Source organism: Haliotis cracherodii, unplaced genomic scaffold, assembly GCF_022045235.1.
Source record: "Haliotis cracherodii isolate W230 unplaced genomic scaffold, xgHalCrac1.p SCAF_6, whole genome shotgun sequence".
In the NCBI taxonomy this organism is placed as follows: Eukaryota; Metazoa; Mollusca; class Gastropoda; order Lepetellida; family Haliotidae; genus Haliotis; species Haliotis cracherodii.
The window spans coordinates 29,233,301-29,377,479 of NW_027266319.1; the positions used below are offsets into that span (position 1 = coordinate 29,233,301).

A 144,179-nucleotide genomic window follows, 5' to 3' on the forward strand; every position below is an offset into this window, starting at 1 on the left:
AGTTATGTATGCAATTTATGTATAAAGACGGAGGGTCTTATTATTCGTTTTAGTCTCATTTCAGAAAATAAACATAGAACATATACTTGGGCTTAGCTGTTCTAATTTAAACAACCTAACGAGCTTAAATGACATCATCATTAAAAAACGAAAAACGATATCGCGATATTTGTACAGGGGTTTGACCATACACGACGGGGTTTGACCAAATACGACGGGGTTTGACCATGTACGACGGGGTTTGACCATACACGTCAGGATTTGACCAAATACGACGGGGTTTGACCATACACGTCAGGGTTTGACCATATACGACGGGGTTTGACGATTAACGACAGGGTTTGACTACATGTGGTGTGATTTGTTCACATACGACAGGGTTTGACAATATACGACGGATTTTGACCATATACGACATAGTTTGACCATACACGACGGGGTTTGACCATAAACGACGGGGTTTGACAATGTACGTCGGGGTTTGACCATATACGACGGGGTTTGACCATTCACGTTGGGGTTTGACTACATACGGTGTGACTTGACAATATACGACGGGGTTTCACCATATACGTCGGGGTTTGACCATTTACGACGGGGTTTGACTACATACGGTCGGATTTGACCACATACGACGGGGTTTGGCCATACATGACTGGGTTTGACCATACACAATGGGGTTTGACCATACACGACGGGGTTGACCGTGTACGACGGGGTTTGACCATATACGTCGGGGTTTGACCATACACGACGGGGTTTGACTATATACACGACAGGGTTTGACCATATACGACGGGGTTTGACAATATACGACAAGGTTTGACCATACACGACGGGGTTTGACCATGTACGACAGAGTTTGACCATATACGACGGGGTTTGACCATACATGTCGGGGTTTGACCATACACGACGGGGTTTGACCATACACGACGGGGTTTGACCATGTACGACAGAGTTTGACCATACACGACGGAGTTTGACCATGCACGACAGGGTTTGACCATACAAGACGGGGTTTGACCATATACGACGGGGTTTGACCATACATGTCGGGGTTTGACCATACACAACAGGGTTTGACCATACACGACGGGGTTTGACCATAAACGATGGGGTTTGACCATACACGACAGGGTTTGACCATACACGACGGAGTTTGACCATGCACGACAGGGTTTGACCATACAAGACGGGGTTTGACCATATACGACGGGGTTTGACCATACATGTCGGGGTTTGACCATACACAACAGGGATTGACCATACACGACGGGGTTTGACCATAAACGATGGGGTTTGACCATACACGACTGGGTTTGACCATACAAGACGGGGTTTGACCATATGCGACGGGGTTTGACAATATACGACAAGGTTTGATCATATGCGACGGAGTTTGACCATATACGACAGGTGTTTCTTGATATGCGGTGTAGTTTGACCATATACGACGGGGTTTCACCGTGTGCGCCCAGGATTGACAAATATACGATTAGGTTTGACCATAAACGACGGGGTTTGACCACATACCTGACAGGACATGACCTTATACGATGTGGTGACTATAAACGGGTTTGACCTGTTTTGCTATGCATGCTGTTGCTGATCAGGTGTCATGAGGTTGTATAAACAGTTTCGACAATGCCTGCTGGTGTCTGGTAGCACAAAGTACATGATGTGGATTCTTGCATGCTGGGGATAGACCATGTTTGATTGGGTCTGTGCACGTGGGATGAGGGTCAACCACCCAACAGGGTGATTGACGATTTGTGATGAGATCTGACACATGTGAATGGATTTGACCACATGTCATTAAGTTTGATCAATTTTGAATGAAGCTGACCACGCGTGATGGGGGATGACCATGCGCGATAATATTTGAACATGCGTGATGGGGTTTGACCACGTGTGGTGGGATTTGAGAACGTGTAGTGGGGTTTGAACACGTGTGGTGGAGATAAACCATGTGAGACAGGGTTTTTGGGGTTCGGTAACTAGTAATGGGGTTCGGCTACATGTAATGGGGTTCGGCTTCGTGTAACGGGGTTCGGCTTCGTGTAATGGGGTTCGGCTTCGTGTAATGGGGTTCGGCATCATGTAATGGGGTTCGGCAACATGTAATGGCCTTGGCTACATGTAATGGGGTTCGGCTTCGTGTAACGGGGTTCGGCTTCGTGTAATGGGGTTCGGCTTCGTGTAATGGGGTTCGGTTACATGTAATGGGGTTCGGCTACATGTAATGAGGTTCGGCTACATGCTACATGTAATGGGGTTCGGCAACATGTAATGGGGTTCGGCTACATGCTACATGTAATGGGGTTCGGCTACATGTAATGGGGTTCGGCATCATGTAATGGGGTTCGGCATCATGTAATGGGGTTCGGCAACATGTAATGGGGTTCGGCTACATGTAATGGGGTTCGGCATCATGTAATGAGGTTCAGCTACATGTAATGAGGTTCGGCTACATGCTACATGTAATGGGGTTCGGCAACATGTAATGGGGTTCGGCAACATGTAATGGGGTTTGGCTACATGTAATGGGGTTCGGCTACATGCTACATGTAATGGGGTTCGGCTACATGTAATGGGGTTAGGCTACATGCTACATGTAATTGGGTTCGGCTACATCTAATTAATGGGTTTCGGCTACATGCTACATGTAATGGGGCTCGGCTACATCTAATTAATGGGTTTCGGCTACATGCTACATGTAATGGGGTTTGACCACATCTCATTTGGTTTGACCATGTTTGTTTTGAATTTGACCACGAGTGATTGGTTTTGGCATATATGATGGAGTTTGACTATGTATGATGGGGTTTAACCATGGTTGTTGAGATGTATTGAAATAAACTACGTATTGGTATAGAGTCCATTGGGTTTGACAACATGTGATGAGGTTTGACCACGTGTGATAGGGTTTGACTACTTGCGATGGAGGTTTGCCATGTATGATAGCGGCAGGTTCGACGCTGGCAAGTGAGAAATAGGCCTCGAGTGCTTTTTACAGATTCGAAATGACGGCAGAGAACGGGTTTATCGACGCAGAGGGGAACGTTTGGCTCCGGCGTGTAGTCCAGAGGTCCATCCATTCGGCGGGGGAGGTGTCATGGTGTGGGGCGGTATTTGTGGAGATCAGAAGACTGATTTGGTGATTATACAGGGAAACCTGAACGCTGTGCAGTAGAGAGACCAAGTGTTGCAGCCAGTTGTGCTTCCGTTCTTACAAAATCAACAGCAGGGGACATTGTTTCAACACGACAAGGCCAGGCGACGATGTGTGGCGGGATTTGAGCATGTATGATATGTACTGAACCAACGTGATGAAATATGAACATGTGTTATAGAATTTGACCCCGTGTGACCTGGTATGACCACGTATGATTTGATTTCACCACGCGTGATGATGCTTAAACACGTGCGATGTAGTGCGACCACATGTGAGATGGGTTTCCACAAAGTATGATGGGGGTTTGACTACGTGTGATTGGGTTTTACCGCGTGTGATCGGGTTTGAACAATGCATGCTAAAAAATTAACATTATTCATATCATTAACGTTATTCGCCTCTTACGACAAGCATGGGTTGCTAAAGACCAATTCTATTCCGGATCTTTAAGGGTCGTTTGTGGTTTGATAATGAGGTAAATATATACTGAGTCAAATTAAAAACTTTACATTTTAAAAAGTAATCCCATATATGATATACAACGGACAAATGTATCAGAGAAGGTAATTGTGGGCGTAACGTTCATGACGGCGCCTCCACAACCTCGCCCTACCATCAGCAAATCGAAGATTAAATCGGGATTCATCACTGAAGACGACTTTCTTTTTTGTTAATGACTGCTAAAAAGTATGGCTGAAAACACGTGCGGTATTATGGCCACGTGACCAGTTGTTATAGTGCTGTGCACATGATTTTGATCGATTCACCTTCACAAAAACGGGTGTTATATGAAGACAATACGTGGCCATTACTATTTAAATACACAATAAGGGCCCACAATGATAACTGTTCAAAATGTTAAAAGTTTAGGATTGTGAAGTTTTTAATTTGGTTCAGTATATGTCATAGATTTCATAAAGAAATTTCGTTGCATTTCGTTTAAGAACTTCTTTGCTGATGATATATAGTGAATTAACAGTACTGATCACAGATATGGTGCTGACGAACCCAGACACAGAATCGGGGCGAACCTGGATTCGAGAACCCACAATCATGGCTTTCTGGCGTGCCCAAGGGACGCAACTCTGCACAGAGAATTGCTGCGCCATGGACGACTGGGCCACCAGTGACCCAAACTGAAACATGAATTTAAAAATTCAGTTTGGTAAGCATCCACACCATTTCACCCCTCAACGTTGTGGGTATGAACAGCAGGCACGACAGTCGCAATACGTGACAGGATCCGCTGACTGTGGGTTGATTTCAGATTCGCCCAGATTATGATCCTTGGTTTGTCAACACCAAAGTAGTAAATGTATATCGCCCAAATCAAGCTGACACACAATGATATAACGTCAATCTTGAAATGAATGCGAAATATGCAAGTGGTCGTTGCTCACATAATTAATCTTCGCATTTATATCTCTGTTGACAGAGGCCTCCCCTCTAATTGATGCAGTATCTTGAAGAGAAAAAGATAGAATATTATTCGCAATGGAAAACTCTATGGTATCCCTTCAGGTTAACTCTTGGTCAATAGAAATGTTAAATTTGCGTAACTGAAAACAGTAAACTCCGAGAGACACTATGAATAAGCTTGTCTAAAGACGCGTAAAGTGGTTTAATGTAAGCAGTATGACTGTTGATTTAGTTCCTGGCTACACCTTTGTGCGTATGCGCAGTGCAGCTATACATTAAACGGCTGTGGGCAGTCAGCCAAGACGTGGGTTTCTGTAATGCAATGTCTGTGATGGTACTATTTCCTGCTGGTGATGGACAACCAAATACGAAACTCGAAGACGGGGAAGATGTGATTAGGTTTTAAATTGCAACTTATGATGTACTCTTGTTTTCTGTTGCTCATAAATTGTCAGATACTAAAGAAGTGAGGTGAATGGGGTTTTAATACAGCGTTCAATTCAACTTATATAACGACGTGCCTGCATGTGTTTTTATGGTATGTGTGCGACTGTGTGTGTGTGTGCGTGCGTGCGTGCGTTCGTTCGTTCGTTCGTTCGTTCGTTCGTTGGCGTGTGTGTGTGTGTGTGTGTGTGTGTGTGTGTGTGTGTGTGTGTGTGTGTCTCCTTGTACTAGTCCGGACTATTGACGGTTTCGTCTAGTGCTTCACCACTGACATACCATGCTGCAGTTTAACATGAATTCGCCACTCAGACACAGTATACTGACTCAAAGCCGACCAGTCCTTGTTTTAGTCCTTTAATGCCGAGCACAAAGCAGGATAACAACAAGTACCATCTTTTAACGTGATTTGGTATGGCGCAGCCGAGATCGAACCCGCGAAATTCCGCTGCCCGGAGGATGCTCCAACCAGTCAACCACTGAGGCGGTCCCATAATAAACATACAAATCTACCAACGTGTCAATCATATTTCATATCAACTACAAATTTCCATGCATACGCCATACCGAGTTTCCGAGGTGCAACTGTAGACAGGTGTTTGCGTGTGTTAGCACCTGTCCCACTTAATATGTCTTATAAAGTGTACTCAATCATATCCGGCAGAAATGCCGAGTCAGCGGGTTTGGTAATACACGTTATACCCGCGGTATTATAGAATCTCATCGGATCAAATACTGTGTAACGTAATAGACTGATTAAATGATTATCTGATTTAGCTTATTGCTACACATTGTTAAATTCTGGGCGGATAATGTGCTTTATTTAGGGCATGATGGTGAATTGTTGTTTACAGTGAGCGCGGTGAACACCATGTGCCTAACAGAGCCCCGTTCCACAAAGCGATCTTAGCACCAAGACCAACGTAACTTTCATACTTTGAAATAGACTTACGACTAAGGTCATTTATTAGAACGGGGACATGGACGATATGGCCAACGTAGACGAGCTCTTTATTTCCTGTCCACCTCGTGATCTAGTGGGTAGAGCGTCCGCCCGGAGAGCGGAGGGTTGGTGTTCGATCCTACGGCCGCGTCATACCAAAAAGTCTTTAAAGATGGTTACGTCTTGTCACCTTGCCTAACGTTCGGGAATAAGGGGCTCAAACAAGGACTGGTCGGCTCGATCAGTATACTGTGTCTGAGTGGGGTATTCATGTAAAAATGGGCCATGGTATCTCAGTGGGCTAGCACTATAAAACCGACATTTGTCCTGACTAGTACAAGCAGCCACACACGTGCATGCAAGTAAGTGAAACAATCCTGAGTGCCACGCGGAACCCCATTTCACCTCACAACCATCCTTTTACTTCATTCGTTTGTAGTGTATGGCCCGAACGTTTTTATAGACACACAAGAAGGAATGAGCGAAGGACCAAACTCAGCGGATCCTGGTTCGGGTAAGGTAAGCGACTCAAGGTAGAACAAAAGTAGAAGCCGAACAATATATTTTTTACAACACATTTTCTTTCAGGACATCCAACATCCAGCAAACAAGCGATTTGGTAAAATGGTCGGTCTGCTAGTACAAATACAAATTAAACAATATTGTCTCCATGACAACTCGACACATTATACGTTACACTGGACCATGTTCCATGGCTTTGTTGTGTGACCTTATACTTTCAGTACTTTGTGGTCCGATTTAGTTTTTGTCGCAATGACTGCCTCGTTATATGGGAAATAAAAAGTCTATTTCTAATTTTTCCGTTAAAGGCTTTGTGTAACAACAATTGTAATGTAACTAAAATCAAGTGAGTGAGTGAATATGGTTTTACGCCGCTTTTAGCAATATTCCAGCAATATTACGTCGGGGGACACCAGGAATGGGCTTCACACATTGTACCCATGTCGGGAATCGAACCCGGTAGCCTAGTGAAAGTGTCACACAAAACACCAGTGTTCGATTCCCCACATGTGAACAATGTGTGAAGCCAATGTCTGCTGTCCACCGCCGTGATGTCACTGAAATATTGCTAAAAGCGGCGTAAAACAACTCACTTACTCACTCCTATTCGCAGTTGTCATAAAGTAGATGATGAGCTGTGGGTACTTCGGCTCTATATACAGCTGACCCTGAAGTCCTCATATGTATCTTCTCATGGTGCCAACGAATCTTGTGTAACGCCGCGTTAAGTAATGTTCCAGTAATATCATTATGAACTGAAAATATTCGAGACTGGGCATTCGACTGCTGGGCAATACAAAGTATACACCCATGTGTGATGGTGTGTTGGGGCGTTAGGTTTTAGTTCCGAGACCGTTCTGTGTGTTCCCTGGACGTCATCTTTCAATGCTGATCTTTCTTCTGACGAGCAATCATAACATACATATTTCATGATCCCCTACTTTTTTTGTAGAGTATAATTCTTGCGACAAGACGGAAGATTTTGAGGAGCCTTTTTATGGTTCATCAAAAGTACGTATATACAATGGTTTGGATGATGATGATTTAAAACATCGCCCCCTGGGAGCCTATTTCGCACAGGGGGGTTCTTCACTTACATTCTTCAAAAAAGAAACGCACAGGTAGATTTTTTGTAATTTTATTGTACTTAATAAAGTCGATATATTCAATTTAATATCATAGATACAAATACGAAATTTGGAGCTCGATAGTCACATCTTGTCGTTGTACAAAGGCATTGTAAACTGTCCATTGTTATGTCACATAAGGCCACAAGGTTGCACTGAATTCAGTATCTAGTGTGAGTGACATAAGGTTATAGTGTACGACTCTACTGGGAGGGTGTCCCACTATAAAAACAGTGTGTCTGACAGGGACGGGCTTAATGATTTTTTAGGAGGGGTGTCCGACTATTTTGATAAGGTTTTCGGGTATACAGCCAGGGTGTTGACAATAATCACAGGGCGTCCGACTATAATGTCGATATGTCTGACATTAAGTACCACTTGTTCCCGTACGGAACGCCCATGTAACAGGACGACCGTAGTGTTAGGAGCGACATGAACGTCAAACAGCCGAGGACATTACGACGTCTACGTGACGCCCCAGCATGTGAAAGAACCTCTACAGGATATATCACAACGGCTATATATAGGTAGGGTGTCCCAGTATAAAGGAAGCGTGCCTTACATTAATGACTTTGAAGGCAGGGTGTCCGACTGATTAATTAAAGTTTCCGGCTTCGAAGCAAGTTTGCATTAACCACAGGGTGTCCGACTATACATCCAGAAATTCTGAAATTAAGGACAAGGGTGTATGGCATTAACCAATGGGTTTCCGACTTTACAGCCAGAAATTCTGAAATTAAGGACAAGAGTGTCTGACATTAACCAGAGGGTTTCCGATTTTACAGCTAGAAATTCTGAAATTAAGGACGAGGGTTTCTGACATTCAGGACAGGGTGTCTGACAGAGAGTTTCTGACATTAAGGACAAGGGTTTCTGATATTCAGGACAGGGTGTCTGACAGAGAGTTTCTGGCATTAAGGACAAGGTGTCTTATTATACATGCAGGGTGTTTGAAATGTTATGCCGGATGCCCCAGTACAGAACGCTCACTTAACTGGACGAGCATAACGTAAAACAACTGATAACATAACGCCATCTACACGAAGCCCCGCCATGTGGTACAGACTATACAGGATATGGTACCACGGCTATATCTATTTCACATCAAGTGCGTGCGTGTAACACTGGGGGGCGTGTACGGGGGGAGCTTCAACCGAGGATCCGGGTCTGTCTGCAAGAGGAAGAAGAGCTCCTATGTCAATGTAATCATATTTCCGACAAGAACGAGGGAAGATATTTGTCGAAGGGAGTATCCTTTTGGGATTAAATAACAAGCAGTAAGAGAGATTGTCAGGAGTGAGTGAGTATGGTTACACGGCGCTTTTTTAGCAATATTCCAGCAATATCACAGAGGGCGACACCTGAAATGGGTTTCACATATTGTACCCATCTGGGGAATCGAACCCGGGTCTTCGGCGTAACGAGCGAACGCTTTACTACCCCAGCGCACCTATTGGTCACTGGATCTTTGGTCAGAGACAGAACATGTTTCGGAGGCTGCTTCAAGACAGACGTTTAGGTTCTCCGATAGGGTGGAACACAAGACATGTTTCAGGACCATTGTTTCAGCGAACAATCTATTTTTGTGTGTTACATTTTGAGGGGATATTTTTCCACATACCCACTTAATGCCTTTCTGGACACAATAAGACGCAAGAGGAAAGCAGACCTACGGTGGCCCAATACAGTTCTAAATACAGTAAACTACAGTTATAACGAACTCAAACGGACCACTTATTTTAGTTCGTTATAACCGTAGTTCGTTATAAGCATAATATATACAGCATATATACACCAAATGGCCGGGACTAAGAATAAGTGGTTATAAGTTCGTTATAACAGTCAGTTTGTTATAAGCGTGTTCGTTATAACCGTAGTTTATTGTAACTCCTTATATTACACGTTTTCTTTCGAAATTATACACGGTTTTAAATTTTGATTTAGCAAATCATTAGAATAAACTTTGTCTTCAATGCCACAGAAACATTAAAATGGAACTGTGTAAATTGAAACTTAGGTCTAATAAAAAAACAGTGCATACAGTAAACTTATGGCACCAACGCAAACGTCGCTGTCGATGGATCTGTTCAAAACAGGGACGGTAACTGGTCTTCTGGGTCGGATTCCAGCCTCGCGAAGATGGTTCCCGACAGTCTGGTCCTATATCCTGCTCCAACCTGACATTCATTCTGCAGTCTCCGTAGCTGTGGCATTGCGGACGGACGGTCTGCAGTGGAATTGAACAGTGTTTCGGTCACAAAGGCGGCTAATGGTATGGTGGTTGACGTTGAAGTGCAACAGATGACTTCGATTCCCCTCTTTGAATACGTCATATGGCGATGTTCCGATCGGCAGCGCTGAGTCGGCATTTTCGAACTTTAAAAATGTTGACAATTGAATGCCAAGTTATTGTCTTATGCTTGCCTTTATATAGCCATTACCACGAATTACAAATGCCATAACGTGCACGTGCATGTTTTCGAGCGTGTGTACAAAATGTAAATGTACCCTGCTCTAATACAAGTACCTATCTGTTGACCCTGCTCTAATACAAGTACCTATCTGTTGACCCTGCTCAAATACTAGTACCTATCTGTTGACCCTGCTCTAATACAAGTACCTATCTGTTGACCCTGCTCTAATACTAGTACCTATCTGTTGACCCTGCTCTAATACGATTACCTATCTGTTGACCCTGCTCTAATACAAATACCTATCTGTCGACGCTCCCCTAATGCCTAACTGTCGACGCTCCCCTAATACCTAACTGTCGACGCTCCCCTAATGCCTAACTGTCGACCCTTCACATTTGCCTGTCTGGTGACCCTTCCTGGTGAAAGAGCTGGCACTCCTCAATGACCGCCCACTACTTACAGATGACGCAGTAACACGTTTCAGGTTCTTATTCCTGCTATGTCTGGAGGCCCGCTTATCTGGTCTGACAGGCGGATTAGCAAGTCAACCAGTCAACTTTGCCAACGATCATACACATCATCAAGGTTGCACCCAACTGAAGGGGCACTCAACTTGGGTAAAAACAACCCAAACAATACCGGACAATGGTTTGTTCGTCATTCAATAGAAAGAATATTTCTTTATACGAAATTTCAAGGAAAAGGACAACGTCACAAATGCACGACTGGTCACGTTTAACTTTAAACAGCTGACATGGAGTGGCACTATATATAGAGGCTAATGAAGCAGCCAAGCTGGAATTCCCGACAGATGACAGCATAATGATATAAGTGGGTGATTGTGGTTGGGGGGGGGGGGACACATTATCCGGGTTATATCTGTGTCCGGTGTAATTACATTTCCCTATCCGCCTAGCTGCCTCCGATATATGCTGCAGCTGCTTCCTATCGATAACCACGTGTTATGACTGCTGCTGCTACTGCCTCGTAAACATCATCTACAACTGAAGGAAACATCTTCAAAAAGATTAATCACTACGAGAAACGTCATACAACGTTCTCAAGTAATACTAGCTGTACAAGAATATTATTGGCCCTTGTATCCGACAAAGCCGAAGAACTTCGACCCAGCATGATACATGACTCAGTTAAAAACGTTTGGTTCAGTTACGTACTCCTGTGTATCTCCATATCCCCTTTTTGTCAACAGTTGCATGGGCTATCTCGTTCAGTAAATGTTTACTTCTAACTACATGGCAAGTACTGTTCACATTGGTCTAGGATGATGTACGTCACAGTATATGCAGTGAGAACCCGGAAGTCCGGAAACACGTGGAAGGAGGGGGGGAAGGGGTGGTATTTCATCTAACCATATAAAAACAACCATATATTTTGTTCCCGAAAATTCTCGAAAAAAATAATAATGATCCACACTGTTAAAAGAAATGACATTGTTGCAAGTTGTCTTTCTTTTACAAAGACAGCAGGCGCAAATGAAAAGAATATCTGATTTTGTAGCTGGAACTGAAAACTGTCCAATCACGATAAAAAATCGTTTTTGCTCACCCCTGAATCCCGAATACAACTTGATACCCCCGGGGTCGTTGGGTTGGGTGTTCAGGTTCATCAGGCTACACGGGTGGCCCAGTCGTCTAAGGCGCCGCGATTAGCTGTGCAGAGTTACGTCCCTTGGGCACTCCAGAAACCTATGATTGTGGGTTCGAATCCCGGTTCGCCACGATTATGTTTCTAGGTTTGACAGCACCATACCCGTGCTCTTGGGTTTCTGACGTCTGACACCTGCATCACTTCGGGCTTTCCTCCCACATTAAGCTGAGACGCCGTGATATACCTGGAATACTGTTAAAAGCGGCGTTAAACCCAACTCACTCGCTCACTCAGGTTGATCAAGCAGATTGGTCTCCAGAAACGTCCTATTCCTTGAAGAGCCTGTAAAATAACCCTTTACTGAAACAAGCCATGTCATTCGTGACCAACTCGTGCCATTCCGGAAAGAAGCGAGTGTTAACGAATGCCAGCCATCTGTCACAGCACTAGTTTTACTAACTTTGCGTGTCGGCGGATAAAACAGAATGAACCATGTTTTTCTTCTCTAGATTCCTGAAAAAATATTTCAAGCAAAGTACAATGAAAGCAGTGAAGGTTTTCTGAATGGCAAAACAGGAACAGGTTAGACAATATGTTTTATAAACAGGTCAGACAATGTTTGTAAACATCTCCTACACGTTTTGGAACTGGATTAAGATGTTTGTTTGTTGTCCAACCGATCCCGTTAGTCTCCTCTTACCACAAGCACGTGTTGCTGAAGAGCAATATAAACCCGGCCGCTCGAGTGTTGGGTCGTATTTGTGTGTGTTCGGGCGTAGATTGTACCTATACCGTGTTTTACATAGTATTCACTGAGATACCACGTCGCAGTTTAACATGGATACCCCACTCAGACACAGACACAGACACTCCGAGCCGACCAGTCCTTGTACTAACCCCTTAATGCCGAGCTCCAGGCAGGGTAACAACAAGTATAATATTTTAAAAGTTTTGGTATGACGCTGTTTTGGTATGACGCTTCCCCCCTTTCCACGAGACCGCGAAGGCAGTCTAGTTTCTAAAAAAAATTAAGTGCAACAAATGATTTGTGTAAAATATATTGTCCCCGGAAAGCCTTGAAAAACATTATAATGCTTCATGGTGCCACAAAAATGACATTGTTGCAATGTGTTTTATAGAAAAACAAAATTTGGCTCATTGTTATAATTAAAACATATTTAGTTTTGCAGCTCTAGGTGAAACAATATCTGGGCTTGGTATAAAATCCCACACAGAGCTCGTGTTGCAGTCGACTGTCTGGGGCAGCAAGGTGTCACAACATAGCTCTGGTCAGATAAATCTCCAGGTATGTCACCGAGTGAACAGCTTTGGGATGTTCTGGGCCGAAGGCTTTGCAGCCGAGCCAGACGTTTCCAGAATGAGTAACACCTTGGGCAGACCTAAAAAGCAGAACGGCGAAGGCATGCTCCTCACAGCGATATTACGTTCCCGGAGCTCTCTATACTATCGCTGCCACCAGTCAAGACTCCCCACTGTGAATAGGTGGCCACAACCATGCTTGGAGTTGAACTCGCAACCGAATGACCGTTATGTTTACCAAACAAGTGACGACTGTCGTGACGCCGAATACACTTATCTCTGCTAAATTACTTTCTTCGTTTGTCAATTAGAATTTCTGTTTCATTAAAACTATCATGTTATTGATATAGTAAGAATGTAAGGGAGAAGTTGGTTGATTTTCCGTTAATCTGCAATCTCGAACCAATCTGATTATCAAAACAACAAAGTAAATTCATCTGGAAAACATGGTCAGTCGTAAACCTTTTCAAATTGAAATATGATGGCATTCCCAAAGACATAAACAAAAGTATAAACGTTACTACATATGAGGTTGGAGGGCAAATTTCAAGATTCTTGAAATGGCCGCGCCCACACTGGTGGCAGCGATGTTACCGGGAGTGTAACGAAGGTGTCACGCGCTGGGAAGGAGCTTGCATATCCAGTGTACCAGGGGAGACAATCCGGTGTTCCATATCCAGTCAAGCTCCTTCCCAGCGCGTGACACCTTCGTTACACTCTCGGTAACATCGCTGCCACCAGTGTGGGCGCGGCCATTTCAAGAATCTTGAAATTTGCCCTCCAACCCCATATGTAGTAACGTTTATACTTTTGTTTATGTCTTTGGGAATGCCATCATATTTCAATTTGAAAAGGTTTACGACTGACCATGTTTTCCAGATGAATTTACTTTGTTGTTTTGATAATCAGATTGGTTCGAGATTGCAGATTAACGGAAAATCAACCAACTTCTCCCTTACATTCTTACTATATCAATAACATGATAGTTTTAATGAAATAGAAATTCAAATTGACAAATGAAGAAAGTAATTAAGCAGCGATAAGTGTATTCGGCGTCACGACAGTCGTCACTTGTTTGTAAACATAACGGTCATTCGGTTGCGAGTTCAACTCCAAGCATGGTTGTGGCCACCTATTCACAGTGGGGAGTTTTGACTGGTGGCAGCGATAGTATAGAGAGCTCCGAGAACGTACTATCGCTGTGAGGAGCTTGCATATCCAGTCAAGCTCCTCACAGCGATAGTACGTTCCCGGAGCTCTCTATACTATCGCTGCCACCAGTCAAAACTCCCCACTGTGAATAGGTGGCCACAACCATGCTTGGAGTTGAACTCGTAACCGAATGACCGTTATGTTTACAAACAAGTGACGACTGTCGTGACGCCGAATACACTTATCGCTGCTAAATTACTTTCTTCTTTTGTCAATTTGAATTTCTGTTTCATTAAAACTATCGTGTTATTGATATAGTAAGAATGTAAGGGAGAAGTTGGTTGATTTTCCGTTAGTCTGCAATCTCGAACCAATCTGATTATCAAAACAACAAAGTAAATTCATCCGGCAAACATGGTCAGTCGTAAACCTTTTCAAATTGAAATATGATGGCATTCCCAAAGACATAAACAAAAGTATAAACGTTACTACATATGGGGTTGGAGGGCAAATTTCAAGATTCTTGAAATGGCCGCGCCCACACTGGTGGCAGCGATGTTACCGAGAGTGTAACGAAGGTGTCACGCGCTGGGAAGGAGCTTGATATCCAGTGTACCAGGGGAGACAATCCGGTGTTCCATATCCAGTCAAGCTCCTCACGGCGATAGTACGTTCCCGGAGCTCTCTATACTATCGCTGCCACCAGTCAAAACTCCCCACTGTGAATAGGTGGCCACAACCATGCTTGGAGTTGAACTCGCAACCGAATGACCGTTATGTTTACAAAACAAGTGACAATCCGGTGTTCCATATCCAGTCAAGCTCCTCACAGCGATAGTACGTTCCCGGACCTCTCTATACTATCGCTGCCACCAGTCAAAACTCCCCACTGTGAATAAGGTGGCCATAACCATGTTTGGAGTTGAACTCGCAACCGAATGACGGTTATGTTTACAAACAAGTGACGCCGAATACACTTATCGCTGCTAAATTGCTTTCTTCGTTTGTCAATTTGAATTTCTGTTTCATTAAAACTATCGTATTATTGATGTAGTAAGAATGTAAGGGAGAAGTTGGTTGATTTTCCGTTAGTCTGCAATCTCGAACCAATCTGATTATCAAAACAACAAAGTAAATTCATCTGGAAAACATTATCAGTCATAAACCTTTTCAAATTGAAATATGATGGCATTCCCAAAGATATAAACAAAAGTATAAACGTTACTACATATGGGGTTGGAGGGCGGATTTCAAGATTCTTGTAATGGCCGCGCCCACACTGGTGGCAGCGATGTTACCGAGAGTGTAACGAAGGTGTCACGCGCAGGGAAGGAGCTTGCATATCCAGTGTACCAGGGGAGACAATCCGGTGTTCCATATCCAGTATGCTCAGAAGATGTGGTGCTTGTATGATGATCACAGGGCATGGGATGGTTGGTTGGTTGGTTTGTTGTTTTACGCCACACTCAGCAACCACGTGACATGGGGCAGATATTGACTTTACTATGAAGATTGAATTCCAAAGAAGATTTTTCAGAACATCATTCCTGAATAGATTAGGGTGTTCCCTTAACTATTGTTAAAACAACATCCAAGTGTAACATAAGTTATATTTAGGATTGCAGTTTCTTTGTGAAGTACAACTTCTAGTACCTTTTTTCGTGGAAACCTCGGTGGGTAAGTGGGTATAACATATGTTACATTTCACAGACCCGTGAAGATCCGGGGTAGAATAGGTCTTCGGCAACCCCATGCTTGCCGTACTGGCCACAATGCTTGTCGTAAGAGGCGACTAACGGGATCGGGTGGTCAGGCTCGCTAACTTGGTTGATGCATGTCGTTGTATCCCAATTGCGTGGATCGATGCTCATGATGTCAATAACAGGATTTCCTGGCCAAGATTCGATCATTTACAAACCGCCGTCATATAGCTGGAATATTGCTGAATCCTGCGTTAAACAGCAAACAAAAAACAACAACATACATTTCACCACTTTCTAATAGGCATTGTATATTCATATCAACCAACTGATCTTACTGTATAATCCACTGACTGATACACCTGCTACTTGATAACGTTACATTGTATTATACGGTTATGTATGTCATACAGCTGGTATTTACGAAACGAGTGCCAGAATGCTTGTATCAGTAAAACCTGAATTCTTACACTTTCTTATATATAATATATAAGTTTATTTCAGTATGAAGGTCACAGGGCAAAGTACAGAAGAGATACATATATTACATACAAAGTTTTGTACAAAAACAAGCGGAACAGAGTGTAATTGTAGTACATATGAGAATTATGATAATGAAGAACGTAAAGATTGGGTATCTTTAATGTATTTGGCACACAACGACAAGGTCTTAATGTTAGAAGTTTGTGTAAAGTTCTGAGAGAATATTCATATTTTAAGTAAGCATTGCGAAAATCGGTGTGTCTCAAAATGTCATAAATTTGACATACTTTTAAAAAATGTAACTCATCTTCTATATTATTTTAACAAAAAAGGACAAATCTAAGGTTTCTAGCTACACCCTCCCGCCATCCTATATTTTTCATAATTTGTATCTCTCCAATTCTCAATAATGTTAATTTCGTCTTTGGTTTTTGGTGTATATGAAGCAAATGTGGTTCAATTGCGAAAGTTGACTTTATAGTGGAGTAAAAATCTAAATTTGAATGCCCATTTAATTTGAAAAAAAAGAGATTGAACACAACAGTCTTTAACACTTTGTTGAAATTCTAAAAGAAATAAATCCGACACTTTGATTATTCCACACATAATTAAAACCATATAAATAAAGTTATTTCTTAATAGTTGAGTCCCTTGCAACTCTGTGTTGGTCCTATCTTCTCAACATGTCATAAGATTGTTTTGGATATCTAGTATCCGGCATAGATACAAGTTTACACCAATATTTAATGCATCTTGTGAATGAATCACAATACATGTATATATATTACATTGACCACACTCACATAAAACAGGTGCAGTAGTAGAAGATTTGCCAACACCTAGAACATAAAATTTCACATGAAACTATTCTAATGCCTCCCATTTATGCCAACCTACGGTGGCCCATAAGGGACATGGAGTCTGTTTATCCATATTTTGATATTTCACGTACTGTTATCGTAACCTTTTGCAAATTAACACGATTTGTCATACAAATATGTGATAAATCATGTATAAAAACATCTGAAAACATGGAAAATGTACTTTCAAGTAGCTATTGAGTCGCAGAAATGTGAAGCGAAAATGTCAAAAACTAAAATGGAAATGTCAAAAACCAAATCGAAAATGTCAAAAACAAAAGCGAAAATGTCAAAAACTAAAATGAAAAAAACAGAAAACTATTTCCACCGCGGTGTAAATAGTTTTCACCACGGTGTAAATATTATCACCGCGGTAGAAATATTATCACCGCGGTAGAAATAGTTTTCACCGCGGTAGAAACATTATCACCGCGGTAGAAATATTAACACCGCGGTAGAAATATTATCACCGCGGTAGAAATATTATCACCGCGGTGGAAATAGTTTTCTGTATTTTCATTTTAGTTTTTGACATTTTCGTTTTTGTTTTTTGACATTTTCATTATAGTTTTTGACATTTTCGTTTCACTTTTCAGCGATTCAATATCTTCTTTACACATGATTTATCACATATTTGTAAGACAAAACGTGTTAATTTGCAAAAGGTAACGATAAAAGTAAGTGAAATATTAAAATATGGAAAAACAGACGCCATGTCCCTTATGGGCCACCGTACCAACCTCGTACCTCGGATGAATACAACAGAGATTTTTTTTATTTTCGACTGAAACTGTTTTATAGGAAAAAGTGTTTTACTAGTTTTGTGAATAAGTGTTTGCACTGATCTTGACCATGAAAGTCTATTTGAAAATTTGATACCAAGATAGCTGTAGTAGGTTTTCGGTGCAATATCATAATACATCCATTTTTCAGTCTTCTTGAGTTAAGCACCGTTAAGGAACACAATGATTTTAGTTTTATTGAAATTAACTTTCAACCCCCCACCTTGAACACAATTTCCACAATATATATATATATGTATGTATTCTTTTGCAAACCAAAGAGACTGTCACAAAACAGACACAAATCATCTGCATATAAGAATAAAAGCAAGTCTAAAAAGCCTGATACAACAAAATACCTCTCCTACCATGCTGCTGAGAGTCATCTTCGAATTGGTTTATAAACATACTAAATAGAAGTGGACTTGGAATACAACCTTGACGAACACCGCTTAAACAATCAAAATATTACGGAAATGCTAACATTTGATATTTTAGCAGCTGTTGTTGTCTTACAATACATGTATATCGAGAACCAAGATATCTCGCATTTTACCTTTAATATCTTGTTGAGCTAACACATACCCTATTGATAGAATCAAAGGCTTTATGAAAGTCTACGAATAAAACGTGACGTCTCGTAGACTAGGGTTAGAGTAGCTTCCTTTTGATATAGGGCAGTTACTATAGCGGACAGACCGATAGATTGCTTCGAAAGGCAAATAGAAACAATTTGTGTAGGCAATTGTTGTTTTGTCCATGTGTAGTGACCCTATTGTATTAGAAACGGGTTTCAATTGAAACTATATTGACTGGTGTCAGTGTCCAACCGACACGTCACCTACCTTCAGGCGTAATATATATTAATGCGCACATTCCAGGAAAACTTGCAAAGTATAAGTAATGATTGTGAAAGATGGGAAGATATTTTCAAAGCACAGAACTGAAGAATGACATTATATGATAAAGAAGTTATCACGCTTGATTGTTTGGGGATGGTAAATATCCTGTATAAGGAATAAACTACCATATATCTAGCTCGCCAAGGCTCGCTAAATACAATGTTTATTCCTAATACAGGATATTTACCATCCCCAAACACACTCGCGTGATAACATCTAACTATTACCCCTTGGGTTAGAAATAACCGAATTAATAGAAATCGCATGTGCAATTTTGCACATATATATTTCCTTCACCTTCAGTGATATCATTTATGTTCTCTTAGATGCTAAGTTTTTCGGATTTGAAAGAGACATTTTGCTTGGATTTGTTTATGTCCTCCCTTTAATATCTTCAGGGGGCACGGGTGGCCCAGTCGTCTAAGGCGCCACGATTAGCTGTGCAGAGTTGCGTCCCTTGGGCACGTCAGAAACCTATAATTGTGGGTTCGAATCCCGGTTCGCCCCGGTTATGTTTCTAGGTTTGTCAGCACCATATCCGTGCTCGTGGGTTTCACCGAAGTGGTAAACGGCTGAGACCTGCATCACTTCGGGCTTTCCTCCCACATTAAGATGACACGCCGCAAATAACTGGAATACTGTTAAAAGCGGCGACGTGAAATCCAACTCACTCACTCATTATTATTTTCTTGAATCTGACGAGCGCGATGTTCAGGGTATTGGGGCGGTCGGGTAGCCTAGTGGTTAAAGCGTTCGCTCGTCACGCAGAAGACCCGGGTTCGATTCCCGACATGGGTACAATATGTGAAGCCCATTTCTGGTGTTCCCCGCCGTGATATTGCTGGAATATTGCTAAAAGCGGCGTAAAACCATACTCACTCACTCACTCACTCAGGGTATTGACCACACCGAGTCATATCTTCTTACACTACAGAGGCTGTTCTGTGATGTTGACATTATACTAGCAGGCGGTTTTAATACCTTAACAGGATCATTAGCGGATTATATACTTTACCATGATGATGATAGTGATGTTTACATTCAGAATCTGAATAATATGCAATATATAAAAGATTCCTTTCATATACCCAGGTTTTCAAGAGATAAAGACGTTAACGATTTGGGAAAAGAAATTATTAGCCTGTGTTGCACATATGGAATACATTATCAAATTGTCGTTTCACAGATGACCCAAGTGGTAGCTTTACCTGGTTTACCTCTAACGGTGCAAGTACGGTGGACTATATAAAGTGTTCAAAACATTTATTGAATTCGTTGATACTTTTAATGCTCACACGCGCTCTGAATCTGATCCTTTTTCTTGTTTAATCAGGGCTAACTGTAACTATGTACAAAAGGCGGTAACTGGAGAAGCTGTTATCCCAATTGTTCAGTACAGATGGAGACCACAACACCTTTATTCAATTCTTTAGGAATAATCCGTTGAACCTTTCTGTGGACCAGTTTAAATACCCTTAGTTTGTAATGACGCGTCAGAGTGCTCGGAAGGCCGACTTGCGTATGGGTACATTATCTAGAAACAAAAAAAATCGACTGAGTCTTGGGGTGATGCAGAATGTAGGGTCTCCTCCCATTAGTAAGACAGCCAAGTTGTGACACACCTTAAAACAACAATGTCATACCTGGTTGCACATGTTAATCAGGTAATTAACCCCTATCATGAAAATGGACTTGTCTTATTATAGACAAAAGAGTGAGTGAGTGAGTGAGTATTGTTTTACGCCGCTTTTAGCAATATTCCAGCAATATCACGACGGGGGACACCAGAAATGGGCTTCACACATTGTACCCATGCCGGGTATCGAATATATATTTGGCATTGTGTATTCGTAATATATCCTATTGACGATTTTCATCATAATAGTTCATATTTAACCTAATGGAATCATATTTCAATCGGTAAATTAGGTAGTAATATACACAATGGAATAATTATAACGTAACAAACTTACACATATATATTGATGTGTAAATGTGGAAAGTCTTTATTACAATTTACGTCAAATATTATTACAATTTACGTCAAAATTATTACAATTTGCTGCAAGTATTACAATTTACCTTTTTATTACAATTTACATCGTAACAGGCTTCACTTTCAGCTCTGTGTTTTCTTTAAATACCGCAATACGAGACAATAAAGTGGTATATAGGTAGATATATTACTAGTCGTTAGATATAAAGAATGTTTAGTAACTTTAGAAGTTCTAGGACAGTTATTAACACGTGTCGTGTCAGCCCTAAAACATCCTGTGTTGGTTTAACATGAATTAGTAAAGGTTAATTAGGGATACCCAACACGTTAATTAATGAAAGACGAGTAGTCAAAACACAGTCATTTCCTGCCCAGGACATTACACCCCTACACGCTAAGGTCGGTGAGAAACATTCTCATCAAAGAAAACACACAGTCAAGATTGTAGATTCCCGTCGTCTAGCTACAAATCCTGTGATGTATTAAAGGTTGAAGAATTTTGAACTGAACTGTCCTAAAGTTTATATCTAAAATTATGGAATTGGAGACGGTGATAAAGTCTAATATCTATATGTAGACTCATAAATATTGGTTTTATGTTTCAAAGGAGATATGATATTTTCTTATGAAACATCGCGCATTAGTGTAATTTGCATGCTTTACTCTTCATTGTACCATTCTAAACCATGTGAATGTTGTAATATCAGTCAATCGGGTGGGAAAACAGCCCAATCCTCGCTATATAAGGGGGGAAGGCAATCATTTTGCAAGTTGAAATTACCCCTGATACTTTATGAATACTTTATGACAGTTTTGGAGTCAAAATAAATGCTGATTATTCATAAACTTAATGCGTCGAACTATCGGCCTGTGGCCTCTTCAGTGCTGAATAAAGATTGAAAATACATAAGTCAATCAAAGATGAAGATAACTTTATACATCAGAGTTCTTGAGAATTAGTTCATGTTTTGTTCTTAGACTAACATTTCAACCATCGATTGTGTTCACATGTAGACTCAAACTGGTATATTAAAAAATGTATACAGACAACAACAACTGTATTAGAAACAATAAACTCTGTAGAGACTCTTGTCTCTCATCCTTTGTTTGGTATGATTATGTCTTATAATTATTTTAGGATGGAATTACCAAATAAAATATGCTGAAATATCAATTCATTATGACCATATTTCATAACCTATTTTTTAAAGTAACCCTCTTTACATAAAGATAACTATTTAAAGAATATAGTACTTAAAGACATATATATACCGAATAATCGGGGGGAGACTTTATACTGAGGGGGGTGCGAAATATATCCGCCCTGGGGAGATTTTATTTCAGAACAAATTCTCCGGGGGAGAATCTGTGCCGGTATAAAATCTCCGTGGGGAGAATTTGTACGGGGGAGAGTTTCTACCGGGACACCGACCATTTGTTGTATATATGCTGTATATATGCTTATAATGAACTACGGTTATAAAGAACTAAAATAAGTGGTCCCTTTGAGTTCGTTATAACCGTAGTTTACTGTACCTGTTTATAGTGACGTGATACTAATAATACTCGCAATAGAGAGATATCAAGAGAAAAAAAAGTTAAAGCACTGTCCTCTTTAAAGTGTGGTAAATCCGCTGGACCTGATGGAATTCCTCCTGAAATGTGGAAACATGTGGAGATGATTTGTAACTACCATACTTACATGTTCTTTTTGAATCTGGTGATTTTCTATTGCATTGGTCTAAAAGTATAATTTTCCCACTTCATAAGAAAGGCAATACAAATGATTTCAATGGAGGAATTTCTTTAATGGACATCTGCAGTAAAATATTCACGTGTGTTTTAAATAATAGACTTAATTCTTTTTAGATTTGTTTAACAAAAACCCTGAGTGTCAAGCTGGATTTCGTACTGGCTATTCTACAACTGATAATATGTTTACACTACAATCACAAATACAAAATTAATATCCAAATCCGCATATTACCCCAACGGATATAGGTTTTATCCGATGGCTTTATCCCGCCGAGAAACCTATGATTTGATTATAAATGAAATTATCAAGACGTCATACAATGTTATTTATTATTTTGTTGCATTGTATATCATAACTAGCTCTTCTATTTTATAACAGACGAGGGGTCATTAAACTAATGTGATAATTAATCGGAATCATCTAAATCCAACATGTGACATGTTTATTGGGTAATAGTAAAAATCAAAAATTGGTAGAAATAACCCATACAATTTCGTTAACTGAGTCAAAACTTCGAATTACTGATTTATATCATAACCTTCTTTTTCCAATTCGAGAGATACGATCCACCTTCTAACACAGACCGCAGTTCCATTGAAGTGATTTTACTGTCGCAGAACTTCTGCAGGTGCCCCTAGAGTTACCTGCTCTTCCTTCCGGAGACCTGACGGGAAAGACGAAGTCGCATTGCTGGTAAGTTGTTTCGTTGAATTTGAGTTTATTGTGATATCCCCGATGAAGCTAGAGGCACACGTATATTTATCTATGCACAGTGATAACCGTGTAGACATAATGTCGATACAAATATAGCGATTATCATTGACGTGGGCGGGGCACGCCAGGCCCAAAAATTGCCCACAAACATGTAGGCTAGAGGCAGTTAGACAACATGCGAACTTGTAGGCCCTAGGAGTTGAATATGACAAGCGTGTTCTTGCTAAAAGGGATTTACATAATTATAATCCCGTATACTTATGTCTGATGACAAGGACATTTTTAGTAAAGGAGACGTGGCAGGATTACATTCTACTCACTGAAAGTTAATTGTAGATAGAGTATTTGTTGAACTGATTGATTGTCGACTCTAAAATATTATTATTCATTTACAGTATTTTATGTGTAAGTTGTACTATAAGTGGTCACTCGACATTCGCTCTACATAGGTCACCACAGGCAACTCGCTCATTAAAGAGCTGTTAAGGACACATTGCATTCATACATTACAAAAGCTATGTCCCATGCAATGATGATTTATGGATTCAGTTGTTTTCAAGCAGTGTCAGACGTTTTAGAACCTCGTGAATATAATGTGCAAGGGAGAATATTTGAAGAGCTATTAAGTTCAGGTTAACTGGGACAGAGTGCCCAGACGCTATTGAGACCTGAGTGGTTTGACTTGATGTACAAGCTGTGCTGTTGTCCCAGGCTGAGTCATCGTGCATGGTGGCTCAATCAGCATGCCTGTTGGAGAACTTACACTAGTAGATCTGCTTCACATCCCACGGATGTTGTTTCAGAAAATTGCTGTTGAAAGGCAAATGCCTTTTGAGCTAAATTCCCATGATTATTTGTAAAATAAATTTTATTCAGCATGTTGGAATACCCCATGTCGGATTTTTCTTTTATAAACGTCCTAATAATAAATATGTTTGACCTGTTCCATAGACAGAGACCGAATGTCGTTGACTATTGCAAATCAGTTATTCATATTTTCAATTTAAAGTATTATAAAAAAAAAAGACTTTAAAAATTTGAATATTTCACCTTAATAATATTTCAGTGTTACTTTTGTAACTTGAAGTTAGCTAGGGTATAAAACACAATTTTGAGAATTTCTAGTTTAAGTTTAGACCTGTGGTTCAACAGATAATTTTTTGTGTGTTAAATGGCCACTAATCTTATGCTTTTACTCTCATCCAGAGTTTCAGATGGCCACTGGTCACCAATCATAGACCTATAAAATTTCAATTTGACAGATGGTTTGTTTAAGAAGTTGGAATTTGTACTGCTAGAAATGCTAAGCAAGACGTCTCATGTTTCATAATTTCATACATAATAAGTAAATCTTAAGGATTAGTCCTAATTACAGTATCTGTTTAATAAAACAATTCAGAGCCATAATTGAAATTCCAGAACAGTGCATGTCCCAGCATCATACTTTCTGTATCATCTGATCATAGGGAGACACTGTCAGGAGCTATTTATACTTAGTCAAGCACTTTTCTTATCTCAATGTTCATTGGCCAGATGATATATATTCATTCATTTACAAATAGCATTGCATTGGTTTGTTGTTATGGTTTGTCTGCAAACAGGCTGTTGCCTGCCAGACAGGACTCTATCATTAGGGTTAAAATTGAATTTAAAAAAATGGAAGAAGTACATTTTTCAGGGGCACTAGACTTCTTGGAAAAAAAACACTACTCAATAAAGGTACAGTAAACTATGTTTATAACAAACACGCTTATAACTAACTGACGGATGAAACAAACTGTTTTTTTGTCCCGTCTTTTTCTATATATGCGCATAACAAACTTTGGTTACAGCAGACTAAAATTAGTGGTCCCTTTGAGTTCATTATAACCATGGTTTATGTTCATGGAAATGAAGGTATGTGGAATTGGAATTGGAAGTATGTGGGAATGAAGGTGTGTGGAAATGAAGGTGTGGAAGTGGAAATGAAGGTGTGGAAGTGGAAATGAAGGTGTGGAAGTGAAGTTATGTGGAAATAATTTCATACTTTGAAGTTAACACTGTTTCTTTCATGCTGATTTGCTGAATGAGTAGTCACATGATCTGATATTTGGAGTTCACACACCTGTGAACGGACAAAAAAAAGTTCACACGATGTTAATTTTTTTGGGGTGAAATTGATGGTGTGAACTTTTGCCGGAACTACTGTCCCCAAATTCTTGATCGGTGTTTACGATCAACTCGTTTTTCTATTTTCTTTTTAATCCCTGAATTTATCAGCAATAAAATCTATAATTAATTTAGTATTTTTGCCTGGTCTTGTAACATTTCATCTGACTTATAAATAAATAAATGCTTTGGTTCTGGTGTTTGATGTCGTCTAGCTGCTACATGAAACAAAATGGATTGTCCTTACAGTGATTTGGATATGGAATGGCTAACTTTCAATACTAATAACGCAAGTAAAGAAAATTGATTCTGTAAAATTACTGAGATTTTGAGAAACCATGAAACATAAACATAAATTTAAAAAAAACAAAACAAAAAACTTGCCTGTTTTGCCGATTGGTCATCGGAGACAAGAAATCTACTATTCCGGTTTCCGAGTTGGCCAACCTTCTCCGTGCATTCTTGGGCGGGAAGCGGCAGCACATGAGGAGTGACGGGACACAGAAATGAAGCTGGTATCAGGTCATACAGTAGGTCCATCTCAGGTGACAAGAAACACCAGCTAAGCAAAGTATTACAGCACGCGCGACAAATCCCAAACTCCAAATATAACATCCTGACGTCGAAAATTAACACAAAACATGCAAGTTTCAGAGCACTCGGATCAATCCCCACCAGTCCATTCCACATCGTCCAAATTGGTTCGCGATTATCCAAACACAAGCAACACATTCATAAATCGGTGATATTCCCAATTTGCTAGTGCCATGAGAGGGTTCAGGAGTCGGGGTGTTTTCCACAACTGCTTCATAAACGTCATTTTCAACAGCAGTAAGTATGAATTACATCCTCATGCTCCCGTTCGACTCGAAATGCACCTCTTTACAAACTTATGTGACATCATATATAAATCAGCGCTTGAAGGTTCACCTCGTCTCAGTACATCGAGGTCATGTATATATTTTTTTCACCTTCCTGTAACCTATTTTTAAGATTTGATTTATCCCAAATATTGTTTGTAAATTTGTTCAGAGAATGAAATTATGTTGACATATTTCTAGATTATGTTGTATGTATTCAAAAAACTATTTTTCTTTGCGCAACTGAGTATGAGTAGGGAAATGTATGTGACCGAGAGCCGGCAAATACCGACAAAATAACATTATTGCAATGTTCTTCGGCGAAACCTGATGACTTCAAATTTAAGCAAACATTGTTACGATATTATTCGTCGAGACCATTAAACTACAAAGTATGAAATTATAAGGATTGAACGTCAGTTTGGATGGGATCATTGAAGTATGAATGATTTAAAAGAGCTGGTTAAACTGTGTGAACCTCAAAGTTTAACCGGCGCTTTTAAATCGTTCTACTTCAATGAACCCATCCAAACTTACGTTCAATTCTTAAATGAAGGTATGCAGAAATGAAGGTATGTGGAAATGGAGGTATGTGGAAATGGAAGTATGTGGAAATGGTATGTATAAAATGGAGGTATGTGGGAATGAAGATATGTGGGAATGAAGGTATGTGGAAATGGAGGTATGTGGAAATGGAGGTATGTGGGAATGAAGGTATGTGGGAATGAAGGTATGTGGAAATGGAGGTATGTGGGAATGAAGGTATGTGGAAATGAAGGTATGTTGGAATGGAGGTATGTGGGAATGAAGGTATGTGGAAATGGAGGTATGTGGGAATGAAGGTATGTGGGAATGAAGGTATGTGGGAATGAAGGTATGTGGAAATGGAGGTATGTGGGAATGAAGGTATGTGGAAATGGAGGTATGTGGAAATGAAGGTATGTGGAAATGGAGGTATGTGGAAATGGAGGTATGTGGGAATGGAGGTATGTGGAAATGAAGGTATGTGGAAATGGAGGTATGTGGAAATGAAGGTATGTGGAAATGGAGGTATGTGGAAATGGAGGTATGTGGGAATGGAGGTATGTGGGAATGGAGGTATGTGGGAATGGAGGTATGTGGGAATGAAGGTATGTGGAAATGGAGGTATGTGGAAATGAAGGTATGTGGAAATGGAGGTATGTGGAAATGAAGGTATGTGGAAATGGAGGTATGTGGAAATGGAGGTATGTGGGAATGGAGGTATGTGGGAATGGAGGTATGTGGGAATGAAGGTATGTGGGAATGAAGGTATGTGGAAATGGAGGTATGTGGGAATGAAGGTATGTGGAAATGGAGGTATGTGGGAATGGAGGTCTGTGGGAATGAAGGTATGTGGAAATGGAGGTCTGTGGGAATGAAGGTATGTGGAAATGGAGGTATGTGGGAATGAAGGTATGTGGAAATGGAGGTATGTGGGAATGAAGGTATGTGGGAATGAAGGTATGTGGGAATGGAGGTATGTGGGAATGAAGGTATGTGGAAATGAAGGTATGTGGGAATGAAGGTATGTGGGAATGAAGGTATGTGGGAATGAAGGTATGTGGAAATGAAGGTATGTGGAAATGAAGGTATGTGGAAATGGAGGTATGTGGAAATGAAGGTATGTGGAAATGAAGGTATGTGGAAATGAAGGTATGTGGAAATGAAGGTATGTGGAAATGGAGGTATGTGGAAATGAAGGTATGTGGGAATGAAGGTATGTGGGAAGGAAGGAATCTGGAAATGAAGGTATGTGGAAATGGAGGTATGTGGAAATGGAGGTATGTGGAAATGAAGGTATGTGGAAATGGAGGTATGTGGGAATGGAGGTCTGTGGGAATGAAGGTATGTGGAAATGGAGGTATGTGGGAATGAAGGTATGTGGAAATGGAGGTATGTGGAAATGAAGGTATGTGGAAATGGAGGTATGTGGAAATGAAGGTATGTGGAAATGGAGGTATGTGGGAATGAAGGTATGTGGAAATGGAGGTCTGTGGGAATGAAGGTATGTGGAAATGGAGGTATGTGGAAATGAAGGTATGTGGAAATGGAGGTATGTGGGAATGAAGGTATGTGGGAATGAAGGTATGTGGAAATGGAGGTATGTGGAAATGAAGGTATGTGGAAATGGAGGTATGTGGAAATGAAGGTATGTGGAAATGGAGGTATGTGGGAATGAAGGTATGTGGAAATGAAGGTATGTGGAAATGAAGGTATGTGGAAATGGAGGTATGTGGGAATGAAGGTATGTGGAAATGAAGGTATGTGGAAATGAAGGTATGTGGAAATGGAGGTATGTGGAAATGAAGGTATGTGGAAATGGAGGTATGTGGGAATGGAGGTATGTGGAAATGAAGGTATGTGGGAATGAAGGTATGTGGAAATGAAGGTATGTGGAAATGAAGGTATGTGGAAATGGAGGTATGTGGAAATGGAGGTATGTGGGAATGAAGGTGTGTGGAAATGGAGGTATGTGGGAATGAAGGTATGTGGAAATGGAGGTATGTGGAAATGAAGGTATGTGGAAATGGTATGTGGGAATGAAGGTATGTGGAAATGAAGGTATGTGGAAATGAAGGTATGTGGAAATGAAGGTATGTGGAAATGAAGGTATGTGGGAATGGAGGTATGTGGGAATGGAGGTATGTGGAAATGGAGGTATGTGGAAATGGAGGTATGTGGAAATGGAGGTATGTGGAAATGGAGGTATGTGGGAATGGAGGTATGTGGGAATGGAGGTATGTGGGAATGAAGGTATGTGGGAATGGAGGTATGTGGGAATGGAGGTATGTGGAAATGAAGGTATGTGGAAATGGAGGTATGTGGGAATGAAGGTATGTGGGAATGAAGGTATGTGGAAATGGAGGTATGTGGAAATGAAGGTATGTGGAAATGGAGGTATGTGGGAATGAAGGTATGTGGAAATGGAGGTATGTGGAAATGAAGGTATGTGGAAATGGAGGTATGTGGGAATGGAGGTATGTGGGAATGGAGGTATGTGGGAATGGAGGTATGTGGGAATGGAGGTATGTGGGAATGGAGGTATGTGGGAATGAAGGTGTGTGGAAATGGAGGTCTGTGGGAATGAAGGTATGTGGAAATGGAGGTATGTGCGAATGAAGGTATGTGGGAATGAAGGTATGTGGGAATGAAGGTGTGTGGAAATGGAGGTATGTGGGAATGAAGGTATGTGGGAATGAAGGTATGTGGGAATGAAGGTATGTGGGAATGAAGGTATGTGGGAATGAAGGTGTGTGGGAATGAAGGTGTGTGGAAATGAAGGTATGTGGGAATGAAGGTATGTGGAAATGAAGGTATGTGGAAATGGAGGTCTGTGGGAATGAAGGTATGTGGAAATGGAGGTCTGTGGGAATGAAGGTATGTGGAAATGGAGGTATGTGGAAATGGAGGTATGTGGAAATGAAGGTATGTGGAAATGGAGGTATGTGGAAATGAAGGTATGTGGAAATGGAGGTATGTGGGAATGAAGGTATGTGGAAATGGAGGTCTGTGGGAATGAAGGTATGTGGAAATGGAGGTATGTGGGAATGAAGGTATGTGGAAATGGAGGTATGTGGGAATGAAGGTATGTGGAAATGGAGGTATGTGGGAGTGAAGGCATCTGGACATTAAGGTATATTGACCATTGAGAACTGATTTAAGGCTGTCCAAACAGAATTTTGTGTTTTGTTTAGCTGTGACCAAAACAATGTTGTACAGCCTCTGTGTTCATACACTGACAACTAAATCCATATTTAAGTGATTATAAAACAATAAAATGCTTTTTCATATAAATGACAAACATTTTTCTTGAAATCTTACAATTTTATTGCGAAGACATTTTGAAAGAGTGTCCAAATTTTAACCTACTGCTTATGGACCCTTTCTGCTTGCTCATGTTTTCACAAAATAACAATAAAAAGGCATATTTGTTTCATCCCTTAACAATAAGGTGATAAATAGTGATGTCTGAAGGATCCCATTGGCGAAAAACCTCAAAATTTCAAATTTTGCTCTTATAAAAAAATTTTAGGAGGGATTTCCTCGGCATCAGTTTTACCGACATGTGTTCCCGAAAAGGGCATCAAATTGGCTGCAACTGCACCAGATTCAGTTGGCAAAAACAAGACAATATATGTATTGTTTGCTATATATGCAACACTGTTTTACCAACAGGGCATTCAGCATACATTTATTTATCATAGTCAATATTTGCTAGGGCTGGGACGATACACCAACTGTACTATCCGATGCGTATCACGATACCTTGCTCACGATCCAATATGTATCGCGATACTTGCATGGGCACTTATCTAAGGTGCGTAAGCCCAGTTGGCAGTGTCAGGAATGGCGCAATGGATGAAAATATTTATGTTTTACTACTCGTTTTCACTAGTAATTGGTGTTTGGTGTAACACTTGTTGAAGAAAACATTAAAGGTAAGAATCAATACTTTTACTTTGTGTGTGACTGTGATACTTGTATCTAGAAGTAAAAAATCGCGATCCACAATTGCATCGGTGTATCATCCCACTACTAATATTTACAACATTCAGTCCTATCCAATCATGATATTCAACAAACATTCCACACTGAGAATCCTCGAATCTAACATAAGGTAAACACTTGTTACTACTTATATATAGCAACGTGCATGTGTGTGTGTGTGTCTGTGTGTGTGTCTGCGTCTGTCTGTGTCTGTGTTTGTGTCTGTGTGTCTGTGTGAGTGACTGCTTGTACTAGTCCGGACTGATGCCGATTTATGGTGCGAGCCCACATGAATACCCCACTCAGACACAGTATACTGACTCCGAGCCGACCAGTCCTTGTTTCAGCCCCTTAATGCCGAGCGCCAGACAGGGTTACAACAAGTACCATCTTTTAACGTGTTTTGGTATGACACGGACGGGTATTGAACCCTGGAACATTGTTGAAACTTCAAATAATTTTTTTCTCTCTGCTACCATATTTATGTTGGTATTTGGTTAGGTAAAAAAATACTTAAATCTGAAATTGACTAATAAAATATTATTTATGTCATTGCATGCAGTGTTAAAAATAAAAAATGTTTTCTGGAATGATTGAGCTTTCCTTATGGTAATTTAATCTGCTGATAATACTGCTATTACTTTCAAACACTGGTACAGATCAATACACACAGGCATCCACAGCACTCCACTGTGACCGGATACTATAGAAATAAGGGCCTTAATTTAATGATAATTCATATAAGGTGAGGTGAAATGGAGTTCAACGTCACGTCCAAGATTATTGCACTTGTATAGCGACGTGCATGTGTGTGGCTACTTGTATTAGTCTGGATTGATGCTGATTTATAGTACTAGCACACGGAGATACCATGCCACAGTTTAACATGAATACCCCACTCAGACACAGTATACTGACTTGGAGCCAACCAGTCCTTGTTTTAGCCCCTTAATGCCGAGCGCCAGACAGGGTAACAACAAGTACCATGTATTAACGTTTTTTGGTATGATGCAGCCGGAGATTGACCCCCCGGACCTTCTGCTCTTCAGGCGGACGCTCTACCACTTCATTACAGGGGCTGTCCCATAATTCAAGTGAACAGATATGTAATATTTGTTATAATTGTTTATGGAGGTATTGATTGCTCAACCAGATCAGCATGAATATATCTCTGGATATCATTTTGTGTAACATGTGTAAAGAACTTTAGAATCTTCTGACCCAAACTTCTTTTTTTTCAGTTACAGAGATTTTACCATGGTTATCAGCTAAGATAGTAGATAAAAATAAACCGCATATTACTGGAATTCGGTTTCGGACAAGCACACCATTCATTTTAGTTTCTTCTTTTATAGAGACATGCTCATCAGAACATACTGCCATGATTGATTGTAAAATTGCTGATGCGGCATTAAGTATTTACTCACTCACTCAGAACATGCCATATCGTCTCACGTGTGGGATCAGTGTTTTTATTCCCCTGACACTGACGCTTGCACAGGTGGTGGCAAAGACCATGCAGTGGGAGAAACTGTTAATTTGCAACAGCATTTATTCCTCCTGAAGGTGTCGATGGGCAATTGATCCATGGGAAACTCATGTCAGCCATAAAGGCGAAACAGCTGTTGCTTATGTATGTACCTTCTTGTCGATAGAAGTCAAAGTGTTTTTGTGTTTTTTTCACATACACATTGTAAGCTATGACTGGTCCCACACACAAGTAAAGGTACCGTATTCGACCCATTAAGCGCCCAGGGCGCTTAAAAAAAGACAGAAGGGGTGGGCGCTTATTGGGACCAATTCAGAGTCAAATTGGCGTAAATTCATCAGTAAGCCTTACCGTATTTTCTTGAGAATAGTGCGCACTTTTTTTCTCCAAAAAACACAGCTGTGTAGAAGGGGGTGCGCATTATACACGAATTAATGAGTTTTGATGTTATTTCCCCCATGGAAAGACATTACTGTGAGCACGTAACACCGGAAATACCATGTCAACAAATCCATACTTAAGTTTGCAAATTATTCATGTAATTACACTGTCTGGCTATAAAAAGTGTTCTTTGTATATCTGGACTTTTGTTTGTAACTTATTTCATTAATTTTATTCAAAATTCCTTTTAATATTGTTTTAATTAATTTCGGCGAAATTGTGTGTGAAGCGATCGGAAGATCGCACAACTCACTGTTATTAACAGCAACCACGGTCAGATTACCGCTATTGACGCCTTGAAACGAACTTAAGTGACAGAGAATGGATACATTTATCATAGATGCCATACTTTGATTCGTTAAAAGTCATTTTTGTTTTTGTTGGACTATTCTATGTCAACACGAAGTTATCGCGATCACACGATCACGTGCACGGGAGCATTGACGGTTACTGGTCAGACTGGTTCCATATAAAAAATAGTACCCGGCAATAGCGTTCAGCTGCTTCGCTCAGGGTTATTATCATTTTAAATATGTTTAGTAAAAGCTGCATCTAAATTAACAAGATATTGGAATATATTATTCCTGATAAAAAAATAGTTTCAGATACAAGTTACAACTTTTGCTGATCCTTGCATTTAAAATCCTGTAAAGTTATATCATTGGGTGTGTCTTGACCGAATCACCGGTAGATTCCAAGAAAACGTGTGTACAGCTGATTGCTGTGTCCGGCTTAGTTTACGAGAAAATGCACAAGGTAATCTTAATCCCTGGATATAAAACAATGCCTAGCTGAACAAAAAATACAATTTAAACGGTAAATCAACATGTCTGGTGATTTTTTTATCTCAAATTTCGAATTTGTACTGACAAAGTTTCTCATCACTCGTTTGTATGCCGGACTTGGGGGGGTCGGGGTGGGTGTGAGAGACAAAATATGTTTAAGTCAAACCCCTTTTAAGTGATTAAACTGGGTTATCTATTTTGGGGGTAAGGGACTCAAAGCCAAGAAATGTAGGGGTCCCAGGTTAAAGAATGAGTCTCCCTGAGAAAAGTCCTAAATTGAAACAGTACCCTACCACACGTGACCTAAGACTGCGCATGCCCTACCACAAGTGACCTAAGACTGCGCTTGCCTACCACAAGTGACATAAGTCTGCGCATGCCCTACCACAAGTGACGTAATACTGCGCATGCCCTACCACAAGCGACATAAAACTGCGCATGCCCTACCACAAGTGACATAAAACTGCGCATGCCCTACCACAAGTGACGTAAGACTGCACATGCCCTACCACAAGTGACGTAAGACTGCGCATGCCCTACCACAAGTGACGTAAGATTGTGCATGCCCTACCACAAGTGACGTAATACTGCGCATGCCCTACCACAAGTGACGTAAGACTGCGCATGCCCTACCACAAGTGACATAAGACTGCGCATGCCCTACCACAAGTGACATAAAACTGCGCACGCCCTACCACAAGTGACATAAGACTGCGCATGCCCTACCACAAGTGACGTAAGACTGTGCATGCCCTACCACAAGTGACATAAGACTGCGCATGCCCTACCACAAGTGACATAAGACTGTGCATGCCCTACCACAAGTGACCTAAGACTGCGCTTGCCCTACCACAAGTGACATAAGTCTGCGCATGCCCTACCACAAGTGACGTAATACTGCGCATGCCCTACCACAAGCGACATAAAACTGCGCATGCCCTACCACAAGTGACATAAAACTGCGCATGCCCTACCACAAGTGACGTAAGACTGCACATGCCCTACCACAAGTGACGTAAGACTGCGCATGCCCTACCACAAGTGACGTAAGATTGTGCATGCCCTACCACAAGTGACGTAATACTGCGCATGCCCTACCACAAGTGACGTAAGACTGCGCATGCCCTACCACAAGTGACATAAGACTGTGCATGCCCTACCACAAGTGACATAAAACTGCGCACGCCCTACCACAAGTGACATAAGACTGCGCATGCCCTACCACAAGTGACATAAGACTGTGCATGCCCTACCACAAGTGACATAAGACTGCGCATGCCCTACCACAAGTGACATAAGACTGTGCATGCCCTACCACAAGCGACGTAATACTGTGCATGCCCTACCACAAGCGACTTAATACTGCGCATGCCCTACCACAAGTGACCTAAGACTGCACATGCCCTACCACAAGTGACATAAGACTGCGCATGCCCTACCACAAGTGACGTAAGACTGCGCATGCCCTACCACAAGTGACTTAATACTGTGCATGCCCTACCACAAGTGACATAAAACTGAGCATGCCCTACACCAAGTGACATAAGACTGTGCATGCCCTACCACAAGTGACATAAGACTGCGCATGCCCTACCACAAGTGACGTAAGACTGCGCATGCCCTACCACAAGTGACTTAATACTGCGCATGCCCTACCACAAGTGACATAAGACTGCGCATGCCCTACCACAAGTGACATAAGACTGCGCATGCCCTACCACAAGTGACTTAATACTGCGCATGCCCTACCACAAGTGACATAAAACTGAGCATGCCCTACACCAAGTGACATAAGACTGTGCATGCCCTACCACAAGCGACGTAATACTGTGCATGCCCTACCACAAGCGACGTAATACTGTGCATGCCCTACCACAAGCGACATAATACTGTGCATGCCCTACCACAAGCGACGTAATACTGTGCATGCCCTACCACAAGCGACGTAATACTGTGCATGCCCTACCACAAGCGACGTAATACTGTGCATGCCCTACAAGCGATGTAATACTGTGCATGCCCTACCACAAGCGACGTAATACTGTGCATGCCCTACCACAAGCGACGTAATACTGTGCATGCCCTACCACAAGCGATGTAATACTGTGCATGCCCTACCACAAGCGACGTAATACTGTGCATGCCCTACCACAAGCGATGTAATACTGCGCATGCCCTACCACAAGCGATGTAATACTGTGCATGCCCTACCACAAGCGATGTAATACTGTGCATGCCCTACCACAAGCGACGTAATACTGCGCATGCCCTACCACAAGTGACGCAAGATTGTGCATGCCCTACCACAAGTGACATAACACTGCGTATGCGCAGCAGCCTTTCGTTACAAATAAGCATTGAGTTCCCAAACTGAAACAAATCTACAAGTACTAGAGTTAGAAGAGCACAAAGCATTCCACTCTGTTTGGTATATTTGTAATGGCTACAGGCAGCAAGTAGTTTTAAGTGGTATCATTATGAAATAGCAATGGTCAGACAAATTATATGCATCCTGTACTTCTTTGGCATCTGTTCTTGTTTGCAGGACTTCGTGTCTGCAAATCCCTGCCTATTGGCAGTTGAGTTTTCACATTACTGAAAGTAGTTAACAGACCATTTGGTCTCAGGAGTTAAAAAGACTCTCAACAAATTTACTTTTATTCCACGTGTGTGAAATTGTTATGTGAAAAGATGCTGTACTAAATGCTTTTAAAAGAAATATTTTAAAATGACAGAGTTTGTTTGCATGAACAGAAAAGCAGACATGTTGGATAGAAACATAACTGATTTGGTTTGAACATATTTATCACGTTGTTATCAAATGGACCAACTCCTGCTTCATGTATTTTCTTTGAATAAGCAAGTTGTATGTGATGATTCAAATATGGGATGGATTAAGATCTTCACTGAGGCTTCCTGGTTGGAATTGGCCCCCAGCAGCCCATGTTGGTTGTAAGAGGCGACTTAATGGATGGGGGATATAGCTCAGTGACTTGATAGTGTGTCTGTAAAAGGTGACTAACAGGATTGGGTGGTCAGGCTTGCTGACTTGGCTGATTCATGTCATGATGTCAATCACTGGATTGTTTGGTCCAGACTCGAATATATACAGACCGCCGTCATATAGTTGGAATATTGCTGAGTGAGTATGAATCACTGGATTGTCTGGTCCAGACTTGATTTTGTACAAGATGCTGTCATATAGCAGCGTTGAAAAACATGCATGCACGCAGGCATTGTATAACAGTGTAACGGTATAGCTGATTCAAGCACTTGAGGCTGAGAATGTGTTTCTGTGCCGCATAGAGGCTGACACTAGTGACAGCGAGACTGAGGATGTCACAAGTGTGATGCACTTTATCAGGATAAGGGTATGAGGAAGTGATATGTTACACCATACACACGTTGTATTACAGTTTCATCAATGGTACAACAATGATGAGTAGAAGGCCAGACATATACACAGATGGCACGCTCTGGTTTATGACTTGACTGACTAGTCAGCAATAAAAATAGTTATAAAAAGCAAATCAAAATAGTCGCATTTTGTTTATGTTTGCCATTTTTGGCCGAACACTATATCTTTGCTTGTTGGATGGATCAGAATCTAAGAAAAATTACTGCAACTGTTAACGTGATTCACTTTTCAAATAATTATAGATAGCATGCATTGACATTGCAGTCCTCTTATGAAGAAAACAAAGTCTTCATAGAAACTAGTACATATGTACTGGTATGTTACTATTAGGGCTGGCAGGGGTAGCTCGGGTACATGGGGCGGGTGGGTACTGTGTAGGACTGGGTACCCACAGGACTACCCAGACCCGTGATTAGTCACGTGATATATTGTTTAATAACAAAAAGTATCTAGAACTCTATGGTTACACTACAAGTCACTAATGTTCGCATTTCTTTCTGACTATGCATCCATTCCTTCTGACTTTTCATTTGGTTGAATGAAGAAATAACTTAAGTCAACTTCAGTGTATACATGACCAGATTGTTTAATACATGTAACCAAATACTATGGGCCATGGTAAAACAAATTCCCAATCGGACATTTTGTACCTGTCTCTTGAGACCTACAGTGGGTACCCGGGTAGGGTCGGGTAATAGAGCGGTGGGTACCTGGGTAGTAAATTCGGACTCGTCCCAGCCCTAGTTACTATACCATATTTAATGCTTGGGTAAGGGGTATCTGAAGACAACAAACGCTGGGTCTTGATTGAACACCAGATTATATGCCAGGCCATGATTAAACGCTGGGTAGTATTTCGACTACTGTGTGTGTACATTGTTCCTGCTAGAGTCTATAGTACCTAAGATCGGTCTGAGCAAGTCATTAGTCTGAAATTGAAATTATGAACTTTGGGCCTTAATGAAATCTGGGGGTAAAGAGTGTCTGAAAGAAATATATCACCGGGTTTTTAATCAAGGGAATACTGTAAGCATAGTATATGCAGCCTGCTCTTACAGAATTAGCATGTATTTTCTGCCACGAACTTAGTGACCTAAACATGCTAAACAACCTCAAGCCAAAGATGAAAAAAAAACCTATCTAAAAAATACACAAATTTGCAGAGTTTTACATTGGTTGAAATTCTCAGACACTGATGGTTGTTGTCCAGAATGTCCTAAAGATTATTTTGATTTCTTGTGAGATACATCTGATTTTACATCATTTAGAAGACTATCCTATGAAAAGTTCAAAAATAGACAAAGGCCTCGAAAAATCCATTGACAAAGGATCTGTTTGTGACAATGCTTCATTAAAATAAATTTTCTTCAGGGGTTACAAAAATAGAATCATTCACTGGACATGCTAGATGTTCTGAAGAAAAATGTTTGGCTTCTTTCAGAGAAATAATTGTTGGTCTTGATTCACTGTTGAATTGCTGACTTGAAGCTGACTCGACCTGCCTCCCAGTTTGAAGACTTTCCAGATAAGACATGGCCACACCTAGCTGAGTTAAGACAGCCATTCACCAAGATGTGATGGATGACTGGTTGTATTTGTTTGTGTCTCGTAGTTAGGGGGGGAGGGGCGGGGGGAGTTATGGGTTTGATTGAGACAAATAGGTTATACCTTGACTTGCAAAACTGGACTTCCATGGGACTCCCAATAATTAATTTCAAGGGTCCTTACCATGCTTACTGGACATTTGATTGTCCTGTAATCTAATAAGATGGTGTAGTGTACTGTACTATAATATTTGAGAATTTAAGTATAACAGGACCTTTGTTTCATGTTAAGAATTTGGTGCAATGAATATTACTGTGTGTCCACGGGGATACACTATATCTATTGTTCTAAGTCCATTTTATACATTAGTATGTACTGGACACACATTTCTGCAAGTGTCTGTGAGTGTGTGTGTGTGAGTGCATGTGTGAGTGTGTGTGTGAGTGCATGTGTGAGTGTGTGTGTGTGTGAGTGCATGTGTGAGTGTGTGAGTGCATGTGTGAGTGTGTGTGTGAGTGCATGTGTGAGTGTGTGAGTGCATGTGTGAGTGTGTGTGTGTGTGCATGTGTGAGTGTGTGCATGTGTGAGTGTGTGTGTGAGTGCATGTGTGAGTGTGTGTGTGAGTGCATGTGTGAGTGTGTGTGTGAGTGTGTGTGTGAGTGCATGTGTGAGTGCGTGTGTGAGTGAGTGTGTGTGTGTGAGTGCATGTGTGAGTGTGAGTGCATGTGAGAGTGCATGTGTGAGTGCATGTGTGTGTGTGAGTGTGTGTGAGTGCATGTGTGTGTGAGTACGTGTGAGTGTGTGTGTGAGTGCATGTGTGAGTGTGTGTGTGTGTGAGTGCATGTGTGAGTGTGTGTGTGAGTGCATGTGTGAGTGTGTGTGTGAGTGCATGTGTGTGTGCATGTGTGAGTGCATGTGTGAGTGCATGTGTGTGTGCATGCGAGTGTGTGTGTGAGTGCATGTGCGAGTGTGTGCATGCACCCCACCTTACATGTTACCTATTCCGTAGGTCAAGTCATTTTATATTTCAAAATTCTAGATCCAAATCCTGTGTGATAGGGAGATACTGTCTCAGTTTAATTACTGTATTTATTAACTGATAGGTCCATCTACATAATACACTTTGAATACATAAAAGTTGTTTGTGGTTCCAGATTGCCAGAGCCAAGTAAGACGAGTGAAGAACATGGTGTTTTCTCATAATGAATAATTGGACGCATTGCACTATCATGTTCAATTTCAGTTGTATTATCATGACTAAGAGACATTTATGCCAGCAATGTTGAATAAAGAGCAAACGCTAAACCAACAGTAGGTTTATCTGATTATATATTATATGTCGGGAGTCTGGGCCCAATAGGTCCCTACAGGCCTCACTATGGTAACTGGAGAGCCGAAGTTCATTGGTTCGATCCCCTTGCTGCATTGCATCATTCCAAAAGGCGTTGATAGATGGTACTTATTGTTATCATTGGGATAAAACAAAAACTGGGCTGAGGCTTGGGAGTCAAATGTGTTAAAGTGGGGTATCCATGTGAAAATGCGGCATGGTATATCAGTGGGCTAGCACATAAACGGTGTTAATCCGGACTAGTACAAGCAGCCACACACGCGCATGTTAGTTCGCAAACATGCATGCACGATGTTATATCAGTGCAACGTTAAACCTGATTTCACCTCACCTCACTATCATCCGCAGTGTCCGCTTGACAGGTGCTCTGGAAGTTCTTGGATTGGCATGATTAGGGACCCCAAGTCCAGGCCGACTCAGCTGTGTGATCATTGATAGCATGTTAAACCTGTAGCGCGTTTTATCCAAGCACTTCACAGTCTGTTATTACTCCGCTAACTCCGAAGTCAAGAAGTTTCCTTCTTTCTTTTTGTTACAAAAAAGGAAAAAAAATAGAAGAAATGTTGTTGGGTTCACTAGAGCATGTTGAGGCTAATTTCCTTTTATTTATGTGTATTGTAAATATCATATTTTAGGAAGTACCAGGCTTGTGTAATACAATTATTAATTCCTAAAATATAATTGAAAAACAGGAAGGCCTGAGGGTAGTATTCTGTTTATCATTTAATTTTATTTTTTAAATAATTGAAGTAACATATCTATTTTCTATCATGGAAGTAATCTCTGTTGTGTATTATCCGATACTAGAGTTAGCAAAGGGCAATGTCACACTCATTTTCCATCTCTCTACAGGGAACCGCCACAGTTCTGATATTGTGCCAAAAGTGTTACAGCCATTTTTTTCCTCACATTGTAAACCCCTATCCTAACCCACTGGAAACTTTAGACAAAAGTTTATTGAGCGTGTTGGCATCACATCACATGGGGGCAGTCAGGTAGCCTAGTGGTTAAAGCGTTCGCTCGTCACGCCGAAGACCCGGGTTCGATTCCCGACATGGGTACAATGTGTGAAGCCCATTTCTGGTGGCCCCCACTGTGATATTGCTAGAATATTGCCAAAAGCGGCGGAAAACCAAACTCACTCACTCACATGTATGTGGTTCATGACACACTGATACAAGTAGTTCCTACTAGGAGTTCTCGTGTGCAGCATTATCGGATGGTGATCAGTTTATTGGATTGGTTTATGGCATTGATGACAGCATCTATTACATAATCATGATGATAAATACAAAAAGAAATGCAAAATACACATTTCATAGATTCAGATTTTACGTTTGTAAAATTTAGGTTAGGCATTGGTAAAAAAATGGAAATATATTGGTCTAGATCTGGCCGGAAGTAAACAAATCCTTTCAGTTCAATGAATTGATATTTGTTTGTTTATTTCAGACCACAAAATGGCACGAGTTGTTCCGGAACAGGAACAGAGTTCCATCCCAGGAATGGAGTTCATCTATGTAACAGAAACAAAGATCAAGTACATCAACACCAAATACAAGAAAGTGACGGAACAGATGTATGACCACAATTGTGACGTGAAGCTCAAGGTCGCCCAGAGCAGCTTCAAGGCTCACAAAAATGTACTGATGGAGGCGAGTGATTACTTTTCTGCCATGTTCAGCCATGACATGAAGGAGAAAGAAAAGGGAGTGATAGAGCTTCTTGATATCAGCCCGGGAGGGTTTTCTGTCATTTTAGATTATTTCTATCATGGTCATGTGACGATTGATCGGGATGTGGTGGCTGATGTGTTGGAAGCAGCTCGATTCTTTCATGTTGAATGGCTGATTGAAGTCTGTTGTGAATACTTAGTGCGCCATCTAGTGCTCGACGACTATGAAGAAGTGCTGCACTTGGCAGAACTGTTTTCACTTGGTAATCTCCAACCTGACATTTTTCGATTTTTGGCAGACAATATCCTGAAACTGATTGAAGACCCAAACTCAAGCTTTTTGAAAAAACTTTCCTTTGAACTTTTGTCTGAGTTCTTAAGACAAGATATCTACATGGATATTTCTGAGGGGTTCCTTGTCAGTATTATCCTGCAGTGGGTGGATACAGATATAGAGCAGCGGCATGACCATCTGCTGCCTCTTCTCAGACTCATCCGGTTCCCGTTGATCGATATTGAAGATCTGTCGTTGCTCCCTTCAAGTGTCACCAGCAGTCCCGAGATCATGGATGCTGTTGAAGAAGCCAAGCAGTACCACTATGACATCCCAGGACAGGTGATGAAAACTGACAAACGCTTCATGGCCCGTGGAGTGAGTACTGTCACAACAGTGCTGTCCATCAACACAGAACAGAATATTCTCTTGCACAAAGCGCCTGAACAGAATGATTTTTTAATTGAAGAGCTGAACCAAGCAAATATAGAAACCGATTTTGAGACAACAGAGTTGGCGGTAGTTGGCAACTTTTTATATGCGGTGGGTGGATATGATCCATTGGTAGTCAGCAGTAGGAGACTTTTCAGGTTTGACCCCAAATACCGAGATTGGATTGAGCTTGCCATGATGGCCCAAGGTAGGGTGTCCTTTGCAATCTGTAACAACGAAAGTAGGATCTTTGTTTTTGGTGGCGTGGACCACAAGCTGTCCACAACTGGTGACACGGAAAGTGACACAATCTTGTCCTCATCAGAAATGTACGATGCATCTGACAACAGTTGGATCCCCCTCCCGAACATTTTGACAGCTTCCTACGACCAGGCAGCAGCCATTGCTGGGGACAACATCTTCATCTGTGGAGGGATCTCTGTAGAGCCCCATGACCCCATCCCAATGGGTTCTGCCTTCAAGTTGTCTCTAGCCACGGAAAGTTGGGAACCCATCAAAGACATGCTACAGGCTCGGAAGGGGCACAGTATGACCCATCATAACGGAAAGCTGTTTGTCCTGGGAGGCTACATGTCCACGGAAGTGAACACCTTTGTGGACTGCATGGAGAATGAGATGTACGACATTGAGACCTGTCAGTGGACTAAGATTATGAGGACCCCTGACTCGATCGGCCATGTCTTCAATGAGGCTAATATTTTCAATAACATGCTGTACTTTGTGGGGAGTGTTGGCGACAACTGCTTCCTTCATCACTATGACATCGCAGCTGATAAGATAGAAGAAGGTACCCTAATCGGACCGTTTGTGAAGAAGTTCTGTGTCTTACAGATGGCACTGCCACCTCAAGGTTCATAGTGAAGGCTTCCAGTTAGGTCGATACATTTATGCAACAGATCCATATTGTGAAACCCATAGTCATAGCGTGTTTCAAAATGCTAGAATGAAACATTAGTAGAGATGTTACGATGATTGGTTGATCCAGAATCCATCTACCATGGAAATGCCTTTGTTGTGGACTGATGAACATGACTCGATGATTACTTTTTTAAGACGGTTGTACCCGATTTATTACTTGAAACGACCTGTGTGATGCTTTTACTGGTTACTGAGATTCAAAATCCCAATTCATGATCATGTGGAATTCTCACAACAGTGTATTCCCGAAAAGACTTTGAAGGTTTGCTGAAGAGCTTTAAGAAGCTGATATTCAGGTTTAAGTGCCATGTTATCAAGATGATGAGATAGGCCATAGGTAGATGGAGATGACTTGCATCAATGACACCAACAGACAAACAAAAGCCTCACTGACACCCTGAGTTTGAATCCCATCGTGGGTACAATTTGTGAAATGTTATCTATGGTGTCCACCATCTTGTTTTCTTTGAGATGGAACTATGTATAACAGTGTATAAGGAGGGCAATGGATCTGATAACTGGGCCACGTCTGTGGATAGTTTTTTTACCTTGGCTATTAACATTGTTAACTTGATTTATGAAAATTCTTTTAGCCTTTGTCATATGTCATCCAATTGCTAATGAACGTAACTACCACTGAACTGTCTTCAGAGTTTACATGAAATTCATTAATGGTTCATGAGCTTCAATCATGCTAAGCTTGAAGATGTTGAAAATCAGATGCTTAATGGTAGGGGTGCCACTGCTCATTTTGTGTCCTTATGGTACCTATAGGTAGGATAAGTAAACTTAATCACATTGGATTGCTACAGGTTTTTGACCTCTGTTATTTGTTTGTTGTTTAACACCATACTCAGCAATGTTCCAGCTATCTGACGGTGGCCTGTAAATAATCAAATCTGGGCCCACTTGCACAAATCACTTATCGCTAAGATGATCGTAACTCCCATGCTTAAACATAGGCTTACGATAGTCTGGGCGCTACGATCGCTTTGTGCATGTGGGCCCTGGACCAGATAGTCCAGTGATTGATATTCTGTCTGGGTAGGATCATTGCTATCAGGGAAGTCACCGAGCCTTACCACTTGATACATTTGGTCGCTGGGAACCATTTCTGACCCAGAATCCCCACTGGGTCCTTTGGCTTCTGAACAACCGACCTTCCATTTCTTAGCAATATGCAAAGTGACAACCCTGATCCATATTTGATACCTGGTCCATTGGTTCTCAGCCAATGACTGCTGAAAATATACTGTGGGCAGGCAGTGGTTTTGGTTTTCTTTGCTTGTTCAAACTCGTATGTAACCAAATAAAACAACAACCTGGGAAAGGGCCTCCCTACGTAAACAAGCATGCAAACTCTATTGCTGCCATGACCATAACACAAGATGTGCAGTAAAGCAGTGTGTAAAGGGAAGTAACTGTGTGCTATATTGGATTTTAAGTATTAGGATTTTTTCATATTTTTTAATAAATATGAATGAAACATGCAGAAGACTTTATAATGATGGGAGTGGTGCCTGAGAACCAAGACTATTATGTTTTTTAGCCTAACATTGCCAAAATTACCACAGATACCAGGAAAGATGCTAAAACAATTTCTAAACAGATGTCTTCCCATTCAACAAAAGTCTTGAGTTGAAATAATTTAAAATGGTTTTTTATTCTTCCGATGTAGTGTTATATGTTCTGATGCCATAATATTCATAATATTTACGGACTGTTTCCATATAGAGTTTATATTTTTAGTTTAGCTAAGAGCTGTAGAGTAGACGTGTGGTTAAAGCGTTGGCTTGTGTCATCACTCGGGTTTGATTCCCCTCACACACGTGTGTGATGCTAGTTCTTGATCTCGCAATCCAGGATTTTTTAGCCTACTCTAAATTAGATATTAGATGATAATCATAAAATGTAAGAAAATATTGTGGGGGATTACTGTCGACTGTTGATACTCCTGTAGATCAACTTAAGTCTGTTCACTCTTTGTGGTCCTCATTGTATCAAAATGGACCCATTCTTCATTCTGCCCTTTAGGTGAGATGAAGTGTACTGAAATGGGGTATAATGGGTTTTCTGAGCATCAGGCAGGCTAATTTACCATTTTTTAACGTCTCTATTAACAACATATACATTATTATTATCATATTCTATATTTATACATACCGCAGTAATCCAGGTACTAGTATCTCCTCAAATGCGGTTTTATTTGTTCTCCGATCAGTGGATCTGTTTGCATTCCAGTTATCATTCTCAGCTCCCTGGGGAAGAATATATAATATGCATTATGCTTGCCAGTCTCAGAGAATACGATATATTTTCCTAATATATGAAAATCATGAATATTATGAAAACCTGAGGGTAATAATCTCTCGACGTTAGATTTTAACTCACTCACTCACTATATACACTATGTATAATGAACAAATTTCAACAGGCCCTTTGAGTTTGTGCCAACCATGTTTTCATGTGTGTGAATGTAAAGACATGTTGTGATGTAAGCCGATCAAAGCTCCAAGAATTCTTTGAGTCCAAGATGTGATTCCTTGATTCCATATTTCATGTACTGCCTTGCTATTTGTACATAAGATTTGTGCATAATGAACCACATTTGATGTGTTAATATATGGATATACTACTCAAATTTTCATAGGGGTATGAGATATTTCATACTATTTACTACACACACAATTACATAAACACTTGTGTATCGTGGAACAAAAGGATTATCCCTATCAAAAGTTGAATAGTTGATGTGAAGGTTGTGAAACAGATACGACCATCTCTGGTGGTTTTTTGTCCACACACCCTGGGAAACCCTGATAAACTGGAAACCTGTCTTGCAAATGCTGACTGTTGGCCATGTCTATCTATCCTACTCAAAGGGAGTCAAGGAACATCTGATTCTCTCATACTACACTAGTTAATCTGTCATGCAAGATGTAGAACACCCAATTCTTTCATGTAACTAAAGTTCATCTGTCACAGCATGACAGATTACTTTAGTAATGTGAACAAATCAGGCTTTCTTTAACTTCTTTTGAGTAGAGTTTTGAATACACAAGGTATTATTAATCCCTGGATATAAAACAATGCCTAGCAGAACAAAAAATACAATTTAAATGGTAAATCAACATGTCTGGTGATTTTTTATCTCAAATTTCGAATTTGTACTGACCAAGTTTCTCATCACCCGATCGTTTGCCGGACTTCGCTAAAGGGATACGGTGTAATTTTTTTTCTGCGCTTGGTATTCAAATTATTTTTTTTCTCCAAAATATTGAATCCGCTAGAGGGGGGTGCGCATTATACATGGGTGTGCACTATACTCAAGAAAATACGGTATATATTTTTAAGGCACATTATTATGTATCAATGATTTTTTAACCTGGAAACTTGTTTGTTTGTTATTTCTATGTAGCTGAAACTGTTAAGGTTATCAGGGTTGACGATTTTGTGTGATTAAGATCATAATGACATGTATGATTGTAATGTTTACATCCTCATGCTGTTTTGTTAGTTTTAGATTCCTAGTTACATTTAGTGCACTTGTTTATGTTGCTTTTGCAATGTTGCGATATTGATGGCATTTGGTACCGGTTCTTTTATACAGATTGTTTACTACAGTAGTTGAGAAGGTGGTTGAGGATATGAGACAGGTAGGGGTGTCATTCATTGGAAAGTTTAGTATCGATACATCAACTCAAAAGTATCATGATATATCAATATATTTTTCTTAACAAAATTTAGTTATTCTGTATGTGTATACATAGAAATTTATATCCAGACCTACAATTAATCAACTTAATGCTAAATGTGAACTCGGCTTATCCATTAAATTATTTTGCCTTCTTATGCTCCATCTTACCCATTTTAAGTAACTTAGCAAATGTAAATATTTCTGTGGGAGTGGATTGTTATTTTAGTATCGATATTCATAAATTTGTATTGATACAGTATCAGCATTAAAATTCAGTGCTGATATCCCTACAGACAGGAAAGGAGTGGAATGTTAAGCCACACCTCTTTCATTTTCGGGATTATTCATTATTAGCTTGGGTTGCTCAGATTTGCTATGGAGTTGTTTCCGTCAGGTTAGTTGTTGGTCAGGTTAGTATGAAAAAATAAATGTTAATACGTTTAAAGTGCAGGATGTTTAGTGAATATGTTTACTCCTGTGAAGGCTTTGTTCACTTTATAGGAGGTGTGTGGCGGCCAGAGACCATGTATGATGCATTTGATGAATTATTATTTAAAATATTTTCTTTTTTCAAGTTCATATAAAAAAGAAGCATTATATAATATGCTGTTGGCTTCAATTGGTTTTATCCATAACCTGATCAACTGAAACTGCCCTCATCTCAGCTAGGGCGGTCGGGTAGCATAGTGGTTAAAGCGTTCACTCGTCACGCCGAAGACCTGGGTTTGATTCCCGACTTGGGTACAATGTGTGAAACCAATTTGTGGTGTCCCCCGCCGTGATATTGCTGGAATATTGCTAAAAGCGGCGTAAAACCTCACTCACTCACTCATCTCAGCTAAATCAGCATGGGCCTGTTATGTTAAGTCATAGCATCATGGGATGCGACATATCTTTTTCTCTAGAATGGTTGGGTAGCCTATTAACTAAGTGTTCACATGTCAAGCCTAAGTCAATGGTTTTATTCCAACGTGGGTACAATTTGTGAAGCCAATTCCTTGTGCACCTCACATGATCATCTTGTCACAAATTGTGTGCATGGAACAGCTGTGTGCTGAAAGCACACCAGAGTTACCCCCCTTTAAACTTTCCATCCATAATCGCTCTGTTCATCTCAGTTGAATAGCACCTGGGCCTGCACTGTCATGTGTCCATATTGGGCCTAGGTTTCATGAACACGTTTTGTGAATTCAGGCAATTATTTTATTCTATGTACATTTAAACATTTACCGCTGTATTATCAAAACACAATGCACGCTTAGAAAAATTGGCAAATGGGAGTGCTAATTAATACTATAAACAGCGAGTTTGTTGTCAAAGTCAAAGTGAAAAACAAACATTGATGAAAAAAAATAAATTAAAAATAGTAACAAGACAATTATTTTTCCTTTCTGAGCTGCTTTTTTTGGTAACAAATCTGTAAAATAGCCCAAAAATACAGACTGTTGTCATTTTTTTATGATAGTGAGGGGGACTCATTTACTATGACTTACTGAAGCTTATTGGAGCAGGGTGTTTACTATGGTAAGTAATCAGTTGGTACACCAAAGACTTGTAGGAATGCCGCTATCGAAAGCTATTATTATACCTATAGTACTATATATCATTGTATCCCACCTGTGTCTCATCCCTGAGAAACATAGAAAATAGCATACCGTATTCGACGTAATGTGCGCCCAGGGCGCTCTCAAAATTAGAAGTAGGGGGCTCTTATTAGAATATTATTTTGAGTTGAAATATTGTAAATTTCATGGTTTATGCTGACAGCCTGAAATGTTTATATACGACAGATATATATTTCCAGGATTTAATTGCCCAAAATTAAGGGTGCATATAACATACGAGTGCGTATTATACACAAATGAATAAGTCTTGTGTACATTAATCAATTGGAAGAGGTGCTAATTGAGATTGTTCACTAGCCAATATATTAGCAAATATCGCCGTGGGCGCTTATTAGAGCAGGGTGATTATTATGTCGAATACAGTATTTACATTTACCCAATAGTGTGTCAGTTGATCTAGTTGTGTAGTGGGTACCAGCAGGGAAGTGAGAATCTCCGCGTGGAAGACTTAGTTTCAGGTGAAGCACCTGTCTTGGCTGAGAACCCCGAGATCAAGGATATTCCTGTCAGAACTATCATCAACTGATACCAAAGGCCCTTTAGTGTTTTAGTTGTAGTCGGAATGGTAATGACAGTCAAACGCTGTTGTGTCCAAGTTAAAGGGATCAACGTAAATACTTTGAGTTTTCCAAGTTTCGACACTCTGAAAATGAATAATGATTAATAAATAAGGAATATGCAGGACCAACAGTGTTTGACTGTTTTCTCTTTTTGAATGGTTTATAGCATATATAACTTTATTTTACATTTATTGAGGTGCTTCGCAAATACTATTTTATTGTATCTTTTTTAGTATGATTTTAGTGGTGCTATTCTTACTGTATATTTCTGACTGCATGTTTTTAGTGTGAATAGTCATGAATTAACCTTGTTGTTGAGTATCTTTGAACAATTCTCATCAAGTTGCTGACTTACAAGAAGCAGAACAACTTACAGATATGATTAGTTACCCTTTTTAGCTCACCTGACTGAAATTCAAGTGAGTTTATGTCATGGCGTTTTTGTCCAGCATCTTGTATTGGCATCTGTATCTGAACATCTCCGAAGGATATCTCCTCAGAAACCAGGAGAGGAATGAAGCTGAATCGTAACATACTTGTTCCCAACACTGATGACCCCTGAAATTGTCCGAAGGTTGTCAATATGGCCACCACAGTAGGCATATTGAGAAAGCTATTTATGGATAGTACTGTCTTCATTTTGCTCAAAATATCTTGAAATTTGGTAGATGTGTAGTTATAGGTTTGACATGTGTCATCCATTTATGGCTGTATTTTATATCTTGACCTTGCTTTTTCATGCTCCTAAATTATTTCAAAATGAAAATTTGGCTCTGTAAAATTCTTCTCCTCTGACATTGCCAGAATCACAGAGCTGACCTGTACGTTTCTCTGTATGATGAGATCATGGTTTGTTCAGGTACAGTAGAGTCTTTCCTCAGTATTGATGTTGAAAATATTTGAATATTACTGCTGACATCAACTTTTGTTAAGGGGCTGACTTTGTTGACATCTTAAACTGTTGACTATATAGCCGGGTGAGCTACAGTGCCATGGTACTTTTTTTGGTGTTCTTTGTATGACCTGATTTTTGCACTGTACACATGTTTATCAGTGACGAGTCATAACATAACGAGGAATGTGCCCCGAGTAGTGAGGGGTGGCAGGTGGTTGTAATCGGGGGGTATGGCAAGTTTAGTAGTCAAGCATTGTCACACAGTACAAACAATTCCGGAGAGGAAGTATAATGTGTGAAGCACCTCGGACCCCAAGCCATCCAGTGACTGCGATCCTGCAACAATTGCCGTAACTACACACGATCTCACAAGTGAACACTTCCATATGACAGTGATAGGATCCACTGGGGTGAGGCTACATTGGGATTCTTGCTTTGTCAGCACCCATGTTGGTAGGTAGATATCTGCGACCCGTGTCAATTGAACTCTCCTCCTACAGTATGCCGACATAGTGAGATATCTAATGCTGGTCAAAGCATTCAGCTCTCTCACGCGCATGACATGGGGCGATTGTGTTCTCCAAAGAAAAGAATAACATATTTATACCCGTCCTCAAAATAAACTTGGTACAATGTACAAACTATAAGAGTAGTGTCTTTTAAAATTCTTTCCTTAATCTTCTGACTTGCGTCGAATACCCTGTGTGCAAATTATAGCGATCTGAAAAGAGAATGGTTGATGTTAATTACAGTTCTTGTAGTATCCAGGACTACTACTACAGAAAACCAGTGGAGAGCAACCAAACTAAGGAATATATACACACTTTAAATTTGAAATAGGCACACAAACTACAAACAGGACACCATCCCAATAAAGTTTCCAGTTTATTGCAGTCTTTTTGTGTACATTTTCCATAGTTTGGTTGCTCTCTGCTGGTTTGTTTTAGCAGGCCTGGCCTCGGTCACATCACTACCTATCAGTGTGTGTCTCTTGGACAAGTCCTTTGTTCAGCTGCTTGGAACTACTGTCTGTCTTTCATACTTTGCTGCTGTTGATCTCTCAAATGTTTATTTTCTGCCAGTTTAAACTGAAATAAATCCTTCAGATGCTTAAGATGTTTTTGTCCTTTGTTCACTGACTGTTCTGTGATGAGGTGATGTTTGTCAATACGTCAGTGAGTTTGTTTGTTTTTTAACGCTACACTCAGCAATATTCCAGCTATATAACTGCAGTCTGTAAATAATCGAGTCTGGACCAGACAGTCCAGTGATTGACATCATGAGCATCTATCTATGCGATAGGAATCGATGACATGCATCAACCAAGTCAGTGACCACCCGTTCCCATGAGTCACCTCTTACAAACATAGTCACCTTTTACAACAAGCATGGGTTGCCTTAGAACTTAGACCCGGATCTTCTGGGGTCAGTGTTCAGGTGAGGTTAGATGAAATGATAACAGCATGTGAAAAGTGCCGTACATGCTCATGTGTATGTATGTGTTGGTGGGTGGCTGCTTGTACTCATCCCGACTAAAGCCGGTTTTATAGTGTTTTTTTTAATGCCGCACTCAGCAATATTCCAGCTATATGACGGCAGGCTGTAAATAATCAAGTCTGGACCAGACAATCCAGTGATTGACATCGTGAGCATCGATCTATGCGATAGGAATATGATGACATGCATCAACCAAGTCAGAGACCAACCGATCCCTTTAGTTGCTTCTTATGACAACCATAGTTGCCTCTTACGGCGAGCATGGGTTGCCTTAGACCTAATCTCTACCCGGATCTTCAGTGGAACGGTTTTATAGTGCTACCCCATCCAGACACCATGCCACAGTTGAACATGGATACCCCACTCAGATGTCTTTTAATAAGACTCGACCGTGGATCAAACCACTGACCTTCCCCTCTAGGCAAATGCTCTAACAACTAGACCACGGTGGTGGTTGTGTTTTGAAGGAGAAATTTACACATATCATATATATATTCAAAGTAAGAATTGGAAACCAGCAACCAATGCTTGTTGTACAAAGTCACTTTATGGATTGGGTGGACAGACTCTATTCCTTGTTTCAGCTTGTCAACTTACTCCTACTGCATAGAATATTGCATAGAGCAGTGTTAAACAACTCCACGATTTTGAGTAAGATGATCCATAATACAGACAGGTCTAGGATGCAAGACCATGATCCTTGTGGTCCTCAGTGTTTGTGCCGATCTCATCAAAATCAGATCTTAGTTCTCACTACTGCTATACAAAGATCTGAGGACATCCAAGGTACAGGTCATGTAAGAATCGCAAACCAATGAAAAGACTAACAAGAAGTCGACATTAGCCAATCAGAAAACAGCATTCTCAAGCTTCATAGCACTGGTTTCTGAAATGTCTAATAGATGGCAGTAACTTCCACAGGTTATGCAAATTCCCAAATGTCCTCATATTCGTTTATTGGTAGTGAGAACTAAGATCTGATTGTAATGAGCTTGAGTTAGTGCCATCCTCACTTCACGTGAGAATCTGGGGCAGAAGACGCTTGTAGGAGTTGGAGAAAATGAGGATTGGGTGATGGCCAAGTTTATTGTGTATTGACTTGACTAGAAGGCATGGATAACTGCTTATGCATTTACCAATAAAGACAGGATTGACATAAGGATGTAGACTTCCTTTGCTTCTTCTACATCCTTCCAATGCATCATTTGGTACAGATGCTAGTACTTTATTTGTAAGCAGTACCTGTACTCAAACTCATTGGAAGAATACTACATCTGACGTAATAAGTGCCCAGAGCGCTCTCAAAATTTGAAATAGGGGGCTCATATTAGAATATTATTTTGGTGAAAAAAAAACATTTTGAGGTTTATGCTGACAGCCTGAAATGTTTATATACGACAGATATATTTATCCAGAATTTAATTACCCATAATTAAGTGTGCATATAACACACAAGTGCATATTATACACGAATAAATAAGTCTTGAGTACATTGATGAATCAGAAGGGGTGCTAATTGGGAGTGTTCACTAGCCAATATATTAGCAAATTGGCCGTGAGCGTTTATTCGAGCGGGATGCTTATTACTTTTTATACGGTAACCAGACTACCAGAGGTTTTGTTGGTTTGTTTATTAAACATTTATCTTCTCAACCCAGTATAAAAAGATTGTTTGTTTGTTGTTTAATGCTGCAATCAGCAAAATAGTCCAGCTATATGATGGTGGTCTGTAAATAATCATGTCTGGACCCGAAAATATTCCTGGACTTGACATATAGCTGGAATATTGCTGAGTGTGACGTTAAACAAACAAATAAAAGCATCACAAAATAGTGATATTACATTTGAATAATGGTATATCCATACAAAGCATGAATGATTCCAGCATATAAAAGTAGTGATACTTTCACTTTATAATGTTTGCATTCTGGTGACCTTCACTTTTCCATACAACTGAAGACTACCATGTAGGCCTAGTTTGGTGATTATCCTTCAATAAAAACTCAAGTTATTGAGACCCAGAGCTGTTTGCATGCTTTCTCTAAAAGAAATGACCTCAACCTTGACATATATGGGGTTAATCAAGCATAAAATCTCTTTCTAAAACAATGGGTAAGAAGGGTCAAATTTTGATATTTAACTGATTTCACACAGCCTGTATCCAACACCTGCCATGGTTGTCATAACGACATTTTCAAAAGTAAAACCATATTTGATTGTGGTAATAGTGAGTATGCTTTATTGCACACCCAGTGCTACAACTTGTATCTTTTGGCCATAAGTGGCCATGACAAGAAGGCTGGCTAAATGTTCTCAGAATAACAGTGAGATCCTATTGTATTCTCGAGTTGCATGGGTAGTCTGGTCTAGTGTTTGAAATAAAAATAATTGCCAGGCTGCCACCATTATGGGCCTAACACAATATCTACCTGCATTGGCCTAAACTTGTTTTGAACACTGGCTGTAAAACATCTGGGCTCCAAACCAATTGGGATATTGTTCATATCAAAGACAAAAATAACATTAAAAAAAAGCATGTCATTTGTTAAGAAACCACAAACACACTCTTATAACAAAAACTTTATTAGCTATGTAACAACTTCTTCACATTTATCATCACTGCATTTCTTAGTTTCCCTCTCAGAATCCACACAATCATTGCAGGACTCTGTGGAGAAACATGGAGTTATCTCCCTTTGACAGGTACTTGAACTTGCTTCGTCACTTGAAGACAACACTTCTATGATGGGTACTTTGGATTTTTTGGCTTTGAGTTTTGTAAGTCTGATATTACTTTCTGTTACTGGGCCCACACAAGAGTCTTCCATCACAACGTCTGAATCACTCCCAGAATCACTGTCCGAGGCACTGATGCCACTGTCATCACTGGCATCGGAATCTGAGTCAATCTCTACCAATGCCAAGTTCTGAAAGGATATCAGAGTGAATAATTAACTCATATCAGGATAGCACAATAAGGACATGGTAAGATTTAGGGTGACAGTGAGTTGGGTTTTACGACATTACTCAAAACAGGATAATTTATGAAACTTATGGTGAGATGAAATGGGCTTTTAACTTTGCATGCAAGATTATTGCACTTATATAGAGATGTGCATACACTTGTGTTTAGAGTACTAGTCCACTGAGATACCACAGTTTAACATTGATACCCCACTCAGACACATTATACTCTGAGCATACTAGTCCTTGTTTCATCCCCTTAATGCCAAGCATAAGGCATGGTAACAACAAGTACCATTATGGAACATGAGCCGAGTTCTGAGGACCCAACTTCCAAAGTGTAGCTAATGGTATATGAAACAAGCATGAAATACTCATATCCCCTTCCAATATGACATGTCTGTTTGTGTGCAAGGCAAGATATATTGTACAGTTTTCAAGATCTGATCAGAAAATGAGTACTACCACCATTTTCAGGCTAAGCAGAACACGAAAATAAATTTTTAAAAAATGCCAAACTATCAAAAGGCAACAGTTTACCACTAGACCTGTCGATATGCCAAGTTTGGTGAAGAAATATTATATGGTTTTCAAGATCTGTTCCGCAAAATGAGCTCTACTGCCATTTTCAGTCTAAGTCAAAGTTGTTGCATGGTAACTCAAAAATCCCAAACCATCAAAAGGCACCAGTTCACCACTAGGCCTATCTATGTGCAAAGTTTGGTAAAGATATCTCTCATGCTTTTTTAGTTCTGCTCTGGATACGAAATGTGACGGACAGATGGACAGCACCCATTCCTCTATCCCCCTTCCACTTCGTGGCATGGGATAACAAGTGTAATATTGAGAGGATTCAATATGAGTGGGTCAGTGAGTTAGGATTCATGCCACTTTGAACAGTATATTCAACTCACATCACAGCATATCAGCGTGATGTGGGGGCAAAACCCAAACTGCCGCAGGTCATAGAAGTTTTCTACTTTGCGAAACCCCTGAGCACTGGTTTGGTGCGTACAAACCTAGATACATAATCTGGAATTCAAACCCAGGATCATCAGCCGCTGGCATTTCTAAGAGACAGTGACTCGGTCCCTGGTTTTAACATGAGGAAACCACTAGACTACTTCATGACAAATACTGTGCCAAACACAGGGTCCGTGTGAAGCAGGCCTGTGGTGGTGTACCCACCATCTCTATGAGGGGCCCCGGGCCAGGTTCCACGGTCTCGATGTTCACCTCGCTGGACTGCCCTGCCTGTAGTCGGTGAGCCAGGGCAAGGTTGGAAGACTCCAGCTGGGGAAGGAAGCTCTTCACTTGGCTCAACACTGGAAGGCACAGTAATAAACAGCAAATAATATTACATCATCTAATACTACATAACAAACAGCAACTACTATCCCATAAAACAATCACATTAGGCTATAAAATAAACACTAACATAACATAAAACTATGAAACTGATTGCAGTTATTATCACACATTGTAACATTACCTAGCACACATAACTGATATACCGGTACAACTATAAAATAAACTTGGCAAGGACACACCAGTAAAAAGAAGACTGTGTTCGATCTGTAGAGAATCATTTGCATGACAACAGTCCCAGTCAAGGTAGATTATTTAGTGCTGACAGATCTCACCTGAACTTGGGGAGAATTTGGTGGCACTGATCAACTACCCTGTCTGTGGGGAACCATAGTGTTGAGAGATCTCACCTGAACTTGGGGAGAATTTGATGGCACTGATTAACTACCCTGTCTGTGGGGAACCATAGTGTTGAGAGATCTCACCTGAACTTGGGGGCAACCTGAACGTCTGCTTCCCTTGTTCTGTATTTTGTCTTCCATTTGCAACTTGTTTGTGAATCTTCAACTTGTCCAGAGTACTGTCTGTTATGAGAAAGACAATATAAAACAATAATAGGTACTTTTGACATGAACAAAATATCCTAATCATATGCATGGTATGCATTGTTGGAAAATGTATTGAGAAGGTGGGTGAGCAGTTTGGGATTGACAGTTTTGAACAGTAGTCCATCAATATATCAGAGTTTGTCAGAGTAGTGTTGTAGAAAAGTTTAAAGTGATGCTTAGTGAAGCCCACAGACATTTGTCTTACGATGCTTACTAAGTAGGGTATCAGTGTTCATTTCAGAAACTGGAAAAGTGGGGTCCAACACTGCCCAATGATCAACATGATCAAGACCTTTCTAAGAATTAGGAACACTGGACAATGCTGGATGGGACACATATATATTTTTGAAATATGACATAAAACTTACAGAATGTTATATTTACTGTCCATCAGGATTTCAACATTTCTGTGTTACTTTCTGTACTCACATTTTCACTTTCACATTATATTTATTAAGTTCAAACTTCCAGTCAGGGTTAAATAATCACACTTTCTTTAGTTCTTTTTATCTGCAGTCACATTCTAACAAAAATTAAATCAACTAGGCCCTTTTGTCTGCTTTTGTTTCTCAGGCCATGACAAGCTGATGGTCATGTGTGACAGGGATACGAGAGTGAAAAATGAAAGCTTGAAGTTGTATGGGCCTGGTAATTGAACCATCGAATCAAAACATGTTAAACTTATCATTCCTGAATGCTGACTGAAGACGTTTGAGGTTACAATAAATAATGAATGTATTCCAGTTGCTAAAATGATGAAACTTAGTGTCCATTGCCAAAGGTATGATCCAAAACATATGTTATTTCTGGGATGTTATGTTGCACCCTAATCATTTGCTAATGGCGCAGTGAAAGATGTTTAGTGTGTTAAAGTCCCCATGGCCAATGTCTGAAATGAACACTGGGGTTTGGCATGTTTAGCATGGTTTGGTACTTACATACCAAGGATCAAATATATATATGAACATGATGAACAGGGAATGGGGAATCCTCATCATTCTTATTCAAATGTTATTTTAGATGAAATAAAGTACATAGGTATATTCATATACATGCCCAAATAGATCTCTGTATTTGCCTTAATTTAAAACTTGATCATGTGAAATCATGCCTTTGGCATCATTGGATGTGAGTAGCAGACAGTACAAGTTAAGGCTGGGATGGGTAACTCGGGGCAGTACTGAGTAGGTCCAGCGTACCCACAGGACTACCCGGACCCATGGTTAGTCACATGATATATTGTTTAAAGACAAAAATGATCTAGAACTCCATGAATACACTACAGGTCACGAATGTTCACTTTTCTTTCAGACTATTTATGTATGCCTTCTGACTTAGATATTTTTGAATGAGCATTGATGAAGATAAAGCTTCAATATACTTCAGAAATGCAGACTGTTTTGCTAAGTGCTTAAATACGTTTGCCAGGGCCCTGGTCAAACAAATCCCTATCTGACGTTTTGTACCAATCTCGTGAGACCTACAACGGGTACCTGGTTTGGGTTTGGCATTATGGGATTGTAAATTTGGACTCGTCCCATCCCAAGTACAAGTTATGCCTATTTAATAGTTGGTCTATCATGTCCAACTTTACTATATAGAGCAGACAGTAGTAATATCATTAGTGGATGCATGCAAAACACTTATAAAATGTTTCTATTTGTCTATATTTGTCACATTGTTAGCCCTTCAGCAAAGACTACCCGCCAATCGCTCCAAAAACACTATATAATGTGATGTCATTATTTTATCATGTTTATGTGTAGGTCTACATGGTCTATACGTACAGTGACTGGACACAGCATACACATGTAGCAGTGTACATGGTGTAGGGTGTCGTATTAATCTTGAACACGTTATGACCAAATCGGCCGTGACATGGGCCCACTTGCACAAAACGATCTTAGCGCTAAGACTATTGTAAGTCTATGTTAAAGTATGGGAGTTAAAATCATCTTAGCACTAAGATCGGTTTGTGCAAGTGGGCCCTGGTATAAACAAGGCCGAGTAATCTACACTACAAAAATCACGATCGGTTTTACGAAGTCTGTGACATATACCTGCGAATTTTTCCGAATATAATAGTTGTTTCGACGCCAGAGATGACTGTTTCGTGTTTCTATTGCTTGTGTCCTCCATAATATTCGTTTGACTTGGCATATTTTTGTCTTCCTTTGGGAACACATGATCAGCCATGGGGGCAGCCATTTTGTTTTGATAGCTGTAACCTCTAACCAATAATAACACTGTGTTATAATTAAACGGCAACTCTTTATAAAAGATTTTCCAATAGGCAAGGTTCATTTATTTTGTACTCATCTCATAGTGGCATCTATCTTATATATATGATTGAATTAGGGAAATGTTTAAACATCGCGATTAATATCATATATTTCAGGATTAGAGAGTAAGCAATATGGTGGCTATTGACAGGTTGGCAGTCTGCTTGTGTGTTTCAGAAGTTCAAGAGACACGTGTTTACTGAACAGTCGAATTATTGTAAGATATTTGAAAGAGACGGCAACTTATCCGTAAGTCCATTTTACAAATTATCATAAATATTAATGGAAAAAGACTACTACCTGTCAATGAGATCAGATATGGAATCTGATCTCATTGACAGGTCGTAGATCAGATATGGTATCTCGGGGTGGTATTATGTCTTCAGCAACCCATGCTTGTCGTAAAAGGCGACTAACGGGATCGGGTGGTCAGGCTCGCTGATTTGGTTGATGCATGTCATCGTATCCCAATTGCGTGGATCGATGTTCATGATGTCAGTCACCGGGTTGTCTGGTCCAGACTCGATTATTTACAGACCGCCGTCATGTAGCTGGAATATTGCTGAGTGCGGCGTTCAACAACAAACAAACCAAAAGATATGGTGTCTTATGTGGCCTTTCTCTATCAGATCAACCCTCCATGTACTCTTGACAGGTGTCTGTAAACTTATCAACTGAGTTATATATTCATTGACCCAAGCAAGAAAAAAACAATCTTTCTATCTGAAACTGTCATAAATAATAATCTCTATTAATGATTTTATGTTATAATCTTTAGCAGTAATTTTTTTCTGAATTAATAACATTTATCTTGTACCACAATCATGTTTATCTTTATCATGTTTATGTCAACAATACATCAATAATGTCATTGAAGCTTATCATAACTTGTTAACTGTCATCAGAGTATCACTCACAGTCCTTGGTAGAGTTGATTTTCAATGGTTCAATCAAGTCTTTTTTGGAATCCAAGATTTGCCTTGATAAGTTTTGATCTTTCAATCTTTGTCATATTTGGTAAACATCTTTGATCTGTATGTATTCATTGTTAATCTCACAGATCAAACTTTGTGTATCATTAGAGATGTCACTATTGACTATTCCTGATATGATGCAGACAGGTAACAGGTGTTGTAGACAAACTATTTTTCCATGTTTTTAGAAAAAAATCCAAACTTGCCAACCTTATTTTAGTGTGTTGTTAACCCATGTATACTGAACACTGTTGCCACTGGCAGTTGCTCACTAAATTAATATTACTGACGGTGAGTTTCATGATTCAGGGGCAAAAACAATTTTACTTCACCAAGTTTGTGTGGTTTCAGTTGCTGCAATTCCAAGGTGTTATATACATTTGTTTTGGGGGGTGATATGGGTTGAAATTCAGTTGTCATAAGTCATAATCATTCATGGGTAAACATGTGTAAATCTTATGTAAGTGATATAAATGACTAATCATGCTTTTGAAAATTCATCTTTGCTGCACTTGAATCAATGCCAGCTAAAACTTATGACTTTATGAAATGTTCGATTACGATGCCTACGTGAATTATTGACTGTTCAAGTAGATCACAGTGGCAGATGTTTTATTCATTCATTGTTCCAAATGCCTGACCTTGCCTAACATTAAACAAGAGAGACACTAGCAAGTCCAATGTCAATGACAAGTCAAAATATCAACAGTTACCACTCATGTCATCACAATCATCAATTAGACTATCAATAGAATTAAAAACTGATAGATTTAATAAAGTAAAAAAAGAATATTGTTAATTGTTCACTTTTCCATACTTTTTGATCCAGAAATACTCCTTGCTTAAAAAGGCATGTGAATATTTATTCAGAAAAAGCTCATTTTTTTATATCAGACAATATCACAAAAGGTACCTTCTTTTTAGCTTCTGATCCCCAAGCAACCTTCTGAATGTTGGGACTTGACATACATGTTTGTCTTTGTCATCATCTCAAATGATACAGGGTAATGAATGTTGTAAGAACAGGTTTTTATCAAGTTATCGCAATACCATTGCAATAAATAATTGGCAAGACATTATGGAGTCACACTGACTCTGTGTTGTATGTTTTTATTATTAAGATCCATCAACTCTAAAATCGGGAATGTGGAAAAACTATATATTCTTGTTAAAAGTAGTTTACTTTATTGTCATGTCAAGTTTAATCATTTTAGTCTTGCCAGAAAAAGATGATCTTGGGTTAAAAATGCTTGGTTCTACCTTATTATGACTCTTAGCTTAAGAGCACTTTACCAGTGTTGATTGCTTTCAATCCAATGGCGATTCCGGGTTGGTGTAGGCCCCCAGCAACCTATGCTGTTTGAAAGAGGCAATTAAATTGATGGGTGGTCAGGCTTGGTGATTTGATTGATAAGTTGTGTCTGTTGCCATCGCATGATGATGGCATGGATTGTTGTTTGCAATATCAATCACTGGTTTGTCTGGTCTAGACTCGATTATATACAGGCCTCTGTCAAACTGCCTGAATAGCGTTCAGTGTGGTGTTAAACAACAAACAAAAACAAATCATTGGTTTCACGAAATTGATAAATGTCTAAGTCCAGCATCACATGGTGCTTGCCTCTCACATTAGGCTGACATGCTATAATATTACTGAAATACTGTTGTCAGTCACTTAATCATGTCAGTTATAAGCATTGTGGAAAATTTCCAAAAATTCCACATTCCAAACTTTATTGAACCCTATAGTTTGACTGAGGATTGACAAAGGACCAATCATTGTTTAAGGTTGTCTTGCTATTTTGTCACCCTGAATCAATCAATAAAACAGACAAAGATCCTTTCACCTTGCGTTAAAGGATCTATCAATTACATGATACGTACATACGTACATACATACGTATCATGTAATCGATTGCAGTTGTTATTGATCATGAATTTATACAATATTCATCACACCATTACATTCCCAGAGTACAGTTATCATGGCTACAGGATAATATTTGTTTAATGCATACCATTCATGTACATCATCAGTGATAGAAACTAACATGTTTAGTCCACTGGTCCTTATAATGACAACATATAGCAAATCCCTAAAAAATGGCAAATGTCTACTAGTCCTTCTGATACCTTGACTATTGGGCAGTTTGGAGAGGACTATAGGATAAGTGACAATTTCTATCGCTGCATCATCAAATCTTCAGCAATCAATGTGTGGTGGGCAATATTAGAAAAAAAGATGTTGGAACAACACGTGTCGATCAGATTAATTCTGACTGAGGACTACTATATTAATGATATTTGATATTCATGTTATTCTGCCACGTGTTCCATGACATATGTCATGTGATATTTTGGAACATCCATATTTTTAACTTGTAAAGTTTTATCATTTGAAAGGCAATATGTTGGTCAGTAAAGATGAACTAACATTGAACGTTTTACAATATCTGTTAGCAATTGGACCCTTTGAGTGAACATCCACCAGATAATTACCAGCATTAGAAATTGGCACTAGTCCTGCAGTCTTTACCAAACTGCCCAATAGTAAATGTATCCTACATGTCCTAAGCACTAGACCCGTGAAGATTCTGGGGTAGAATAGGTCTTCAGCAACCCATGCTTGCTGTAAAAGGCGACTATGCTTGTCGTAAGAGGCGACTCACGGGATCGGGTGGTCAGGATCGCTGACTTGTTTGATACATGTCATCGATCCCAATTGCGTGGATTGATGCTCATGATGTCAATCACTGGATTGTCTGGTCCAGACTGGATTATTTACAGACCATCGTCATATAGCTGGAATATTGCTGAGTGCGGCGTTAAACAACAAACCAACAACAACAACTAACAACCTAAGGACTAGTAGAAATTGGCCCTTTTTAGGGGTTTTGCTACATGTTATCATCATAAGGACTAGTGGACAAAAACTGTTAGCTTCTAACCCTGATTACCCATGATTTGAGGATGACCTAATTATGTACAAAGAACCAGACTAAACATCAGTGAAAGAAGAAATAGCATGCAACAACTATGTCAGCAAACCTGATTACCTGATCCATTCTGTCACCCCTTTCAACAAACGTGGGTTGCTAGGGACCTATGTTCGTACCCTGAATCCCCACAGGTAAATAAGATTAAGATGGTTAGAAACAATTAGAAACTTTTGAATCGAGATGTAGTGAATATATGCGACAGTCCTGTGCCTTAAGTCACTGGTCTAGTAGCAGGTAAAATTTAATTTAATGTAGTATAAGCATATATATCTAATAAACGTCTATGTTTTAACAGTTGAATAACACTAAGATCTTTTTGGACTAGGAGATGACCCTGTATCGAGTTTAAAAGGTAACCCAAAAGGTCCCGCTCTGAGCTCTGCAAACTGTTGTGCAGAATCGTGTCCCTTTGCCATTTGTGGGTTTGAATCCCAGATTTGTCTAATAATAAATCTTGATCTGACAGTACCATATGAGTGCTTGGGCACTTTGCCAAATTGGTAAATGCCTATGACATGTGTTACTTTGGACACATTATGCTGACACTGCTATATGAGGAATACAGAAGACAGGAGTTGGTCCATCACTCACCACTTCAGTCCAAGATTGCCTTCAGTTATTGATTTGGTCTAAAATCAAATTTTCATTGTATAAAGGTAACTATTGATCATGGAAATATTTTCCGCCTTGCCTTTGATTAGAAAGACAAATTCAAATACAATAAATAACCATTGTCGACATATGGTGCAGCCAGGTAGCAGGTGTTGAAGCCAAAATAACCTCCATGAGACCTTTTGTCATGTTCCTAGGGATGACTATCATTGTTGCTGTTGCAATAGTTAAAAAATTCTAATGCAATTGTGGTTCAACTGTCAAGACTCATGAAGATCAGAGGGGGCACGGGTGGCCCAGTCATCTAAGGCGCCGCGATTCGCTGTGCAGAATTGCGTCCCTTGGGCATGCCAGAAACCTATGATTGTGGGTTTGAATCCCGGTTCGCCCCGATTATGTTTCTAGGTTTGTCAGCACCATACCAGTGCTCGTGGGTTTCACCGAAGTGGTAAACGTCTTAGACCTGCATCACTTCGGGCTTTCCTCCCACATTAAGCTGACACGCTGCGATATAACTGGAATATTGTTAAAAGCGTTAAACACAACGCACTCACTCACTCATGAAGATCAGAATTGCTAAACAACAACCCATGTTTGTCGTAATCACTGGAATGTCTGGTCCAGACTCCATTTACAGAGTGTCGTCATATAGCTGGAATATTGCTGACTGTGGCGTTAAAGACAAAAATTCAATATTGTTGCAATACCATTTCAATAGTGGTACAACTGTGGATAGTATTGTGATGGTATAGTGACCTTCTCACAAGTAAATTTCGTGGTATCAATCAACGTGACGGCAAAGCATTTCACATCTGCCATGTATGAATACGGTTCAGCAGCTGTTGGTATAGAGTTACATGATCTACCTAGGATTGTTGTCTGTTACACATTAATAAATACACACATCAAGGCATGTGTCTCTTCTAAATAGATGGGTTTTGGATGAGAATAAATGGAAATTTCAATGATTGAGACCATTTTATTATTTATTTGTTTGTCAAAACTATTGATCATGTAATTGTATCACTGATACCTGGGTAACAGATGAAGTACTGTACACATCACAACCATCTATAGATCCTGCAAGTTGTGAGTTCTATTTAGTTCAGTGGGTGATAATATGGCCTGCACCATATTTTCACTTAGATTAAGCTTCTTTTCAACTTTTAGTGACGCATGTCTGTGTACTGAATATTAGGAATGTCATCGTATATCATGATATTGATCTTAAGGTAAATTTTATTGTTGATATTGTCTCAATACAAATTTATGAACGCAGATACAAAGTTCATAATGAAAACATTAAACTTATGAAAGGGACTGAAATTAATAACAAAAATCGGCTTATACTTGTGAAGTGTGTACCACTAAGTTAACTTCCTTGTGGTATTTCCAAAAGCATTCTTAGTAATCCTTCAGCGAAAGTGTCAATATGGAGGTAAATTTTGGGATGAGTTTGGGTTTCAAAGTTGTAATGGCGGAGTGTACAAGAAAACATTTGTTTGTAATTGTGCCCCACAGCAATAACACGACTAACATGTGGATGCACAGAAATCACTGGACAGTGCCAAGTGATACAACATTGTATCAAGACACGATTGACCGCCTCCATGGTCTAATGGTAGAGCGTCCACCCGGAGAGTGGAAGGTCCGGGTTCGATCCCCAGCCGCGTCATACCAAAAGACGTTAAAAGATGGTACTTGTTGTTACCCTGTCTCGCGATCGGCATTAAGGGGCTAAAACAAGGACTGGTCGGCTCGGAGTCAGTATACTGTGTCTGAGTGTGATATTCATGTTAAACTGCGGCATGGTATCTCAGTGAGCTAGCACTATAAATCGGCATCAGTCCGGACTAGTACAAGCAGCAACACACATACACATACACGTGCATGCATGTCGCTATATAAGTGCAATAATCTTGGACGCAATGCTAAACCCCATTTCCCCTCACCTCACCTCAAGACACGATTTGATGAAATAATTAGTTTTTCTGGACATACACCATGTACACAGATTTTTAGGCAACTCAGAAATGTGTGTGCAGTATGCACAAATGTATAGAATGGACGCATAAAAAAATAAAAAAATACATTTCTTTCTAACTGTGCACCCATTCTTTCTGACTTTCTATATGGTTAATTAAAGATAAAACTTCAGTCAACTTCAGTTGATGCATGACCAGATTGTTTAATACCTGTATCTAAATACGTTTTGCCAGGGCTATGGTAAAAAAAATTCCAAGCAGACATTTTGTACCTATCTTTTGAGACCTACAGTGGGTACCCGGATAGGGTCGGGTAACGGGGGGGGGGGTTCCTGGGTAGTTTATTTGGACTCTTCCCAGCCCTAGTGTGGAAGTGACCATTTTCCAAGCTTTCTCACAGCTGTGAATCCGTCGAATGTTCCTCATAAATTCCTCATCAACATGGAACTTCACTAAAGTCAACTTGCCTTTATTTGGAATACTGTCATCAAACAAGTTAAGGCATGATCTGTTTACCGATGTATAGCTGTTCTCTGATGAACTGAATAAAATAGCTGATGCATGTAATCCAAGGTCCTCAAAGTCAACACATATGTAAAGAAACCCTCCTTCTACTTTTAGGTGAAATTTGGACATCAGGTAAATTTCTGTCCTTGTGGTGTGATGACATGGTTGTTCCCATATCGAAACTTGGACGAGATCATTCTGATCCCTCAAATATCAACCTATTTCATTGACAAGCTGAGTTGGAACCATGGAACTCATGATCAGTAATTGATTAATAAGGTACTTAGAAATCAATAATTTAATTACAAATATACAATGTGGTTTGCGAAAAACAGGAGTATCATCGACCATTTAGTTTGTGTTGAACCATTTGTAAAAATAAATGCCATAATAAACAAACACCATCTGTGTCTATCTTTTTCGATCGCTAAAAAGCACATGACACAACATGGGAATATGGTATTTAAAAAACATTTACATGACTTTGGAATGAGAGGTTGATTGCCTTAATTTATGTCCTACTTTAACTTGAAACAGACAATTTCATTTGTGAGGGATATACCCTGTCTGATCGTTATGACCAGGATCAGGGTGACCCACAAGGCAGTATTTGTCTGTCACATTGTTAAGTATAAAAAATTAATAGTCTCTCTAATTGATGGATCTCTGTTCGTGGATGATTTGAACATTTCCTGTCGTGGTATATCGAAAGGCAGCTATAGTTATGCCTAAATAAAATCCATAAGTGGTCATTTGAAAATGTTTTAAGATTTCTAAAACTAATTGTATACAGTTTTGTAGAAAGTATAAGCCTCACATTGACCCAGAGCTAGTTTTAGATGGCATTCCTATTAACGTTGTAACATGTTGTAAAGGAAGCCAAGTTCTTAGGCATTATTTGTTTTTAACTTTTAACTCATTCAACTGTTTTACCACATGTTAAATATTTAGAGAATAAATCCCTGATGGTTAAATTACTGTAAAAATATTGTTCCCCTGAGAGGGCTATGTAAGTTTCATATCATTCAAAGTCAATTTAGGCTTACCACATGTTTAATCATAGTATATTTGTTAGGTTTTATTAAGAGCTAAAATGGACGACAATCGCACAATATTGTCTGCGTGTGTTTATTGTTTATCAATATTGTGTTTGGGTCACTGGTGGCCCAGTCGTCTAGTTGTCGTGGCCCAGTTGTGTCCCTAGGACACGCCAGAAACATATGATTGTGGGTTCGAATCCTGGTTGACCCCGATTATATTTCTAAGTTTGTCAGCACCATACCCATGCTCGTGGGTTTCACCGAAGTGGTAAACGTCTGAGACCTGCATCACTTCAGGCTTTCCTCCCATATTAAGCTGACACGCTGGGATATAACTGGAATACTGTATAAAGCGGCGTTAAACCCAACTCACTCACTCATATTAGACTATTGACTTTAACACTAAGTTTCATTGTTTTAGCAAGTGGAATACACATTTGGTGTAACCTCAAAAACCTTCACTCAGCATTCAGTAACTATAGATTTAACGATACATTCCGAATGAATGAATTGACCGTTGAAATGTAACACGTTTTGATTGGATGGTTCAATTAATTGACCCAATGAGCTTTAAGGTATCATTTTTACGGTCTCCGATCCCTGTCCCATGTGGCCATCAGCTTGTCATAGCATCTGAGAAACATACGGAAAGGAAGGGGCCGTTTATTGATTTATTGGTTTGTTGATTTATTGGTTTATTGATTTTTCTTCTGAAACTATATAAAACTGATGGTCAGAATGTGGCTACCGATAACAAGAACTGAAGAAAGTGTAATTCTTTAACTGTGACTGCAAGACTGAATTGTTTAATTCCTGATGTACAGTAGGGCTGGGACATACACCAACTGTGCGATCCAATACGTATCACGATACCTTACCTACGATCCGATATGTATCATGATACTTGCATGTGCTCTTATCTGTGGTCCCTAAGCCATCTTTTTCATAGACAGGATTCCCAAATACATGATTTACAGTCGGCAGTGTGAAGTATGGCACAACGGACGAAAATATTTACGTTTTTACTACAAACTTTCATTACTAATTAGCCTTCAGTGTCACAGTTATTAAAGCAAATATTTCAGGTAAGAATCAATACTTTTGACTTAGTGTGCGACTGTGATCAATACTTGTATCGAGAAGTAAAAAATCGCGATCAACCGATGCATCCCAGCATGTACAGTAAGTTTTTTGTCTTTATTTAAAACAATATATGTTTATCCTCTGGTTTCTTCAAATGTCCACAGACCCGTGAAGATTCCGGGGTACAATAGGTCTTCAGCAACCCATACTTGCCATGAAAGGCGACTATGCTTGTCGTAAAAGGTGACTAACGGGATCGGGTGGTCAGGCTCGCTGACTTGGTTGATACATGTCATCGATACCAATTGCTTGGATCGATGCTCATGATGTCAATCACTGGATTGTCTGGTCCAGACTCGATTATTTTACAGTCCCCCGTCATATAGCTGGAATATTGCTGAGTGCGGCGTTAAACAACAAACAAACAAAACAATTCAAATGTCCACAATCCTTAGAAAGGTCGGATCATTCGGCCAAGCTTTTCCAATTTCTGAAATGAATGCTGGCCACTAGTTTGAAGTCCAGGTCTAGTGATATACAAGTAAGATTGCATATTCATATAGGGTGTGTAAGGTTGTTAGTTACACTCACTGAGATCATGGGTCTTTGTAGATACTTTATTTCGTCAATAAACCAAAGTGATTCAAGCAATTAATCAACCGTACTTTGTGTCACAGTTTGGTTATGTTTACCAGGTATGGTGACGTTCTCAAATATTTGGAGCATTAAACTTGACATCAACTCTTTTATAGGCTTTTAGATGCATGAGTACAGGACACTTTTTTATGGATAACTTCTCTATTTTCTGTAAACATGGTAACGACCTGATGAAGGGGCAAGAAGTAGCCCTGAAATAATATTGGAATAAATAAATTGTTATCATTATGACCATGACATGTATTCATAAACCTGATATATTTTCACTTAATGTCAGTCTGTGACACAATGTCCAGAGACCAAGTTACTGGAAATATATTTGGGGTCCAGTAAGTATGGTAGGCTCAAGTACTAATAAAAATAACACCGAAAGACAATATCGGGCTGGTAGATGCAAAAAGTATTTAACACAGACAGTGTTGGTTAGCTGTTTGCCTTGAATTTTGCAGAAAACGCCTTGCATTAATGTGGGACACGTCTGTAGGAACCCTGTTTACAGACCTCCGGCAATTTGGGGCGTGATTAATCCTTCCACTCAGCTCCTCTATAAGCATGTAAACTACACACTCTGATACATTCCAGCAAAGTTACAAGTTCATGTGACGGGAAGCTATACGCTTAGAGTTACACAGTGAAATGCCTTTTTGCATAGACAAGAGTTCTTCAAGTCTGTCATAGATAATTGATGTGTGGTCATTTTCATCATTTTATTAACTTTAATTCGGACATTCTTCTAAATCATTCACAAATCAGAAGCAAACCTTTTAGGACACAATCTTATCTTGGGTTCAAAGCCATCATGCGCCCGGTGTAGGATTCTTGGTTTGTCAGCACCATGCTTGTGGGGTTCACCGAAGCAGTCAGGGACTTTTGCCACTAGTCCAAAGCCCAACTCTAGTAGAATTCTGTTTGGTCTAGTAAGCTCAGCTAATACTAGTCATATAATAATATTAAAATCTACTTACAATGATGTTAAGAGCCATGTTTGGACTAGTTGAAAGACTTACAAGCTTTTGGCACAGACAGCCGAAGTGTTAAAGTCTTAAGACGGTACTTCATGTTACCCTTTCTGGCATTCAGCATTAAGGGAATAAAACACAGACTGGTCACCTCAAGGTCATTGTACTGTGTCTGAGTGGGATATTCATCTAAAACTGCAGCATGATTACATCTAAGTGGGCCAGAGCACCGTTCCACAAAGCGATCTTAGCGCTACGTCTAGCGTAAGCCAGTGTATGGGAGTTACGATCACCTTAGCACTAAGATTGCTTTGTGGAACGGGGCCCTGCACTATAAGACCAGCAATAGTCCAGACAAGAACAAGCAGACACATGCGCGCAAATACGCACATGAACTTCATAAGTGCAAAAGTGCACAAAATCTTGAGAGCAACGTTAAATCCCACATCATCTCACCTCACTCACTCCTCCATACAAGGGCATGGGACCAGGACTGTATTGTGTACAACGTACACTATGCTGTGACAATCCCAAGTCTGTTAAAGTATGGAGTTGAAGCATACAGACAATGATGAGTGCCGATCAAATGACAAATATAGATACGGCTATTGATTGGTTCGTTCAGACAACTATACCGATGCACATTTATTCGTATATGAATACATATGACTAGTGCAGAGGTGGACAGATGTTGGCATGGGATTATCGGAGGCGATTGTGTGGAAGAGCAAAGATGTGAGCATAATTTTATGAACATGATGAAATACCAGTGTTTACCAACGAGCAACTTTTGCAGTCATATTGAATATGTCAAGTTGGCCCATTACTATGTGTACACAGCAATTTGATGATTTGTAAATTTGATTGTGCAATGAGCCTGTTCTGATCATTTTCCAGATTATCATGCTTATTCCTATATGTAAATAACATTGAAAAATGTTACTTATCTTATAGGATATTATCAGTACTCTGCAGCAAAATAAGATGGAAATATCGCATTGAAGTAACTGTAATAAGCATTGAAACCTACATGCTTTACAGGATTGGGATTGTATCTAGGGTGGTTGAAACTAACTGACCTTGGCAAGGAAATTGGGAAACATTGTGATATTGATCAAAATTTGATATCTTTGATGTTCATATTTTAAATTGTGAGGACTTGGGAAATGTTGTATACAAATTGGCATTTTGTATTGTCATTTGCTGCGTACTTGGAGCCGAATATCAGTCTCTGAGCGGGTCTAGTAAAACACCTGGCTTTCACATTGTTTTTCATCAGACTTGTGAAGCTTCATATGGTTTGCTCATAAATACTGATTAGGACAAAATATGGAAGACAAATAATTGGAAAACTTTGCTAACAGATTTCATGGTGGATTCCTAGGTTAGAATTGAAACCAGTCAGTGAAGTATAAAATCCATAGGACATGGAGCAGAGTGCCTAATATTTTCCCTGATACCTTTGATCATCATACGTGTACTTGGTGCAATAGGACTTGTGACAGTTCTGTGGCTGTTCTAGTGTTAAATCAGTGTGTTTGATGTCTATGGCTGTTCTAGTGTTGAATCAGTGTGTTTGATATCAATGGCTGTTCTAGTGTTGAATCAGTGTGTTTAATATCTATGGCTGTTCTAGTGTTGAATCAGTGTGTTTGATATCTATGGCTGTTCTAGTGTTGAATCAGTGTGTTTGATATCTATGGCTGTTCTAGTGTTGAATCAGTGTGTTTGATATCTATGGCTGTTCTAGTGTTGAATCAGTGTGTTTGATATCTATGGCTGTTATAGTGTTGAATCAGTGTGTTTGATATCATTGGCTGTTCTAGTGTTGAATCAGTGTGTTTGATATCATTGGCTGTTCTAGTGTTGAATCAGTGTGTTTGATATCAATGGCTGTTCTAGTGTTGAATCAGTGTGTTTGATATCTATGGCTGTTCTAGTGTTGAATCAGTGTGTTTGATATCTATGGCTGTTCTAGTGTTGAATCAGTGTGTTTGATATCAATGGCTGTTCTAGTGTTGAATCAGTGTGTTTGATATCTATGGCTGTTCTAGTGTTGAATCAGAGTGTTTGATATCAATGGCTGTTCTAGTGTTGAATCAGTGTGTTTGATATCTATGGCTGTTCTAGTGTTGAATCAGTGTGTTTGATATCTATGGCTGTTCTAGTGTTGAATCAGTGTGTTTGATATCAATGGCTGTTCTAGTGTTGAATCAGTGTGTTTGATATCTATGGCTGTTCTAGTGTTGAATTAGTGTGTTTGATATCAATGGCTGTTCTAGTGTTGAATCAGTGTGTTTAATATCTATGGCTGTTCTAGTGTTGAATCAGTGTGTTTGATATCTATGGCTGTTCTAGTGTTAAATCAGTGTGTTTGATGTCTATGGCTGTTCTAGTGTTGAATCAGTGTGTTTGATATCAATGGCTGTTCTAGTGTTGAATCAGTGTGTTTAATATCTATGGCTGTTCTAGTGTTGAATCAGTGTGTTTGATATCTATGGCTGTTCTAGTGTTGAATCAGTGTGTTTGATATCTATGGCTGTTATAGTGTTGAATCAGTGTGTTTGATATCATTGGCTGTTCTAGTGTTGAATCAGTGTGTTTGATATCTATGGCTGTTCTAGTGTTGAATCAGTGTGTTTGATATCTATGGCTGTTCTAGTGTTGAACCAGTGTGTTTGATATCAATGGCTGTTCTAATGTTGAATCAGTGTGTTTGACATCTATGGCTGTTCTAGTGTTGAGATGATGTATTTGATAGATCTGTGGTTCTAGTGTTGAGATTATGTATTTGATAGATCTGTGGTTCTAGTGTTGAGATGATGTATTTGATAGATCTGTGGTTCTAGTGTTGAGATGATGTATTTGAAAGACCAGTGGTTCTAGTGTTGAGACAATGTATTTGATAGATCTATTGTTCTAGTGTTGAGACAGTATGTTTGACATGTTTCAGGTTTGAAACCAACTCTTCTACAGTTGTGTTGGGAGACATTATGAGGGGTGTTGAGAATGTCAGCCTACGGAGCAGCGGCATATAGTCTTCGCAATCGGCGCAAAGGCAATGACAAAATAATGGTTCCACGTGTCACTTCAATGACTTCCCAAGACGACGGCGTGGAACTTCAGGATTTTTCTGAATCGGCATCCAATCAGAGGCAAGAAACCCAGACAAAGACGGACAGGGCAGAAATACATAATAAGATATCGCTACTACCAAATGGAAACACAATTGTGAGGACCTCTCAAGGCACCCAGTTGGAAGATTCTGACAATGACGAAATTACGACCAGCCTTACAGCACCACTGCTTGATGGTGGGGATGATGATGGTGATGGTGATGGTGCCACCACAGCAAGGACTTCTGTCATTGATGAGAGGTCAGAGGAGAAATGCTGGAGCATTGCTTTCCAGGTGGCGCTCCCATATATCATAGCAGGATTCGGGACAGTGGGAGCAGGCATGGTGCTCGACATTGTACAGGTTTGTGTGTGCATATGCAGCCTTAGAAATGTTTTGGGTATTTTTCAGACTAGTCCTGGGACCCGTTCCATAAAGCGATCGTAACTACAATCAATCTTAGATTAGAGACTTACATCGATTCTAAAATTGTCTTAGCTAAAGTTTACAACCGTTCCACAAAGCGATCTTAAGGCGATTGTAACTTTACAAGTTCTTAAGTAGCCGATCTTAAAGGGCAAGTTCACACGGAAATGAACCATTTTTTCTTGTACTTTTTCCACATTAAAAGTGTTAACATAGAAGTGTCATAGACAAAAATATAAAAACATCATATTTAATTAACATATTTTTGGCACTAAAACGATTCATATTTTTCACATTTACCAAGTGTTCTATTTCCATAACAAAAACACCATGGCTTATGCCCCTTGCAATATGACGTCATTGGTGCCAATTGATAAACATTATGACGTCATCATGCTTTGTTAGAGCCGCTTCACGTGGGGTAGGTACAGTTTTGTGATTCTAGCATCTCAGATGCCAGCCAGAATTGTGTTATGCTGAGACACCACTGCGCCGGAGTGTGTCGTAGACCATGTTGTTTTACCGCAAACTGGTCCTTGATATCTTTTGCGTTGAGAATAGACAGGGACCCAGTTGAATTGGCACCAATTACGTCATAATCTAAGGGGGATAACTCAGGCCTATTTCGCTCGTAAAACGAAGGCCTCATAACGGCATATCACTTTCACACTATTGTGAGCTTCCTACTTTCACTGTGAAAAAAAATGAGTGTATATTTTCAAACACAGATACTAACTAATTCTAAAATTGCGTTTTGTTTAGAAAAAGAAAGAAAGCGATTTTTGCGTGTACACTTCCCCTTTAACAAAGATCGGAATCTTCAGCCATGAAGATACAAAAGTTTCCCCTAGAGTGGCCTCCCTTGGTCATGTTTAGCAGACAACACATATCCTTGCACATCATAATAAAAGTCGCCATGTTTGTTGTTATGGTACAATATTTAAGATCGATTTTAGCAATCCTAAGTTGGTCCGGAGCAACTTAGCATTTTGATCTTAACTGACAACTCTCTTAGTTAAGATTGCTTTGTGGAATGGGCGTCTGATCTTAACAAAAAAATTAAGATCGCGTACTTAGTGAGTTACAATCAACTTACCGTAGCCCTAAGATCGCTTTGTGGAACGGGACCCTGGCAAGAGTGTAAACCTTGAAGTAGTAGATAGTCCTGATTGAACAAGATAAAAATGTTTACTTTATTTACATTTTCTGCTACATTAAGAAATGTTTCCTGAATTTTGCCCTCAAATGCTACCATCATTGCCCTCAGCACAATTTAGTAATCTCAAGTTAGCTGACTGGCATGAATTTTGAAGGTTTGATTTAAACTTAAAAACAAAAGTAATTGCATCATATTCTTAGTCATGTTAGTTAGCATGGTTACCATTTGGTGATTTTTTTATAGCACATGACACAAACTTCCTTTGTCTCACATGTTTGAATGTTTAGAGTGTACAGATGTTTAAATGGGCTGAAGAGGACCACATGGGCTTTCTTACTTTTACATTTATTTCTATTAAAGTTAAACAAATCATAGACATCAAAATTAAAATCTGTTTTTGTTACAAGTGATGGTGAAATGTCTGGTTACCGTATTCAACATAATAAGCGCCCTGCTCTAATAAGCGCCCACGGCGACATTTGCTAATACATTGGCTTGTGAACAATCCCAATTAGCACCGCTTCTGATTGATCAATGTACACAAGACGTATTTATTCGCATATAATACACACTCCTGCACCCTTAATTATGGGCAGTTAAATTCTGGAAAAATATATCTGTCGTACATAAACACTTCAGGCTGTCAGCATAAACGATGAAATTTATCTTTCAAACTCTGTTTTTTTTTCACAAAATAATATTCTAATAAGAGCCCCCTATTTCTAATTTTGAGAGCGCCCTGTGCGCTTATTATGTCGAATACAGTATTTGCTTTCCTCAGTAGAGCTGTACAGCAGTTTGAAAGGGACAGAAAATCTGAGATGTGCATGACTTAAACAATGTATGCATGACACTCTACACTGCTCGAAAGATGATTTGGACAAGAAACATGAGAAATAAATTTAGCCTAATTAAAAATATATATCTACAAAATAAATATAATAAAATCCCAAAGGAGCCCAGAATTCTTAATTTCAGGCTTGCCCAATCATTCTAGACTTGAGTTGGACTCCATTTTGAATTTATTGTCGCACATTAATTAGAAGATCTGCAAAGTTACATCATGTACATCATGTACATAGTTCTAATCACTATTAGTTTGCAGGCAATAGTTATTACGTGATCACAGTTTTCATTTTAAGTACATAGTATTTATATTCACGTGAGGTTTCAGTTAAAAAACTACAATAAGGCTTAAAAAAAGAAAAGAATTGGTTCTCAGGCTATGTTTTTTGAAAATATAGTGCGGGCAGGCAGTATCTTTTTTCTTTTTTGGTTGTTCAAACTAGTAACCAATAAACAGTTGTGTAATCAATAAACAATTGTGTACATTCAACCTGGGAAAGGGTCTACCTACATAAATGTATTCCTTGATAGTAAAATACTGGAATACAGTATTTGACCTCCACTGGACTTGAAGTATTTGAGGATTTAATTTTTTTTTTTAAATGGAAATAAAAACGAAAGGTGTGGCGAACTTTATCATGTTTATGATGACGCGGGCAGTGCCTCAGAACCAAGACTATTTTTTTTGTTTTAGCCTAAGCCCTCAACATTTGATTCTGACATGTGTTGAATTTGTATGCTCGCTATTTCAAATGTACTGTCATTGAGGCTAATTTCCCTGTATTTTTCATTGTTCCCTTATTTGTTTCCATCAGTATATTGTTTTTTCCCTGAAAACAGTGGTGTAAGTACTTGTATTGGTATCTATGACATGACAGAGCCATATGTGGCAACACCTGTTTGAGTGACGTGCAAGGTAGGAGGGATTAACGACGAGGTGTTCCATATGTTTTTGTCATTATGACTACTGTAACTGATGCGGCACTAGTGTCTGGATGAAGTTTCATATTGCTGATGGCACTGATAAAACTATATAACCTTATTGCGAGGCTTATCCATTTATCCAGTTATTCTTTTTGCCACATAGTATTGCACTGTGGAATAATTATGGAATATCTAATTTCCTCTATGATGTGATTATTCTGCAGCCTTGTGTCATATCATTTTAATATTGTCTGTCTTGGCTAACCCCTTCTCAGAACTGTAAAGTTTTCCTTGGGCATACATTCACCAGACATGCCAGATGACCATGTTGTCATCGTGCAGTCTGAGTGAGTGAGTGAGTATGGTTTTACGCCGCTTTTAGCAATATTCCAGCAATATCACTGCGTGGGGCGCCAGAAATGGGCTTCACACATTGTCCCCATGTCGGGAATTAAACCCGGGTCTTCGGCGTGACGAGCAAACACTTTAAGAACTAGGCTACCCGACCGCCCCTCGTGCAGTCTGTAGCACCATAGCTATGTGTAATGGTTCACCAAACTGGTAAATGTTTGAGACAGGCATCACTTTGGGCTGTTCTCCTACATGAAGATGACATGCTGTGATACAGTGTATAACTGAAATACCAGCCTGGTCAAAGCAGCTTTTAGACTTCCCCACTCACTATCAGTATGGATAACGGTCCTTTACAATGCTTTTTACCATTAATTTACCATGGACTGTATGCTGCATTATCTTAAACAATATTTAACAATTTATCATACCTCCATGTCAGAATGATGAGATTTGATTTGTCCATGTGATCTTGATAAAATACTGTGCTTCTAGCCTTGGAGGGGAATAAATATCTCAGCGGGGAAGTAAATCTCTTATATCCTGCCATGAGCAAGGCAGGCTGCACGTGGATTTCTGAGAGGCAGAAAAAATCTCTTATACCTTTCTTCAAAACAAAAAGTCACACATTTTTCCGAGTCAATGGAAGTCACGTGACATAGCGCAAGCTAACCTCAGCTCAATCAAACAGCTGTGTTCTATCAATTTGTATTTGTTTGAATCATGTTACAATGCCATATTAAAACATGTCGGTAAGATAAATTCGTTGTAGCAGGATCACTCGGGGTACATGGGGTTTTATTCCTCCTTCGTTACTCACCTCCAGCTCATCGTGTTAAACCTAACACGGGACGCATAAAACCCGATGTACCCCTTGTGATCCTGCTACAACTTATAATATCAGCGGGGGAGGTCGGGTAGCCTAGTGGTTAAAGCGTTCGCTCATCACGCCGAAGACCCGGGTTCGGTTCCCGACATGGGTACAATGTGTGAAGCCCATTTCTTGTGTCCCCCGCCGTGATGTTGCTGGAATATTGCTAAAAGCGGCGTAAAACCATACTCACTCACTATAATATCAGCGCGATAAAGTTCAGTTTCACAGGGTGTCACAATGCACATGTTACACTCATCTGATATATCATTACTAGATTCCATCCTCAATTACCCAGATGTGACCAAGTCCACAGGTACTGGGTGACTCTCAGATCAATCCCGGTCTTATACCATGTTATACATGTATGTTTGAAATAAAGATGCCTAAAATGTCTATATCTTTTTCAAGCATGGCTGCTTATTAAAGCCTACCTATTCTGCTTTGTTTTAACAAGGTTAAGTGTCAGAAGTTTAAGGTATTCCAAGGGCTACTTCTTTGTTTCATGTCTTTGAGGAGATCCCCTGATATAAAAGCACTGGTAGGGTGATAATGTTTCATCACTGACATAATTTATGACTAGGGCTGGGACAAGTCCAAATTTACTACCCAGATACGTGACCCTCTATTGCCCAACCCTACCTGGGTACCAACAGAAGGTCTCAAGAGTTGGGTATAGAATGTTCAATTGGGAATTGTTATAGCACTGGGCAAATTAATTAAATACACCTATAAAATGATCTTGACTGAAGCTTTATCTTTTGTGAAACATTTAAAAGTCAGAAGAAGTGTGTGCATAGTGAGAAAGAAAAGCAAACATTACCAACTTGTAGTGTAACCATTGAGTTTTTTGTTATTGTCATTAAACAATAAATCAGCGTCCCAGTCCTATTTATGGCACTTGAAATTGAATAACTCCAAGATTGCTGATGCAATGTTGACCATAATCACTCTCACTTGACATGCTTAAGTAGAGATCTGAACCAATGTTATGCAAGTCTGCCCTGGGTGCTGTTCATCCAATCAGTCGCCTCCGATTGTGGTCACTGTTTCCACCAGGAGACAATTAATTGCTACAGGTAGTAAACACTCCTCTTCAGCAAATGGTATTTGGGGTAGTGGAACAAGTTTGTCGCAGTAGTCATGTGCTCTGTTTCTCCTAAATATCAGCATACAATCCTCTCCATATCAGCATACAATCCATGATTCTCCTTATCAGCATATGATCCATGCCTCTCCTTATTCATGTTATCAGCATGTGATCCATGTTTCTCCTTATCAACATATGATCCATGTCTCTCCTTTTCAGCATACGATCCATGTCTCTCCTTTTCATCATATGATCCATGTCTCTCCTTTTCAGCATACGATCCATGTCTCTCCTTTTCATCATATGATCCATGTCTCTCCTTTTCAGCATACGATCCATGTCTCTCCTTATCAGCATAGGATCCATGTCTCTCCTTATCAGCATTTGATCCATGTCTCTCCTTATCAGCATACGATCCATGTCTCTCCTTATCAGCATACGATCCATGTCTCTCCTTATCAGTATACGATCCATGTCTCTCCTCATCAGCATACGATCCATGTCTCTCCTTTTCAGCATACGATCCATGTCTCTCCTCATCAGCATATGATCCATGTCTCTCCTCATCAGCATACGATCCATGTCTCTCCTTATCAGCATGTGATCCATGCCTCTCCTTATCCATGTTATCAGCATACGATCCATGTCTCTCCTTATCAGCATACGTTCCATGTCTCTCCTTATCAGCATACAATCCATGTCTCTCCTTATCAGCCTGAGGACATTTTGACATGGGAAACCTTTGTATAACGCTGCCAGTTCCAGGTGAAACTTCAGGGCTCAATAGCTCCTGCAAATCTGAAAACATTGTTAGGTGACAATTTTTTCGTATTTATATGCTTGTACCATCGTATGATGCCCATATCATGAAACACACAGATTCAGCACGTGTTCAGTACCGGCATGTTTTAACATAGTCACCGGTAGATTGGGAGAACGCTTTTGTATCGCTGATTTATATTTCCGGCTTAGTTTATGAGACATAGTAATCTTTATTCCTGCATATAAAACAATGCCTAGCATAACAAGAAATACAGTCAAAATGGTAAATCATCATGTCTAGTGTTGTTTAATCGCAAATTTCATATTTTCATGGACAAAGTTTGTTATAGCGTTGTTCATTCACCTTAAGCGATACAATGTAGTTTTTTACCAACAGAAAAAGAGTTTGTCGAAAGTGTAACCCATACATAAGCCGACCCCTTTCCACAGAATCTTGTTTCTGGTCTTCAAAATTCTACGGTCATATACAGTACATGGTGATGCGCCAAACATTCAGGAAATCTTTAGAGCTGTGGTGCTGTACCATAACCAAACCTCAGTGATGTTGAACACATCTCGACCGCCTCCGCAGTCTAGTGGTAGAGCGGCCGCTCGGAGAGAGGAAGGTCCAGGGTTCGATCCCCGACCGCGTCATACCTAAAGACGTTCAAAGATGGTACTTGTTGTTATCCTGTCTGGCGCTCAGCATTAAGGGGCTAAAACAAGGACTGGTCGGCTCGGAGTCCGTATACTGTGTCTGAGTGGGGTATTCATGTTAAACTGCGGCATGGTATCTCAGTGTGCTAGCACTCTAAATCAGCATCAGTCCGGACTAGTACAAGCAGCCACACAAACAAACACACTTACATGCACGTTGCTATATACTGTAAGTGCAATAATCTTGGACGCGACGTTAAACCCCATTTCACCTCACCTCACCTTGAACACATCTCACTGATTATTCAGAGTAATACCCAACATTCGTTTTTGAGGTTTAATGCAAATCACAAACCAAATGAAAATTCATGAAATGCTCAAACATGTTACGTCCCGCTCTCTGAACTAGTAAATATGATGGTCACAGCTGGTGTATGACACAGACTCAATTAAATATGGTGGATGGGGATCTTGTCACACGGAGGTTAGGGATCTTGTCACACGAAGGTTAGGGATCTTGTCAAAATAGTGATGAAGCTGAAAATGAAATTACATGTGTTGAGTTGCCTTTAGAGAGATTTGGTTCTATATTTACATTGCTTTCAACATGGCCGATTCATTCCAAAGTGTGTTTCAAAATACATGTGATGCCAGTCCACTTGAATCAAAAAACTAAATTAACCTTGACAGCTCTGCTGAACTTTTGACTAGACCTTATTCAATATGGATTTTTGTCATCAGCACTTCAGTAGAATAATTTATCATTTTAATTAACATGATTAAGTGAAAAATGATATGTCCATTCAGCATTTGTTCAGTGGGCTTACAAGTATGGTAGTCATGGTAGTCGCACATAGTCTATCGTAGTTAGAGAGCGTGGCTGCATAAGCACGATCAGGATGTCAACATGTGTGACTGTATGGCAATTTTGTTCCAGAACATTGACATTGCAGCAGTCTGTGACTCGCGCCACTAGTCCGAAGCACATGTCTCCTAAAATTCTGCTAGGTCTAGTAAGCTCAGCTAATTTGGTCCATATCATAACATAAAATCTGCTGATATTTATTGAGGCTCAAGCGTGGGCAAGCACTGAGTGAGTAATGGTTTTACGCCGCTTTTAGCAATATTCCAGCAATATCACACCAGACATGGGCTTCATACATTGTACCCATGTGGGGAATCAAACCCGGGTCTGCGGTATGTTGCTTTAACCACTAGACTACCCCACTGGCCCCTTTGGTCTGTTTCAGGGCAGAACAGCAACTCAGTACCCAAGAACAACTGTGATTGTATTTGTTGTGTTTGACCATCTCCATGGTCTACATGGTCTAGTGCTAGAGAGTCCGCCTAGAGTGGGGAAGGTCGGGGGTTCGATCCCCGGCCGTGTCATACCAAAATACATTAAAAGATTGTTGTTACCCTGTATGGTGCTCAGGATTGAGGGGCTAAAACAAGGGCTGGTCGGTATGGAGTCAATGATATGTGTCTTACTGAGGTTTTCATATTAAACTGTGGCATGGTATCTCAGTGGGCTAGCATTATAGAATTGGCATTAGTCCAGACTAGCACACATGTACAGCAACTTCAGCAACCCATGCTTGCTGTAAAAGGCGACTATGCTTGTCGTAAGAGGTGACTAACGGGATTGGATGGTCAGGCTCTCTGACTTCGTTGATACATGTCATTGTATCCCAATTGCATAGATAGATGCTCATGATGTCAATCACTTGATTGTCTGGTTCAGACTTGATTATTTACAGACTGCTGTCATATAGCTGGAATAGTCCTGGGTGTGGCTTTATACAATAAACAAACAAACAAAACAAACAAATGTAATCAAATGGCACAAGATGACGTCAGAACATGATGTGAACTGCCGGTCATTAACATGATTAAGTGACCTTGACCTTAATAAAGTAAACATGAGCCATGTGGCTCATCAATAAAGTAGGACATAACAGAATGGACACCATATTTTCAAGAACCAAAAGGCTTAGAAGAAACTTTTCGTGCATGTGGCTGTAAGAATATGTAGCAAAAAATATTTTTTCTCTTGTTTTTTTCTCTCAGTATTTGTTGAACCAAATTTACTGAAAAAAGTTCTGAAGCATTAATCATCTCATGTAATTGTAAAAAAGAAATAAGCACATATCCAGGTGAGCTACAGTGCCATGACACTTTTCTTTATTGTATGTAGCAGGTTCAGGCATCTCACAAAACTTTCCATACACATCACTACACAATCACACTCAGATACAATTCATGCCACAGTCTGTTTGCTGCAAAATCGTACTGATGAAATGCAAAATAGATATAAATCCGAAAGTAAGAATTCATCTTAAATGGCATAAATCTTATGAAATGCAAAATAGATATAAATCCAAAAGCAAGAATTCATCTTAAATGGCATGAAACTTATGAAATGCAAAATAGATATAAATCCGAAAGCAAGAATTCATCTGAAATGGCATAAAACTTATAAAATGCAAAATAGATATAAATCCGAAAGCAAGAATTCATCTTAAATGGCATGTAACTTATTTATTTGTCCATATCAACTCGTCACCATAATTACAGATATTGTCATGAAGTGGAGAAAAAGTTGTTTAACAAACTGTAATTGTTGGCATTTTATGGCATGCATGGGTCACTGTAGACCTATTCTAGCCCGGATCTTCACGGGTCCATAGGTAATGGTATCACAGGGGAATACATAGGGTACATCATGTATGTGATAATTCCTGGAGTCTTCCAGAAAGGTCAGAAAAGGAGCTGCTTCTGTTTTTCCAAATACTTGCAAACACCTGTTTTTGTTCATATATTTATTATGAAATGTCAGAACCTCCTATATTGTAGTTGTATTGTTTCAGCATTGGGAGGTGTTCCGGAAGGTGTCGGAAGTATTTATCCTTGTCCCGTCCCTGCTCGGCCTGAAGGGCAACCTGGAGATGACGCTGGCTTCACGGCTGTCCACACAGGTAATGAGGCACCAGCAGCATGCTGCAACAAGAAGGTCACTGGAAGAGATATCTCAGACCAGCTGCTCTTCAGTCATACTCAGTCTTAGGAACTATGAAAGCAAATCAAGGGTCCTTGCCAGAATTCAAATGTTTAACATCAAAGATTAAGGGTCCTAGATTCAAATGACCGCCTCCGTGGTCTTGTGGTAGAGCGATCACCCTGAGAGTGGAAGGTCCTGGGTCCAGTCCCTGGCCGTGTCATACCAAAAGACGTTAAGAGATGGTTCTTACCCTGTCTGGCGCTCGGCATTAAGGGGCTAAAAGAAGGACCAGTCAGTATACTGATGTATAAATGGCACAGTGAAAGTAAAGAAAGAGGGTCCCCAAAAATTATCACATCTATATGTGGCGGGGGTCATGAAATACTCACCGAGTTCTATTTTATCAAATATGAAAGAAATACATTATAGAAAGCTAAATATTATATTATCATATAGACGAGGGCGGGGGGGGGGGGGGGGGGGGGGTAGGGGTTGTTATACATTTTGTGGTTGTTGTTTTTGTCAATAAAAAATAAATGACCAGTCCCTAAATGAAATGTACATAGTTGGAAGGCAATACAATTGTATTTAGACATTGTAATAGTCATCTCTTCTAATCATGACAATAACTGCAACATTTCTGTTCAACAGGCCAACCTTGGCAATATGGAGAAGCGCTCTGAGAAGTTAAAAATGATTGGCGGCAATATGGCGCTTGTACAGGTAACACATTCTACCTTTCCAAGACTTTCTGGGACCCGTGAAGATTCCGGGGTAGAATAGGTCTTCAGCAACCCATGCTTGCCGTAAAAGGTGACTATGCTTGTCGTAACAGGCGACTAACGGGATTGGGTGGTCAGGCTCGCTGACTTGGTTGATGCATGTCATCGATCCCAATTGCTTGGATCGATGCTCATGATATAAATCACTGGATTGTCTGGTCCAGACTCGATTATTTACAGACCGCCATCATATAGCTGGAATATTGCTGAGTGAGGCATTTAACAACAAACAAAAAAGACTTACGGTTTCTGTAACAGCGCATAATCATATCATTCAAAAGACACTTTCAGTTAATTTAGAATCATCAGGAAAAAAAGGTCATGATTGATAACCATTCTCTATGTGGCATTAAGAAGTTGTATTCATAACTTATGACAAGATGGTGAAGATGATCAACTGCTTAACAATCTGTGACTTCAGCCACTAGTCTTGTAAAATGTCTTTTGGTCCATTAAGTTTTGCTCATAAAAATCCACCAGACTGAAAAGGATGTCAAGTGACCAGTTCAGGCTAGTTGTCTCAAAAGTTTTGGGCACAGACTGTTTTAATACAGTTTCAGGAATAATTGTTCTGAGCAGGTTGATCCTCCACAGGTACAGGCACCGGCTTGTGTTCTCGTGGCAGTTTGTGTCTCTGCTGTCTTGTCAGTTTTAACAAATTTGTAATATATAAGTCTCCATGTAATGCATCTGATAAAGATCTGGCTCTGAAGAAAATTATACATTTGTTTATATATGGAAACATCACTTCCTGTTACATATATGTCACAAATATTGATATGATTTTTGTGTCACTATTGTCAGGCCCAAGCAATAGTTGTGGGTTTCCTGGCATCCATGGTTGCTATGGTGTTTGGATGGATACCTGAAGGGAAGTTTGACATTCAGCACGGCCTTCTCCTGTGTGCTAGCAGTATATTCACAGCTTCAGTAGCCAGCTTGATATTAGGTGAGTTCCCACTTTCAAAACTTCAGTCTAGGAGACCCCCAAGAATTAATTTCAAGGGTCCTTACAGAAAGTTGGAGGGTACTTTAAAGTAATGAAATGGTGTAGTGTTGTGTACTGTAAGATTTGATAAGTATTTTAAATACTGGATCTTTATATTTCTAGTCTAGAGTTTGTACACTGAATATTATTGTGCATCCCTCAGGACACCATATATTTTTTCTGTGCACCCATTCTATACATTTGTGTGTATTGGATGCACATTTCTGCATTGTGTCATACCCTGCAAAGTACTGTAGTGTGATCCAAGACATTCCGGGGGCATGGGTGGTCCAGTCGTCTAAGGCGCCACGATTCGCTGTGCAGAGTTGCGTCCCTTGGACACGCCAGAGACCTATGATTGTGGGTTCGAATCCCGGTTCGCCCCAATTATGTTTCTAGGTTTGTCAGCACCTTACCCGTGCTCGTGGGTTTCTTCGAAGTGGTAAACGTCTTAGACCTGCATCACTTCAGGCTTTTCTCCCACATTAAGCTGACACGCCGCGATATAACTGGAATACTGTTAAAAGCGTCGTTAAACCAAACTCACTAACTCACTCACTCCAAAACATTCCATTAACTTGAGTGCATTGACACCTGGAAATGAGCTCTTGTATTCTTTACAGGTGCAATAATGGTAGGTGTAGTGTTGATGTCCCGCAAGCTGCGCATCAACCCTGACAACGTGGCCACGCCCATAGCAGCAAGTCTGGGTGACCTGACAACACTGTCCCTGCTGGCTGGAGTTAGTACGCTGCTGTACGAGGCAATAGGTACGACCACTTCACATCAAAGGAGAGTGAAACAAGTTATATTGGTAAATGTAGACATCCAAAACAAACACAGAATATGCATTGTCAGAAACTAACCATTATACAAAGGCCAATAAAAAAACATATTTCATTCATTAAAACACTACCTTTTGAAACGCAGAAGGTATTTCATGCTGAGTTATTCTTCAGTCAGTTTCTTTCCCATGCCCTGCAATGACACCAGCATTATTTGTTTGGACAAAGGAGACCATATCAACGTCCTTATGAATTTTCACTCTTTGAAATGTAGCCTGTTCACAGCCTTACACATACTAATACCATTCAAATAATTCATAATAGCATATAGATTTGAAATCTTGACTTTTTATTTCAAAGGTTTATTTCATTTAGGGTTATCATGGTTATATTTGAATGTGACCAAAAACCTAAATATGATGAATACTAGCTGTGCTTTGTCGTGTTGTGCATGGTATTGTGTAGCAACACACTGAAGGGACAAGTTGACTCTATACAGTAGTCACGGTAGTAGCATTGGTCGTATAGTGCTTGTAGCAAGAGTAGTTTGTAGTTCTAGATAAAGGGCGGTCGGGTAGCCTAGTGGTTAAAGCGTACGCTCGTCACGCTGAAGACTCGGGTTCGATTCCCGACATGGGTACAATGTGTGAAGCCTATTTCTGGTGTTCCCCGCCGTGATATTGCTGGAATATTGCTAAAAGCGGCGTAAAACCATACTCATTCACTCTAGACATTAACTAGTTGCCACTCTTGTGGTAGTAGTTGTAGTAGTAGTAGGAGTTGCAGTGGTAGTAGTAGTGGTTGTCATGGTTGTTGATTATTAGTTTGTGCAGTTTACGCTGTCAATGTTGTTGTAATAGTAGTAGTAGTAGTAGTTGTAGTAGTAGTAGTAGTAGTATGTTGTCATAGGTGCTGTAGTGCTGAAGTCAATTTGACACTCATTTCCCGGTATATAAATAACATAACCACTAATATCGCTCACTAGATGGCCCCTGAGTTTTAATTGGTTAAAACAACAGTTATGCTGATTAAGATAAAAGATACCGGATTGGGACCTTGTGCGAATAATGTGTTCAACAGTTTGACATCCTGCAAATACACATTTAATGTTACCTTGCAAAATGGTCTGTTTCTGACACTGCATACAGGGGTTTACCTTGACCTCCTCAGAGGCCGATATTTAGCCTTCTGCAAATGTCTAAAAATATCCAAATTGCAATTACAAATACTCAGTTCGTTTTATGTAGTGTTATAGATAAAATGGATAGAATTATCATTGAACCACCCGCATGTTATCAGAAATGAGCGGGCCACTGTAACTCGATAATGCTTTCATATTGCTTGACAACGGGCCAATATCACGTGACATCATAAGATAGGGATAGGTGACGTGACATCATCTGGTTTGTTCTATGACGTTTCCATATTTGTAAAAGTGGGTCACTGACATTTGTGTTGATTGCAGTAAATCTTTCAAAACTGATATTGTTTTTATTTTTTTTATTTGATAACGAATTCAATCCATTTCAACTATAATAACGGTAACGCTATTTTTCAGGGCATTATCATTTGCAGAAGCCCTCTGTCTGTTCAACTGCCCTCCTTCTTTGGGCAGTTAATGGAAGACATCGGGCTTCTGCAAATGATAATGCCCTGAAAAAAAGCGTTAACCCTTATAATAACTTTGTCAGAGGTGATTTGTATTTCACTGAGCAATTTAAGGAGAATAAGGATTTTTTCCCATATTTCCTTTGGAGGGCACTTCATTTGAAATCCTTGATAAATCTGTGGCATATGTTATGTTTGTTTTTGACCGCCTCCATGGGTACCCGGAGAATGGAAGGTCATGGGTTCCATCCCCGGCTTCATCATACCAAAAGATGTTATGGATGGTACAGCGGAAGAAGCTAACATTTTTAGTCCATTTGTCCTTATGATGATAACATATAGCAAAATCCTTAATAATGGCAAATTTCTTCTAGTCCTTATGATACCTTAAGTATTGGGCAGTTTGGCAAGGACTACAGGACCAGTGCCAATTTCTAACGCTGTGGTATTTGTTGTAACCCTGCCTGGGGGTCAGCATTAAGGGGCTAAAACAAGGACCGAAATAGTATTCAGACTATTAAATTGTAATAAAGTTTAATCCCATAATTAAGTAGATTAATTAAAAGTTGGATGTCATGCCACTTAATAAGCTAAGCTTTCCCTACAGTGTATATTCACTATAATCATTTCTTTTGTTTTCAGGAAAACAGCACTGGTTGGCTCCAACTATTATAGTATTTTTCCTCTTGCTGATACCTCTGTGGGTTGTGATATGTGTAAAAAATAGGTATGTGAATGATGTGATCTACTCCGGCTGGGCTCCTGTAGTCAGCGCCATGGCGATCAGCAGGTGAGGCTCATGTTCTATGTTGTAGACAATAGAATATACTGTGCTTGAGACTTGGTCCCAATTAACCTATCTCCATGGTCTAGTGGATAGAGAGCCTGCCTGTAGTACAGAAGCTCAGTAGTTTTATGGGGGATATTACTCTAATTACAGATATTACAAGGACTGGTCGACTCAGGAGTGTACTGAATAGGGTATCCTTGTTAAACTGTGGCATGGTATCTCATGGGGCTAGCACTATGAAAGTGGCATTAGTCCGCGCTAGTACAAGCGGCCATACACTCTCATATGAAGGCACCTTACCTCACCTCACCTCACCTCACCTCACCTCACCTCACCCAGTAATATATGCTTGTCCTAAGGTCTGGAAATTGAAATGGATCTGGTGATTAGGCTCAATGACTTGGCTGATGGTGTCACGTTACCCTAATTGTGTGGCTTATTTGCTCTTGTTTTCAACCACTTGTTGCTCAAGCCCTGTTCCACAAAGCGATCTTAACTCCCATACTTTATATAGACTTACGACAGTTGTAGCTCTACGATTGCTTTTTGGAACAGGGCCCTGGTCAAGTCTTGGAAATAGCTGGAATATTTCTGAAGATGTTTAGTTGAATATTGTCTAAGACATTCTTTACTCTATATATACCCTTGATGCTATTATAACTGACTGGGGAAATCGTGACACCTAAGCTGTAACATCATTAAATGTCTGAATCAGAATTATGAATAGCAGTGTACCGGTACTTACCTTCACAGTCAATATAGATGTACATGTATATTATAACTGCTGGTCATACAGTTATTCTGTTTTAAGGATGTAAGGAAATGGAATTGCAGACTTACATAGTTGGGACAGTGAGGTTGGAGGCATCTTCTCTAGACAAGAGAGTTTACTGACTAAAAAGAAAAAGAAAAAAAGAAGCCCAGTTCCCACCCTTCCCGAACTAGGCTGGTATAATGGAGTTATATTTTGGCTGGAATAACAAGTCTATGCATAGTACCAGTACAATCAAATCAAAATCTGGTTCTTATACTGTCATGGAGGATTTGCAATATGTGCAAAGTATGTGCACCGCTAACTCATAATAGCCACAGGTGGCACTATGATCGAGCCCAGGAATTCCAGCCTAGTTTGGCAAGGTTGGAAACTGGACTTTTTAAGTCAGTTAACTCTCTTGCCTCGAGAAGATGGGTTGGAGGATGAAATACTGAAATAAAAGATTAAGTGTGGACCAGAATAAGTAAAGCAGCAGTTTGCAAATAAATGGAGATTTATTTACCAAAATATTAATTATGTATCGTGAAACATACAGTCTTGTCTGATCTTTTACAATAAATGCAGTCTAAATAGTTCAAAAATGATTGAGTGCTTAATCTTTTAACATGTTTAAGTTTAATAACGCCAGCAGCTCATTACACATTCTCAATATCTTTTTCAGCTTTGGAGGATTGATTTTAGATTATACAGTGTCAACATATGATGGGATAGCTGTCTTCCAACCTGTCATCAATGGTGAGCGACAAGTTGTATTAGTGCATTTTAGTCTTGAAAATATTATAGCTACCAACTATATGTGTAGCTTAGTTCCTTTATCCGAAGGGTCACAGGTGACCTTGTTATCTAAAGCACCGCAACCCAGGATTTGTCCATTACGTGTACCAAAAACTTATGATTCTTGTAAAACCTCTACCTCTTTTACATCATTGCCATAAATCCGGTACTTTGGCTGCAATCACACAAAACTAATCTTCAGAATTTTCAACAGAAGTCCTCTTCACTGTCAACCACACATAACTAGTTGTCAAGACAATCAAACTGCCAATAAACATCTAGCTCTCTAGCTTGTCAAGGCAGGAAAGCTCACTTCTTTCCAGTGTGTGCTAGAGTCAACATCAGCTTTTCAACTGAGTTTAATATCTAGTACTTAGGTCATGTAGTCACACTAGATATCTAAAATTCAGATAATTAGTTGTTATCTATTGTTCAAATGTTCAACAGTTAGAAGTCCGTTTTGGTAAAAGGTCCCTCTTTATCTGAAACTCAAGTCATGTTGCAGATATGGAATACTGTAAACAGGGAATTTTTTGCGACCGTTTTATTATTGCGAGTTTTGCGAACGAGACTCAATCGCAAAAATTAAAAACGCAAAAATAAGTATAAATAATACATACATACTTTATTCATTGCAACACGTCATCAAATGTTGAAATCATCAACTAGAACTACAAGTTACTCAATAAGTTAAAAACACAAATGAATGCAGAATTGTCACACAATACATCACAAATGACAGTGTAAACAGACCAGTTAGTGTCACTGTTACCTCACAGTAATCCTGCCTTCTTCCAACCTCGCTTGATTGCGTCAGTGTCCTTTGCAATTTTGTCCACACATGACATGACACTGAGTTGAGTCAATTATCGTATTTGATAATTGGTCGCAATCTCTTCCGGTCAACATTCCGGCTAACTCAGAAAATCTAGCTTCGGAGAGAAGCTGTCTATTTGTTGGTACGCGAGGGGTCATCTCAACACGGCAGCTCGCAAAAATATCTCGTCGCAGTATTGTCTTTGGTGTAGTATTCGCAATATTTTAACGGCGCAGAAATAAAGCTGTTAACAGTATACGGTTAATTCCATGTCATGTTGCAGGTGTGGAACATACAGATAATGCCATGTCATGTTGCAGGTGTGGAATATACAGTAAATACCATGTCATGTTGCAGATATGGAATATACAGTTAATTCCATGTCATGTTGCAGGTGTGGAATATACTGATAATACCAGGTCATGTTGCAGGTGTGGAATATACAGATAATACCAGGTCATGTTGCAGGTGTGGAATATACAGATAATGCCATGTCATGTTGCAGGTGTGGAATATACAGATAATGCCATGTCATGTTGCAGGTGTGGAATATACAGTAAATACCAGGTCATGTTGCAGATATGGAATATACAGTTAATTCCATGTCATGTTGCAGGTGTGGAATATACTGATAATACCAGGTCATGTTGCAGGTGTGGAATATACAGATAATACCAGGTCATGTTGCAGGTGTGGAATATACAGATAATGCCATGTCATGTTGCAGGTGTGGAATATACAGATAATGCCATGTCATGTTGCAGGTGTGGAATATACAGATAATACCAGGTCATGTTGCAGGTGTGGAATATACAGTTAATACCAGGTCATGTTGCAGGTGTGGAATATACAGATAATACCAGGTCATGTTGCAGGTGTGGAATATACAGATAATGCCATGTCATGTTGCAGGTGTGGGTGGTAACCTAGTTGCAGTACAAGCCAGTCGTATATCTACATACCTACATAAAAACTGTGTTATGGGGGAGTTGCCGGAGAGTGCACCTCATGGCTGCCCCAGCCCTATCTCAACTTTCTTCGGCAGTAGTAAGTACACCAGCCCTTGTATCCTACTCAACTATTAATGATTAAATCACTGGTTTGCATCTCTAGAAGGTAGAAATATTGTTGAGTTTTATTCAGTACTGATTACTGATTATGTGCATATGTAAATTAGTAGGATATATCATAAAATAGTCCTTTCTAATTTTGAGTCATATACATTGATGCTCTAATTTTTATTTGTTTGTATTTTGTAATTTCTAAAAGAGCATTGTCATTAATGTTTGACAAGCTATTCGTGTTGGATGAATGAATGAAGTATTATGGCATGACTATTGTACATAGGTACCAACTCAAAGGCAGCCAGAGTGTTGATGATGCTGGTTGTCCCTGGCCACCTGATCTTCATCTATGCCATCTCCTATATGCAGGCAGGTCATACATCGCTCACCATCATCTTCGATGTCATCTACTTGACAGCAGCAGTCCTTCAGGTGAGGCTCCCACTGACGCAGGGGCAGTGGAGGTTCTTTGTACCCTTGCTGGTCCTCCGAGGGGATTCCATGCTATCATCTTCCCCCCCCCCCCCCCCATTTGATACTGGGCAAGAACAGGTCCTTAGTGTCCCTTGCTGGTACTCAGAGGGGATTCCATGCTATCATCTCTCCCCTCCCCCCCATTTGATACTGGTCAAGAACAGGTCCTTAGTGTCCCTTGCTGGTCCTCCGAGGGGATTCCATGCTATCATCTCCCCCCCCCCCCCCCCCCCCCCCCATTTGATACTGGGCAAGAACAGGTCCTTAGTGTCCCTTGCTGGTCCTCCAAGGGGATTCCATGCTCTCTCTCTCTCTCTCTCTCTCTCTCTCTCTCTCTCTCTCTCTCTCTCTCTCTCTCTCTCTCTCCCCTCTCCCCCCCCCCCCCCCCTATTTCATACTGGTCAAGAACAGGTCCTTAGTGTCCCTTGCTGGTCCTCCGAGGGGATTCCATGCTATCATCTCCCCCCCCATTTGATACTGGGCAAGAACAGGTCCTTAGTGTCCCTTGCTGGTCCTCCAAGGGGATTCCATGCTATCATATCTCTCTCTCTCTCTCTCTTTCCCCCCCCCCCCCCCAGGCAAGAACAGGTCCCCTTGCTACCCCTCATATTGCAAAACAGGGTAAAACAGTTCCACATTGCCCCATCTTATTCATCACTGAGATTCTGTGGCAGAGCAGGTCCCCATTCCCGGTTTGATTCCCTTTATGGTTTCAGTCTGTTGAGGCCATTCTTGATGCCCACTGCCATGACTTGGCTTGAATGAATCTTCAACTGTCATTAAACCACACTCACTGACTTTGTGAGAGCACAGCTAATGATTCTAGTCCAGTTTGTTGTCATTAATTTTGGGTCACATGTTGTACAATTATGTGTTAATAATGTACGCCAACCAATACACTCTATACAACAGTGCCACTCAGTTTGCATGAACCTTGAGATTTTCACAAGATACCGAGGCCGTGGGATCATGGACCTTATAATGCATACATTCTATTCATGGAACTCTCGTATTTGTGTGTGCCCTTAGACAGATAGAGGACTTGTAACGGGTCTATGTTTGCGACATTGCTTTTGCATCCTGATAATGTTTTGTCACTCTATATCACAAATTATGACATTATAGACAGGTGGGGAGTCCGGGTTAGAACTGGTTCCCAGCAAGTAATGCTGGTCATGAGGTGATTCATCGGATAGAGTGGTCAGGCTCAGTGACCTGGTCGATTGGGAATCATTGTACCCTAACGGCATAAATTGTGGCTCAAGAACTGGTTTGTCTGATCCAGACTCGATTATTTTATGGCTGCTGGAACATAGCTGGAACATTGCTGAGTGTGACATTAAACAACACACACACATATAGATAGTGACTGATGTTAGTCATTGATGTTAGTCACTAGATGTGACTGTTTGTGCCTCCATGTTGCAGGTGATATTTCTTCTGTACATTGCCAACTGGATGGTGCACTTCATCTGGAGAAAGGGGGAAGACCCAGACAATATTGCCATCCCATACCTCACAGCTCTGGGCGACCTCCTCGGAACTGGTTTCCTTGCCATAGCTTTCCATATTCTATTTCTCATTGGAGACAGGGATGCTGATGTTGGGGAATAGAGAGACCTCCCTTGACTAGTGTCTTTCCTTCATTGACTTCAAGACTATTTTGTTGAAAATGTAAAACAGTGCTTAAAGACTGCATGGTTTGTGTTTTAACTCATCAAAAAATCCCTGTCCAAGTCAAGTCAAAGCCAAAACAGCAGGAAGATGGAAGAGTTGCCTCCCTTGATTGGATTTTAAACCCTGTGAGGTTATGTTCAATCATTCATCAACCACAGGTTCCCCCTCGCATATCCATGTCTTTGATCATGAACTGTTGTTGGTGAGTGAAAGAGATTGTGTGTAATATGTCCTTGTTTATGTCTGTAAGTTATTGAAGACTTCATTTGTCATCTGATTTTGAGAGATTGATTATGAGCATGAATCAATTGAACATAATACTGTATAAGTTATATCTTATAGCAATATTGTGAACAGGATTGATAGATTTAGGACTATTTGCCAAAGAAAATTCCATCTGACTGACCATTTTATAAAAATGAAGTAACCTTGTGGTCTGTGACGTAACAATTTGCTTACAGAGTTGTGTCCCTTCACCTGCCAGGATCCTCTTGGGTGTTGTAAGATTTGCTCCAATAATGATCCAAAGTAATAAATGTGTGTAGCACTTTAGGATTTGATATTAAGCCAAGATGCCATGATGTAACTGAAATACCACTTTTAATTTTCAATATAATCTCCATTCACCTCAATACACTTATCCATTTGTCGTTCATGCTTTCAATACCACTTTTATAGAGCTCCGCAGATTGGCCCTCTAACCATGCTACTTTGGTAGCCTTTATGTCCTCGTCATCCTGAAAGCGTCGTCCATGTAGGGCAGATTTCATTTGCGGGAACAGGAAATAGTCACTAAGGGTTAAGTCTGGGCTGTAGGGTGGGTGATTTAACTGTACAGAGGTGTGGTTAGAGGGCGAATATGCGGATTTCTATAAAAGTAGTTTTAAAATCTTGAACGACAAATGGAATAAGACTTGGTCTTATATTGAAGTTGCAATACTTTTTGAACGCCCCTCGTAAGATTTGGATTAATGTATGTATTTATAAGCCATAAATGTACAAAAGCGGTTATTTATCTTGTATATATCAATATGCCAGAAACAGGAGAAGGTGCTCACTTGATGGAATGACATGAGGTAATGATGTGTTATTTTAATGTTTTACCTTGTTTTCAGTCTATTTTAGATACAGTTGAAGTTTGTTAGTTACAGGGTAAATGTAACTCACAGGGAGAATGAATGCTTGGCAAATAGTAGTGTTTATGCATGTAGTGTTAATGCTATTGGACAATAGCTGCTTGTTTCTCACCGGTACTATCCTGCATCATACAGGCCGCAGTTGAAGTGTCCTAAATGCATAACAGCCTCATATATTCACATCAAGGTTGCCTTAGGGGTCACACAATATGATTCAAACACCTCACTGGCACCAGTTGGCATCAATGAGTGTTCAGATAGGTTCACATATACATACTTCTGCTATTAAATGTGTTAAAAAATAGCTCATTGGGATTCTAGGTTTGAATAGGTTCCCACCAACCTATGCCAGGCCTAATAGGTGTCTGCGTATAACAATTGGTTAGGTGACTTTGTTGATTGCGCATCATTGAACCTTGGTGTATTTCTCTAATGTGACGAGGTTAGTGGGCACTCTGTGTTGACAAACAGGATAAGACCAGTAGTTGTTACCATCTTCTTTTTGCTGAAAAACCTTCATAGACAATTTCTTATTGATGACATGTCTAGCAGCACATACAACTTGTTGTGGTTTCTTTCCCCCTCCAAGTTCTGATCTGTTCTACGGCGTGGTCTCTTCCAATGTTTAATCCAGCTGTGAAGCGTTTGAAAACTAATTACGTAGATGCATGAAACGTTGCAGATTGCATGTGAAGTAATAATGAATATATTATTTTAATTGCAATGTTTGTGATATCTTTTACAAGATAAATAGAAAATCAAATAATTCATTTCATCTGTCTTCATCAAGGACACACTGACATTGGCATCAACATACACTGTGTATAGAAATAAGATCATTTTGGGGATAAAGTGAAATTAATTTGTTTCAAGTGTATTAGTGTTATCAAATCTTTTTTGTACTCTCATCACTTGCTCAAGCAACTTGAACCTACATTCTGATGTATATGGCGTCTCTCAATTCATGTAACTCCATTGCCTGGGTTATCACCCCTATATATTGAAACAGTCACTGATGAACATGTACACTGCCATGTCAAGGTCAGTGATACATGTCAAATGTTGCTTTATTCTGCGTCAGTCCAATTTCATCCATTAATTTAGTTATTCATCCGTTATTTGGGAAATATTGGGACAATCAGATATTTCCAATAGTTGAGATCTCATTCAAAATATTCTCAAATATTTTTGGAGCTGCTAGTGTGACAACACGCTTAGTATGAGCTATAGAAATTACAGATCATATCTTCCGGTTTGGTGAGGAATTTACAGTGTTACTTCACAAGCAAGTAATAGTCTATTTGACCCAAGAAGAAGTCTAATCTGTTCTGTAAATATGTCATAAAGGATGCGCAACCCAGTTGACAGGGCAGGAAAACGTGACGAGCAGTGCTTCATTCAGTCGGCAGAGGTGGATCCAAGACATTGATTTTGGGTTGCGAACTATCCAAGTCATGAGGCAAATGAAAACACATGAGAGACTAACAATGGTTGATGTATAAGGCGTCTGTCTATATGGGGTGTGCACGCCCTGCAACCACACTGCATGCTCCAACTATGGCCAAACAGTCTGCCTTGTGTCACTGACATCTGTGTAAGACTCAAGTCACACTCTGCTCATAGGTGTGGATGTAATAAAGCATACCAATACATGGACATTCGCGTCTCTGTTAGAGGCCAGTCCATGGTCTCACGTCCTTTAGTTGTTGTACATGTATTAGAAGTACTGCATTACATTTGATGTGATTAAGTGTATATTTAGCCATATTATGCAAATTTGTCATTTTACATAGTGCCTTAGATGCTGTGATGTTTAATGTGTTGAGATGTGTGATTGACGCTGCTATGTATGGGAGTGTACCTATTGCCTCTCTGTAGCTACAGGGGTGGTCGGGTAGCCTAGTGGTTAAAGCGTTCGCTCGTCACGCCGAAGACCTTGGTTCGAATCCCGACATGGGTACAATGTGTGAAGCCCATTTCTGGTGTCTCCCGCTGTGATATTGCTGGAATATTGCTAAAAGCGGCGTAAAACCAAACTCACTCACTCACTCACTGTAGCTACAACCTCTTGTCACGAGAGGCGACTAACGGAAAAGGAGGGTCAGACTCGCTGAATTCATTGATGTCTGTGTCCCAGCTGCGTGGATCGATTCTCATGGTGTCATTCATTGGATTGTGTGGTCCAGACTTGATTATTTACAGATTGCCGTTGTACAGTTTAAATATTGCTGATGCAGCGTTAAACAACAAGCAAAAAAAGAAATCATTGAGCTTCATTTGCAGCAATAGTTGATCCTTAACTGCAGGGTCTGTCATGGATGCAAGTCCACTAGTCCTTTAGTCCCCTAGTCAGAGATAAGTATCAGTTTTGAGGACACGTAGTTCTTTCCTAAATTGTAAGATGTTTTACTCCGGTAAGATTCCTCTCTGCATGAAAGTCTAACTCCTTTGGAGGCTCTGTATCATGATGGAGTAAAGGGTCAGATTTCAATGGCATTTAAACAGTAGTAGTGTTACGTGAACAGCTTTTCCAAAATGATTTGTAGATGAGTTGGGGTTTGCTCATGGTGCCCCTTGTATCTGCTGTCTATATACATGTGATTTTTGTACGGAAAGACAACAATATTCTGTTTTTCTTACGTTAAATTAATTTGGGTACTCTTTTTCATCAAAATGATATTCCAGATTAGGGGCTCCCACTGTAGGACAGCAAGGCCCCAGCCAAGGAGATAGTTTACCATGCCCAATTACTATATCTGTTATTTCATTGTGTGATTGGAATTTATCTATCTGTTATGAATATATCTTTCAAACATGGTAGATGTGACAACTTGTTTTTTTTGTAAAGAATGTTGTATGTCTGTTTATTCACATGTTGAAATTTAACTACAAGTTCGACTGCTGCTGATGTGGTCATATTGCCTTATAATCTGCTCTCATCAAAGCAGAGACCATAACATAAACTCAGATACTTGTTGCATGAAATGCAATCAAATAAGCATCAGATATATTTCCTCCTCTTGACAACAACACAACTGAGTTGGTACAGGTGGCCCAGTGGTCTAAGGCAATGTAATTGGCTGTGCAGAGTTGCGTCTCTTGGCGTGCCAGAAACCTAGCTGGGGTAGTGGGTTTGAATCCAAGGTTTTGCCTGATTATGCTTCTAGGTTTCTCAGTACCACACCTGTGCTTGTGGTTTTCACCAAAGTGACTTCGAGCTCTCCTGCAACATAAAGCTGACAAGCTGTTACATGACTGAAATACTGGTAAACCCAACTCACTCACTCACTCACTCACTCACTCACTCACCACACAATAACAACGAATCTATTATTATTGGGGTATAAACAACACCTACTTTTCAACAAGTAAAATCAAATTGTATAGCATATTTGCCAAATTAAGCGCCACTTCCAATTAAGTGCCTCCTGACCAAAGTCTGGACCAATCTGTAAGCAGTCTTTAAAAACGCACCCTAGTAAGACTGAAATTTTACATGACAGTCCATATGTTCTTGTGTGTACCACAGAGAACAGTAACGTAGAAGGCTTATACAAAAGCATAGTATCTGTTGTCAAAAACATTTCATCGACGCCTGAACTCAATTTGTTCTCTACCGCTTGATATCTGGAAATAGAAATTTAACTTGTTGTGTTCGGGTTTAATAAGCGCCCCCAGGCAATAACCTAATACACAGGCTCTTATTACAGCAAATATGGTAACTTTATTTTCAAAAAGTTAACACCTTTCTGAAATGAATTTGATATTCATTTGTTCCCTGTATTCCAGGGCAGAATAGGTCCCCAACCGTATAAACTTGTCAAATGAGTATCCGGTGGTCACAATGTTTGACCTGGTTGTTTACCTCTCATGACAACCCAACAGTGTTTAATAGTTTGTTATACTATCAAACATTGAATAGGCAGACACAAGCTGCTGTAGTGTTGCCAAAATGATGCTGAAATATTGTTTACTGTGGCATAATACGACTTCCGCTCAATGATTTTGTTGTTGGAATATAAACGATACTAAAAAAACGTGACATTATACAAAAAGTATGTGTTGGATATGTTATATGTTGTTGGTCAGATGTCTCTAGTTCAGTATAGCTAGCAGATACACCTGGATAACTGGATACAGTACCCTACGTTTATAAAGAACAGGCTTATAACGAACTGACCGATATAACGAATTATTTTTTGTCACGGCTATTTGCTGTATATATGCTGTATATATGCTTGTAACAAACTGTGGTTACTGTAAATCTTAAAATTAACGTGAGCGTGAATTAAATGCGAAAAATGTGAGTGGTCTTTGCTCGCATTAATTAACTTTGCATTTATGTCTCCAAATGACTATCAACAATAAGATATAAACAAAAACACGGTTTATTGAGCAGCAGTTATAACAAGTATATAACAATGTCAGTCAAAGAATAGGAATAACACAATAGGCATCTGGTGAATTGCCACTGCTGTGGTCAAGTGTTCTACCCACTCCTGTCAAGCTTGTTGACACTTTTTCCGTAAACCAATCAGTGCACTATCGCTGGTTCAATTAATTTATTGCCTTTGAACTTCCTTAATGCCAGTCAATAGAGTAAACATATTAACTGTGTGTTGTTTTTAGGAAAACACTGTTTATTGTTATAACGGAAGTTTTTTACTCAGCGCTAAGCAGTGATATTTGTGTTTGATTGGATTAAGGTAACGATATGTATCATTCCACTTGGGATGGGATGGGAGAGTTGCATTCATATTGAGTCGCATTTTTGGGTAGGGGTCAGCAGTCGTATTAATTTGGAGACGCATGAATTTCCATATTTACAGTATCACGAACTATAATTAGTGGTCCCTTTGAGTTCGTTATAACCATTGTTTACTTTATTTAATTATCTGCTATCTAGTCAGCATGTGACATGCTATTGCCAAACACAATCATTTTGTCAAAGATAGAGAAATTCTGCAAGGCTCAAGACAAACATTTTATGGAATCCAGCGTACCGCACTGAGGCATCCAGAATACCACGGGGCTTGGCATCCCACATACCAAAAAGGGTTTGGCACCCTCAAATACCTGCAACATGTGAAGTGGCGTAAAAACCTCACTCACTCACTCACTCGCTCCTTATTGTCAGAGTTTATTTTGAAACTAAAGAGTTGGTCACATATGTTATTATAGGATGATTTTGTTGTTATTATGTTGAAAGTAAATCAGTATTTGGTGAAACTGATCCTCCACCAAAGGCAAGGTAGTTAATGTGACTATATATAGAAGTCCAGTTTACACCCTTGCCAGACTGTGGTATGAATATTCCTGGGTGTGGATGACGTGTTTCATCATGTACATCTTAGCTGTGCATAACTGTTTGTGTCATTACCAATATGGTTTTACCAATAACATTTGCGGTCACGAAAGGTATTGACTTTTTCAGGGGCAATCTCAATAAAATCAGATCTTTTTTCTTATGACTGCTAAACACAGATCTGAGAATATTCCATTACGGGTCAGGTCAGAACGACCAATGAACTGACTAAAACAATGTCGACATTAGCCTATCAGAAAGGCATCTTTCTCAAGCTAACTGGCACTACTTTCACTCTACGCTTGAAAAATATGTTGAAAACGTTCTCTATTAAAATGTGAAAACTGAACAAAAGAACATCCTTGAATGTTTAATATATGGTTGAGATTGTATGACAGTATTTCACACGTGCTATGCAACATTCAAATGTTAATCCCAATGAAGTGATTACTAACAGGATCAGGCATACAGTCATACCCCTTGTTAACCTTTTGAGGTTGCATGATTAGAAAACACATTCCGACTGTCGCTTTCATGATCTGGTAAGAGACGTTCTCATTGGTCGGATAAAAGGTGGTTGTGACGTGACCCATAATTGGATTTCCACAGATCTTTGTTTAGCAGCAGAAAAAACAAAGATCTGATTTTAATGAGATTGTTTCAGGGGGTCCTTAACTTTCTTCCAAGTGTATAGTTCTGTTTCATGGGATAATGGAATGTTAAATTTGGTTTTGTGATGTATCTGTGTACAGTTGTCCTTGATTGATTTGGGGGGCACGGATGGCCCAGTGTTCTGAGGCGCTGCGATTTGCTGTGCAGAGTTGTGTCCCTTGGGCACACCAGAAACCTATGATTGTGGGTTCGAATCTCGGTTCGCCCTATTATGTTTCTAGGTTTATCAGCACCATACCCATTCTCCTGGGTTTCACCGAAGTTGTAAACATCTGAGACCTGCATCACTTCAGGCTTTCCTCCCACATTAAACTGAAATGCTGTGATATAACTGGTATACTGTTATGAGCGGCATCAAACCCAACTAACACACTCACTTGATTGACTGTGATACAAAGACATCAATTCAAGTTGTATGTCAATTCTTGTCATGCTCCCGAGACACACATGCTCTCCTGCTCCTTTCATTGAATAAAAAATATATTGAAGAATATGACATATAGAACATAACAGTTATATATATCCAAGGACCAGAGGTCGAAAAATATATTGCTATTTATTTTATTTGAGTATAATGAAAAGATTACATGTTACTATATGTGGATGCACTGTCATCATATTCGAAAGTGTAGATACTAGTGTGTCATTACTAGGGCCATATTTAGTGCTCATGAATACACATTCCTACATCAGGAATGGTGCACACCTGTGCATTTGTTAAGCTTCAAAAACCCTGTGATTTTGAATAAAATATGAATGTTAGACACCATTGCCTGAATAATTTTTCCTTCTCTTTGTCAATATGAAATGTAATTCTACTACACTGAGAAATGCAAAGATACTTGGAAATACACTACTGGTCTGCAACTGGTTATGAATACTATACACTTTTATTGGTGTAATTTTAGAACTGACGTGAACAGTAGGAATGTGATAATGCCAAATTTCTGAATCCATGAAAATCCGCCCTGACGGAATAGTTATTGTTCCATATGATGTTAAACCCAACTCACGAATCACCTAGAATAATAAGCAGCATGTTCAAGAGTAACACCTGTCAAGATTGGATTAGAATTGGTCTTCATAATGTCAGTCACATGGTTCTCTGGTCCAGATTTGGTCATTTATAGGCCACCGTCATATAGCTAAAATATAGCTGAGGGTGGTATTAAACAACAAAGTAAGTGTCTGAATTTGTTTTTCAATGCTGATGTACAGTATATTCTGATGTTGAAATAAGCTGTGAAATGTGTTACAAGTGTAAGGTTGTCTAATATGTTTGGTGAATGATGGTGTTAGAGGGCAATATGCTTTGTATATTTTGTTCTGTTGTGTACATAAAAACTATTTTATCCTTTGTGATACTGTCACAAATGCATTCTAAAACTATTTTAATAAAACATATCAACTTTGAAGATTGTTGTTTTAGAGTCTAATGGCATCAGTTCCCTGGCTCTCTCTCCCTTGTCTGAACTTCCAGGATTCCCCCTCTGGAGAGCTGTGCCATGATTGACTGAGTTTATAGCATCATTTCTCTGTCTCCCCCTTGTCTGAACTTCCAGGATTCCCCCCTCTGGAGAGCTGTGCCATGATTGACTGAGTTTATACTATCATTTCTCTGTCTTCCCCTTGTCTGAACTTCCAGGATTCCCCCCTCTGGAGAGCTGTGCCATGATTGACTGAGTTTATACCATCATTTCTCTGTCTCCCCCTTGTCTGAACTTCCAGGATTCCCCCCTCTGGAGAGCTGTGCCATGATTGACTGAGTTTGTACCATCATTTCTCTGTCTCCCCCTTGTCTGAACTTCCAGGATTCCCCCCTCTGGAGAGCTGTGCCATGATTGACTGAGTTTGTACCATCATTTCTCTGTCTGTCCCTTGTCTGAACTTCCAGGATTCCCCCCTCTGGAGAGCTGTGCCATGATTGACTGAGTTTATACCATCATTTCTCTGTCTGTCCCTTGTCTGAACTTGGCATTGTTTGAGTGAGTGAGATGTCGCTTTTAACAGTATTCCAGTTATATTGCAGCATGTCAGCTTGATGTGGGTGGAAAACCAAGAGTAATGCAGGTCTCATACGTTAACCAGTTCAGGAAACCCACGAGCACGGGTAAGGTGATGACAAACCGAGAAACACAATAAGGGCGAACGGGGATTCGAAACCACAATCATAGGTTTCTGACGTGCCCAAGGGACGCAACTCTGCACAGCGAATTGCAGCGCCGACTCGGCCACCCGTGCCGCTCGGCATTGTTTGAACTAAAACAAATCCAGAGATATATTAATCATTCTGTATTGTGTGATAGAGGACAGTGCGTTTAATTCCGATCATGGGTATTTACGAAAATGGTATTCATCTGAATAGATTGATTGCAAATTCAACTTGTCTTTGTTCGCCCTGATTGTTGCTGACGTTCTCATCACCAAAACCCTTCTTCGGGTTGGTGCATTTGAAAAATGTCGATTCCAGTCTAGGCAAATATGTATTCGATGCAGACATCGACCATAATTTCAAATAGTATGAGGCATATGTCACTTGAACAGTGACACGTCGCCGTCAGGACACTTGAGCATCCAGATCCGACAAAACAAATATATGTCGTAAACGAGGAATGACTTTCGTCTGATTACTCCGGACCAAGCCGAATTTTCTTGCAGGTGGCAGGGGAGTGGCGACCATGGAATTCACACATGGATACACTGTCAAGTCTCGTTAATCGGATAATCGACACAAAGACGTCAACGCGAATGTGCACACTTCCTTGCTTCACACATCACGTACGTGTGCATGCAGCGACGGTGACGTGAAGAGCTCAAAGTTGAAAACGACGTCGGAGCAGAAGGGAGCTGTTCTGGACACAATTATGTGTCATTATGCATGACGTTGACTGCAGTGGTCAGTGAAAATACATGGCTCCAAACAGTGGTGGATTGACCGTTTTGGTTGAATATGAGGATGATATTGGAGATTTTACGTGCGCTTCCGGAAACTCAATTTCGCATTCGGTTTCGGTGTTGACGTCATTTTCATGCTTCAATTTCATATCGCATAAAAGAGCCCAACTGTCAGTCAAACCGTATAAACAAATTTGCCTATTTTGTAATTATTACCCAATGTCTAAACTTTGACCAAATAAAACTGTTCGTATGCATGGGCTTATTGAAAACTGAATACATCGCCGCACAGTTTCGTCAGTCAGTCCGTCCTACCGTAAACACGTCACTTATAGTATGATTTGCACATTCGCTGTCCAGGCCAGCCTGGTTCGAGTTACTCATAACGCATTATGTCTCTGTTCACTCGGTTTTATTATCTTGGTCAATCTACCCTGTTTAAACAGAGACAATGTCTTAGTTACGTCAAGTCTTAAGTTTTTTTTACCAGACTGTGAAACATAGTATTTCTTCTCTCTGTCGCCGATATCACAGAAGAACTATTATGTGTTGTGCAGCGAAGAAGAAAAAATGGCCCCCACACCATCAGTTGCCAAACTCTTCCACGAAAAACAACAACATGGGACTTTTGTTTTGGGAGCATCTGAATATATTCTAGATCTTTCAAAATGTCTGTCATCGGGAAAACGTTGGCACCATACCAGTCAGACATTTCATATGCGAGTACTCCGTCTGTATTTAACCTGATGGATTTCGGTTGCTCAAGCGAAAGCCAAGACAATGTGGCTGAAATAATTCCCGGCAGTGGACAGGTAATGTGTAATTTATATTGATTATATACGTGTGCATACGTCATCGTAGTATATAGTGAGAGCACCACGTGTGTACGCGTCATTGTATCACATAGTGCATGGGGGCGGTCGGGTGGCCTTGTGGTTAATGCGTTCGCTCTTCACGCCGAAGTCCCTGGTTCGAATCCGGACAATGATACAATGTGTGAAGCCCATTTCTGGTGTCCCAAGCCGTAATATTGCTGGAATATTGCTAAAACGGCGTAAAACCATATTCACTCACTCACTCTTTATTACATATAGTACAGCCGCTCGGGTATAACGGATCACATGTTTGTTTGTTTGTTGTTTAACGCCGCACTCAGCAATATTCATGCTTTATGACGGCGGTCTGTGAGTAATCGAGTCTGGGCCCATCCACGCAATTGTGATACGATTACATACACCAACCAAGTCAGCGAGCCTGACCACCCAAACCCTCTTACGACAAGCATAGTCACCATTTACCGCAAGCATGGGTTGCTGAAGTCCTATTCTACCCCGTATCTTTACGGGGCGTCATTTATGTAATGATGTATTATGGGCCTGGGGTCTTTCTACTGAACAAATGTGTTTTTATGTCTCTGTCGGTATTCTTTTTTGGGGTCATAATCCTGTATTAAGGCCCGTTTACTTACTTCATCAGGCACCCTGACTAGAGAATAGCTAATAAAAAAGAAACTGGTGTTTCGTCTGGCGGGTGATAAGAATGTTTGAACGTTGCTATCGCGACTGAATCCGAAGACATGGTTCTCAAGTCGTAGAGTTCCATGTCTTACATGTCAAGGAGGTTAAAGATTTCCGTGTTCGACATCCGGGAAAGTACCTCACGAACAAGACCAGCTAGGGCTATGACGGAGTTTTCTGCCTAACACGGATACTGATACTCCCATTAAGACAGACACTGATTGATGGCCTAGCTTTATAAATACGGCATTATTTAAGTTCAGAAACAGATATAAAGCACAGTAGGAAGTCTAGTGGCTAAAGTGTTCGCTCGTCACACCGAAGGCCCGGGTTCGATTTTCCCAAATGATACAGTTTGTGAAGTCCAATTTTGGTGTCCCCCGCCATGATACTGCTGTGATATTTTTAAAAGCGTTGTAAAACCATACTCACTCACTCATATGAATACTTTTATGCAGGGAGATTATATAAAATATGATGCAGTATGCGAGGATGTGTTTTACGACATTAAAGTAAGACGACACAATGTCCTTCTGATTGCGATCTGACACTCATGATCAAACCGTTGGGGTTGTTCACGTTTTAAATCCTGTAGATCCTGTGTACTTAGATGATTCTCCATACGTAGAAAAGGGTCCACCAGCTCCTTGGTGGCAGCTTAACATTAAAATGTGCTGATTGCACAAATGCATTCACATTGTTAATGGATACTTCAAGTATTTCAGTTTCATTTTCCGTCCTAGATCTGATTTTTTTAGATGTCGAACAAATGATAATTTGAATAGGTATGTTCAATCTAAGAGACGCAACAGATCAATAGACCTGCACAGAAACTTGATATTTAGAAAGGATATTGTACCAAATGGGGCTGGGATGTTAACCTAGAGAAGTATTGTATTGTTGTCTTAAGAAATGGTGGATACATAAGAAATACAAAAAAATGGAGTATGACGGTAAACAAATGAAAGTAGTATCTCACTACAAATATCTTGGTATTGTCTTCACATCCAGATTAATTTGGTTAAAAGCGTGTGAAACATTAACACATTAGAACATTAGAAAGCCCCAATTTCTATTTTTACCTTATTAATAGATTATCCAAATATATCTCCAGATGTAGCATCTACAATGTTTGATAAATAAAATAACTTGCATATTGTTACATGGGGTTACCCTTGTCGTGCAAATGTTGAAAAGGTTACACAAGTTTTCTTTAAACGATATTTATATGTTAATTCAAAAAATTATCTGCCAATTTTGTTCTTGGCGAAGTAGATAGAACCTGGAATTTTATCGAAACAAACTAACCAATTGTTAAACAAGAGTGCATCGTTTAACAACTCACAAGCCGGCCACCGTGTTGTAGCTGGGGTATAGATATATATAGAGGTACTATGAAGGGCATTCAAGCGGCTTGTAGGAGGAAGCACCTCGGGGCGCCCGGCCAGGGAACTGTCACTGGCGCGAGGGTGTGCACCAACGGCTCTAATTTAACAACCTAGCGCGCAAACATTTATTATAATACCCGACTTCATTTTGCGCGCAGACACTTATTATAATACCCGACTTCATTAAACTCACTTAACATATCCTTTCATGTGTGTGTAACAGTTTAGATATGTACGTCAATAACGAAGATCAGATCTACATCACTTGCAATGCTGCGTCACGGCTGAATATTTACAACGCAACCCGGTTGTTATTATGTAAGTCCTTTTCACATTGGAATTCAATAATCGCTTTATTGACATGATATGACGTCAGAGACAAGCATTATCACATAAACGATCACATGCACATCCGGGCTCCAGCAGGGCTATATTTATGTGACCTCTAAGGGAAGAGTGTGTCACCATCGCCTTGTGCTTGTGGTAGGAGGGCGGTGCATTGCGTGTCGTCCTGCTCTGGCGGTGAGGGGGTGAGGGAAATCGGCCATTGCTCAGTCTAGCTCTCACTCAGATATTCACAGGCCGTCGTGATAATAGCTGGATTTTCGCTGACTGGCCAACCTGACCCCTCTGGGCCACCGCCATACCACTGGCATACAGTTGAAGAATTCGTGTGTCAAATTGGCGTTCATAAAGAACGCATGACCATGCGTGCCCATAAGCAAAAAAAAAAAAAATGATTTCAATGGTTTTTAAAAAAACATATTCTATTGGCATCGATGTTCCAGATGTCTTTTGTTAAACAGCAAACAAACACCAAACTGTGAAGGTGCCCATTACTGGGTGGGATATTATGTATCCAAACGCCCTCAACTTTAATTTCCATTGGTTTAGTTGACGTCCTTTATGAAGGTCGAGTTTAATTAACCTACTGAAAAGTACACTGTAGTCCAAAGAAATGGCATTGTTTCGATTGTTGTTATGGTGAACGATTGTCAACATCCTGATAATACTGATGGGATACTCTCACTTTTTTCTTACAGTTGGTTTGGCTCTCTTAATAGTTTTTTTCGTTACAGCATGCATTGTGCCATGTCACTGGAGAATGATCTAATTTGATTCATTAATATTACTAAATTAAGCCATAGCCTCTTCTTGCAGCATCAGTGCGCTGAATTTGTGCTCTAGAAACAGAGTTGGTTTAAAATACGCATTTTAGTCATGGAAGAATGGATATAAACCTATTCTGTATTTAAATATTCTGTTTTAACAAGCATTAGGTTTAAAATGACATTTTAACCACACCAAACCATTAACGTACCCCCAAACATACACCCACCATCAATGTACCCCCAAACATACAGCCACCATCAATGTACCCACAAACATACATCCACCATCAATGTACCCACAAACATACATCCACCATCAATGTACCCCCAAACGTACAGCCACCATCAACGTACCCCCAAACATATCCTCACCATCAACGTACCCCCAAACATACACCCACCATCAATGTACCCCCAAACATACACCCACCATCAATGTACCCACTAACATACACCCATCATCAACGTACCCCCAAACATACAGCCACCATCAATGTACCCACAAAAATACACCCACCATCAACGTACCTCCAAACATACACCCACCATCAATGTACCCCCAAACATACACCCACCATCAATGTACCCACAAACATACATCCACCATCAATGTACCCCCAAACATACACCCACCATCAACGTACCCCCCAAACATATCCTCACCATCAACGTACCCACAAACATACACCCACCATCAACGTACCCACAAACATACACCCATCATCAACGTACCCACAAACATACAGCCACCATCAATGTACCCCCAAAATACACCCACCATCAACGTACCTCCAAACATACAGCCACCATCAATGTACCCCCAAAAATACACCCACCATCAACGTACCCACAAACATACACCCACCATCAACGTACCCCCAAACATACACCCACCAGCAACGTACCCCCAAACATACACCCACCATCAACGTACCCCCCACATACACCCACCATCAACGTACCGACCTCAACCCCCCCCCCCCCTTCCCCATCATTCTCCCAACTTCTGAACACAACCACAAGCCATCAACACACCCCAAAATATACACCCCCACCCCCTGAACACAAAAAACCCAGCAACCCCCCCACCAAAAAAAAATAAAATATTAAAATAATAAAGAAAAATAGAAAATAATAATAATAATAAAAAATAACAAAACAAAACAAAAACATAAAAACATACACCCACCATCAACGTACCCCCAAACATACACCCACCCTCTGAACACGACCACAAACTACCAACACACACACACACACACACACACACACACACACACACACACACACACACACACACACACACACACACACACACACACACACACACCAAACATACACCCGCGAGCATTAAATGACCCCTGAAGTATCTTAAGGGGGTGAGTACACATGTTGGTTGCTGGAGATCGGGAAGAGGATATAAGAGGATAATGAATGGAATGGGGTTGATTATTGTATTAAATATTTACACAGGTGTCTGTAAAACGGATAATCCCCCCACCACACACACACACACACACACACACACACACACACATTCGTTTTCCATTCCCTCCACACGCCCACACTCAATCGATGCATGTATTTCTAGAGGCGCCCCAACCCTGACAGGTGTGTACTGCGTAATACTTGTGTATGTAAAGGAGAAAGAAGACTCTTGATGCCGGAAGTAGAGCCAACCTATTCGAGTGATTCAATCATGTTACGGCTGATATATAATTTCTGTATAATTTTGCATGATGATGTATTGCATATATTTGATTTGCACAAAATGCACGTTCGGATTGACCAGTGAATTCCTGGTCCACAATCAACTGCAACGTCAATAGCGTGACGTCATCATGATAGCTTAATTGTTATGCATTCCGCGGCTTTGTCGCAGCTTCCTCCGTCATCATTTACAAGAGCCAGCTACTTCAGTCATGACGCAGTTGTAGTTGCGGCTTCACACGCATGTTCATTATCGTCGTCAACATCATCAACAACAACAGTGTTTATGTTGACTCAGACGTGTAGAGAAATATATGTTCACCGTTGGGTGGCGTGCCTGGGCAAGCTGATACGCCTACAGCATGTAAACAGACAACACGCAACCATCTGGTGGTCTTACTAGTAAACTAAGTTGTCATGGCCAGATATTATACCGAATGTTAGTGATACAACCGGTGTAGGTGTCAGATTATATATGACAAAACCTCAGCCTGTCAAGCGGCCCACCTCCTAAAACGACCCCAAGCGAAAAAGACACACGTGGACGCGACGTCAAACCCCATTTCACCTCACCTCGAAAGCTTCCGTTCTAGTGTATAAGTCAGTAAATACAATCCACTTTACTTTCCGTATATTCCCCGAAATGTATTCATGACAAGACAAAAGAACTATCAGGGCTGGATGAAAAAGTGTAACCAACTTCCTCCATTTGCGGACATACAACAAAGACGACAGCTCCCAATGTCACAACAACAACAACAACAACAACAACCAAAAAACAAAACCAAACAAACAACAATCCATGCTTGTCAACGGAGCTTACTGAAATGGGGGTCGGATTGTTCAGTGGCGTGTCGATAGTATGCCTTCTACCCCGATAGTCTGGATCTCTGCTCATGCTGTCAACCACTCGTATGTCTGACACAAAGTCGAATGTTTACATACAGGCTGTCGTGAAATGATTTTAATATTGATTCCTGCTTTTTAAAACAACATTCATTGTAATATCTAAAAATTCAAAAGATCCGCCGTGATCTGAATATTCCCCCGTCTACATTTCTCCGGAGATAAAGTTTCTTAGAACAAGCCATTCCTAGCCACTCAGCAGATCACACGGAGTCTTTTATCTGCAAGGTATCGACATGAGTCGTTGGCACGGTGCGGGGATTGTATCCTGTTTTGGTGGCAATGTTATGCAAACGCTGTCTGTTTATGGTCGATGTCGCAGTCAGTCTACCGTCAATGGGTCTGAATATGTGGCCACCCACCCCAGTCTGACCGACATAGCTCACCAGCGAACCGTCCCTAGAAACTAGGTTAACCAATCACCTTCATGATAATAAAAGAGTACCACCAACCTCGGTAATCCGAACACCGTCCAAATTGAAATATTCCGTTTAATATTTTGACGGGTTGAGAATTCATGCGAGGAAGTTACCTTTAATAATGCATACAACGAGTAATCGTCAGGAAAGCAGGATTTCTAAATGAACAGCGTTTCACTGATATATGAACCGTGACGATCCGGGTTAGGCCGGACTTCGAGCCATCCATGCTTGTGGTAAGAGGCGACTAATGGGACAGACAGACAGTCAGACAGACAGAAAGATTTTTATTTAAGTCTCACCTCATAAATGTACATTATAAAATACAGCAGCTTATTAAAATTTGAGCCACTCCACATGGAGTTATGAGAGACTATATATAACTATTTACACATATATACAGATATATATTAAAAAAGTATATAAACAGGTGGTAGGCGAAATGTTCCACAATCACGATCTAACCTGGGTGCACACAGCTGTCAATTATCTGCCCACATAACTATTTATTTTTCATTTAAGAAGCCCTTTTTAACGGCCTTGTACATCTTCCCCGTCTAGGCAAGGACGACAGCGTCTGTGTGAAACTGGGAGATATTGTCTCTGTGTCATAAGAGACGATAGCGTCTGTGTGAAACTGGGAGATATTGTCTCTGTGTCATAAGAGACGATAGCGTCTGTGTGAAACTGGGAGATATTGTCTCTGTGTCATAAGAGACGATAGCGTCTGTGTGAAACTGGGAGATATTGTCTCTGTGTCATAAGAGACGATAGCGTCTGTGTGAAACTGGGAGATATTGTCTCTGTGTCATAAGAGACGATAGCGTCTGTGTGAAACTGGGAGATATTGTCTCTGTGTCATAAGGTACGATAGCGTCTGTGTGAAACTGGGAGATATTGTCTCTGTGTCATAAGAGACGATAGCGTCTGTGTGAAACTGGGAGATATTGTCTCTGTGTCATAAGGTACGATAGCGTCTGTGTGAAACTGGGAGATATTGTCTCTGTGTCATAAGAGACGATAGCGTCTGTGTGAAACTGGGAGATATTGTCTCTGTGTCATAAGGTACGACAGCGTCTGTGTGAAACTGGGAGATATTGTCTCTGTGTCATAAGAGACGATAGCGTCTGTGTGAAACTGGGAGATATTGTCTCTGTGTCATAAGGTACGATAGCGTCTGTGTGAAACTGGGAGATATTGTCTCTGTGTCATAAGAGACGATAGCGTCTGTGTGAAACTGGGAGATATTGTCTCTGTGTCATAAGGTACGATAGTCGGTTTACAGACTAACAAATCTGAGTTTGAACGACTTTAGTTGATCGGGCTTTGTCTTCCAATTGTCCCGAGACAAATAACTATTTCAGGGTCGTTTCCCCCGAAGTACATATAAGTGCTGGTACCTGAGCGTCGAACCCTCGTGAAGGTCTGGGGTAGAATTGGTCTTCAACAACCCGTGTTTGCTGTAAGGGGCGATGGACGGGATCGGGTGATCAGGCCCCCTGACTTGAAGGATGCATGTCATCGTATCCCAGTTGCGTAGATCGATGCTCATGATGTCAATCATTGGGTTGTCTGGTCCAGACTCGATTATTTACAGACCGTCATCATACAGCTAGAATAATACTGAGTGCGGCGTTAAACAACAAATAAACAAAAACTGAGCGATGCATGACAACAAGTACCTTTTAACCTATTTTGGTATACGCCCGGGGATCGAACCCCGGACCTTCCGCTCTCCGGGCTCTCCGAGTCTCTATCCACTAGACCAGGGGGTGTGGTCTGAGGCGGTCAAGTGCGCATGTCTTCCCATGTATCCATACTCATACACAAGATAATATATCTCACGCGAAATGTTATGAAAAAATGCTAATATCTCGCAATACTATAAGCATGTGCAGCCTAAGTAACTACGGGCTTTCCTCCCACATTACGCTGACGCGCTGTAACATAACTGTAATACTCACAACAATGCTTATCACACACACACACACACACACACACACACACACACACACACACACACACACACACACACACACACACACACACACACACACACACACACACACACACACATACGTGCATCTTGGACGCGACGTCAAACCCCATTTCACCTCACCTCGAAAGCTTCCGTTCTAGTATATAAGTCAGTAAATACAATCCCGTATATTCCCCGAAATGTATTCATGACAAGACAAAAGAACTATCAGGGCTGGATAAAAAAGTGTAACCAACTTCCTCCATTTGCGGACATACAACATACACAGCTCCCAATGTCGCCGCTTCAATGGGCTACCTGTAACAGGACTGTGCTCGAGTGATCACGTTTCTTCCCGTCTTTTGGATACCGCCATGCTCAACACAGGTCAGGTAGCCCATCTCTAGTCATAGAAATGCAATCCTCCAATCGTTACCGACCTGTTATCGATTGTACTTCCGTGTGCGGCGACATCAAAGGAAATGTAGATCAGGTAGATAACATGAACAGCTGTAGGTACATAGCTTAACTGATTTACACTGAGGTTGACAATAACTATTCACAGCTGACGGTGTACCGTACTTCCGCGTTGTAAAAGTAGGTGAACTTTGTAAGACAGCGACTCATAATAAATGGCGATTGACGTTCCACTGCCTGTTGAGAACGTAAAGTAAAATATTTCAGATCCGTATAAAATATATATGTAAGGAGTCAGTGTGAAACTAACAAGGAAGCATCCGTCTTAAAGACCTGGATGGAAAGCCTGATAATCGAAAGTATAGAATGTGCTACCTATGTTTAAACCAGCGAAATTGCCCAGCCAATAGTAGTTGATAGCGCGTTCACTCGTCACTTGGGAGGCTATATTTACTGCCCGCCGCGAACAACAAGCAGGCAGGCTCCCCGGACAGGAAAGCAAAGAAATGATTTTTACAGTCAAAATGTACATATTGTCCTCCCAGGAGGAAAGAGAAAGAATTAATGTTTTATCGGATAAACTGGTTAAACGGTATACGAGATATGTGCAAAGCCAGGAATAATGGCTTGGTGTTATACGACATGAATATTAGGTAAAATGGCTTGATGGTATACGGTATGAATCAGTAAAACCAGGAATAATGACTGGATGATACAAGGACTGTATCAGTAAAACCAGGAAAAAAGGCTGGATGATGTAAGGAATGTATCGGTAAAACCAGGAATAATGGCTTGATGATACAAGGAATGTATCAGTAAAACCAGGAATAATGACTGGATGATACAAGGAATGTATCAGTAAAACCAGGAATAATGACTGGATGATACAAGGAATGTATCAGTAAAACCAGGAATAATGACTGGATGATACAAGGAATGTATCAGTAAAACCAGGAATAATGACTGGATGATACAAGGAATGTATCAGTAAAACCAGGAATAATGACTGGATGATACAAGGAATGTATCAGTAAAACCAGGAAGAATGACTGGATGATACAAGGAATGTATCAGTAAAGCCAGGAATAATGACTGGATGGTATACGACATGAACCTGTGAAGTCAGGAATAATGGCAAGATGGTATACGACATGAACCTGTGAAGCCAGGAATAAGGACTTGATGGTATAGGACATGAACCTGTGAGGCCAGGAATAATGACTGAATGGTATACGACATGAACCTGTGAGGCCAGGAATAATGACTGGATGGTATACGACATGAACCTGTGAGGCCAGGGATATTGGCTGGATGGTATACGACATGAACCTGTGAGGCCAGGAATAATGACTTGATTGTATACGACATGAACCTGTGAGGCCAGGAATAATGACTGGATGGTATACAACATGAACCCGTGAGGCCAGGAATAATGACTGGATGGTATACGACATGAACCTGTGAGGCCAGGAATAATGACTGGATGGTATACGACATGAACCCGTGAGGCCAGGAATAATGACTGGATGGTATACAACATGAACCTGTGAGGCCAGGAATAAGGACTTGATGGTATACGACATGAACCCGTGAGGCCAGGAATAATGACTGGATGGTATACAACATGAACCCGTGAGGCCAGGAATAATGACTTGATTGTATACGACATGAACCTGTGAGGCCAGGAATAATGGTTGGATGGTATATGACATGAACCTGTGAGGCCAGGAATAATGGCTGGATGGTATACGACATGAACCCGTGAGGCCGGGAATAAGGACTTGATGGTATACGACATGAACCTGTGAGGCCAGGAATAAGGACTTGATGGTATAGGACATGAACCTGTGAGGCCAGGAATAATGACTGAATTGTATACAACATGAACCTGTGAGGCCAGGAATAATGACTTGATGGTATACGACATGAACCCGTTAGGCCAGGAATAATGGGTGAGGTCAGGTGAGGTGAAATTGGGTTTAACGTCGCGTCCAAGATTATTGCACTTATATAGCGACGTGCATGCGCGTGTGTGTGTGGCTGCTTGTACTAGTCAGGACTGATGCCGATTTATAGTGCTAGCCCTCTGGGATACCATGCAGCAGTTTATCATGAATACCCCACTCAGACACAGTATACTGACTCCGAGCCGACCAGTCCTTGCTTTAGCCCCTTAATGCCGAGCGCCAGACAGGGTAACAACAAGTACCATCTTTTAACGTCTTTTGGTATGACGCAGCCGGGCGGACGCTCTACCTACTAGACCACGGAGGCGGTCGAATAATGGCTGGATGGTTTACGACATGAACCTGTGAGGCCAGGAATAATGGCAAGATGGTATACGTCCCCCCCTCAGTGTCTGACATGACCGGCCATCCATGGGTCACCTTGGCCGGACAGAGTGACATAAACACAGTATTTGTTTTACGATTACACATGCCAGATAACTTCCCGCTGTCACATATAATCTCGCGTATCCAATATTCCATAGTCGGAAGTTTCATCATAAATATGTCTTAAAGTACACAGTAAGTTAGAATGTAAACAATGCACCGACACTTCACAACAATAAACATTCCACCGCGAACGTAAACATCCTTGTCGTGTCAACAACTAAACTGACGATACTGCAGAAGGGAATGGCTGATTGGCTAAGCGGAGATAAAAGTAGTTCAATACGCAGAGTTGCTGCGCAGTGACAGTATTATGCTGTGTCCAGGGTACTTCAAACTGGACGTCACGCGTAATCTGGAGCATGGGTGATCTGTTGTAAATGGGTGATCAATTATACATTGGTGGTCTAGTGTATATGGGTAATCGGGTGTATGTGGGTGACCTAGTATATTGCAATGGTGATCTTAATTTTCTTGTCGGTTGCCACCCTTGAGATGGAAGATTCCAGATGCAGGCAAGGGCTTTTAGTTCCACTATTAACAGTCTCTGTCGAACCACAATGAGACGGAGTTAAAATTTAACGTCACATCGGCAATATTCCAGCCGTATCGTGTACAGTTGTGATCTAATGTAAATTGGTGATCTAGTTTACATTGGTTATCTGTGAAAATGATCTATTGTACTTGGTTCATCCAGTCTATGCTAGTGATCTGATGTATAGGGGTATTCTAGTATGGGTGATCTACTGTGTATATGGTGACAAAGTGTATGTTGGTATTTTTATATAGATGGGTGATCTAGTGACCATAGGTGATCTAGTGTATAGGGGTAATCTAGTCTATATGGGTGATCTTGTCTATATGGGCGTTCTTGTGTCTATTGGTGATCTAGTGTATCAGGGTAATCTACTCTATATGGGTGATCTTGTCTATATGGGCGTTCTTGTGTCTATTGGTGATCTAGTGTATATGGGTGATCTAGTGTAAATAGGTATCTAGTGTAAATGGATGATCTAGTGTAAATGAGTGATCCAGTGTATATAGGTAATCCAGTGTAAATGGGTGATCCAGTGTATATTGGTCATACAGTGTAAATGGGTGATCTAGTGTAAATGGGTGATCTAGTGTGTATAGGTAATCCAGTGTAAATGGGTGATCTAGTGTGTAAATGGGTGATCTAGTGTGTATAGGTAATCCAGTGTAAATGGGTGATCCAGTGTATATTGGTATATTTACACTAGTGTAAATGGATGATCTAGTGTAAATTGGTGATCCAGTGTATATAGGTAATCCAGTGTAAATGAATGATCTAGTGTCTATAGGTAATCCAGTGTAAATGGGTGATCTAGTGTGTATAGGTAATCCAGTGTAAATGGATGATCCAGTGTATATAGGTAATCCAGTGTAAATGGGTGATCTAGTGTGTATAGGTAATCCAGTGTAAATGGGTGATCTAGTGTGTATAGGTAGTCCAGTGTAAATGGGTGATCTAGTGTGTATAGGTAATCCAGTGTAAATGGGTGATCCAGTGTATATTGGTAATCTAGTGTAAATGGGTGATCTAGTGTGTATAGGTGGTCAAGTGTAAATGGGTGATCCAGTGTAAATGGGTGATCCAGTGTAAATGGGTAATCCAGTGTAAATGGGTAATCCAGTGTAAATGGGTGATCTAGTGTAAATGAGTGATCCAGTGTAAATGGGTAATCCAGTGTAAATGGGTGATCTAGTGTGTATAGGTGATCAAGTGTAAATGGGTGATCTAGTGTGTAAAAGGGTGATCTAGTGTGTATAGGTAATCCAGTGTAAATGGATGATCTAGTGTGTATAGGTAATCCAGTGTAAATGGGTGATCTAGTGTGTATAGGTAATCCAGTGTAAATGGATGATCTAGTGTGTATAGGTAATCCAGTGTAAATGGGTGATCTAGTGTAAAAGGGTGATCTAGTGTGTATAGGTAATCCAGTGTAAATGGGTGATCTAGTGTGTATAGGTAATCCAGTGTAAATGGGTGATCTAGTGTGTATAGGTAATCCAGTGTAAATGGGTGATCCAGTGTATATTGGTAATCCAGTGTAAATGGGTGATCTAGTGTAAATGGGTGATCTAGTGTGTATAGGTGATCAAGTGTAAATGGGTGATCTAGTGTAATTGGGTGATCTAGTGTGTGTAGATGATCAAGTTTAAATGGGTGATCTAGTGTAAATGAGTGATCTAGTGTGTATAGGTAATCCAGTATAAATGGGTGATCTAGTGTGTATAGGTGATCAAGTGTAAATGGGTGATCTAGTGTGTGTAGGTGATCAAGTGTAAATGGGTGATCTAGTGTATATTGGCGACCTAGTGTGTATTGGTGATCTTGTTTATATGGGTGATCTTGTTTATATGGGTGATCTAGTGTATGTGGGTGATCTTGTGTAAGTGGGTGATCTTGTGTAAATGGGTGATCTAGTGTGTATGGGTGGTCTTGTGTAAATGGGTGATCAAGTGTAAATGGATGAACTAGTGTATATGGGTGATCTAATGTACATGGCTATTATAGTGTATATGGGCGATCCATTGCATATTGGTCACGAAGTGTATGTTGGTGATCAAGTGTGTATGGGTGAGCTAGTGTAAATGGGTGATCTGGTTTATATGGGTGATCTAGTCTATATGGGTGATCTATTGTAACTGGGTGATCTAGTGTAAATGGATGATCTAGTACAAATGGATGATCTAGTCTATATGGGTGATCTAGTGTAAATGGGTGATCTAGTCTATATGGGTGATCTAGTGTGTATGGGTGATCTAGTGTGCATGGGTGATCTAGTGCATATGGGTGATCTAGTGTGTATTGGTGATCTAGTGTGTATAGGTGATCAAGTGTAAATGGGTGATCTAGTGTATATGGGTGATCTAGTGTGTATCGGTGAACTAGTGTGCATGGGTGATCTAGTGCATATGGGTGATCTAGTGCATGTGGGTGATCTAGTGTGTATGAGTGATCTTGTGTATATGGGTGATCTAGTGAGTATGGGTGATCTAGTGTGTATGGGTGATCTAGTGTATATTGGGTACCTAGTGTGTATGGGTGATCTTGTTTATATTGGTGATCTAGTGTATGTGGGTGATCTTGTGTAAGTGGGTGATCTTGTGTAAATGAGTGATCTAGTGTGTATGGGTGGTCTTGTGTGAATGGGTGATCTTGTGTAAATGGGTGATCTAGTGTAAATGGATGAACTAGTGTATATGGGTGATCTAATGTACATGGCTATTATAGTGTATATGGGCGATCTATTGCATATTGGTCACGAAGTGTATGTTGGTGATCAAGTGTGTATGGGTGAGCTAGTGTAAATGGGTGATCTGGTATATATGGGTGATCTAGTCTAAATGGATGATCTAGTGTAAATGGATGATCTAGTGTAAATGGATGATCTAGTGAAAATGGGTGATCTAGTGTAAATGGATGATCTAGTGTAAATGGATGATCTAGTCTATATGGGTGATCTAGTGTGCATGGGTGATCTAGTGCATATGGGTGATCTAGTGTGCATGGGTGATATAGTGCATATGGGTGATCTTGTTTATATGGGTGATCTAGTGAGTATGGGTGATCTAGTGTGTATGGGTGATCTAGTGTATATGGGTGATCTAGTGTGTATGGGTGATCTTGTGTAAATGGGTGATCTTGTGTAAATGACTGATCTAGTGAAAATGGATGAACTAGTGTATATGGGTGATCTATTGTACTTGGTTCATCAAGTCTATATTAGTGATCTAATGTTTATGGCTACTCTAGTGTATATTTGCATGTTGGTGACGAAGTGTATGTTTGTGGTCTAGTTAGTATGGGTGATCTAGTGTATTTGAGAGACAAATGGAGATCTATTGTATGGGTGGGCTAGTGTGCATGGGTGATTTTATAGTGTATATGCATGATCTAGTGAGTATTTGTGATTTAGTGAATATGAGTGTTTTAGTGTGTGTGGGTGATCTAGAGTATATGGATCTTTTAGTGTATGTGGGTGATTTAGTGTGTCTGAGTGTTCTAGTGTATATGCGTGATCTAGTGAGTATTTGTAATTTAGTGTATATGGGTGTTTTGGTGTGTATAGGTGCTTTAGTGTGTATAGGTGATTTAGTGTGGATGACAATATCATTTAAATAAAATCTAAATCTAAGGACATCCTTTACAGGGTCGCATCAGAACGGCATATCGAGATCTTTGACAGACCAATGAAATGACTAACAGGCAGTTGGTTTTGGCCAATCAAAAAGAAGCTTACTCGACTTTACTGCACTAGATCAAACTAGCGACTTTCATTCCAGCAGAGAACATATACCATATATCTGTACATGGTCTCTGATTCCAGACACTCTTTGAAAACTACCGACTCAAATTTGACATTTTCAAGGTTGCGTGGTCAGAAAACGCATTCGGACTGTCACTTTCCCGATCTGTAAGCCACATTCTGATTGGTCCGATGAAAGGTCGTTCTGACCTGACCCTAACTGGATGTACTCTGATCTGAGATTGGATTTCAATCATCTTGGTGTGTATAATTGATTTAGTGTGGTATATACTAGTTCTATGGGTGATCTGCTGTATATAATATGTGTCTGTTATAGGAGTCTGTTAGTGACATATATACACTCAGGAATGTATCACATAGGTTTCATACCATCACATGCCCTCCTCCGACATTTCTTAATGTTGCCAGCTAGTAACTAACACACAATCGGGGATGTATGTCGTATATGCCATCCCCTGTCGTATACAGTGTTTCCCCCTGAAAGTGTTATAGAAGCACCATACATCAACACTCACATATATATCGCATATATGTTGTATGTATTATCCTGTATCTGTTAATCTCTGTGCTAAAGTAGCGTATTAGTAGCACACATGCTCCGCTTAATGTCTTCAGGAAAAGGTCTTATTCACCGTGTCATTTATTTATACCCAACCAACGTATGCGCTACTGTGAGCACGTTATACAGTAGGGTCATTCGTTTGAAAGTTTGAAAAATAGAATCTTGCAAGGAAATAATTGGTCTTTAAATGCGTAGATAAAGAGCAATGTGGCCAATGAGACCAACTTTCATGATCAAGACGTGTTTCCTAAGTGGAGATCTCGCATCCGGGCGGATGTAGCAACCGTGAATAGCTGTTATCAGTTTGTAGCAAGACGCTAGTCATACAGGGACCGAAATAAATATATGCACGTAACAAAATGAGTTCAGGGCCCCGTTCCACAAAGCGATCTTGGCGCTAAGGCGATCGTCACTCCCATACTTTAAAACAGACTTACGACTGTCGTAGCACTAAGATCGCTTTGTGGAACAGGGCTGACCCACTTGCTCAAAGTGACCATTGTAACTCCCACACTTTTAGTGCCGTCTTACGACAATCGTGTCACAAAGATGGAACGGTGCCCAGGACAATATCTTGTACGGAGCCTTTCCTGACAGATACCCTAAAGGAAAACACGCTCTCAACACCACTGGTGATGTGATATGATATTTATCAGTTAGGCCACAGAACAATATTTCTTGTTTCCCCCAAAACGATATTCTCTACGAAGTTGCACATTTTTCACGTAACTCGTTCTCACGACCAGCAATGGCTTATTCAGACCACGAGAACTATCTTTGCAACTTTATATCCCTGTTTTCATTTATTAAAATTGTAAAATTTAAGTTGGCGTGGTTGGGAAATCGAAATAAGAAATTACATTTAAATTCGGCTTACCTACTCCTTTTACTACTGGGGATAAACAAGATTACATTAATTATACAATGTCGTTTTCTGGTTATTAAAAATAATCAATGGCATAGAGCTATTTCACGCTATTCATATAAAAAAACACATGGGAGTGCACACATAATAACTGGTTAGTTAGGGTGGTTAGCCTAGTGCATTAAGTGCGTAACCCATAATACCCGGGCTTCGAGTCCAACACATACACACATGATATATCACTGTTGAGGATTTTGATGATAATGTTGACCTCACTTTGATATCATTTCACATTTCTTACGTTTCTTCCACATCTCTAATATATATTATTTCTGTATCAATGTTTATATCAAGCTCTAATGACAATACCAATAAGTACCTCAGATAAACGTAAGAAGACTAACGGGATCCGGTGGGCAGGCTCGATGACTGGTTGAATGAATGAGTGAGTGAATGAATGAATGAATGAATGAATTACGGTTTATATCCCATGTCTGGATTGCAATACATTTATGAGTCATGTATACAGGAAATCCATTCAATAACGCTTTAGTCCACAGACCCATGTGACCGATGTGACCGATGCTTAAAATGCATGAACTACGTGCATGAACTACAGTACAACGACAGGAGAGCAGGACTATACAAGTTATACAAGACAGTTACATGTTGGTGTATAATAGAGTGGGGTTAGTTAATCACAGGGCCAAAAATGCATGGAAATGGAATACAGTAAACTACGGTTATAACGAACTCAAAGGGACTACTAATTTTACTTCGTTATAACCGTAGTTCGTTATAAGCATATATACAGCATATGTACAGCAATGGCCGGGACCAAAAACTAAATTCGTTATATCCGTCAGTTTGTTATAAGCGTGTTCGTTATAACCGTAGTTTACTGTATTTGCAATGCTATACGAAACTATACACCAACATTCTTCACCAACATGCACAGAAAAGCCCATAGACAAAAAGGGGCCTGAATCCAATGCTGAGGTTACCCTGTACGTTCAATTCATTGCCACGTATCTGTTGACAACTGTTGGATGGAAAGGTCTTCACTTCTACATTTAAATAGCGTCGTCAACATCTCACAAACCGTAACATTGGCAGTCATAATCTTCACACTAACAACAAAAATTGTTCGGATGAAACAGGTCGCAACAGCTACAGATCTCTACAGAGTGGACCGCCTCCGTGGTCTAGTGGTAGAGCGTCCGACCGGAGAGCGGAAGGTCCGGGGTTCGTCATACAAAAAGACGTTAAAAGATGGTACTTGTTGTTACCCTGTCTGGCGCTCGGCATTAAGGGGCTAAAACAAGTACTGGTCGGCTCGGAGTCAGTATACTGTGTCTGAGTAGGGTATTCATGTTAAACTGCGGCATGGTATCTCAGTGAGCTAGCACTATAAATCGGCATCAGTCCGGACTAGTACAAGCAGCCACACAAACACAAACACGTGCATACACGTCGCTATATAAGTGCAATAATCTTGGATGCGACGTTAAACCCCATTTCACCTCACCTCACCTCTACAGAGTGATGTGTCTGGTACCCAGTATAATAACCAGCTTTACTTTCACATTTGCATATCTGTTTATTCGTCATGACTGGTGAGATGGAGGAAGATGGGACGTGATTCATGCTGCGGGATTAAACTACTTGCACCGCCATGCGTGTCGTGTTAAGCGCTGACTTTTGCACACCTATATTCAGACGCCAAGTTAAATCGAGTGTCTGAACCTTTTCTCCGAATACCGATTGTCATATCTCTCCCACTTTTGGATGCGTTCGTTCGGCAATTGCCTTCCTCTGCGCTGTCCAGTTACGTCTGTGGGGAACAACTCACTAAATACTTCCCTCTCAATAACAACGTCGTCCTATTTACGAAGTCAACAAGTTGCGACCACACGTTTGAATCTCCAGAAATGACGTCATGATAAAACAATGTTTTATTGTGAAATATACCACCTTTCGCTCTTCATTGTTTATTGTTCTTTGCAATTTATCGCGTAGCTATCTTTTATACTTGTGTATTCATGTTTGTATTGTTTAAATATTTCATTTCCTTTTGTTTGTTGTTTATCGCCGCACTCGATATTCCAGCTATATGACGGTGGATTGTAAATAATCGAGTCTGGACCAGACAATGCAGTGATCATCGATCCATGCAATTGGGATAGGCTGACATGCATCAACCAAGTCAGTGAGCCTGACCACCCGATCCCGTTAGTCGCCTTTTACGACAAGCATTTAGTCATGTATTCATAATTGTATTGTGAAAGAGAAAGAGTATTTTCTTTCTAACGTCTGACGTGTAAACATTGATTAACTGTATAGTCGTCTGTGATTGGTCTGGGACAAGGAAATCACTTTATGTCCTGTTCTTTGCAATAATTTGCCGGAATTCTCGCAATAAAATTATCCTATACATCCCGGATGAAAGTTAGACCTTAGTAGCAAGTTCTTCTCATATTTAAAAAATATTAAGTTGCAGAATTATTTATACGAACTGACATATTACTTCGACCAACATTGTGTATTTGTTTTCTTACTTGCAACATATGTTGACCATTTTAATCTCATCATAGATTGCTTAACATTTTCGTTGGGTTAGTGAGTTAGTCAAACCTCGATTTGGCCAGAATTAAGTTTTATGACGATGTGTCAGATCGTAGACGTCCACCTTGTACGGATATGATGTTGACAGACCAAGAGTCATATTCGGGGTGCATCTGGGATTCAAACCCAGGATCTGCGGCTACTGGCAGTGACATGACCAAAAATCTATCTCACTCACTCATCTCGCACATGTAGCAAACCGACGTTTGTGAGAGAGTATGTCTTTGTGTCATTTTGTGCAATATTCCAGCGATATAACGGCGGGGGATCCGAGAAATGGGATTCATACATTATACCCACGTGGGGAATGGAACCGATGAAGATCAGGTTTAGAATTGGTCTTCACAACCCCTGCCTGTCGTAAGAGGCGACCAACGGGATCGGTTGGTCAGCTTCGCCGACTTTGTTGATGCATTTTATCGCATCGCAATTGTGTAGATGGATGCTCATGATTTCGATCACTGGATTGTTTACAAACCAACGTCAAATAGCTGGAATATTACAAAAAGAGGGATTAAACATCAAATAAACAAACAAACGAACGGCGTGACGAACATTGTCTTTAACCACTAGGCTATCCCACCGCCCCCACTCGTTTCCCAAATTCCTCACTTGAAACAACCCGTTTACATGGGTTTTGGGGTTAAATATATACCACTACGCAATAATATCTTCGATTGCTTTTTGTTCGTACTTCCCAACTATGTGACATTGTCACACCCATATTCCCCCGCGTCAACAGAAGAATGCCTGTGTGATCAGCGTCTGATACAAGACACAGACCACACTGTTTCCCACCAAAGAATCAACCCTGTCGTTTCACAATCAACCAATCAACGATGACGTCTGTGTCCCGGAGATCAACGCCGATGTGTCATCAAAGACCTGTAGTGAGAATTAACACTTAAAGTCCTGCATGTCAATATCCTGTTGCTAAGTCCTGGGGGGAGCAGCTGACAGCAGTGTTCTTCGCGTATGTATAATCTTGTTTGTTTGTTGTTTAACGCCGCACTCAGCAGTATTCCAGCTATACGAGGGCGGTCTGTAAATAATCGAGTCTGGACCAGACAAACCAGTAATTGACATCAAGAGCATCGATCCACGCAATTGGGATACGATCACATGCATCAACCAAGTCAGCGAGCCTGACCACCCGATCCCGTTAGTCGCCTCTTCCGACAAGCATAGTCGCCTTTTACGGCAAGAATGGGTTGCTGTAGACCGTATGTATAATCACATGGTACATGCATGTTATTACTGGCATGACCAAGTCATGTTATGCCTATATAGATGTTAACAGCAAGGCCAGGTATGCTTTTCGCCGCTTTAGCAATGTAACTTTAAGGGCAGGGGGAGTTTTACGAGCGAAGACTTGAACCACAAAGCTACGCGACCCCACTACCAGTCTTGGGGCATCTGTTTCATGCTAGATAATCCTTTCTAATAAATGGTAATAAAACTGTATTATATCTATGCCGTACTGTTTTATTTCTAAATGGTTAAAAAAGGACACGATTTTTTTTGGCCTACATGAATCGTAAATTTAGAAATTGGGAATCTTTTAGAAAATGTACCAGGCTAGACTAACATCTAGTCTCTGAAATGAACACATCTTACATAAAAAAAACAGTTGTTCAGTCATCTTAATAAAAATATAATAAAAAGGAGCCCAGTGACTCTCTTCATTTTCAGTACAGTGATCTAGACTTGCCAAACATTATAGACTTGCATGGGCTGTATTTGATATATATTTGTATCAGTGTCTGTAAGACAGACTAGTACCAGGCGAGTGATCATTTAAATACAAAATAGCTTTTCTTCTTTTCAGTATTTAAAGTCAGAGCTTTAACGTGCCCAATGCATTATTCCAATGTTTGACCGTGGTCAAGTTTTTAATTGGACTTTTCAACGAGCGCGAGTCCTGTCTCTATCCGCACTATTCGTGTTTCCATAAAAGTCTGCTCGTGTCTAACAAACTGTTAAATGTCAGCACACCCACACATTCACACATACCTCACACACCTATACATCCACACCTACATCCACGCCGTTAACCCGTTAATGAGTTTAAGTCAATTGAATTTGTAAGATATATTTTTTTATTAGTTTAAACAATATATATTTCATCCTTGCATGTATAAAACAACATTTTGAATTTTTGGATTCTATAACAATTTAGTATTATCCACATCGAGGTAGATTCTTGGAACTCTCAGATTATATTCTGGGAAAGGGGATTAGATTCTGGGAAGTCCCCAAATACTCTGAAGGGGGGTATATTTTGGCAGCTTACACAGGTTTATATTTTCATACGGGTACAGCAAAGTTTCTTGGTGCCCCTGCGATACAGCGTGAGTGTTGATCATCGGTAAAGGTGACGTAAAACAACATTCACTCACTATTTAACACAGTGCACAGTCCATTCCCGTGAGGTCACAATGTCAAAGTGGCTGCTTGTGCTAGTCCGTACATATGCCGGTTTTATAGTGCTGGTCGGCTCCCAGGCTTTTGTACGACGCGGCCGGAGATCGAACCACCGACCTTCCGCTCTCCAGGCAGACGCTCTATCCACTAGACCATGGAGGCAGTATAATGCGCGAATGCATGATGGATTAACGTTGATTTAAGCTTCATTCGTTTTGTCATTCACCCTACCCTGAACAGGCATACCTTTACTTTGGAGGAAACATTTTAAACATGATCTGTCTGAGCACGTGATTAGATTTAGCACAGTTTACACACGATCATCCACACAAAGGTCGAGAAAAAAAATCGTGTGTGTCAGATTCACAGCATCTCCTTGTCCTGTTTGTTGTCGTCTGCTTTTGCCAAATGCGGCAGACGACATGTAGGACAGGGACGACTGACAAAGAAGTGACAGGTTTGTATGGTGTTATAAATGATGCTATGCTTGGAACGTTGACGTGTCTGGAGACGTGAGTTCACACAGACGACGCCACCACGACATCGGCATGGGTCGTTTCAGGTACTGTCCAGCAAGCCTTGGATGAACGCCTGGTATCACAATAGGTGCGGATATTCGTGATAGCTTTTGTTTTTGTTATTTTCATTTCTGCAAACATCTAACATCCGGATAGTTTCAGAAACAGGATGTTGAATATATTCCTAGTGGCGGCCATGTCAGTATAGGCCGCTCGAGTATTACGGATCACATGATTGTTTGTTTGTTGTTTTACGCCGCACTCAGCAATATTCCAGCTATACGACGGCGGTCTGTAAATAATCGAGTCTGGACCAGACAATCTAGTGGTTGACATCATGAACTTCGAGCTACTTGACTAGGATACGATGACATGCATCCACCAAGTCCGCAAGCCCGGTCACCCAGTCTCGTTAGTCGCCTCTTTCGGCAAGCACAGGTTGCTGGAGAACATTAAAGGACAGATTGGGGCACATGTGGAGTTCAGATTTTGAGAAGGCACATCAATACATATAAACGGACATGTGGACATATTTGGGAACATCATGGCATATTCATGGACATCAGGACATTAGGGAACATCATGGCATATTTATGGACATCAGGACATTAGGGAACATCATGTCATATTTATGGACATCAGGACATATTGGGGAACATCATGTCATATTTATGGACATCAGGACATATTGGGGAACATCATGTCATATTCATGGACATCGGGACATATTAGGGAACCTCATGTCATATTTATGGACATCAGGACATATTAGGGAACATCATGTCATATTTATGGACATCAGGACATTAGGGAACATCATGGCATATTCATGGACATCGGGACATATTAGGGAACATCGGGACGTACTGGAACACATCAGGACATTAGGGAACATCATGTCATATTTATGGACATCAGGACATATTAGGGAACATCATGTCATATTTATGGACATCAGGACATTAGGGAACATCATGGCATATTCATGGACATTGGGACATATTAGGGAACATCGGGACGTACTGGAACACATCAGAACATATTAGGGAACATCATGTCATATTTATGGACATCAGGACATTAGGGACCATCATGGCATATTTATGGACATCAGGACATTAGGGAACATCATGGCATATTTATGGACATCGGGACATATTAGGGAACATCATGGCATATTCATGGACATCAGGACATTAGGGAACATCATGGCATATTTATGGACATCGGGACATATAAGGGAACATCGGGACGTACTGGAACACATCAGGACATATTAGGGAACATCATGGCATATTTATGGACATCAGGACATATTGGGGAACATCATGGCATATTTATGGACATCAGGACATATTGGGGAACATCATGGCATATTTATGGACATCACGACATTAGGGAACATCATGGCATATTTATGGACATCGGGACATATTAGGGAACATCATGGCATATTTATGGACATCAGGACATTAGGGAACATCATGGCATATTTATGGACATCAGGACATTAGGGAACATCATGTCATATTTATGGACATCAGGACATTAGGGAACATCATGGCATATTCATGGACATCAGGACATTAGGGAACATCATGGCATATTTATGGACATCAGGACATTAGGGAACATCATGGCATATTCATGGACATCAGGACATTAGGGAACATCATGTCATATTCATGGACATCAGGACACATTGGGGAACATCATGGCATATTCATGGACATCAGGACATTAGGGAACATCATGGCATATTCATGAACATCAGGACATTAGGGAACATCATGGCATATTCATGGACATCAGGACACATTGGGGAACATCGGGACGTACTGGAACACATCAGGACATATTTGGGGTACATCAGGGGATATATTTGGGCAAAAAAGGACATCGTGGGGGACATATTGGGGCACATCAGGACTTCTGGCACCTCAGGAGATATTGCTGGACATCAGGGCATGATGGAGGACATACTGGGGAACATCAGGACATACTAGGGCACACCACGGAAACATATTTGGGCAAATGAGGACATAACAGGGAACATAAAAACAATGCTCACATCAGGGGACATATTAAGGGACGTCAAGGGACATATTATTAGTTCACGCCACGCCCAATATTTTTCTGCTAATCTAATATGACACCGTATACGGCAACTAAACTATACGGCCGAAAGTTTACGCTGTCTGGTATCTTTATGTCACATGTCATGTCAAAATGAAAACAAACATTTACGACCGGTATACATTACAGGATTAGTACATGTTTCCGGTTCAGCGCTTTAATGTAAATACAAACGTTAACAATGGAATATATTATGGACTAAATGTGAACGTTTAAACAAGTATTACAGCTTAAATGGATAGAATTAACATAAAAATGCGCGCGTGTTATCATTAATCTACGGGCCACTGAAACTAGCATTCCGCTTTTCTCTAACGACGGGCTGCTATTTATTATACACTTCAGTGTAAGTGTTTTCTGAAGTTGAGAAAAGTGATACTTTCATTGCAGTTAACATAACTCTTGATATTTCATTACAGTGAACATAACACTCTGACGGAACTATTGTCATACAAGAGTTACCCCCCTTAAATTGTCTCCCTTTATCGTAAGTGTCAAGCCCGTGCACAAACTGTTGACTTCCAATTTACGTTAGTTCCACATAGACAAGGCAAAATAATTACAGATGGTCGTTCATGGAGTTAATATCACCTATTGCCGCTTGTTATTCTGTCGAAAATGTTTCGTTATAAACTGTTAATTTCTCATTTAACTCAATCGAGACTGTTCATTTTGCAAAGCGCCATTTTTGTTACTTGACCAGCGTGTATTCTTTCGCCTCCAACAGCGGTCTCCTCGTTTTTTAAGAATATGTTTGGTTAAAGTTGATTTTGTATATAATCATATCGAAATGTATGACAAAGAATCTTCGTGACCCTATATATTGTTTGATACTTTTGTTTACATTTTTTAAGATTGTGCAAACACGAAACTACATTTGTCGTCCCACTTCTGGAATAGCAGCTTCGTTCCATTCTATAACGGGGCTTCAGCAGAACATTGCTTCAGGGTATTCAGTATTTCATTGTCACAACGCAGTCACGGGAGGAACATACTCAAACTGGGTTAACAATCTCCATATGAGACTACACCATGGCATTATTGTATAGTTATGACGGCAGGTGTTCGCAGGTGAGCATGACATTGCCCTGTCTTACCTGGCGCAACGGCCATGGTGAAGGTCAAGGTGACGATAGATAGCCCTAGAACAGAGTCGCGGAAACAGTTCCTACTCAAATACGTAGAGTAAAACATATCTTGTATCCTTGCGCGTGGTCTGTTTGCCACTTGATTTTATGCCGACTGCAGATTTAATAGTGTCATTAAGACCATGGCTTTCGGTGAAGATCCGGGTTAAAATTGATCTTCAGCAACCCATGCCTGTTGTAAGAGGCGACTAATTGGTTGGTGTATGATGCTCATGATGTCAATCACTGGATTGTCTGGTTCAGGCTTGATTATTTACAGGTAAATGCTGAGTGCGGCGTAAAATAACGAACAAACTTTCGGGTTTGAAAGGGAGCCCTAGGAGTGGAACAAACTGAATCAATCTCAGAGTACACGTCCTTCGTTACAAGTAGAACATTGAACACTGCGTTCATTGTAATTCCTGCATGCTGATTAGCTGAATTGGTCGCATGATGTTTCACTTATTTCCCAATGAATGTAAAAAATATTAAGCCACGCCCACCGAAGCGGACTACTTTAATCACTACGGAATGTCAGGGAATCCCAGTTATAGTCCCTTCCTTCTCACCTGTATCATGATACGTTATCAGGCCTAATAACATTTTTGTGCTATTTTCGGTATCAAGCATTCTAAAAACACAACACAAATGACATCACAGCCCCGACAGTAGACTAACATTTAGTCTCTGAAATCTTATATTACACAATATCCTTCTTGACTCTAAAAATAAAAAAAATCCCTATGCATGCTGATTGTGGAATAGAGCTAGCTTGAGCTGGCTAGACTTGCTTTTGTATGCATATCTAGATTATTATTTTTTTCATAAAATAAATATATTCCACGGTCATGGTGCAGGACTACCCCGACAGGCCAAAGAAGTGCGACCAACTCTGCCGTCTTCCACACTGCACAAAACCGGCCCCATGCAACCTCAGTCCCACAAATTGTCATGTCTACAGGTTTCATTTCCAACTCGCATTTTCCACTGTCTCCCAGTTTTCAGGAAATTTATGTTACGGTTACTGACCATGCCATCTGAAACAACCGCTTTACCCATGACCTTTATTTCTTCCGCTTCGTCACGGTTGCAGTCATTCGTGACCAACTCGTGTTATTCCGGGACAAGCCGAATAGCGACTCGTGCCCCTCTCGTGGCCATTTTTGCGACCGGGTTCCGTCTTAGCGCAAACGGGCATACCTAAAACACACTGTCAACTCATTGCGTAATCGTTCACACATTTTCCCAATATATTATATATTTTTCAGATGCAATTTAAAGCACATCGGGACGTGTGGAATTATACAGTATGATTGAACACATTTAACTGTGTCTTTGGTATATTTTTAGATGAAAGACATATGTAAAATCAAAAATTATTTCCGAGGGATTCTTTGACGAAGAATTTTAAATCATACGCGCATTCAGGTTGGTTTGTCGTATTTTCGCACATAACATTCATCGATAGGGGGACGAGTCTTCTTGCAGGTTACGGAAAGGGGCGAGTGGTGACGAATGGGTTGCAGTTTTTTCTTCTCACCTCCAGGTCCTATGACCTTTGTTTGATGTTATTCTCTGTTGATTGGCTTCTTTCTTTGGAGGCGTGTTAAGTTATATAAGTACACAAATCAAACAATCACCTGATATTACCACGCCATAATATATGTATTCCTACGCCAGGAATGTTTACCAATTTTCTGATATTTTACTGCATTCATAGATGCAACTGTTTTGGGTTAAACTATTGTTGATAACACATGTTTTCGTTGTCGAATTGTATTATAAGGATTGACTGTGTGTTTTATTCGCTCCAATGAGATTTATAACTCAATGAACCGAACAAAACACAGAGTCAATCCTAAAGTACAAACTTCGTCCTCTTTTCATTTCTGATAAAGCAACAACATCAACTCCGAAATCATAACAACAACTTTAATAAACATCAACAGCAATACTTTGAAAGACATGGGCAACTTGAATGCATTTACCCTGGGAACACGAACCGCCATCAATACACACGACAGCACACGACACAAAATACGGAAAGTGTCATGGCCGATACCAATAAATAACGTTAACGATGAGCTATATGCAGTGAGCGAGTGACGTTGTGTAATACCATGTTGTCGTGAGAATGAATCCGCAACATACTACATACATGAATGTTATTGAACACTGAACACGGTCAAGGACAACATTTACAAGTTTGCACTGCCTAGCAGAGGCGCAACATTAACCATTCACCCGGGAACTACCCGTGTTCAAGGCGGCGCCGATAACGCCTGCTTGCATTTCATCGGAGGATGGAAATATAGGATCTTGTAGAATAATACGAGAAATAATTTTCAAAGGTGAATCGAATCAATTAATTGATGTTTCAGTATTAAATATGACATTCGGTTGTTTTTTTGTATTGGAAAATGTATTAAGGATGTAAACACCTCCAATACATGTTCAGATCGTTTGTTGTTAACATATCCAAATGTCATATCATTATAATCATAACACGACGTCAATGCACTGTAATGTTTTGGCAATACGTGTTCTGGAATTTGTTCTTAAAACTGACAAATGAAACGCAGTCGTGGGACAAGAACCACAGCAAGAAATAACTAAATGACAAACTATGTTAGGCGACTAACGGGATCGGGTGGTCAGGCTCGCTGACTCCGTTCATGCATATTATCGTATCCCATTTGCGTGGATCGATGCTCATGATGTCAGTTACTGGATTGTCCGGTCCCGATTGTTTACATACCACCATAATATAGCTGGAATATTGCAGAGCGCGTCGTTAAACAACAAACCAACAAACAAAGAAACAAGCCATCAATAAGTAAAACATGAACATTCACACAAATAACACCCGATTTTTAAGCAATACATTTACGATAAAACAGATCTATATTACAAGACTTACTGCAAATCTAAACAATTGTGAAGTCTATTTGGCAAATAGGACACAGGCACACTTAAAACAAAACAAAATCTCATCCAGGACATTCCCGAGCTTAGCTTAGGATCAACGATGTCAACCAGGGATACTCTGAACTCAACCAGAAATACCCCGATCTTTGTCCAGTAATATCCTGATCTCATCCAAGATATCAGTCAGGAAACACCCTGTTCTCATACAGGTGATATACCCCTATCTCAGCATTGGGATACCCCGATCTCTGACAGGTGCAACCATGATCTCAGTCAGGAAATACATTGAGTTTGTTTTTTTGGTCACCGTTGTCATCTTTGTCATCGTTCACATCGTGTTCTCTGGGTCATTTAATCACAGCCACATTACCAGTAAGGAGTCTTATAATCAACGTGTGTCTTCTCTTCTACCCTTGTTCACCCGGAAGGGTCGTTCTTTCCAAAGGCGTTGCAACAGTCAGTTGACTTTTCTCTAATGCTGTACTTGTTCTAGAATACATGGGCCGAGTGTCTTAGCATCATACCACACACATATAAATGTATTTCAATTGCCATTCTAAACAAGGCTTAGTAGCCCTTTGTACTCAGATATATATCAAGCCATATCCCCTTTGGCGCACTTCCCTAAGAGAGGATTGGTCCTAGCTCAGTCGTATAAAGGTATATTAAAATAACTTATTTGGGAAGCGTTGGATACGCTTTCTGTATCAATAGACAGATCATTCACACCATGGCACTTAGACAAATACACGCTGTCTGTTGTTGAGGCAATGTTCATGTAACTCGACACGCCAGGGGCGTGGTTAAAATGTACGTGGTGATGGTCCTTAGGGGGAGATAACACAGTTTCTGTTGGGAGCACTGGGGAGGAGTTACATTCCCTGAATGCAACTCTTTGGTGAGAGCGGGTATACACTGGTGACCCTGGAACGCTCATGTCGGATTCATGGCCTCTACAGTGAACTGAAAGAGATCATATGGGACATTAATTTTGTGTGTTAGCAAGAGAATCGGTTCTAACACAGTATTCAATCAACTTTATTCAGTTCACGAATCAACGAGTACTGGTATAGTGATATATGAGGATTATAACCACAGCGAATGTGGGATTCGAACTGTCGATCATCGGATCCTAGCACGACAAAGGGACACACCTTTGTGCAGCGAAGTGCGGCCTTGAGCTATGCTTACGGCCAATAAGTGTCGATCAATACGAAAGAATAAATTATCTGAAATCATCCTGAGAATTTAATAAACATGGAAAACATTGTCTACTTATATTTAACGATTCACACAATGAAAGTCACGATATCAACTTACATGCGCTAGAAACCGCTGTTAAATACTCCACTATCTGGAAATGGCTATTTGCCTCGGCCTCGTCCACAGGGCGATGACACTTCCGGTTGCGCGTGTTAAGATTTGCGCCCTCTTCAACCAGAACTTGCACGGCATGGCTATATCCGCGGTACGCCGCCAGGTGGCAGGGCGTGTCTCCACTCTGAGTTAACGAGTTCACATTCGCTCCATTCTTCACCAGCAACCTGTCAAAGAAAACAACACTTATTAAAGATAAAAAACACTTATGTTTTCCACTTGATATTAATATAATTATATATTTATATTTTTGTTTAGTTCATACTCTGACTGTCATTAAGTGTTCACGTGACTGTCTATTCGGGTTATTTGGATCTCTGTGTCTCAATCGTAGTCGATAGTTGATCGTAGTTGATAACATGTTTACACTGTAGGTGACAAGCTGCTTGGAGCCAGGCAAATTCATATGTACATGTCATGCAGTTATTCACATATATACTTAAGCCCTCACTTGCTATGTGCATATGAAGTGTAAACATCTATGTTGACATTATTTCAGTGTATGTCTTTTTGTATCTCATTCTAACCTTACTCAAGAATGGAGAAAGTTTTGTTTCATAATTCCAAAATGTATGCATATGTTTGTTCTTGTGCGTATATGTGAGTTTGTGTGTGTGTGTGTGTGTGTGTGTCTGTGTGTGTGTCTGCGTGAGTGTGTATGATTTTGTGCGCATGTATGAGTGACTGTGTGTGTGTGTGTATGTCTGCGTGAGTGTGTATGATTGTGCGTATGTATGAGTGTGTGTGAGTGTGTGAGTGTGTGTGTGTGTGTGTGTGTGTGTGTGTGTGTTTCTCCATCTTATTGCGAAAAGGGGCGGTCGGGTAGCCTAGTGGTTAAAGCGTTCGCTCGTCACGCCGAAAACCCGGGTTCGATTCCTGACATGAGTACAATGTGTGAAGCCCATATCTGATGTCCCCCGCAGTGATATTGCTGGAGTATTGCTAAAAGCGGCGTAAAACCATTCTCACTCACTATTGCGAAAAATATATTTCGATGTAAACCCAAACAAGCTTAAATATCCCAGTACATACATTTGCATAATTACATAGAGAGACGCTGTCTTTATATGTACATAAACACGACAAATAACTGTGAATATCACTCGTGAATAGCGACATGCTAATGTTCTCAAGGTGATATTCGCCCGTTTCCTTGACACTCTACTTGGCATGTTATATATCATACACACTTGGGTTATGTCTGACACCTGTCAGTCAACACTCATGATATAGACATAGCTGGGAGACCTTGTCGGTAGACGAGGCTAGCTACGTGTCCTTAATGCCACTCACCGACATACCTGTGTCCACGGGTCACAACACAACCATTGTGGCCAGACACACACATATGCACTAAGGACCCGGCTGTTTAACATTCCGAGGGCGGGTCAATCTTTTAAGAAGTTACACTTCATCTCTGAACATAGGTGCCTAACTATAATTTGGGGACCTACGCCCCCATTTTAGGCCGTCGAGAGAACAATTTTAAGCTAAATTATGCAATCAAGTTTTTACCGCAAAAAATTGAATTTGGGGGAAAAAAACAGATCTCTCTCCCCTACCATAGTTATGTAGTCAAACATATGCAGTGCCCAAAGTCTGCTAAGTCTGACAATCTGCACTATTCTCAATACTTAAACCAACATGTTTCATTCGTATGATTAGGAGGAATGCTGATATGTATGTTACATGTTGTAGAAAGTTTTAGCGTGTAATTTTGTTTCAAGTTTTAAATATATATTATTTTAATTATATATTATATATATATGAATGTACATACTAGGGCTGGGACGAGTCCAGATTTACTACCCGGGTACCCAACCCCCTATTACCCGACCCTACCCGAGTACCCGTGGTAGGTCTCAAACTGTCCGATTGGGAAAAGTTTGACCGTAGCTCTGATAAAATATTTTTAGATACATGTATGAAACGATCTTGTGTTTACACTGAAGTTGACTGAAGTTATATTTTAATTTAAACATCTAAAAGTCAGAAGGAATGGGCGTAGTTGTCAGGAAGAACTGTGAACATTAGTGACATGTAGTTTAAACATAGAATTTTTGATACTTTTTGTCATTGAACAATATATCATGTGGCTAACCACGGGTCCGGGAGGTCCTATAGGTACCCGGGTCCTACTCAGTACCCACCCGACCCGACCCGACCCAAGTACCCGAGTTACCCGTCCTAGCCATAGTACATACATATACATAAAGATGTGAGATTCACTAGTGTGCAGTAGCACAAATATAAAGAAATTCACAAAGTAATCACACGACACGAATTGTTCTCTCTTTAGCTATGTGAAATAAATAACTTTGCACTCTCATCACTCAAAATAATTTCATTTCGAATTATTGCAAATAAATGAATGCATCTGCAGAAAATTGACTCAAAATCACACCAAATGAAACTAACGATACCTATATCAAAAAACAAATAGTGCAAAATGGGGCACATTAGTTGTACACAATACCAAGTGTAACTTGGCCAATGAAGATACTGTTGTTATCGATCCAACTGCTCACCTGATAACTTGCACTCTTCCAGCATCTGCGGCCGCATGGAGGGGAGTCGCTCCGTACCCAGTGGACGCATTCACGCTCGCATTGCTTGTAAGAAGCAACTCAACCAGTTCTATAAGACCTCGACACGCCGCCCAAAATAGGGCAGTTCCATCTCTCCGCGATGTTTGACAATCTAAACATCCATATTTCTGCGACTGTAACAGCTTTTTCGCCAGAGCTACATCCCCTGTGCGAATAGCTTCTATGATCGGCCGCGCCATCGCGAGTGTGTTTCCGCGTCGAGTTACTCAACTACTTATACAGGATGTAAGGTCGCTGATTGGTCCAATTGTAACCAATCAAAAACGGTGTAAACATCGGAAATTGTTTGCTACACCTAAATGCATGCAAATGCGTGTTACTTTGTCTAATTAAGTTCTGATTCCTCAAGATATCAAGGTAAGTTGATTTCATATTGGTTTGAGTGAATGTTATGAACATACATTCTTGACTATGTTACTTCCGGGTTGGTTTGTATTCGGCCTTGTCAATAGCAGCACGTGCCGACTCGTCATGATCACAGCGGTGATGTTGAGATATGGCCTGGTTTCTGGTGTGTATATTGAGGCATGTGCGACTGTATGTGTTCGAACGCTTACGACTTTACACAAAACCTCAATTCACACCAACAATAGTGTGTCTACTCCCTTTCCTAGTATTTCTATATTAACTCTGCGTACATACATGCGTACTGCATTGAATACGGGATAGGTTTTAACTCTATCTATAGATAAATGCCTGGATGTCTTGTTATTATTGTGAATGTTCGTAGTAACGATACATATATTTTTGTTACAAAAGTGTTAAATATATATCTCTCTGGTCAGGCGAGTAAACATTCAAACTTTGCCTTTCCTAGGCCCTTAATTCGTCTCATCGCCGAGGATATGAGTCAATATTACTTCCACGGTAGAGCATACGTGACTGTATTTTCCATCTATGCAGGCCAACATAATACATACGTACATTCAACTATATGACCGTGTTCCGTGTTGCGCGGGTGTACGGAGACAACCGGAAGGGCCATTCAAGGGGAGATTCACATGCAATGTGTGCTCGATGACCCACGGGATCGCGATGTGTGACATCACACGTCACACCGCGCATATAGATCAGGGTATGGCCAAGTGGTTTAAGCGTTCGCCCGTTAGGCTTGCAAGTCACTCACTCATTCTAATCTATATATATACATATATATACGACGAAAGTTGAGATGGGGTGATTGGGAGAGAAGGATGGTGTTAGCCGAATGGTCAGTACGCACAAATACAATTTTGATAACACTTCTTTCTGAGTACATTGGTTTTTAAAAACAATACTCGCAAAGCACATCAACAATGTGACCGATACTGTGCGTGTCTCATTTATTAATTTCTAAAACGTGCCGAGATCACGTTCCGTTTCGGACAGTTGAAAATGTCTATACAGTAAACTACGGTTATAACGAACTCAAAGGGACTACTAATTTTTGTTCGTTATAACCTTAATTCGTTATAAGCATATACACAGCATAACTACAGCATTTAGTCGGGACTAAAAAGTTAGTTCGTTATATCCGTTTGTTCGTTATAACCGTGTTCGTTATAACCGTAGTTTATTGTATATAAAATACATTATTATTATCTGAACCCATGATTCGTTAATCCAGACAATTGATAATCGGTACGATTACATGGGGGGGGGGGGGGGGGGGGGGGGATGCGACCAGGATTAAGGAAGTATAAGTGTGCCGATGTATATATCTTGTACGTTATGATAAAGAATCGTTTTTAACGGACATCACATTGGCTTACACATCAACATACGCGGCAAAATGCAAATTATGGGAATCACCTGATCACTGCGGAGTAGAACCCAACCTTATCCCAACCCGACCTTATCCCAATACGCACTACCTGCTAGGCCTCTGTCCTATATGTATCGAGAAGTACAACCCGATTGATCATAGGTAGCATGAGTATCGCTATCTTACGTCTGTTTCCGTGATAACGTCCTGGTTGGCTGCCTTAGCCTTTAGGTGCGTGCCGCGCGGGATGATGAAGTGTGATGTATTTGTCGATTATCTTCATCGAGACCTTCAATGTGATGCCTTCCTCATCTGTCTCGCAGCGGCCAATGCAATCCCAGGTACTTTGACGTTCAAGAGACACCGATACCACGCCGATCAATGTTGTGCGAGTTTATGTCTTTTTACGTACACAAATGTCAGCGTGACTTTTATCTTGATGAATAAGTGCCAAGATTAACGAGCATCGCTTGTGCATTGATGTGTTCCTGTTCTTGAAGAGAACATGACGGGGAACAGTAAGTGAACGGTACAATGTCTGTGGTTATTAAGAAGGCAAGGTTTTATAGCTGTAATCGTTAAAATCGTTATTCTTTTTTGTACGATTTATATCAGCATAATGATTGTATTAGCTAGTTGTCATTCGTGAAACGTATTACATTACAGCATTAATCACGCAGTGGTATGGCGGCCGTGGGTAGCCTAGTGGTTAAAGCCTTCACGTGCCGCGTCGATGGCACGGGTTCGATTCCCAAGATGGGTACAATGTGTGAAACCCATGCTCTGGTATCTCCCGTCTGAGATTTCTGAAAAAAGCGGCGCAAAATCTGACTCACTCACTAACACAGTGTACATGTATACGATGTACGACCCGTGAAGATCCGGGGTAGAATAGGTCTTCAGCAACCCATGCTTGTCTCCCTCCGTGAAGATCCGGGGTAGAACAGGTCTTCAGCAACCCATGCTTGTCTTACCCCGTGAAGATCCGGGGTAGAACAGGTCTTCAGCAACCCATGCTTGTCTCCCCCCGTGAAGATCCGGGGTAGAACAGGTCTTCAGCAACCCATGCTTGTCTCCCCCCGTGAAGATCCGGGATAGAACAGGTCTTCAGCAACCCATGCTTGTCTCCCCCCGTGAAGATCCGGGGTAGAACAGGTCTTCAGCAACCCATGCTTGTCTCCCCCCGTGAAGATCCGGGGTAGAACAGGTCTTCAGCAACCCATGCTTGTCTTACCCCGTGAAGATCCGGGGTAGAATAGGTCTTCAGCAACCCATGCTTGTCTTACCCCGTGAAGATCCGGGGTAGAATAGGTCTTCAGCAACCCATGCTTGTCTCCCCCCGTGAAGATCCGGGGTAAAACAGGTCTTCAGCAACCCATGCTTGTCTTACCCCGTGAAGATCCGGGGTAGAATAGGTCTTCAGCAACCCATGCTTGTCTCCCCCCGTGAAGATCCGGGGTAGAACAGGTCTTCAGCAACCCATGCTTGTCTTACCCCGTGAAGATCCGGGGTAGAACAGGTCTTCAGCAACCCATGCTTGTCTCCCCCCGTGAAGATCCGGGGTAGAACAGGTCGTCAGCAACCCATGCTTGTCTTACCCCGTGAAGATCTGGGGTAGAATAGGTCTTCAGCTACCCATGCTTGTCTCCACCCGTGACGATCCGAGGTAGAATAGGTCGTCAGCAACCCATGCTTGTCTTACCCCGTGAAGATCCGGGGTAGAATAGGTCTTCAGCAACCCATGCTTGTCTTACCCCGTGAAGATCCGGGGTAGAATAGGTCTTCAGCAACCCATGCTTGTCTCCCCCCGTGAAGATCCGGGGTAGAATAGGTCTTCAGAAACCCATGCTTGCCTCCCTCCGTGAAGATCCGGGGTAGAATAGGTCTTTAGCAACCCATGCCTGTCTCCCCCCGTGAAGATCCGGGGTAGAAAAGGTCTACAGCAACCCATGCGTGGATCGATGCTCCTGATGTCCATCACTGGATTGTCTGGTCCAAACTCGATTATATACAGACCGCCGTCATGTGGCTGGAATATTGCTGAGTGCGGCGTTAAACGACAAACAAACAAAACACGATGTACATCAAGCTTTGAATAGCCCCACGAATTCCCACAGGAAGACAAGGATAGAAACTAGGGATTTATTCTGACCCGGAATCCCTACAGGAAGATAAGGATTTCGAATCCCCACAGGGAAATAAAGATAGCGACTAGGATCTTTTCTGACCCGGAATCCCAAAAGGGAGACATGGGTGTCATGTGGACAGAACTCGAATCTTTAGTCGCCGTGAATCATGCTGAAGAATTGCACAACGCCGCGAAACCGTCCACTCACCCCAAATGTATTCACAAATGTAGAACAAACGTATACGTTTAGTGTGTACCCTTCCAGTTCGTTCGCTCACTTGTTTTGAATCCATGTGTCAACATATTGCCGTTTCATCTTTTAATTCTCTTGATGCCAAAGTACACCAACGATAATCGTAACAGGAAATTACACAATGGAGCACAGGGGTAGAACTTAGTCCATTTTCACTTCAAACGGGGCTGCTCTGGAGTTCCGGGATATAGCAGCTATCTATTTCTACATGGTAAGACTGCAGGGAATGTCAATGGTATATCTCAGGGCAGAATCCCGCAGCCGCTCTCGTCACATTCAGCTGTCTACAGGTTACACACAACCAAATGTTTTCCCATAGACTTCTATAGTAACGTTATATTTTTTTTAAAAATAACTAGGCATTCAACAGCCATTACATTTACATATATGCACAGTCTGGCCTTAAAGCTGCAATAAAAACACAAATTTTGGCTAGGTTAGTCAGCTCCTTTTCCGAGTACAGGAAGCTGAACACGCCAACCCCAGTTCCGCACCAAATGTCGCCTACTTGAAAATATCTGTGCTCACATAAAGCACAAGTCATCTTGTTAAAAAAGTCAGCGCCAAATATTGAAAAATATGGGCAGTTTTAATTGCTGGATGGATGTACATTTAAAAGACATAAAAATCTTACACACTATCATCCAATCACAGCCTGCAGATGTCTCTTGATCTGCATTGTGTGCTCCTACGAAAACCGCACTGTCACAACCAGTTCTGATTTGGTGTAGTAGAACTTGTACGCCCACGTGTAATTTAATCACAACCGTGAACTACAAAATTATTATCCATATTGGCTAGCAGGGATATTTCGAATTTCCCAAGCGCATCCGCGATCTGTACTTTCATATGATGTATCTCTTTCGCAGACTAGACGTTTTGTTTTGTTTGTTTGTTGCCTAACGCCGCACTCAGCAATAATCCAGTTATATGATGGCGGTCTGTAAAATAATCGAGTCTGGACCAGACAATCCAGGGATTCACATCATGGACATCGATCCACGCAATTGGGATCGATGACATGTGTCGACCAAGTCAGCGGGCCTGACCACCCGATCCCGTTAGTCGACTCTTACGACAAGCATAGTCGCCTTTTGCGGCAAGCATTGGTTGCTAAAGACCTATTCTTCCTCGGAATCTTCACGGGTCTCGCAGAGTGAGTGAGTATGGTTTTACGCCGCTTTTAGCAATATTCCAGCAACATCACTACCGGGTCTGGCAGACAAGAGTAATGCAGCATGCCACCGAGGGTTTTTATCACTTGGTTTGCAGGACCACATCTCAACATATAACAAAATAGAATTTTAGCTTTGATCCCCCGACGAGACTGCAGCTGGTAACCAATATCAGTAATACACAACCGCAATACATTTATAAAGACCGATGTGGCTTAACTTATACAGCGACGCTGTGTGTGTGTGTGTGTGTGTGTGTGTGTGTGTGTGTGTGTGTGTGTGTGTGTGTGTGTGTTTTCCCTTTAAAAATATTACAGAAAGACAGGCAGGGTAACAACAAGTACCATATTTTGGTATGAAGCGACCATGGGGTCAAACCACCGGCCTTTCGCTCTCCGGGCAGCGCTCTATCCACCAAGCCACGGAGGCGGTAGAAGTGTAATGAACTCTTTCTTATCATAGTAGAATCACTCAAAATAGCAGTTTGCTTTCATTCTTTTTTACACTGTTCACCCCATATTGACTTTCATTGGTAAGAATTATGTTTAAATTTACTTTGTTATTCTAATAAGATCCACGACCATATGCTTTGGTGAGTGAATGAGGTTTATTACGCCGATTTTTAGCAATAAGCCAAAATGAGCTTCACACTACCCATATGGGGAATAGAACTAAGGCCTTCGGCGTGACGAGCGATCGCTTCAACCACAGAGCCATCCCACCACATCATACACACAATTCACGTCACAAAATATATGGTCTTTGTATTAATAAAACGACAAATTCATGGTACCATCGTATAATTCAATCACCCCCTAATAATGGGTTTATATGGGCCTTAAACATGTATGGCCAGATATAGGTATGTGACGTATGTGCATATGGAACTGATTTAATTTTAATCTACCACAACATGTTGAATGAGCCGTGATATGATAGACATTTGCATTATTAGATGAGGATGGTAAGGTCACTTGGCTATCGTATGTGAGACAAATATTATTTTAAAATGTTTTTGTGTATCTGTGGTTGTAAGAATTATTTTTTTTAACACCCAGTGTTGTATGTTCTAGGTTGAGTGATGTGTAACACCCTTTGTTCTTTTTATTTTTATTTATTTTCCCTAATAAGAATATGTTTTTGTCTTCATTTAGACGTTTAACAGATATTCATTTCCAAACAAGGTACCAAGTTGGGAGTCCCCTACTGTTTTGTGCATTATGCTAACACACAATCTTACTGTAACTCTAATAACATATAACTGTACTCAGAGACACGCCATTGGTTAAAGCAATGTGTAAAATTCGAATATCTCTTCACAACCTTCAAGTCAACAGTATTTGTAAAAACTTAAGTTTAAATATACCTGATAGGATCTGTTAGTTTTGCACCATGACTGTGGAATTTACATTTTCAGGTATTCTTTTGTACTAAAAATCTAGGCAAGTCTAGATCAAACTAACCAAGTCTAGTTTGCTTGAAAACAACAGAGGAGGAAAGGTTCTTTCAAAAAAAAAAAAAAAATTTAAAGACATGTTTTCATTGACTAAGTGTTAGTCTAGGAATCTGTATGTGACTGGCCTCCATGAAGTAGAGGATGGGGGGGGGGGGGGGGGGGGGGGGGGGGGCAATCGTCTAAGGCGCCGCGATTCGCTGTGCAGAGTTGCGTCCCTTGGGCACGCCAGAAACCTATAATTGTGGGTTCGAATCCCGGTTCGCCCCGATTATGTTTCTAGGTTTGTCAGCACCATACCCGTGCTCGTGGGTTTCACCGAAGTGCTTAACGTCTAAGACCTGCATCACTTCGGGCTGATGCATCACCTTCCTCCCACATTAAGCTGACACGCCGCGATATAACTGGAATACTGTGAAAAACGGCGTAAAACCCAACTCACTCACTCACTCACTCACTAGTAGAGGATGAACACCATGTTTGTTTTGTATGTAATAAATATTTATTCAACTCATTTGGTATTAATGTTCCACGTTTGATAACGTTTTCTCCAAATACCACCAATCGGTAGTACAAGAGCATATATTTCATACATATATTTGATAATAAATGACACTATCGCATTAACTATAAATCCTTACATAAACATTAACTATAAAACTATACAACCTTACAGTGCTTCTTCAAAGTATGATATATAATTACAATAAATGTAGACTCGTGTAAGACTCTTATATAGATTAGGCGACTATGCTTGTCGTAAGAGGCGACTGACGGGATCGGGTGGTCAGGCTCACTGACTTGGTTGATGCATGTCATCGTATCCCCATTGCGTCGATCGAAGCTCATGATGTAAATCAATGGATTGTCTGGTCCAGACTTGATTATTTACAGACCGCCATCATGTAGCTGGAATGTTGCTGAGTGTGTCGTTAAAAA

General features: G+C 40.4%; 4 protein-coding genes across 4 annotated transcripts; 2 read left to right on the forward strand and 2 right to left on the reverse strand.

Moving 5' to 3' along the window:
* The first annotated feature begins 23,252 nt into the window (after positions 1-23,252).
* Positions 23,253-51,059, forward strand: LOC139444634 (kelch-like protein 15). The gene is made up of 2 exons (XM_071225552.1): positions 23,253-23,296; positions 41,316-51,059. The coding sequence occupies exon 2, from the start codon at positions 41,324-41,326 to the stop codon at positions 43,121-43,123; it is 1,800 nt and encodes a 599-aa protein (XP_071081653.1). The 5' UTR covers positions 23,253-23,296; positions 41,316-41,323; the 3' UTR covers positions 43,124-51,059.
* Positions 51,060-54,024: 2,965 nt separating this feature from the next.
* LOC139446022 (NOP protein chaperone 1-like) lies at positions 54,025-58,546 on the reverse strand. The gene is made up of 4 exons (XM_071227286.1): positions 58,398-58,546; positions 56,215-56,313; positions 55,610-55,746; positions 54,025-54,384 (listed from the first exon to the last, which is right to left on the reverse strand). The coding sequence occupies exons 1-4, from the start codon at positions 58,543-58,545 to the stop codon at positions 54,046-54,048; spliced, it is 723 nt and encodes a 240-aa protein (XP_071083387.1). The 5' UTR covers position 58,546; the 3' UTR covers positions 54,025-54,045.
* A 215-nt stretch (positions 58,547-58,761) lies between these two features.
* Positions 58,762-101,668, forward strand: LOC139444610 (solute carrier family 41 member 1-like). The gene is made up of 11 exons (XM_071225516.1): positions 58,762-58,868; positions 72,389-72,915; positions 82,509-82,616; positions 83,291-83,362; positions 84,226-84,370; positions 85,033-85,179; positions 87,445-87,592; positions 89,029-89,102; positions 90,871-91,005; positions 91,306-91,454; positions 92,925-101,668. Exons 2-11 carry the CDS (start codon positions 72,445-72,447, stop codon positions 93,108-93,110), a joined length of 1,635 nt encoding a protein of 544 aa, XP_071081617.1. The 5' UTR covers positions 58,762-58,868; positions 72,389-72,444; the 3' UTR covers positions 93,111-101,668.
* Positions 101,669-131,487: 29,819 nt separating this feature from the next.
* LOC139444890 (protein fem-1 homolog B-like) lies at positions 131,488-136,680 on the reverse strand. The gene is made up of 3 exons (XM_071225895.1): positions 136,407-136,680; positions 133,822-134,045; positions 131,488-133,464 (listed from the first exon to the last, which is right to left on the reverse strand). Exons 1-3 carry the CDS (start codon positions 136,664-136,666, stop codon positions 133,148-133,150), a joined length of 801 nt encoding a protein of 266 aa, XP_071081996.1. The 5' UTR covers positions 136,667-136,680; the 3' UTR covers positions 131,488-133,147.
* Between the last annotated feature and the right edge of the window lie 7,499 nt (positions 136,681-144,179).

What these genes read in the sequence shown, in the direction of transcription:
- LOC139444634 (XM_071225552.1), top strand. Translation starts at nt 41,324, where the DNA reads ATGGCACGAGTTGTTCCGGAACAGGAACAGAGTTCCATCCCAGGAATG.
- LOC139446022 (XM_071227286.1), bottom strand. Translation starts at nt 58,545, where the DNA reads ATGGCTGCCCCCATGGCTGATCATGTGTTCCCAAAGGAAGACAAAAAT. An exon ending in ATATTCGGAAAAATTCGCAG is followed by an intron (nt 56,314 to 58,397) that starts GTATATGTCACA and finishes TTCTCATAACAG; the next exon opens with ACAGTACTCTGGACAAGTTG. An exon ending in CAGGTTGCCCCCAAGTTCAG is followed by an intron (nt 55,747 to 56,214) that starts GTGAGATCTCTC and finishes TGTGCCTTCCAG; the next exon opens with TGTTGAGCCAAGTGAAGAGC.
- LOC139444610 (XM_071225516.1), top strand. Translation starts at nt 72,445, where the DNA reads ATGTCAGCCTACGGAGCAGCGGCATATAGTCTTCGCAATCGGCGCAAA. An exon ending in TGGTGCTCGACATTGTACAG is followed by an intron (nt 72,916 to 82,508) that starts GTTTGTGTGTGC and finishes GTATTGTTTCAG; the next exon opens with CATTGGGAGGTGTTCCGGAA. An exon ending in GCTGCTGTACGAGGCAATAG is followed by an intron (nt 85,180 to 87,444) that starts GTACGACCACTT and finishes TTTTGTTTTCAG; the next exon opens with GAAAACAGCACTGGTTGGCT.
- LOC139444890 (XM_071225895.1), bottom strand. Translation starts at nt 136,666, where the DNA reads ATGGCGCGGCCGATCATAGAAGCTATTCGCACAGGGGATGTAGCTCTG. An exon ending in GGAAGAGTGCAAGTTATCAG is followed by an intron (nt 134,046 to 136,406) that starts GTGAGCAGTTGG and finishes TTTCTTTGACAG; the next exon opens with GTTGCTGGTGAAGAATGGAG. An exon ending in AACAGCGGTTTCTAGCGCAT is followed by an intron (nt 133,465 to 133,821) that starts GTAAGTTGATAT and finishes GATCTCTTTCAG; the next exon opens with TTCACTGTAGAGGCCATGAA.